Source organism: Callorhinus ursinus, unplaced genomic scaffold (genome assembly GCF_003265705.2).
Source record: "Callorhinus ursinus isolate GAN/ISIS: 27379988/994484 unplaced genomic scaffold, GSC_fseal_2.0 scaffold12, whole genome shotgun sequence".
NCBI classification, from domain to species: Eukaryota; Metazoa; Chordata; class Mammalia; order Carnivora; family Otariidae; genus Callorhinus; species Callorhinus ursinus.
In genome coordinates this window covers 59691357-59831610 of record NW_027397074.1, presented here as the reverse complement: position 1 = coordinate 59831610, position 140254 = coordinate 59691357, and the positions used below count along the sequence as shown (strand labels likewise).

The 140254-nt window shown below is 37.7% G+C and overlaps 2 protein-coding genes and 1 long non-coding RNA gene across 5 annotated transcripts; 1 reads left to right on the top strand and 2 right to left on the bottom strand.

Moving 5' to 3' along the window:
• Positions 1-22597: 22597 nt before the first annotated feature.
• LOC141373896 (uncharacterized) lies at positions 22598-50146 on the bottom strand. Of its 3 annotated transcripts, none has more exons than XR_012380294.1 (3): positions 50070-50146; positions 40622-40718; positions 22598-22875 (listed from the first exon to the last, which is right to left on the bottom strand). It is a non-coding gene; the product is annotated as an uncharacterized lncRNA (long non-coding RNA). The 3 variants fall into 3 exon arrangements; XR_012380296.1 differs by having other exon boundaries at positions 40622-40664; positions 50070-50141; XR_012380295.1 differs by lacking the exon at positions 22598-22875 and adding an exon at positions 32585-33506.
• ANKRD7 (ankyrin repeat domain 7) lies at positions 23008-77150 on the top strand. The gene is given in 11 exon segments (XM_073899118.1): positions 23008-23141; positions 39898-39937; positions 48207-48275; positions 49229-49452; positions 52070-52184; positions 52339-52512; positions 60667-60773; positions 61593-61683; positions 61685-61730; positions 63667-63776; positions 77115-77150. Coding segments are annotated over 9 exon segments (876 nt in total). The 5' UTR covers positions 23008-23141; positions 39898-39901; the 3' UTR covers positions 63681-63776; positions 77115-77150.
• Positions 77151-83861: 6711 nt separating this feature from the next.
• LSM8 (LSM8 homolog, U6 small nuclear RNA associated) lies at positions 83862-90795 on the bottom strand. Its single transcript, XM_025873225.2, has 4 exons — positions 90645-90795; positions 89435-89475; positions 86755-86882; positions 83862-84617 (listed from the first exon to the last, which is right to left on the bottom strand). The coding sequence occupies exons 1-4, from the start codon at positions 90673-90675 to the stop codon at positions 84527-84529; spliced, it is 291 nt and encodes a 96-aa protein (XP_025729010.1). The 5' UTR covers positions 90676-90795; the 3' UTR covers positions 83862-84526.
• Between the last annotated feature and the right edge of the window lie 49459 nt (positions 90796-140254).

Here is a 140254-nt window from a genome sequence, read left to right as displayed (position 1 = left end):
GGAGAAAGGGGAACCCTCCTACACTGTTGGTGGGAATGCAAGCTGGTGCAACCACTCTGGAAAACAGTATGGAGGTTCCTCAAACAGTTGAAAATAGAGCTACCATATGATCCAGTAATTGCACTACTGCGTATTTACCCCAAAGATACAAATGTAGGCATCCGAAGGGGTACGTGCACCCCAGTGTTTATAGCAGCAATGTCCACAATAGCGAAACTGTGGAAAGAGCCAAGATGTCCATTGACAGATGAATGGATAAAGAAGATGTGGTATATATACACAATGGAATATTATGCAGCCACCAAAAGGAATGAGATCTTGCCATTTGCAATAACATGGATGGATCTGGAGGGTGTTATGCTGAGTGAAATAAGTCAATCAGAGAAAGACATGTATCATATGACCTCACTGATATGAGGAATTCTTAATCTCAGGAAACAAACTGAGGGTGCTGGAGTGGTGGGGGGTCGGAGGGATTGGGCGGCTGGGTGATAGACATTGGGGAGAGTATGTGCTATGGTGAGCGCTGTGAATTGTGCAAGACTGTTGAATCACAGATCTGTACTTCTGAAACAAATAATGCAATATATGTTAAAAAAAAAAAGAAGAAGAAGATAGCAGGAGGGGAAGAATGAAGGGGAGTAAGTCGGAGGGGGAGACGAACCACGAGAGATGATGGACTCTGAAAAACAAACTGAGGGTTCTAGAGGGGAGGGGGGTGGGGGGATGGGTTAGCCTGGTGATGGGTATTAAAGAGGGCACATTCTGCGTGGAGCACTGGGTGTTATGCACAAACAATGAATCATGGAACACTACATCAAAAAATAAATAAATAAATAATCTTAAAAATAAATAACTGAAAAAAATTAAACATGAAATTCCTGATATTCTAAAATATTCATAACCAATTATATATTCTAAGAAAAATATATTTATAACAATCTACTTCTAAAGATAAATTCTTCTTATACATACACATTTAAATGACTGTGTACATGAAGAATATATCATAAAGAAAAATAAATATATTCATGAGGAATATATTGATAAGAATTCTTTATAACAAAAAACATGCCCTTAAAGGAGCTTGGGAAGATGGCAGAGTAGGAGCACCCCGAGCTCACCCTGTCCCACGTTTTCATCTAGATATAATCCACGTCCAAGTCAATAAGAAACATGCCCTTATGCCTACCAGTCTTTCCCTCTCTCTGGCTTTTGGTCTGTAGCTCCAGTAGAAGCAAAAGGAACATTATGTAGCAAATTGGAAGAGAAATGAATTGATCATTACTTAAAAAGCTGTTGAAGACAAAATCAAAACTATTTGACTAAAACTAATATAGTTAAAAGAAACAAGGTCATTTTAGTGAAATTGCTTTTGGCTAATTGACCTACAGCCCATTTCTACATAAGCTTGGCTCTTTAAAAATGATGTTAGCCAACATTTTAATAGAAGTGGCTGAAGCCACGTTATGCTTCATTTAAATAGGTAACAGTCCTCTCATCTGCTCCCCATTACAGTGTGTTTTGATATAATCCTCACTGGGGATCAGTTTATTTTCTTCATCTTTCTCTTTCTGCCCAATTTTATTTTATCACTCAGATATTCTCTGCTCATTGAGCATAGAGAAACTTACGGGGAACATCACAATGAACAGCCCTCTATTCAAACAGCCTGATATCTCCAGAATCCCCAGGAAAATTATATTATACTCATTCTACTTTCTTTGAAGGGGATTGGCCCCACGCATTAGGCATATAGATATTTATTTATAGAATTAAAATTTGTTTTAGGTTTTTAGAAGTTCCTCATAATCATTTTCTATTCTCAGTTTGCTGAAATTTTGCTTTTAAGTAGCCCATTTGGTTGTTCAGAAAAATCTGCTGATTTGTCATTGCACACAACTTCCATTACAGTTATTTGAACATTTAGATGTATCCATTCTCATTCCCTCATCTCTGCCATTCTGATAGATATAATAGCCCTAATAGGTATTCTTGTGGGGACCCCTCCCCAAAGTGGATCCTTATAAGCTTGAGTAAACTGTATCAGTGATTATGTATTTTGGGGATTCTCCAACTGATTTTATAATAATAAGCTGTTTTTCTCTAAGTTTCCAGGAGTTGCATTTCAAAAGCAAATTTCAAGATTATATTAATGATTACCTTTAAAAAAAAGTATCACAATTTTGTTAATGACATTTCGCTTTCAAATCAAGGTGATAACATTATAAAACATAATTTTCACAGTAGCAGAAAAAGGTAGCAACATCTCTAATACTTTAAAAATGAATTCTATATGCACCTAACATAAATGACATCAGTAGAATATTAATTTAACTAAATAAATAAATAACTTACCTTGAAATATTTCTAATATTCTAGTAAATAAAATTTCAAAGTCCAGTTTGATGTATGGCAGTTCTAACATCAGCATCACAGTGTTTGTAGGGTTTTTACTACAAAGTGTTTGCAAAATTTGAAATATCACCAGAGCAGAATGAATAGCTTCTTTATCTAATCAGAATAGTCAGAGCAGCTGTTTGTTAAAAAGCATTTCAAAATCCTTTTGTTTAGAGCCTCTTTCTCAGAATTTTTCAAACTGGACCAGCATCTATGCACTTCATTTTTAATAGATAGACATGCCAGTGTTTTAAATTTTAATATAATTTTAAAATTTAAGGTTCAAATAAAATAATACAATGTTCTTATACATATTTATAACTCCTACGTATAGAAGGACATTGGATTTCTTTTTAATACTCAACTCCCATTCCCTTTCCCTTGATCTGATTTGCTGCCAGCTCATTTTAGAATATATACACAACTAGAATACCAGAATTGAAAACAAGGAGACAACTACTAGACATAGTTAATTTAAATATCTCTATATTGAATTCTTGGATCTGGGGTAGAAAGATTTGTTTTCAACAGTGGAACTATTACTGAATCACCATTTTTCCTTTATGCCCTAAAGATACTGGGCTTATCAATATGGGAGGGTGACATTTCCCTCTCCACAGAAACAGAAAGAAACAATGACAAGATCATGGTTTGAGAGGTTTACTGAAGACAGATCTGAATCTAGAGTTAGACTCTGGCCAGCCTACCCTCCAAATAAATATTCTTTAACATTATATTCAGTCTTTGTTAATGGGAAAAGTTTTAGTTAATGGAGTGCTAGTTCTAGTTGATTGGCAGAGAAGGAAAAATAAAGGGAGATGGGAAGTTGGAGCCAGTGTGTAAAAATGCCTCTTAAAAGAAACTGGGTATTTAAGGAGAGCAGAGGAAAGACAAGTCTTCAGCAAGGCATTTGGCGAAGTCTTTCCTGACATCATCACACACATGCCAAAAAAAAAAAAAAAGGCACCAACATAAGTTAGATATAGGTATAACCAAGTGGACAAATACATAGGTGATTGTTCATACCCAAAGGATACTGAATAATGTGTTATGAGTCATTCTAGAGTTTTTTAGTCAATGCCACATGGCTGTCTTCAGACTTTTCTTATTTAGCATTTTAATCCCTGATACGAACAAAGACACAAATTTTATCACTTTTACTCACACAGTCAAGTCATTGTAAATGCATTGGATAATAGAATCAAAATCTCATAAAGACCTTACAATGTTAAAATAATATACTATATATTTCACAATGAAAAATTAAAAAATGCAGAGTCCTACACTTAGATAAATGATAATTACAATAATTCAAGGTGGAGACTATGGTTTAGTGACAGACCTTATAGAAAAGAGTGAAGGTGTTCATTAAGAATATTTCTCTAATATGTATTTTTGTTTGGTTGTTTCACTGTTTTATTTGCCTAGAAGAGACTCCAGTGTATAGTATGCATTCAATAAATATCATTTGAATAAATGAGTCAGTGTAAATTGTAACTACAGAAAGCCATTAAAACCTTACATTGCTTTAATAGAAATGGACAGGCATAGAACAAGAGAAGATACAGTCCTGTTTGCGCTCTATAGCCAGACCACAGACATAGTAGGACTATGTCCTTTTCTGAACAACATACATTAAAGTTGTATATATAAAGCCAGACTATTCAGAGGGAAGTTGCCAGAATAATGATGATATTCAAAACCCAGCAGAAATTCCAGAAATAAGACGTGAGTCGTCAGGGTCACTGTCTTTAAATGTACAAAAAGTTGTTTATATAGAAGAGGGGTAGATTCATTCTGGATGGTGTCAGTGTGGAGGACTAAAACAAGTGATAAAGAGTTCAGCTCAGTATAGAGGAAGGATCTTCTAGAACTAAGACCTATCCGAAGATGCCAAAGATGTCTTAAGAAGTAAGAAGCTCCTGCATTTTGAAGTATACAAGAATAGGATGGACAGCCAGTAGTCAAATGTTAGAAGAAGAATAAGAACAGCATAAATTATTGGACTTCAAACCTTTAAGATACCTCCAGTCCTTATTCCTTTAATAATTTCTAAATAACATTATATCAAAGGTGGAAAAAACTATTCTTACAACTCACAAAAACCATGAAAAGATAAAACAGAAAATACAACAAATCCATTTATCAATAAGTTATATATATTTCAAAAATATGAGCCTGGTGTTTTTATCTGAGGAAACTTGATGGGCTAGAATATAATGATATAAATATATTTGATTTTCAGCTGTTGTTTTCTAGAAGCAAAGTTATACACTTATAAATAAGTGGACAAGAATAAAAATCGTTTTATTCTAATGCCTTCACAGTTAACCTATGATAATAGTAAATGTAATAAAAATGATAAAATTATAAAATATTAATGAGAGAAGGGAACTTAACAGTTAAGATATAAGCTAAGCCAATTCTTTATAAAAGTTCCCCAAAGCATCAGTCTAGACTCTGATTAAACACTGACAGTGTGGAGAAATTCATTACCTCAATCCATTTTGAGGTCTGGCCTAATAGTTAGAAATTATCTTATGTAAAGTCATATGTTCCCTTGTCAGAATTTTACCTATTCATCCTGCTTCTGTCCTTCAGAACTTCATAAAATTAGTCCAAACCTCTCTATACGTGAGCAGCCTGCAAATAATCAAAAACAGTTATCAGGTCCCTACTTCTTTCCTTCACCAAGCAAACCATCTTCAGTTCCTTCATGTTTGTCCCCAGTGACCCAAAACCATGCTCACTGCCTAGCCATGTACACTACTTGTTTTTTTAAAGATTTGTTTATTTATTTTTGAGAAAGCGAGAGAGAAAATGAGCAGGAAGGAGAGAGACTCTCAAGCAGACTCCACGCTGAGCACGGAGCCCAATGCAGGACTCAATCTCAGGACCCTGAGATCATGACCCTGAGCGGAAACCAAGAGTTGGATGCTTAACCAGCTAAGCTACCCAGGTTCCCCTACACTACTCAATTTGATTAAAGGAAGGCCTTTAATTAAAGGAGGTCCTTCAATCAAACTGAGGAGTTCACATGGCCAGGCAACGAGCTCAGAACACAGTGGTCTGGTGACATCTGCCCATCATGGAGTTGAGAAGCTATATCCCTGCCTTCACCATGGATATTCAACTCCTCTTATTTTCAACTAGGATTAAAATACATTTCACTCCTCAGTATAAATCACTACCTTACCTACCAGTGATATTGATCAGGCCAAGGAGTTGTGTAAGTAGTACCATGAGATCCCTCCATATTATTTTCAGCCATGTGTGGGGTATAACTCAATCAGTCAATAATGTGTAGGAGGCAAATATTATCCCCATTCACAGATATAAAACATGAAACCCAGAGGTTGAATGATTCAGTCAAGGTCACACAGCCAAGAAGAAACAGAAGTAAGTCAAGAATTCTCTGCATCTAGTGAGTGCGCTGCACTTTTCACTGCACGGTGCAACCTTCCTCTGTATCGCCTATAATCTTCATCTATAGAATAATTTATAACAAAATTATTCACATATTGACATAGAATTAGTTTACAAAATAATTTAAACATATAACTTTACTGTTTTTAATCCTTCTGAACATTTTAAAAGTATCTGAACAAAAATTTTCAGCTTATTTGGTACTTCCAAACAGCAAGGTTTTCATACAATATTTTTAAAAAGAGGCTACCTTTAATTCAACTGGCAGGTAATTTTTCTTAAGGGTCTAGAATGATGAAAGTAGCATTTTATGCTAAGGCTCTTGAGACTGTAAACAAAATAAGAAGAATTATGTGTTTGAACCAAAAATTATGAACTATGGATTCAGAATTTATTAGCACAGACCTAAAAGCCATTTAAGAGATTGAAAATGATGCAGTTTTTACTAGCTTTTCAGTTTCTTTCCAGGAGGGAATTGACAATTCCATTAGAGCCATAAACCTATGTCTACAGAGAAGGTTCAGGTAGGATCCTACCTAACAAAGTGTACCAGATGCCTAGGAAGAAAAAGGAAGCCTGAACTAGAAAACCAGAAGAACCTGGTGTGTGAAATTTACACACCATCCAATGGTCCTAGAAAATCTATTTCTCATCAGCCCAGAGACATGTAGATGCATTTACAATGATTTTTTTTAACTGCTGTGGTATATTCGGGGATGATGTCACAAAGTTCATTTGACAGAGAACCACAGTCTCCCCGAATTCACTGAGATTTCTGTTCCCAGTCCTGGTGCAGCTTTGGGGAAAATTAGGTGAGAGCCTGTTGTTTCCACCTATTCAATTTCTCTCAAGAGTGGGGGCACCCTAGTCAGTTATATCAGGGTGACCATTATGGCTTAGCAAAAGATGCTTATTTGTAACACATTCGGCTATAATGACTGCCTCCCACCTGCCCAGACCATGATACTCTCCAAGGTCATCTGAAGGTCAGGCATTTTACATCATCATATTTTACCATATTCTCTTACCTCTTGCTCTCAGACACTTCCTTTGTCCCTGTTTGACCTTGATTCACACTCCACAACCGAGAGTTTTCTCCTATAAAACATTGATTAAGTTGTGGAAGAAAATTTTTCCTTATAGTTTTATTCTCTCAAAAACAACTGAGCAAAGCATCTTCTCCCAGGAGGATTTAATCACCTTTCCTCTAAAGATGCCTAGCTTGTGACAGCCACAAACCTCCAAAGTACTGTGGTATAGTATAAAATCATGGAAAGAGCACTGAACTTAAAATCAGAATATGTGACCTTGAATACAGTCTCTGTTACTCAGCTTGGTAACATTACTTCATCTCTCTGAGTCTGGGTTTTATTCACTGTTGGGTACAAAAACAATACCTGCTTCCAAGCTATTGTGATCAAAAAAATTAGACAAATCATCTAAAAAATAAGCAGGTATCTAAAATGTGTGAATTTTCTAGTTAGAGATATAAGTTTTCCAACTAAGGCTATTGACTTTTTAAGTCCTCAGAGCTCCAACTGCATTGTAAATGTTCATCAAACAAAAATTATTATCCAGGGAAGTAAAAACCAATATGGTAACAGAAGGTAGTAAAATCTCTACTGAGCAAATTAAATGTATGCTACTGACTGCATTTTACATATTGAAAACCTTATTAGAAAAAAATCACAGGGGTATTATTACCTCCCAGACTTTTTTTTTTTAAGCCAGGAAGATTTATTTTCAAAAGTCCATATTTTATATTCCATCCGTCAGAAATAAAAGTTCAAAACCTATAGTAATCAAAGACTTAAGTGCAGAGTTATATCTTTAGGTCACAGGGAACTGAAATTTGATTAAAAAAATACTTTCTTAGCTCTTGCTCCCTCTCCTATGCCCCATCATTTTCTTACTAATAACTCTTATCATACTTAGGTCTTGTTGGCAATATGGCATGAATCAGGTCTAATTTTCTATGATTAATTGGCTATACATTTTAAATATAGAATGCTCTTGATATCAAGAGATGTCTGCTTTATCTTCCTTAAAAGAGATAGGGTTTCCTGCAATTATGCCTCTAAGGAATACTGGTGGAAAAAGAGTTGGGTGACTCTGATTTATTTGCTCTAAATTAAGAAATCTCCTGCTTCAATAAAATGCTCAATACTTAGGAGGAATGTAGCTACAGGGTTGTTATCATTGAATATATATATATATATATTTATTTTTGTTTTCTATTACATCATAAAGAAAAAAAGGTTTTTTCATGGAAAAGTCGAGATTGGGCAATTCTGCGTCCTCTTCTATCAATCCTCAGAGAAGTCATGGCTCTTACTGTTTAATGGGACAAAGAAGGGCATTAAAGACCTTTATCTGTACAATCTAAATAACGGAAGATTTATTCAGAAACTTTTTAGGGCACTCATGTGTTTATAAAATGAATATACTGGCAATAGAAGGGGACATATTCTCATTATTAATATAAACTTTTTTTTCTCCTGAGGAATGAATGATAAAGCTACTGACAATTTCCAGGTCTTTAAAAAAAGCCCACAGTAAGCTGGATGCTTTACTTGAGTTCAAATTAAAAAGAGGCCATCCAAAGTTTCCAAATGGAAACACTTTGATTTTGGCAAGGGGGGCCCCGAAAGCCTGAAATCCTAAGATAAAGTGGAATAATGATCCCTGTGGGATGTGCATCTGACATAGACTTTGTTGTATCATTATCCTGATCTTCCCAACCACTGGGCCATTCCTCGAAGGCCCCAGTATATTAAACACACAGAACAAAGCAAAATTACCATTAACTCACCCAAACTGGAATTTTCCTTCAAATTTGAAAATAATTGTTTGCTTTCCTCCCTAAAGAAATTTGGTTCTACTTTTATTTATTGCTACGGGTAGAATTGTTTTACTTACCTATCAAATAGTACAGAGAGGGTTCTACAAGCTGCTAATTGACTTTGACAGTTTCTCTCAATGTATATTCGCATTACTTTAACAGCGATGCATCATGAAAAAATTATTTTCCTTCTATTTCTCACAGCATGTGTTATTTTACAATGAATCTTAAGTAGTCTACTTCTCACTCAACATGTATATGATTACATTCAGTTATTAGTTTTCTATGCTTACCTCATGTGCTATGCCTTGTTTTTAAATATTAGTATATATTTTTCTATTGAAAACTGGCAAAATATTCCAAGGGAAGCATGCAATCACAGTTCTTTTGTACTTGAGAAAACTGAAATACTCACTATGATTTTAGTGAACTTTTCTTTCTTTTTCAGATTTTATTTATTTATTTGACAGAGAGAGACGTAGCAAGAGAGGGAACACAAGCAGGGGGAGTGGGAGAGGGAGAAGCAGGCTCTCCGCTGAGCAGGGAGACAAAAGCGGGGCTCGATCCCAGGAACCCTGGGATCATTTTCCTGGGATCATGACCTGAGCCAAAAGCAAGCTCTTAATGACTGAGTCACCCAGGTGCCTCTTTAGTGAACTTTTCTTTGAGTTTGCACACTAATTTTATTATGTCTGTCCACATATTAACTTTTACATTATATTTTGTCCCTATTAAAGTCTTTATCAGGGGCATTAGTTTCAAACTATTTTCTGTCCCTATTAGAGCTTTGTTTAAAAAGTTGGTAAGTTGTCACTGATATGAGGAATTCTTAATCTCAGGAAACAAACTGAGGGTTGCTGGAGTGGTGGGGGGTGGGAGGGATGGGGTGGCTGGGTGATAGACATTGGGGAGGGTATGTGCTATGGTGAGCGCTGTGAATTGTGCAAGACTGATGAATCACAGATCTGTACCTCTGAAACAAATTATGCAATATATGTTAAGGAAAAAAAAAAGAAGAAGAAGAAGATAGCAGGAGGGGAAGAATGAAGGGGGGAAATCGGAGGGGGAGACGAACCATGAGAGACGATGGACTCTGAAAAACAAACTGAGGGTTCTAGAGGAGAGGGGGGTGGGGGGATGGGTCAGCCTGGTGTTGGGTATTAAAAGGGCACGTACTGCGTGGAGCACTGGGTGTTATGCACAAACAATGAATCACGGAACACTACATCAAAAACTAATGATGTAATGTATGGTGATTAGCATAACAATAAAAAATTTTAAAAGATAAAAAGTTGGTAAGTTGTGCTCCATATCTTTTCTAATGCTTCAAAGATAAATCCAACCTATTTAAAATCCCTCAGCATAAAATGAATTATTTCTACCAGAGATAATGATTTTTGAAGCTAGAATTTTTTTCACTTTCCCAGGTCATCTCCTTCAGAGATGTGTCATATACATATATAGCAGTCTTAGTCCCCATGTTACATCACCCTACAAAATTGGAGTAATATAAAAAATCACAAGCATATGCAATTAGAAAATTTGTCGAATGTAAGACAAGGTAGTTTCTTTTCTAAATATGTGGAGCTCAGCTTCAGAAAATCTATGTCTTCTTGAAGCATTTTTTTAAAATAGCAGAAACCAATTTTGTTTGGTAATGTGGTGGGAGGAGAGGAAGGACAACCAAGAACAGAAAAATATTCACTTATGTGTAAATGGATTGACCAAGTTGTCCAAATATAGATAACTGCAGACAATAAATACTTCCTCTATATTTTCCTAAGGAGCACTTCCTGGAACATTTATACTTTTGCATTTCCCAAGATCTGGAAAAGAACTCTTGAACTTTTATTCTACTAATAGACATGGGGGAGGAAGAAAAGGGCTCAGTTAATGACATTTTGCACTCTTTCCTCTGGCCCAGCAAGTAGTCAAGCAGTCCCTGGGCAGCAGGACAGGGGCTGCTGCTAGGCTGGCTTACCATACTCCCACAGATTTGGCTGGCAAGGGGATAACTAGTTCAAGTGGATTTAGATAGTTTATTGCCTATGACACAGCAGACAGCATGATCTTCATGTTTGTACTGGTTCCCTTCACTCCCATCAAGTCCACAGGGTGATGAAGAGGCAGGCCCAGGTAGCTGTTGCACACACAGCAAACCTGTGTCACAGTTGAGAAACGCTGTATTTAGAAAGTGCCCAGCCTGCCATCCTGGCTCCATCCAGCATTGTGTATTTAAGGCCAACAACCTGTAGGCTCAGGTCTATCCAGAGCCTAAAATGATCCTGCCTGACTAGTCCAGCAATATTTCCTTGGTTAGGTTTAAAATTTATTTTCCTGCCTCAAGCCTGGTGCACCTAGGGGAAGCCTCAGAACCATTTGATCAAAAGGGTAAAATGAGCTACTATATGTAAATTACCCAAATTACAGTAAGTATCCTAGTACCTCTTTAACCCCAAGAGGTTTTGTTTCTGCCTTCCTTATGACAGTTTTGTCTTTACAGATTTGGTTGCCCTCCAGTTTCCCCTGTAAAGCAAAGCAAAACAAATACAAACCTGGAAGCCTACATAAATCCCAGTCCATTTGGCTGATATACTGGTGTCTTATCTCACTCCTATTAGCTCCACAGTCTTATATCCCAATCCCCACAAACTGGAATGCTATTATAACACAGATATCTTCCAAGTTCAGACCATCATCATATAGCTGACAATAACCACTACTTTTTCCTAAGATGCCTCTTACCACCCTATAGCCTTGGACCAGTTCCACTGTGACACTGACACCAGCCAAGATGGTAAACAGATTGCATCTCATGCTGGGATACAACTTTCTGATCATTCTATAGAGGACTGTACCAGAAGATTAAAGAGCTTCCCCAAACCCAACTACATCCCTGCCCTACTCATCCTTTCTCTCCTCCTTAAGTTATAGCACATCTCAAGTGCTGACCTTTTACAAACTCTAAAGCAATGAGAAATAGGACAGATCCTAATTTTTTTATATCTCCTACAAGTTCCTTTCATCCATTTACAGAAAATTTTCCTTTCAGGAAACAGGTATAGAATTTCTGCTTCTAGTATTACTAATTATTCTCCTACTGGATCAACCTTTCTGCAGATAATTACGAACACTGGCAGGAAAAAAATCTTTGAAGACACTGGAGAGTGAACACTCATAGATTTTGGAGGAGAGTCAACACATGGAAGAAGGGAACTTCACAGGGTGAGTTTTCCATTTTTATGACTTTAGTCTGAGTACAGCCAACAATTGGCCCCTGACCAAAAACCTACATTCTCTGTGGTCTGAAGAGCCAAGAGACAGAGTTTGGGACAACCAAATCTGCTATAAAGTGAGTGAGGTTCCAAGAAAGGAGAAAGCCAGAGAGTGAACCCAAAGTTGGAGTAAATATCCTGCCAAAATCTCTTATTGAATCCTGAACCATGTATGAACAATTGTTCTGAAAGATAAAGAAGTGAAAAAAAAAAAAACCCCAAGTTAATAGAGTCTTATGTACCTGTATGAGAAAATCAAAGTTTAGCATACATGTAATGCAAATCCCAGAAAAAGAAGACAGAGAGGGGGACAGTAAAATATTTGAAAAAATAATGGCTCAAAGCTCTCCAAATTTAGTTAAAGACATAAATTTATATTTTTAAAAGATTTAACAGTATTTAAATATGAAGAAAATTATGACTAGTCACATCACAAAGGCCTTAAACCAAAGATGAAGTGAAAATATTGAAAGCTTCCAGAGATAACACATTATATATAAGGAAACAATGGTTAGAATTTTTACTGACTTCTCATTAGAAACTAGGGAGATGAGAATATAGTAGAACATCTTTAATGTGCAGAAACAAAAATACTGTCAATCAAGAATTTTAGATCCAGCAAAAATATCCCTTAAGAATTATGGGAAAATAAAACATTTTCAGATAAAATAAGACTAAAGAAATTTGTTACCAGAACTTTATTATAAGATATGCTAAAGTAAATTCTTGAGGCTGAAGAGAAATGATTCCAGAAGGAACAATGGATTTTCAGGAAGTAATGAAGAGTATCAAAAATGATAAATATTTGAGTAAATATAAAATAGTATTTACCTGCATTTCTTAAAATGCATATGACTAGTTTAGACAAAAATTATATATTGTCTTGTGGATTCTATAATGAATATAGAGATAAAACACATGACAAAAGAATGGGAGGCCAGCAAATCAACCTATAAAGTGGTAAATTTTCTCTACTTCATTTTATGTAAATAGATACAATATAAACTTTAAAGAAAAGGTACTAGTGTGGACAGGGAGGGAAGTTATTTTTAAAAAATTGTTTGCTTCTTGAATTCTTTTATATAGCTAGGCCATTCTCTTATTTGGTTAACCAATGTGGCAGAGAATGAATGGCAGAGAAGAAAGGTCAGAAATAAAATAGTCTTTTTAAGAAATTTTCTAAGCTTTAGCAGTCACTATAAAGACTTTCAAGAGATCCAAGAGCAGAGGAGGAAGAAGATATGCCTCACCTTGCAAAAGATCTCTCTGGATGTTTTGTTGAGAATAAACTGAAGGCAAGACTGAAGGCAGGAAGTCTGATTGAGAGGGTATTATAATAATCCAGGTGATCGATGGTGGGAGTTGGACCAGGGTGGCAGCAGTAGAGAGAGTAAAATGTAGTTGTATTCTGGGTATATTTCAGGATGGTATCCTATTAGTGAAACGAGGAAGTCTAATTAGAGACCAGAGAGGTGGGCAAGACAACACAAGTTTAGACAGATAGGTATGGGATGCTCTAAGTGCCTTTAACCTTGACAGCTGAAACGGCTCAGGCATTTCCTCAAGGACACTGTCTAATAAAGAACTTCTTCAACCTTATCCTGCTGCCCAGCTGTATGATGATTAAATGAATCATTATTGCTTTATCTATTTGAAGACCTGTATTATAATTTCCCTTGAGAGGAGCCACACATAAAATTTTAAAGTCTATGCAAACTTCAATTGGATCCAGCCGTATAAATGAACTGCGAGGGTATATGTATATACATGCTGGACTATGTTGTACTGACTATGGTAGAAATATGGTAGCAAGTCCAAGACATGCCTCAAATGGTAATGAGATGCTTCACAGAGAAAGCATCCTAGATCAGTGATCTAAAGATGTAATAATACATGGTGGAAGGAAGGGAAGATTTTCTAGGTGAACTTGACAAGGACACTGGAACCATGGCCATTTCATGGGACACTTAATGCCCTTCTCTGACTTCCCAATCTTCTGTATATTGAGATGAGTGATTTTCAATGGGGTGGGAGTTGGAGGCCTTTAGTGGGAACTCCTTCGAAGGAGAATGTTCCATAATTTGTGGAGGATAGGTAATTGGAAGAAGCACATCTGCCAAAGATCCCAGCCATAATCTAAAACTCTGGGTTCAGATGATTTACAAGATGGTTCAATGAATGGAAATATAAAGTTAGAACTTTTAGTTTCTCAGGCCAAGAGGAAATGTTTAGCAGGAGTGGTACTATGCAATCCAGGGAAGAAAAACATAATCTGTATTTTTTTAAAGAAACTATCACATATAAGACACTCTGTTAGGTGCTTTACACTGTTAGTTCATTTAATCCCCCAAACAAGTCAAGAAGTAGGTATTGTCACCCTCATTTTACAGATGAGGAAACCGAGTCTCTGTAAGATCATGTCACTTGTCCAAGACCTGAAGCTTAAATTCAAACACAGTACTGCCTGATGCTCTTTCGAAGTACTAGTGCTTTTTCCACCAGTTCTTTTTTTTTCCTAGCAGTCCCAGTCCCTTAATTCAAAGTATTTTTCTCCTGTTTTGCTTGAAAGTATTTATACACACACACACACACACACACACACACACACACACACACACACATCGAGATAGGTATTGATATAGATAGATAAAAATGAATTTGCTACTCATAAAAAAAGTGAAGTGATCTGTAACTTAAAGTACAGAAGATTTCATACCATTGCTTTGTACCCTAACATCTAGTGGGACATATTTTACTATTATATCTTTTTTAAGATCTTATTTATCTATTTATCTATCTATTTATTTATTTATTTAGAGCATGAGTGGGGGAGGGACAGAGAGAGAAGGAAAGAATCCCAAGCAGACCTTGAGCAGAGCCCAACACAGGGCTCAATCCCATGACACCGAGACATATTTTACTATTTTAAATGATAACTGAAGTTTTCAAAGCACTTATCCCCATAAGCATATAATGAATGTTTATTAAATTTCATTGTCTCTCACCTCCTACTATTTTGTTTTTACAATATATTATTTGTCTTAAATGTTACTAATTATAACACTGATCCTTTAGGGGGAAATGTTGTTCTCCTTTAGAAGTCGCTGCTTCAAATTATGGTTTCTATGAGTACAGCAAGGTTAAAAAAGCAGGGACTGAACATAGTTTCATTTCAGAAAACACCTGGAAAAGGAATGTGATAAGCAGCATTAAATTTCTCCAAGACAGTTCCTTCTGCAAGCAATGTAAGTTTCTTTCTTATATGTGCACAGCTTCTGCTATCCTTGAAGTATATATCTTTGTCCTTAGAAGAGCACTCAGAAATGGGACTGCCATCTTTGGAAACACCCACAGCCACAAGCTGCCACTTGTGCATATTTCTTTTTTACCACCTAGTTGTCCTTTCTTTCCACCTCCTTCATAAACGCCTTCTCATTCGTCTCCTCTCTACAGATCCTTTTATGCTTGTTTCCCAAAGTCTTTAACATCACCTGCCCTTATAAGCTCCAGGTGATTTATGATTTAATTCTGCTCAAATTTCCTTTCCAGTCTCTGTTCTCCATTAATATGTTCAGCCTTAAGACAACCAGGAAATCATGTGTCCCTCCTTCTCACATATTTTGTGAATAATGGCATTTTGGTTGATCATTTCTGTGACCTGGCTTCTTATATCTAAAGCTCTCCAAATGCCAGGGCTCATGCTCAGATGCTCTCATATTTTAAATATGTGTGGAAGCCCTATAAATGCAATGACCTCTTTCTTCCTCTGTTAAATTTTTGCATTAAATATCTTACTCCTTTTTCATTTTTTCATAGATCTGTATCTACCAAAATCTAGCCTTCCCATACTTAGTTAGGCATCCTTCCAGTTTTCATATTATTTTGCATTATTGTTATAGCCATATTATTATAATGCTCCTATTATTGTTTCATTTTAGAACAAAATGTAATCCCTCCTGGCTTAACAACATTACCATTCAATTTCTCTAACATTATCTTCCTTGTTTCAGGGCAAACCCTTTCTAATATAATTCAAGAATCAACTTTCTATATTCTGGATACAATGTGATGTTCAAATATTTTCTCCTGGTCGGTGGCTTGTCCTTTCATTCTCTTAACTTCTTTTCAGAGAAAATGCTTTTAATTTCAACATAGATGTGGATGTTTATATCAGCACTCTTTACAATTCCCTAAAATTGGAAATAACCCAAATATACTTCAATGATTGAATGAATAAGCAAACAGTGGTACATCCATACAAAGCAGTTCTAGTCATCAACAAAAATGGATGAACTGTTGCTATACACAATAATTTGAATCTCTAGGGCATTTTGCTGAATGAAAAAAGCAAGTCTCATACATACCAAAGTTACAGTCTCGTATATACCAAAGTTACATACCAAATGATTCCATTAATGTGACATCCTGGAAAAAATAAATATTGGAACAGAGAACAAATCAGTGGTTTTCATGGGTTAGGGGTAGGGGAGAGGTTCTGATTTAAGAAATCAACCAATAGAGAAGTATCTGGCATGTTGCAATTGTGGTATAACCAGGTGACAAGTAGCTACAAAAATCTACATATGTGTTAAATCTCATAGAACTCTATGCCCCAAGCAGTGAATACTACTGTATGTTTGGTTTTTTAAGAGTAAGATACTAAATGCTTGAAAGGAAATCAAGTTTGACTCTGTGCACAGGCATCCATCAGCCCCACCTCATAGTTTCCTCCACAGGATTGTAAAACCTGAGAAAGGAAGCACTGCCCTCTATGCTAGCTAAACAGTTTATGCTGACAATTGCGATTATGTTTAAATTAATTACCACAAGTCATTCCAGTTGAAAAACAAATGCTTATAATAATTATCATAATCATAATAGTTATAATATTCAGATTGGAAACAATATATGACTGACTAATTTAGGATGGTATCCACATGAATCTTTCTTTTCTAAAGTCTTTGGCCTTCCACCTGCAGACTTAGAGCTGTGTATCTTTAATAACTTTCCTTAGCCTGTTTCATCTGGAAATGTTATTGTTATTTTCCCATGTGCATATTCCAAAATTCAATAATCTTTATTTCTTTCTTTCCATTAAATTGCAAACTCAGTCAGAGAATAAACAGGATCTTAAAATTCCTTTTGTATCTACCACTTTACCTAATTCAATGCTGGGCACACCAAAAGAGCTCAGTAAACACTTGTATTTAATTATTTATTGTATATTTCTTCTATCACCTGATGACCCAGTCTACTTCTGGACCTTGTTCCCAGACTGGAACCTGCTTCTTTTCAAAATACAAATCGGATTTTTCTACAACATACTTAGATATTTACATATCAGATACATGTTGGAGTCCCTTTAATTTTTAATATTACATATTCTCCAAACTTGAACCAGGGTCCTTACTAACACTGGTAGTATAATACTCTTATTATCATTAGCTAGCATTTATTGAACAATGATTTTGTGTCCGATACTGTGGTAAGCAACTTATAGTCATTATTGCTTTCATCTTGTTTGCTGCCTTCTGATGTCTTAGGAAGATGACAGTCATACTGGTGGACATTTGAATTACTAATGGGAAGCACCTGAACAAAATAAGTTGCCATTGGTCCCATGTGCAACTTTCCAAGCATTGTAATTAGCTGGCATTGACTTTTGAGTAAGTCACTGGTCATGAAAAGGTAGACACAGATATAGATTAGAGGACTTGGCTCTTTTTTTAAGCTTTGTTTTTGTTTTTGCATTTCCCCATTATGTAGACTCAAATGCACATCTCAGATATCTCTCTCTTTTTTTTTAAAGATTTCATTTATTTGAGACAGAAAGAGAGAGAGAACATGAGCAGGGAGAGGAGTGGAAGAGGGAGAGGGAGAGGGAGAAGCAGGCTCCCCACTGAGCAGGGACCCCCTCTCTGGGCTCCACCCCAGGACCCTGGGTTCATGACATGAGCCAAAGGTAGACGCTCAACCAAATGAACCACCCAGGCACCCCTCAGATATCTCTTTAAATGCTTTTGTTTATTCATTTTTTTCTTGTATGAGAGGAAGAAACAGCACATCAAATTGATGGAGTGGTGGTCGGTCCTCATTTATAAATAATGATTTTTGTGAAATGTTTGTTGGAATATTTAGGTGTCTAGCAATTGATGAACACCTAACAATAGGAATTATAAATTAGTAAATTTTGTATTGATCATTTAATTTCTAACCAATTTATTCACTTAACAAATGGTGGTGGTCATAATGAAGGGATAATGAAACATAAAGATGATTGTTCCTGAACTTGAAAATATCTTGGAAAAGTCAGGAATTAGACAATAGCTTTATTTCATACGAACTCCAAGGCATAGAAAAAGAATTACACCTAGGAACATGAAAGTCTGGAATTGATGCTGTCAAATATAGTAGGCACTAACAATATGTGACTACTTAAATTTAAATTAACTAAAATTAAACATAATTTAAAAATTCAGTTCCCATTCATACTAGCCACATGCTGAGCGCTTCAGTAACCACAGAGTGGCTCCCTATTGGAGGACACAGATGTAGAACATTTCCATGATTGCAGAAAGTTCTGTTGGCACAACAGTAGATAGTGTGCATGATAATGCATGAATGAAGAGCTGTTGTTCTTTGGAGCAAATCTGTGACTTAATTTATAAAGTAAGTTTAAAATTGTTCAGATTTAGAATTCTGTTAAGTAAATTTTGGTTAACTAAATAATAATTATACTAAAAATTGTACAGAAGTACTAAAACCAAAATTAACTTCTATACTCACTAAATATATATGGAGTACCTCATAACTAATATATTTTCAAGGAAAAATATTAAAAACTCCAAAGCTTCTATGACTTCTAAGAATTTTTACTGATGTCAAAAATGTAAATCTTTGTAATTATATAAAAAAGCCCCTTTTCCTGTAGATAAGAATGCTTAAAAGTCACAAGATGAATTACACACTTTTATTTTGGTCAAAAATAATACTTGACTACTTTAAAATTAACTTTAACTGTAAGTTAAATTCTTCTTCACTGATATAGTGAATTTTCCATGTCAAGAATTAAAATATGATTGTATATACATAAGCCCTTGCCAAAATCAGACATTTGCTATATTTGAATCTTGAGTAATGCAATATAATCTTGGATGTTTGATCATTCATTCAAATGGAGCTGAAATATACCAATGCACTCTCAATAAAGAATGGCTTTGCCAAACAAATTGACTTCCCAAATTGATAAATGATCTCCAAAGTCATTTTTAGCACTAAAATTCTAAATCTAGTTCCACTTCTTAAAAAAAATAAATTGTATGGACTTTTAGAAAGCTTAATGCTTAAACCAAAGTAGATGCAAGTATTTACAAATGCAGTTCCATCCATTTGTTTTTTAAAGCAAGGACATTGAGATTTCTACCTGGAATTATCTTAGCAATTAAATTACTGCATGTGCTTGAAATAAAAAATGTTCTTTTTTATAAGATTCCTTAATTTACACATTTAACATCATTCTAAAAAATGAATCCTTCCAGCCATACCCCAAAATAATGAGTTTTTGCTATAGTAGTGTATAAAAACAGGATAAATATTAAGGCAGCTAACCATAACTGGGAGTATTCAGAATATTATCTTAAATGGAAACTATAAAGTAATTTTGTCCAGATAGGGCAATCTGCAGAGTTCCCAGAAAACTGGTGGTTACTTTTCAGGTTTCAAATGACTTTCCTCCAAATTTGGGTGTTGACATAGCTATACTTTTCCAGTTGAGAATGATGATTAGAGCCAAAGAGAACAAAATTTTAGGACATGGGTTTAAAAGTGAGTGCTGGATGTTAATATTACAAATGTTAGGAAAAATATTGAATGTGATTTCAATGTAAGAAAATGGTTGCTGATAACTTTATATAAATCTGTTTATTTTCTCTATATTAAATTATTTCTCAAGTAGCATAATTTCAGAAAGTCTTATTGACTATGTTATTTATTTAATATCTATTACTTTTGTCAACTATGAGGAATTATCTTTACAACAAAAAGGTCTATCATTTGTTTTTGGTTCGTTCTTAGGATTTCCATCTTTCTGCTTACATTGCCCACCCATTCTTGCATGCTGTCTACTTTATCCATTAGAGTCCTTCACATATGCATCACGGTTATTTTAAATTTCCAGTCTGATAATTCTAACATACCTTCCATGTTGTTCTGATGCTTATTCTGTCTATTCAAATTGTATTGTGTGCCTTTTGGTGTGCCTGGTAATTTTTTCTTTTTGTGTGTGTTTTTGTTTTTTGTTTGTTTTTTAGAGAGAGGGATGGGGGGGCGAGGGCCGGAGAAAATCTTAAGTAGGCACCACGCACAGCATAGAACCTGACATGGGCCTGGATCTCAGAATGCTGAGATCATGACCTGAGCTGCTATCAAGAGTCAGATGCTTAACCAACTGAGCCACCCAGATGCCACGATATGCCTGGTAGTTTTTTTCTTGATAGCTATGATGTGGTTTTGGAATATCGGTGAGGTGAGGTCTGGATAATTCTTGAGACGTCTTTGGTGCAAATAGGTGGTTTATTAAAGCACGGAGACAGGACCTGGGGACAGAAAGAGCTGCTGCACCGGGGTTGTGAGGGGTGGCTGGTTATATACTATGGGGTTGGGGGGAAGGTAAGGAAAAACAGAGGTTTCAAAAGAACTTTCATATGCTAAAGAAGATTCACAGGACACAGGAGGCTTTGCCATTGTCAAGTTAAAGTTGTTTTTCCCTCTAGCAAGGTATCAACATGAAGATAGTTGGGAACTTCCTGGAGGAACATTAACACTTTGCCCACTTCAAGTATCTGTCAATGGGTTGCAGATTATAAGGACATTTGATTGTATCTACATTTTTTTCTGGCAGCTAGGCCATTGATAGAAATGCTTTGTTCTTGTAAATTGCTAAGACATTTGTAAAACTGAGGGAGACTCTTGTCCTGCAGGATTGTGATCTCCATAAGTAAACTATTTTTTTTTCCTTCAACCAAGGAGTGCCTGGGTGCCCATGGGGGCAGTTGTGGGGTGTCAGCTTCTGCTTTGTCCTCAGCTTGCCTTCTGTTCCCTCATCAGCTAGACAGAATGTACCAGTAAAAAGAAGTGCTTAAATGGGACTTTAGTAATGTGGTGGTTATTTGTGGGGGGAGGGGAAGCATTTGATAGTCCTATGATTAGATCTGTCTTCTCACGAACCTTTGCCCCTGGACTGTAGACTTCACAAATTAGTTTTTTTTCTTTCCACGTTGGTGAGACAGGAGGCTAAAGTGGGCTGGAGTTGGGTACTTCCCTTCCCCAGGTGTTGGGCTCTGATAATACCCCAGCTGGTTAGGCCTAGGTTAATTAGTTTACCCTGAGGGCAGGCCTTGTTAGTAGAACCGAATGCTCTGTCTCATTTCAAAATGGTTCCTTTTCCCCTCCCTCTGCTAGAAGTACGAGGGGATTTTTTCCATTATTTACTGTGAGAATCTGGTTGAATTCCTGGAGGTAAATCTCACGATATTGTGGGGGTCCTATGACTGGGTCCCCCTGGAGTTTTAAACTCTGACTTGTCCACACGGAGCCTCCAGCAATTTGTTAATTACACTCCCGGTTCTCAGCCCCGCCCCGCCCCGCCCCGCCCAGTGTTTGTTGTGGAGGCAGCTTCTGTTTGTGAATCCGGTAAGTCATGGCTCCCTGAATTCAACTGTCTCTCTAATCTTGAGGAAGGAGGTTTGCCCTGTGGCCTCCCCTCTCTTAAGGACCCAAAAAGAGTTGTTGATTTTTTTCAGTCTGTTCAGCATTTTACTTGTAGACTACCAAGCTCCTTGTGATGTAGTTTTGGAATGTTGGTGGGGTCCGGAGCGGACAGCCAAGAAAGAATTCTTGAGGCGTCTTTGGTGCAAAAAGCTGATTTTATTAAATCATGGGGACAGGACCCATGGGCAGAAAGAGTGGCATGACAAGTGTGAGGGGTGACTCATTATGTACCTGGGAATTGGGGGAGCTAAAGGAAAAGGGAGGTTTCCAAAAGAATTTTCATGTGCAAAGAAGACTCATGGTATACCAGAGGCCTTGCTACTGTCAAGCTAAAATTGTTTTCCCCTCCAGCAAGACATTAACATTAATATAGTTGGAAGTTTCCTGGAGGAATGTTCTATTATGCCTATCTCAAGTATTTGTCAATGGGTTGCAAGTTATAAGGAGATTTAATTTTACCTGCATTTCCTCCTGCCTTTGTTTTTAGGGCATCCAGGGGTGCCTGAGGAATGTCACACATATCCCACCTGGTTGGGGGGGGGGTGGCTTTGGGGGTGTCAGACTGTGCTTTGTCTTCAGCTTGCCTTCTGCTCCCTCATCACTTAGATGCCAGAACCTGGAAGCCAGAAATTTATTCTTGGTACCTAACAAAACTAGACACTGCTCAGGGATCAATTAATAGGAAAATGGATAAGCAAAATGTGTCGTATTCTAAAATGGAATGCTATTCAACAAGAAAAGGAAAAAAGTCATAATGCATGCAGTAGCATTGATGGATCTTGTCATGAGCACACAATGAAGGCGCACACACAAGTTGTGTCTTTACACAGTGTCAGCTTTATTCAGTCATAAAGCAAAGTTAAATCACAATATAAAGCAGGTCCAGGATTTCAAACTCCATGACAATTCACCATGTAATTAAGCTTGGCTGCTTACATAGCACAGGGAGCAGGACAGATGACAAGCCACACAACAAACAAGACAACAGAAGGGTGCAGGAAGTTCATGAACCGAACGCGAAGTCAGGCTGGGGGCGCACAGCTGAGCTAAGGGCTCCGTCTGGTCCAGGTCAGCTCTCGGCACTGACTGCTTCTGATGTTCCAGCAGGGAAGGCTCTCGGTTCTGTTCGAACGTCCATCAGGCAGAGCCTTCGGCGGCAGTTGCCTTTTTTAAGGGGTCAGACATAGAGGGGTCAGGTCTGAAGAGTCTGTTTTCTAACCAAATCCTTCCCTTTTTAAAGAGAATGAATCGGTTTTGGGTCTCTGCAGCCCTCCTCTGGTTCTGCTCTGTTGTCAGTGCTGGGGGTTCAGCTAGCGTGGGTGCCGGCAATGTCTCCTGGCTGCAGGACCTTACCTGCTTGCGTCATTGCTTGACACAGGCTCCTGCTGGACAGGAGAGACTCCATTCTGCTCTCTACAGATCTCTAAACGGTATGCTGAGTGAAAACTTTACTGCAAAGAGTATATACTGTATCACTCTATTTATATAAAGTTCTAAATTAAGTAAAATTAGTCTAGGGTAGAAAAAAATCAAAATAATTCTATTTATTTATTTATTTGAGACAGAGAGAGAGAATGAAAGAGAGAGAGCACATGAGGGGAAGGGTCGGAGGGAGAAGCAGACTCGATCCTGGGAGTCCAGGATCATGACCTGAGCTGAAGGCAGTCGCCCAACCAACTGAGCCACCCAGGTGCCCTGAAAAATCAAAATAATTCTGATGGAGGAAGGGGATTTGCTGGTAAGAGACATGAGGAACCGTTCTGAGTAATGTTCTGTATTTTGACAGGGATTTGGGTTGCACAGATGTATGCATTTGTGGATGCTCACCCTGTAGTTTGCTTGAGATCTGAGCATTTCATTTTATAGAAATGTTATTTTAAGATATAAATAAATACTAAACTCTAGTTAATATACATCCAGAAGTATTTGAGGGGAAGTGTACTGATGTCTGAGATTTACCTTAAAAGGCACCAATTAAAAAATGGATTAATGGATAATAGTGACCTAGATAGTTGGATATGTGATAATATGTTTTATTTTTATTTTTATTTTTTTAATTTTATTTATTTATTTCAGAGAGAGAATGAGAGAAAGCACGAGAGGGAAGAGGGTCAGAAGGAGAAGCAGACTCCCCGCCGACCAGGGAGCCCGATGCGGGACTCAATCCCGGGACTCCAGGATCATGACCTGAGCTGAAGGCAGTCGCTTAACCGACTGAGCCACCCAGGCACCCTGATAATATGTTTTAAATAAACACAAGGATCCAGTTAGAAACCATATATACATTCAAGTTTGCTGAATGTTTGGAGAAGTAAATAAGGGGAATTATAGAAATGTGATTAAACAGGCAGAGCTTTGGTCTTAAATTCAGAAAAACAGGTTTAAATGCCAGCTCAGCTACTTCCCATCTGTGAACTCATGAACGAGTTCCTTGACCTTCCCTCAGCCATGGTTTTCTGTTCTGTGAAATGCAGATACTGGCACTTAGACAACAGGGTTGTAAAGATGTTTAGGCAAGAGAAGATACTGGCCCTTAGCTTCAAATGCCTCATCGTTCCTTGAAGTTCCTCATCAGTTACAATTCCAGGGATCACCGTGCTTTTGGAAAAGATTTTTTTTTTCAGTGAGTTAGAATATTTGAACTTGGGGACCTCTCCAGGTCTCTTTTAACTAGGATTTCATGTTTGGATACAGTTTTTGAAGTAGTGTTGATGAGGCCCATAGCCAACGGCCAAGAAAGAATTCTTGAGATATCTTTGGTGCAAAATGATGGTTTTATTAAAGCATGGGGACAGGACCCGTGGGCAGAAGGAGCTGCTGCTGCCCCTGGATTGTGAGGAGTAACTGATTATATCCTTTTCAGTTGGGGGAAGTAAAGGGAAGGGAAGTTTCAAAAGGAGTTTCATCTGCTAAAGAAGACTCATAGGCTACCACAGGCCTTGTCCTTGTTGGACTAAGATTGTTTTTTCCTCTAGCAAGGCATTAACATTAAGACAGTTGGGAGCTTCCTGGAGGAACTTTATACTCTGCCTGCCTCAAGTATTTGTCAAATGGCTGCAGGTGATAAGGACATTTAATTTTATTTACATTTCTTTCTGCCTTTGTTTCCCACATCAGGTGATTCCTAACTGAATTTTTAATATTTTTTTTAATGAAAGGCCTCTCTACATTTATTTTTCCTTATATATGTGCACAGTTTACTCATCAGGACATTATTAAACTTACTGCTATGTACCCCTTCCACTCACTAGTAAGATAACATGCCACACACGACTTTGAAATTTCATAGGAAAATTGTAGCAGTCCCCAAAAGAACATAGGAAGTATATTTCTTTAAAAAAAAAAAAAGATTTTATTTATTTATCTATTTGAGAGAGAGAGAGAAAGAGAGAGAGTGTGTGCACAGAGGGAGGGGAAGGGCGAGAGGGAAGGTGGGAGAGAATCTCAAGCAGACTCTCTACTGAGCGCGGAGCCTGAATGGAGCTCAATCTCAGGACCCTGAGATCATGACCTGAGCTGAAACCAAGAGTTGGACACCTAACTGACTGAGCCACCCAGGTGCCCCAGGAAATATATTTCTTAATCTTTTACTTGATTTATAATTTTTTCCTCAAGATTTTTTATCATAATGATATGATATCAAAGAAATCACTGACACAGTGGAGGAAACTCAAGTTCTGAAAAATAAACCACTCTTAAACCTCCAAAACAAGAAAAGAACTTTGAGATTTATAAGCCAGCAAAAAACAAACAACAAAACCATCATGTTCAAAATAGAGGGTTTCTTTTTTTTTTTTTAAATGATTTTGTTCATTCACTCTAAAAACTTAGGACTCTGACACAGAAGTGATTGCACAGAACTCCTTGAATGAGCTTACATGAGAAGTGCTCACTTCATGCTTGGTCATAGTCATTGCCACCATCAATTATAGCTCATTACACTGACTCCAAAAGGAAAGAGCCTGCCTTGAAACACCAACACAGCTGGGAAACACTGAAGATTTGGCATGAGAAAGCAGATTTAATTTTTGTTCCTTTCTATCAGAAGAGATTTTATAGCAAGAAGAAGTATAATAGATGTACTTAACATAGTCATAAAAAAGGTTTAAATTTGAGACTGCTTATCTTTTGGAATGAAGCCTTTGGGGAAATAACAGTACTCTTTTATAGTATGACTTTTAGGAATTTTTTAATAATGAAGAGTTTTTATTAGCAAATTAAATGTGTTGAATATAAAGTTTATTGTCTTAAAACACAGGAAAATTGTGTTTGGGTACATCTTTTAAAATATTACCTTTTGAGGAAATCTGATTTCTCTATGTTTAAAACAAACTACTTCAAAATACTGACATTTTGAATTTTATTACAATTTTTTCTCTCCTTTTTCTTTGGTGCTGAAATGGTAAAACATTTCAGCTTTGTTCTTTAAGCTAAGCTCCACTTTTCTTTTGAATTTCTATTCTCAGATATAATAGAACAATAAATTTGTATATAAACATATTCATGTAAAAATATATAAGAATAAGCTACATTTGTATATATTTCTGTTTAACCTAAAGGTTGCCTTCTTAAAAGATCCTCCCCCAAGGTTTATATCTGTCGAACTAAGAGAAATTGCTGTAATACAAAACACCATCAATGCGTTTTTCCAATGGTAAATGATTCTTCATACAAATAAAAAAGGGAACACAAAACTTTCAGTATGTGTGGTGCATATTAACAACCTATCCCAAAAGAAATTTAACTCTGAATTACATTAGCTCCTTTTAGAAGGTAGTTCTCAACTGGAGGTGATTTTCGCCCCTGTGAGACATTTGGCACTGTCTAGAAACATTTTTTGTTGTCATGATGAGGGCAGAGGGATGCTTACGGGCATACAGTGGGTAGAAACCAAGGATGCTGCTAGATATCCTACAATGTACAGGAAAGGCTCCCAAAACAATTATCCATTCCAAAGTGTCATTAGTTGTTACAGTTGAGAAACCCTGCTCTAGAAAAAGAAAATAACTCAAAGGACAAAGCCCATGTAGTCCATTAAAGATAGACAATAAGATACTTGATGAAGGTGGTAGCATACATAACAGTGTACAGTTTCGTGTTCTACCAGTTCCAGTTTACATTCCCACCAGCAATATACAAGGGTTTCCTTTCCTCCATGTCCTCACCAGCATGTATCTTTTATCTTTTTGGTAATAGACATTCTAATACATGTAAGGTGATATCTCATTGTGGTTTTGATCTGCATTTCCCTGATGATTAATGGTGTTGAGATCTTTTCACACCTGTTGACCATTTGTGTGTCATCTTTGGAAATATGTTTAGTTCCTTTGACCATTTTTTAATCGGGTTATTTGGTTTTTTTGCTAATGAGTTGTATGATTTTCTGAGATATTTGGATATTAGCCCCTTGTCAGATTAGTGGTTTACAAACATTTTCTCCCATTCCATAGCTTGCTTTTTCATTTTATTGGTGGTTTCCTTTGCTGTGCAGAAGCTTTTTAGTTTGATATAGTTTCACTTGTTGGTTTTGTTTTGTTTTTACTTTTGTTGCTTATGCTTTTGGTGCCAAATCCAAAATATCATTGCCAAGACTAAGATCAAGGATCTTACCCCTATCTTTTCTTCTAAGAGTTTTACAGTTTGAGTTCTTACATTCAAGACTTTAATCCATTTGAGTTGTTTTTTATGTGGCATAAGATAGGAGTCCAATATCATTCTTTTGCAGGTGAATATTCAGTTCTCCCAGCACCATTTTATGGAAAAGAGTACCGTTTCCCCATTGTGTATTCTTGGAGCTGTTGTCAAAGATTAATTAACTGTGTATGCATGGGTTTATTTCTAAGCTCTCTATTCTGTTTCATTGATCTATGTGTTTGTTTTTATGCCAATACCATATTGTTTTGATTACTATAGCTTTGTAATATAGTTTGAAATCACTGCAAGTTTGTGCAGAGGTCCTGGCAGGCCCTTGCCATTAGCAATCAATCTGTACTGACAATCATTCTCCCAGTCAGCTGGCTCCACTGGCCTCTGAAGCATCCACACCACCCATGGGACATAGGAACCTTCAGGGACAATGGGAGCCCTGGTTGTAAGGACAATGAGGGATATGGCAATAAGGGAAAATGAGTCATTCACAAACCCGCAAACCTCTACCCCTTCCCAGTCTCTGGGCAGTTTTCCTGTCTGTCTGTGTTCAGTAGCCTTCCCCCCTAGCCTCTCTTCTTCAAAAGTCTTAGGCTTTGGGGCTCCAATTTCATTCTTTTGCAGTGGATATCCAATTTTTCAAAACCATTTATTGAAGAGACCATCCTTCTTTGCTTTTGTCAAAGAAGACAAGAGCCTTTGAGTTCAGGCCCTTGTGCTTCACATCTTCCCCAATTCCTAAGGCAGGATATCCCCAAGCCTAGCAAACCTACTTAAATTGGGGAAGAGGGAAAACTACAGGGAGAACAAATATTCAAATTAATATTTCAGTAGATTGTCCTTTTACACATCGTTTATTTATGATTTCAGTATGTGAGCTTCATCAGGTGGTAAATGCAGATTTAGTCACATCAATATTCAAACCACAGTGTTCCAATTACCCACCTGCTGACTATGGGAAATTCAGGCTTTGTCATAGAACCCCAATCACGTGTTGCTGTGCTAACAAATCAGGACGATTTCACTGTCCCACAATAAAGATAGCTGAGTTCCACAGCAGAATCTGGAATTCCACTCTCATCTTTGTTGCCATACTACGGAAACTGTTGCCAAGTGAAGCTTGAAATCTGTTAACATCAAAGTTGACAAAAGTAGGCTCTACTTTTGAGACCACTGTGACTGCAGTTGCTAAGTAGAAAATTACTTTATTGCTCTTGAGAAAAAGAATGAATCTTCTGTGTTACATTTAATAGAGGTAGGGAACTTATCCTTTGTTTGAAATCTAGAATATTCTGGTGACTAGTGGTAACAGCTTTTTCGTTGGTCATGACAGCAAGCCAAACTGGGATTTCAAAGCTCAGGATAAGACAATTCTGTGGGGTGGCACTGCCCGTGTATAGCACACTACTTCCTCTGGTTCTAGTACCACCAACAATGCCACAACAGTGTTTCAGCAAAGATTTCCCAAGTAATGAGGTGAGAAGTAGTAAAACTGCCAAAAATCAGCTGTGTAGTTTTGAGTAGAATCTAAACTTTGCTAACCAAGCCTCTATTGCTAGATCACCAGACTCCATTTTCCCTTTTTCTCTGCAAACTAGCATTTATTGGAGCCCCCTTAACCATCAAACTGTCTGAGTCTCATTGATGAACAGAGGTTAAGACTTTTTCTTTCTGAGCTTCATGACCTCTGTGGATGTTAGGATGCAAATGGGTATTTGGAATTGGGGCACCACCAGAAGCCACTGAGCCACAGTATGTCAAATCCTGATTTAAAGAACCTCTCTCTGAGTATTGTTAAATCGAGATTCCTTACAATGAGGGCTCTAATTGGTGCCCAAAGTAGAAAAATTCATATAAGAAGCAACCATTACAAAAGGTTATTTTAATAAAGTTTATTTTTGTCAGTTTGCTGATTATTCAACTATTGTCCACTTATCTTGCACCAGATAAGTTCTAAGATGCTGAAGCCTATGGACTGCATCTGTGGATTGCATGTGCCAACTGGCTCCCATTTGTAGTCAGCCAATTGGAGACATCAGTAAATTAGAGGATGCTAGAAAGAGGTTTGTGTGTTACCCATTCCCTGTCTTCTCTGAAATGTGTTTCTTGGCAGCGTTTCACATCCCCTCCACAGCTTCTGTCCTGCACTCCCTGTCTAGCAACTCCCACTCTCACTGGGCTCCTAACAACATCTCTATATTTCTAGTCTGTAAATTCCTCAACTTCTTTGTTGGTTTTCTTAATCTTGCCATAATTCCTTAATTTCTCTATTCATTAAAGTCTCATATCATTTGAGTTTGATTCTGTTTCTTTGTAGGGTTCTGATTGTTACAATGACTATTCTACTTATTACACATATTACATGAGTTTTTTTTTTTTAATCACTCCATTCGTGTTATAATTTAGTCTTCTTGAACTACAGTAGTAGATGAAACTCTTCATAAACAGCACTTACCAGAGAAGGGGGGGAACTCACTGCCATCCACCACCAAAAACATTATAATAGCTCTGATTTAGCAGTTAAAGGATTAGCTTTCATATTACTCAGATTACTAGGGAACATGAAAAACAAGATCTCCTTAAGACTTCCTACAATACAGAATGTTCACTAATACCAATAAAATTAAACTAATCTTAGCAGTAGATCATTTTGCATGGACAGCCGTTTCCACTGGCGATGTGCCTATCATATCACTGTGTTATTTTCAATATATAGCAGGGCTGGAGATTTATTAGACAGTTTATAGCACCAACAGGTTATGCTGAGCTCAGCAGCATTGCCAAGCGAAAAGAAATATATGAGGGCAGCATTTGTTCTAAACAAAAAAATCTAAGCATATTTCTTCCTTATTTAAATTTGTTCATGGAAACCATTTTCCACAGGTAAGTGAACAGTGAATGTGTTTGCAATGTGCTATTGCATTCCTACCCAGTGCAGACAAGAGGGGAACCATGTTTTCATAAATAAAAAGCGACAGACCATGTCATTGGCCTCCTCTTTAACTCCTCTCCCCATGGGTGGATGTGTGGTAGGGGAAGGTTCTGCTTCACACCAGGCAGGGGAATTGAATATTGATGGAATTTGCTGACAGTTTGTGGATGAACAATTCAGCAGAGAACACAAAGGTCATGTTTGCTCTAAATTTAGTGAGTTTAATTTGATTTGGCTAGTTAATTATAAATATAGTGCTTGCAAAAGTAAATCAGGTTTAAAAAAGAACCACACTTCAAGGAATCTATATATTATTTAATTTTCAGCCATGTTCTTTCCAGTTACACAACTTTTTTGGCATGGAATCCAAATTTTAAAAGTTAATGTACTTAAAAAAAATCTGGGTATAGTATTAAATCATTTGTAAATGTCTTTGATAATTTATAGATAGCATAAACTAAGGAGTAGAAGGAAAACCATTGTTGAGACATGATTTCTTAAGTCACCTAAAATTTATTCTTTGTGTCCCACATAAGTCAAATTCACAGTGAATTCTGAGAGACTGCTCAATAAGTCATTGTGTTACCTCCCCTGTTCTCAGGACTTTTCTTTCACTTATGCTAATTATATGCAAGGTCTTAGGCAAAACATTTGCCTCATTACCTAGACCTGGCATCTACAAAGATATTTTAAAGATACCAGCCATCTCAAGTAGGAAATGTAATTAGGGGCCTCCCTATCTTTCTATTACAATGGATTAAATTTATAGAAAATAAATAACTCAAAGAGGTTTAGCTACAGTAAATCCTTGGATAGCATAAAAGTAAAAGCTGAAATAAAATATAACTTCAGAGTTAAATAAAAACCATTTTGTAATCTGGATGCATAGCTTAAGAATTTATTTTTACAGATGAAAAGGCTAATTTAAGTCCTTATCTATTATATAAACAGATTATTTGTAATAGTGCTTGACACTCTAAAGGACAAAAAGATATAAAGCACCACCACTCAAAAAGCTGTGCTTACAGAGATAAAATATATTCATATATTCCCACAAAAATTATTCAGTATCCGATGGCATATGACAATGATGTGATAGCATATTGCTGTGAAATGATGTCTTAGTTTGGGTTTTTAAACCATGCATTCACATCCTACGTTCAGTATTGGTATCAACCCCTCCCGAGGCACTTCATCAAGTGCCAAAGCCCTTCCTTCCAGCTCACTCACCTCGCCTAAGGCCGTCCTTACCTTCTCTAGTGAAAATAAACCCTCTTCATGACAGTTTCTGCTGGTCCAAACTCCCAGCTCAAAGATCTCATAGCAATGTTTTGATCAAGTAGGGTGAGACTGACAATACAGAACATTTCTACCCTGAGTACGGAATTGCAAAGTGAAAAGAGGAGGGAAAAAGTTTTCTTCCACCTTTTTGGTTTTGGGGTTTTTTTTTTCCTTCCCTTCTCTTTCTGTCTCTTTTTTTTTAATTTCCTGTAACTGACAACTGCTGGCTAGATATTACTGGCAATTTATATTTAAGACTCTTCTAACATATAGCTTGAATTTATATATTGAATTCATTTTTTAAAATTTTATTTTCTAATGAACACCAAAAAAAAAAATATAAGACCCCTCTTATAGAATAGGTTACACATATGATCTTTAACTTAAATTAATTCTCATAACAGATCATGTTGTAGATGAAACTGAGGTTTGGTTTGGAGACCTACCCATGATTTCAGAGGTCAAAAATGGCTGGGCATAGATTCAAATCCAATCTCTCAATGGAAAACCTGGAATTTTTTCTACCACTCATTGAGTTAGGGTTTAGGATTTTATCCTGTTATGTTGGGGCTAAAGATTGAAGACCAGGACCCAGATAATCATAGCAAGGCTGGAAAGTGGATTTCTTCATTGGTCTCTTTTGAAGGGTTGCGGGCTGGTAGGCACCATGAAAAAAAATGACAACATAAAATATATATTCAGAATAATATAGCCTAGTGGTTCTTAGGGAAGAATAAAGTCAACAGCTCTGAATATGTATGTGAGTTTACAACAGAGAAATAACACAGAAGTCTAGTCTTTTATTATTATTACTATTGTTTTTTAACTGGGGTAGAGGTAGCCAACAAAGACCAAACATCTGAAAGCAAGAAGTGATTACTCTCACCTGATGTGGTTCCTCAGACTTTAAATAGCCCCACAATAAGTTTCAAATCCTAAGGGAGAGGAACAAGAAAACATTTGGTGCCTAAGGATATGAAAGAATGGTCAAAGTTCATAGATGTGGAAGGCTAGTTCCAAATAATGTAAAATTTATTAGAAAATAAAGTTATGGTGCAGAAGCTCTTCTTGATGAAATCCTAAGAGTTCATTTTTGCTTTTATTTCCCTTGCCTTTAGAGACATGTCTTACAAAAAGTTGCTTTGTCCAAGGTCAGAGAGGTTGCTGCCTGTGTTCTCCTCTAGGATTTTGATGGATTCCTGTCTCACATTTAGATCTTTCATTCATTTTGAGTTTATCTTTGTATATGGTGTAAGTGAGTGGTCCAGTTTCATTCTTCTTTATGTGGCTGTCCAATTTTCCCAGCACCATTTATTGAAGAGGCTTTTTTCCACTGGATATTCTTCCCTGCTTTGTCAAAGATTATTTGACCATAGAACTGAGGGTCCATTTCTGGGCTCTCTATTCTGTTCCATTGACCTACGTGTCTGTTTTTGTGCTAGTACCATGCTGTCTTGATGATCACAGCTTTGTAATATAGCTTGAAGTCAGGCATTGTGATGCTCCAGCTTTGGTTTTCTTTTTCAACATTCCCCTGGTGATTTAGGATCTTTTCTGGTTCCATACAAATTTTAAGATTGTTTGTTCCTGCTCTGTGAAAAATATTGGTGGTATATTGATAGGGATTGCGTTGAATGTGTAGATTGCTCTGGGCAGCATAGACATTTTAACAATGTTTATTCTTCTATCCGTGAGCTTGGAATGTTTTTCCATCTCTTTGTGTCTTCCTCAGTTTCTTTCATAAATGTTCTGTAATTTCTAGAGTACAGATCTTTTGCCTCTTTGGTTAGGTTTATTCCTATGTATCTAATGGTTTTTGTTGCAGTTGTGAATGGGATAGATTCCTTAATTTCTTTTTCTTCAGTCACATTGTACTTCATCAAGATAAAAAGCTTCTGCACAGCAAAGGAAACAATCGATAAAACTAAAAGGCAACCTAGGAATGGGAGAAGAGATTTGCAAATGATATTACAGATATAGGGCTTCTCAAACTCAACACCCAAAAAACAAATAACCCAGTCAAGAAATGGGCAGAAGACATGAACAGACACTTCTCCAAAGAAACATACAAATGGTCAAAAGACACATGAAAAAATGCTCCACATCACTTGCCATCAGGGAAATACAAATCAAAACCACAATGAGATACCACCTTACACCAGTCAGAATGGCTAAAATTAACAAGATAGGGAACAACAAGTGTTGGTGCAGATGTGGAGAAAGGGGAACCCTCTTACACTGTTGGTGGGAAAGCAAGCTGGTACAGCCACTCTGGAAAACAGTATGGAGGTTCCTCAGGACATTAAAAATAGAGCTACCCTATGACCCAGCAATTGCACTACTGGATATTTACCCCAAAGATATAGATGTAGTGAAAAGAAGGAGCACTTGCACCCCAATGTTCATAGCAGCAATGTCCACAATAGCCAAGCTGTAGAAGGAGCTGAGATGTCCTTCAATGGATGAATGGATAAAGAAGATGTGATTCATATACACAATGGAATAATACTCAGCCATCAGAAAGGATGAATATCAACATGGATGAATATCAACATGGGTGGAGCTGGAGGGTATTATGCTAAGTGAAATCAGTCAATCAGAGAAACACAGTTATATGGTTTCACTCATATGTGGGACATAAGGAATAGTGCAGAGGACAATAGGGGTGGGGGTGGGGAAACTGGGAAGAAATCAGAGAGGGAGACAAACCATATGAGATTCTTGACTCTGGGAAACAAACTGGGGGTTGCAGAAAGGGAGGTGGGTGGGGGGATGGGGTAACTGGGTGATGGGCATTAAGGAGGGCACATGATGTGATGAGCACTAGGTGTTATTTTGAACTGATGAATTATTGAACATTATATCAAAAATAAATGATGTACTATATCTTGGCTAATTGAATTTAAATTTAAAAAATAATAATAAAAAGAAAATAAAGTTATGGGGGCTCACTTGGTTGGGCAGCCTACTTGTGATTTCCACTCAGGTCATGATCTCATGGGTCATGGGATGCAGCCCTATGTTGGGCTCCAAACTCAGTAGGGAGTCTGCTTGAAGGTTCTCTCCCTTTGCCCCTCCCCCAGCTCCAGCACATGTGCTCTCTCTCTCTCTCTCAAATAAATAAATCTTAAAAAAAAAAGTTCTCTGTTACTCATATATTGAATACTTATGCTAGTATTTCTACACATCTGCATAATATTAACTAAAAAAAGAAAAGTTAACATATGATATGTGTTAGAATTTACTAGATTTTAGTTATGTATAAATTATAATACATTAAAGGGACACAAAAATGCATTATGAAATCTACAGTTTATTTTTATATTTTTCCCAAAAAGTAGCAGCTTTCCCAGTGTTAATGTCAGAAAAAAATAATGTGTATTATTTCAGTCAACAAATACTTAACAAATCTATTACAAACTGTAAGGAATACAGTGTATGTAAGTTAAATTTGAAAAATACATTTCCTAAAAGAGCCGTGAATCATCAATTTTATTTGTGAAACTCAGATGCCACCTATTGTTTAGAAAAATAAACACATCATTTTTGTTAAAATTCTATTTTTCTAACAATTTTCATGTCTCTGGAGAAATATGAACACTGTACACAGAGAACAGAACCTGGCTCTCTAACTGTACAGAATAATTAGAGGTTTCAAGGACACAGAAACACTGAGTGAAGCTCTCTGATATTTATATTAGGTGGGAAGAAGTAAACTATTCTTCAGTACCTGTATCTTCAGAGGAGCACATTTTGCCCTAGTAATTATTTTTATATGTATATAATTTTCATTTTTATTTTTTTATTTTTTTTATTTTTTTTTAAAGATTTTATTTATTTATCTGACAGAGACACAGCGAGAGAGGGAACACAAGCAGAGGGAGTGGGAGAGGGAGAAGCAGGCTTCCCGCTGAGCAGGGAGCCCGATGCGGGGCTCCATCCCAGGACCCCGGGATCATGACCTGAGCCGAAGGCAGACGCTTGACGACTGAGACACCCAGGGCGCCCCTAATTTTCATTTTCAGATCATTGTAATTTCCCATGCAGTTGCAAGAAGTAATAGAGAAATCTTACTTATCTTTTACTCTGGTTTCCCCCCATGTAAAACTATACTTGAGTAACCAGGATATTGATGTGGGTAGGATCAGGGCATAGTATTTTCATCATCACAAGGATAACTTTTGTGGCCTTTTTATAGCTACACCCACTTCCTTCTTACCTCCCGCCAGCTCCTTAATCCCTCATAGTCACTAATCTGTTCATTTCTGTAATTTGGCATTTCAAGAATGTTATACAAATGGTATCTACCATACAGTATATAGACTTTGGGGACTGGCTTTTTCACTCAGCATAATTCTCTGGAAATTCACCCAGATTGTGGTGTGTATCAGTAGTTCATTTGTTTTATTGTTGAGTAGTATCCAATGGTATGGACATACTATAATTCTTTATTCACTCCTTGAAGGACATCTAGGGTGTTTCCAGTTTGTGGCTATTACAAATAAGGCTACTATTAACATGTATGTACTAGTTTCTGTGTGAACATAAGTCTTCATTTCTCTGGGATAAATTCCCAGAAGTGCAATTGCTGGTTTGTATGGTAGTTACATGTTATTTAAAGAAATTGCCAAGTAAGTTTTCCAGAGTGGCTATACCATTTCACGTTCCCATCATGATGTGTGAGTGATCCAGCTTCTCTGTACCCTAACCAGAATTTGACATTGACTCTGTTACTTATTTTAGCCATTCTGATAGTTATGTAGTGGTATCTCATTATAGTTTTAATTTGCATTTTCCTAATGATGTTGAAAATCTTTTCATGTGCTTATTTGCCATCTGTATATCCTCTTTGGTGAAAGGTCTTTTCATGTATTTTGTCCTTTTTCTAACTGGATTACTTTATTTCTATTATTTTTTTTACTCTCCAGTTTTGACAGTTCTATATGCATTTCAGATACAAGTGTTTTGTCAGATATGTAATATGTAAACATTTTCTTCCAGAATGCAGCTTGTATTTTTATCCTCTTAACATGATAAAACAGGGTCTTTCACCAAGCAAAAGTTTTAAATTTTTATTCAGTCTAGTTTATCAGTTTTTCCTTTTATAGACCATACTTTTGGTTGTCAGGTCTAAGAACTCTGCCTAGCTTGAGAGCCTGAAGACTTTCTCTTGTTTTTGTTTTCTCTAAAAGGTTCCTAATTTTACATCCTAAGTCCACAATCCACTTTGAGTTCATTTTCATATAAGATGTGAAATTTAGGTCGTTTTATTTTCTGTCTGTGGATGTCCAATTGCTCCAGCACCATTTTTTGAAAAGGCTATCTTTCCTCCTTTGGATTGTTTTTACAAACTTGCTTTGTCAAAAGCTAGGCATATTTGTGTGAGTCTGTTTCTGTGTTCTCTCTTCTATTCCATTGATATGTATGTCTGTCTCTCCACCAATACCACAGAGTCTTGACTACTGTCGCTATATAATAAGTTATTAAGTTACATAGAATGATTCTTCCCACTCTATTCTTCAAAATAACTTCAGCTCTAATATTTCCATTGCCTTTCCATATAAGTTTTAGAATCTTAGCTATATCTACAAAACATCTTGCTGAGATGTTGATAAGATTGCATTAAACTTGCATCTCCTTCAAGAGAACTCTCATCTTTACTGTGTCTTCTAATCTACAAACACATTATGTCTCTCCATTTATTGAGATTTTCTTTGATTTGTTTCATCAACATTTAGTGTATACAAAGTTCTGTACATGTTTTCTTAAGTATTTCATTTGTTCATTGCTAATATATTAGAAATATTGATTTTTATATGTTTATCTTATTCTTGCAACCTTGACCAACACATATTTTAGTAGTTCTTTTGTAGATTTCTTCAGATTTAATATGTATTTATCTCATCTGAAAATAGGGACAACTTTATTTTTTCCTTTCTCATCTTTATGCCTTTTGCTTTCTTTTCTTGCCTTCATTCACCAGCTAGGACTTCTAGCACTATGTTGAATAATTAAGTCATCTAAATTTAGAATTTTCTTTGTGGGAAGGTATTTAGCTATATACCTATATATCTTTAACAGATGTCTATTCATGTTATATATTTCCTCTTGAGTGAGCTTTGGTAGTTAACATCTTTTAAGGAATTTGTGCATTTCATCTATGCACTTAAATTCATTGAAAGTTGCAACATTATGCCATTAAAATCCTTTTAATGTCTTTAGGATCAGTAATTATGGCCTTATTCATTTCTGATTTTAATTTGCAGCTTCTTTTCCTTGATCATTCTGGCTTTAGGTTTAGTAATTTTAGTGTTGCTGATTTTCATTGCTATTTCATTGATTTCTGCTTGTTTATTTTTTTCTTCATGCTTTATGTTTTTTTCCTAGTTTAAGGTGGAATTTTAAAATGAATGTTGAGACAATTCTTCTTTTAATATAAGCATTGAGAGCTATAACTTTCGTTCTAAGGATAATTTTAGCCACTTTGCTAAAGCTACATAAGAAGCATTCTACAAATTTTTACAGGTTCTCAATTCATTTTCTTTTAATTTATTTTTTAAGGTACCTTGTGATTTCTTTGAGATGGGATTAATTAGAAGTATGTTGCTCAGTCGGTTAAGCTTCTGCCTTTGGTTCAGATCATGATCCCAGTGTCCTGGGATCGAGCCCCACTTTGGGCTCCCTGGTCAGTGGGGAGTTGTGCTCTCGCTCTTGATCTCAAATAAATAAAATCTTAAAAAAAATAATTTCAAAATATTGAGGGATATTCCAGATATGTTTTTATTGATTTCAAGTTTCATGGTTGTCATAGAACATAATTTTAATATTTCAGTCTTTGTAAGTCTGTTGAGATTTGTATTGTGCCCCAGAATATGGTCTCTTTGGGTGAATATTCTATGTACACTTGAAAAAAAAAAGTGGGTTCTTCTACTGTGGATGGAGTGTTCTATAAATATCAATTATGTCAAATTGGGTAATATTCTTTCCATATGCTTACTGATGTTTTTGTCTACTTGTTCTATAAATTAATGAAAGAAGGGTGTTGACGTTTGAAACTGGAATTGTAGATTTGTCTCTCCTTTTAGTTGTATCAGTTCTACTTAATGTATTATGTATACTTAATGTAATCTGTTACCATATGCATACATATTTAGGGTTGGATTTTTTTCTTCATTAAATGAACCCCATGTCATTATGCAATGTCCCTCTTTATTCCTGGTAATATTTCTTGTTCTAAATCTACTTCACCTAATATTAATATAGCTAATATAATTTTCTTTCAATTATTGTTTATATGGCATATCATTTTCTTATGTTATTTTTAATCCCTCTTTGTCCTTATTTTAAGGTGGGTGTTTTATAGATAGTATAGAATTGGGTTTTGCTTTTTTCTCTGATATTGATATTCTCTGCCTTTTGACCAGGTGTCTAGAACATTTACATTTAATGAATTATTGATATGTTTAAATTTAAATGCCATATGTTACTTGTTTTCTACTTATCCCCACTTTTTGGGCCTTTTTCCTCTTTTCCTACCTTCTTTTGGAATAACTGCATATATACTTCTTATGACTACATCTTATCTCCACTATTGACTTATTGGTTATATCTGTTATTTTTAATTTTGAGGTTGCTCCTAGAATATAATATGCACATACACCTACACACACCTTATCACAGTCTGTCTTCCAATAACATTATACCATTTCACATGTAGCATAAGAACCTCATAATAATATGTTACTATATCCTCTACTCTGAGTGTCAAATCAAGATATCCATAATCTGTATTCTTATCTGGTGCTCAGGGGTTTCTTCCAAGCTCATGTAAATGTTGGAAGAATTCAGTGATTTGTGACTAAGGTCTCCTATTTCTTGCTGGCTCTGAGTTAGGTGATGCCCTGAGCTCCTAGAGGCCATTCTCATGTTCTTGCCACATGGCCCCCTTCATCCTCAAAACCACTAAGAGAATTTTTCTCTCTTCAAATCTTTCTCATACTTACATCTCTGACTTCTGAGTCTGGATCCCTAGATCTATATTTAAAGGACTCCTGTGATTAAATTAGGCTCAAATAGAATAAGCTCCTTTTTGCCATTTAAGATAACGTAATTACAGAAATGATATCCCACTGTATTCACAGGTTCCACCCACATTCAAGGTATGCATCACTGGGAATCATCTTATTCATTCTGCCTATCATACAAGGCAGGGAGACTCATATAAGCTAAAACATAATTCGTAAAGAAGAAAAATAAGATATTTTCCATCTGTAACTTCTCCAGTTAACTAAACCTTACTGGACAGTAAAATTTTTTTCATCTTACAGTGCCATGTCTACTACATGCCAGACATACAATGAGAACTCAGTAAGTATTTGTTGAATGGAACACCTGACTCTCTTTGTAAATAACAGAAGTTTAAAGTATACATTGATTAATATTATTCTCCAGCAGTCTCAATTGCCTTAATTACTCAAGGCAATCAGGTGTCCTAGATTCCACTTGTAGGGCCTCACTGGTTGAATACTCCAACAAAATCCCAAGTGAAATCAGTTTCTAATAAAAGAAGCATAACCCCACTCACTATGTCCCTGAATTATGAGAGCTCTAAATAAGAAAAATGCAAAAGGAAAAAAATCACTCATCACACATGCATATGTAATGTAAATTATACATTGATGATAGTAATCAGGAAGTACGATCTATGGAGCACTTGCTTGGAATCTGGCAGACAAAATCAGAGAGGCCGTGCTTCGAGATAGGTGATATACTGCAAACCATTTCTAGTCTCTCTCCACTCATCTTTCGGTTCTTTTGAACACACTTGTAATGCCCTTTCCCATTTCAGCTTTGTCTAGTTGCCTCTTTTGCCAGCTCCCTCTATTTCTTCTTTGCTACTTCTTTCTGCCTCTTCATTTTCCTTTCTCTCCACGTATCCTCCCCTCTCCATTTCTCCTCTCTCTCATTAGATCCCTGTTCTCCTCTCCACTATATACTGCCTCACCTCCTCTCCCCAACTAGTATTGGCTCTTTTGAACAATTGTTGCTTACCTTTATGTGAATCAGCTCTTCATCTTCTGTTTCTGAATATTGTCTATAATAAGAACAGTATGTTTTATCTATAAGTATATGTATCTCTAATATCAGCCTATAAAGACAAAAAGAAAGATTAAATATTTTTATCTTATATAATCTGAACTGGTACACAGGAATGGAAATCACACATTGCCCCAGAATATCTCTGATCGGTTTCCATCTCTGTATACATCCTGTATAGAACCCTTTTACAAAGCTGAGCAATACTTAGATTGTCCACTAGATGGCAAATGATCACATAAGGAGACTGACCATAGAAAAAAGATTTTTATAGAATTAGAGATTTGTTATAAAGAAAAAGCAGATTTTTTTAATAAATAAAATAAGTACCAAATAAAATATCCTAAAACACCTTAAGCCTTTTTCCAGGACAAAATCCTTCCAAATTCCTATTACCTTATAATTATTTATGAATCAGAAACAAAGCAAAAATAAATAAATAAAAGGTTATAAAGAGGAAATGTTTCCTAGCTATTGGGACTAAATAAATGGTTCACAATTATTCATCATTGAAACAGAAATAAATAAAATGAAAATGTACTATAAGCAGCCCTGTCAGTAAAATGGTCTAGATTTACAAACACTGTAATCACTTATAAGTAGTTAACTATGTCTAAAGGGGAAATATGAATGATCATATGAATAGGAAATTTTTTTTTAAAGATTCTATTTATTTATTTGGCAGACACAGTGAGAGAGGGAACACAAGCAGGGGGGTTGGGAGAGGGAGAAGCTGGCTTCCCGTGGAGCAGGGAGCCTGATGCCAGGCTCACTCCCCGGACCCTGGAACCATGACCTGAGCTGAAGACAGGCACTTAACGACTGAGCCACCCAGGCACCCTGAGAACATATTTAAATAACATAACAGTTTAGTGAAGGATAAATATATTAGTGGGGGTGTTTATTACTACAAGGAATTGCCAAATTAAAATCTATTAAACCAAATTAAAATCATCTCTAAATATGCAATAAAAATGACAAGTAATACATCAGTAGCCTTAATATTCAGGTATTCATACAAATCAATGAACAAGAGGGACTACATCAAACTAAAAAGCTTCTGCAGAGCCAAAGAAATGATCAATAAAATGGAAAGGCAACCTATGGAATGGGCTAACATACTTGCAAATCATATATCTGATAAGGTGCTAATATCCAAAATATATGAAGAACTCATACAACTGAAGAGAACAAAGGCTAACAACCTGATTTAAAAAATGGGCAGAGGAAATGAATAATTTTCCAAAGAAGATACAAAAATGGCCAACAGGTACATGGAAAAGTGGTCAATGTACAACTTACTTGGGAAATTGTGGATCAAAACTATAATGGGATATCACCTCACACCTGTTAGGGTGGTTATCATGAAAAAATACTTCTCTACAAGATAAACTATTACAAAAGGAAAATATATACGATTAGGGTAAGGGTCTTGAGATGGGAGACTATCTTGGATTTTTTGGGTGAAACCAATGCAAATAGACTCCTTAATTTGTGAAAAGGGGAGGAAGAAGAGTCAGAGAAAGAGATGTGAGGATAGAAGCAGAGGTCCGAGTAATTATTTCTGGTATTCTAGAGACAAAGGAATGTGGTCAGCATCTAGAAGCTAGAAAAGACAAGGAAACTGATTCTCCCATGGATCTCCAGAAAGGAAGGCTGACATCTCAATTTTAGCCCCGTGACACCTGTTTTGGGCTTCTGACCTCCAGGACTGTATGATAAAAAAGTTTGTGTTGTTTTAAGCCACTGTGTGTGTGGTAAACTGTTACAGCAACACTAAGAAACTAATGCAACTCCTTAGGAAAGAAATATCAGCTATTTCTTTTAAAGCAAGAAAGTGATTACCTAAACTTGAGTAAGATTCACTTAATATCTCAGAAAAGACTACAGGATAAAAGCATCCATCTTATGTAACAGATAATGAAATTTTTTTCCCTGTAGCTGGTAAAATAATTGTGGAGAAAGGCCTGATTTCTTGATAATGTTCTTAGGTAAGCACATTTTAAGGGAGACACACACTCTGGAGCTGACAGGTTGCTTGCGAGTTTCATAGGCAGGAGGAAAACAATTCTGCATAATAAAAGAGACTGATAATGGAGTGCTGGAGTGAGCTACTCTGGGACAACTAGGGGAGGGAGGCAGATTCCAGGAGTAGAACACAGTTTATGTCCTGGGGACTGGATGAATGAAATGTCAGGAGCTACAGAACTCCCTTTCCATTTCTATACTGATCAGCTTTTGCTAGGGTAATAAACAATCTCGTAGTCTCAGTGGCTTAAACAATAAATTAAATGTCTCGCTCATGAGTGTTGGTTGTGGCTCTGTTGGGCCCAGCTGGGTTCCTGGTGTCATCTAGGCCTGGGTTCCGAGCTGAACTATGTGTGTCTCATGTAGGGACCCAGGCTGAAGAAGTGCTATCTAAGCATAGTGTTCTCACAGAGGATGGTAAAAGTGCAGGCGGGTGATGGGCTTCTCTTAGAAGAAGGCAACCTGTCACTTCAGGAAGAGGAGAGTGAATATTTGCTGACCAATATTGCAATCTACTATAATCCTATAACATTTCAGGCAAACTGGGAAACTAATGGTAGACCTGGTGTCGTTGGAAATCTGGTGAAAGCCAGTGTATGCTGAGTTTTGCATTGAAGTCTGCACAGGACTGAAACAGTAAGCCTGAGTAAGGAAAACAGCCAAAGAAAAAATGGGGCTAGTTTTATTTCTTTAACCCAAAGGAAAAGAAAAGTGAACCAACATTTTGATAAGTAACGTCTCTTTATCAGGTACTGTGTTGAATAATTTCATTCTCATTTATTTTCACAGGTTTTTGAGGTAAGAAAACAAGCTCAGAAAGGTTAAGAATATTGCCCAAGTTCCTATGGTTTGTATTCCATGATGGTAATTCAGGAATGTATCATTAAGGAAAGTTGAATTAAGGAGTCAAAGGGCATAGGAAGTGACTCTTTAAAAATGGAAGGCTAGAAAAATATAAAAAGATTTCAACCCCCATCACAATTGGGAAGAACTTGTTTTGCATAGAAATGAGGTTAAAACAAGCTGGATCAGTAGACCAGGCAAAGTCATGGTCCATGGATTTCTGGAACAAAGTGGTACAGCTCCAGCCCCCAGGAGACTGTCTGATGCCAACCAAAGCTACAGTTTTAGAGAGATAACCAAGGAAATAAATTCAGAAGAATTTATAATGGAACTGAAATAGGGGCACTACTGGCCCATTAGAAGTACCTTTGAAAGTTAGAGAAATGTGCCTTTTCTTCCTTTGTCACAGACCTGTGTCAAAGTACATGGTTTGGCCAATCCCATTATGCCATCATCCTAGTTTGATTGGGGTAAGAAGGGGGAGGTAGAAGTTAAGGACTCCAGTCATAAAGAAGGGTATTCCTCCAAGCTGTCCACATGAGTGAGAAAAGTAGTCTATTTATATGGCTGTGTAGTGGAGGTTTAAATAGTCACCTAAAGTTGGATATGTATTAGCTGGTTTTTGTTGTTAAACTTTTTTTAAAAATTATTTATTTATTTTTATTTGAGAGAGAGAGAGAGCCGGGGGAGGAGCAGAGGGAGAGGGAGAGAGCGAATCTTAAGCAGTTCCTCGCTGAGCACAGAGCCCAATGTGAGGCTCCATCTCACCACCCTGAGATCATGACCTGAGCCAAAACCAAGAGTTGGATGCTTAACCTACTGCACCACCCAGGCACCCTTGTTGTTTAAACTTCTTAAAGAAAGAATAAATGTGCTCTCTTTTAGATATTCCCCAGCACACTAAAAAGTAATTCACAATTTGGCAACATTCTAAGATTTCAGATACTTAGGAGGAGAATTCACAGCAATGAGTCACAATTAGACTCAAATATCATTGCACTATACCTACGCTACAACATACTGTTTTAAAGTATGCATTTTCCCCAAATGGGTAATTAACACGAATTTAGTTAAAAAATATACAAAGTTCTTTCGCTATTGTATCTATTTTTTTAGTTAGATATACCATATCAAAATTCCACCCAACCTTCAGGACCCATTTCAGATCCCAGACTAACCTTGGTCAAGGTTCCACAGATGATATTGGGTGATCCTCTAATTCTTGGGTGTTTTGCTTATGCCTCTGTTATGAATTAACTTTTATGATGATGGGTAAGTTTTTATTGGAACACTCAGAAAAACTCGGCTTATCCTTCAAGCCCAGCCCAAGAACTCTTTTTTATTTAAAATCACCTTTGGTACCTACTCTAGGTAGTTTGTCATTCCCTCCCTTTATGCTAATATTAAAGGTAGAGCACACATAATCTGACCTTCACTAACTTATATAGTTGAGAAAGATTGGGGAGGGTGGAGGTTAACTGAACATTTGTGAGCCCATTGAAGGCAGAGGACGTAAGATACCTTTTTCATCTTTGCTACCCTGAAATAATATAGAACTTAGATCAGAGTTTTTAAGCCTGGGAACTATTGACACTGGGGGCCAGGGAAGTACTTATAGAGGGTTGCCCTGTGCATTGTGGGATATTTAGCAGTATTCTTCTTCAGTCTGAACAACCAAAAATCTCTCCAAATGTGGCCAAATATTCCCTGGGGGATAAAATTGCCTCTGGTTAAGAACCACTGATCTAAACCATACCGTGTGTTGACCTGATGTCAGGAATTGTCACATTTTTTTCCTCCACTTTACATCTTTCACATCATGCAGCACTAGAAAGGAGTTCAGCAAATGTATTTGAATAAGTGATTTAAATAAGTTGTGAACAATACTAAAATCTTTCCTCTGAGCCATTAAAAATAGGGTTTACAGCAATAATATCTATTCATGAGAGAGATGATGTGGTATATTGGCTAATGAGGCAAATTTTGGAGTCAGACTGGGTAGGTTCAAATCTATGGTACACGCGTTTATATCCCAGCTCTTAGCTTCCTAGTTCAGTAACCTTGAGCAAGTCATTAAACTTTGCTGTACCTCAGTATCCTCATTATAAAATGATGATACAAATAGTACTTACCTCAACAAGACTAAGTGAAGATTACATGATAAGCTATGTAAAACACTTGGAGCAATATGTGACAAGTGTCGGTTGTTATTACATATGTGTATGTGTGCATGTGTCAGTGTACTACTATATCATGTCTATTATAGAACAAACATATACAGTCATTTTCAAGGCAACATAGGATAATAGGTATAAAGAAGTTCTGATATTTTCTTTCCCCACCCAGTGGATTATTTTGTTCGTATGTCTTGAGTGCTATGTGTTGCTCTTTGATGAGTTCTGCTTTTAGGATCACGCTGAGGATAGATTTGGGATTGGCATTCCTCATGGCCAGGAAGCTGCATACTGAAGGCTCCTGTGGAGATGGACTGAGGTTTGTGATCTGGCAAAGAGTTAGATCCAGTGGGCCGTTTCACATTAAGTTTTGTGTTCACTTTCTCATCTGCCACCCTCAAGTTTCTGTTTAAACAATACATCCTGGTTTTTACCTCTGCTCCATGAAATTAAGGGAAAGTTCTGTGTCCAAATTTGCACTAACGAATTTAAAAGGTAGATAGAAACAGAGGTTGTTACTTAAATGTTTATCCGTTCATTTGACAGACATTTACTGAGCACTTAATGTGCCAAACCTTGTTATGGAAGTTGAGAATTAGCCTGGAACAAAGCATAAAAACTTGCTGCCTTCTCAAGACTTACATTAAGATAGCAGGAAGAGCACTTTTGGAAAGGAGAACAACAAGGGTAGAGGCCATTAGACAGGAATACGCTTAGTATGTTGGGGAACGACCAAGAAACCACAGTGGTTGGAGCAATGGGAGCTTGAGTAAGAGGAAGGACTTGAGGCCAGAAGGGTGGGATCACCCTTGTTGGAGTAGGGTCACAGATTGCACAGGGCCATGGCGTCAGTATAAGAAATTTAGCTTTTATTGCAAGGGATTTAGGAAATAATTGAAGTATGTTTAGCAGACAAATGATACCATCTGAAGGCACTTTAACTGAATCATTCAGGCTGCTGGGTTCCAAATAAACTGGCGCAAGGGTGGTGTGCAAGGGCAGAAGCATGAAGACCAGTCAGGATCCTCCTGTAAAATATTAAAGTAAAATAGTGCAAATAAAAAAATATGATGTTGTCCTGTGCTACATGGATAGCAGTGGTCAAACTCGGTATGTATTTTGGAGGTATTGTATTTAGGTTTTGCTGACTGATTAGCTAACTGATGTAGCCACTGAGAAAGGGGGAAGTTAAGGAAGACACTAAGACTTTTGACCTGAGCAACTTTTGACCTGACTTTTGAAGAATGGAGTTACCTGTTCTTAAGTAAGAAAGACAGGGACAGAGTGGAATGTGAGGAGGTCAGTTTAGACGTGTTAAATGTGAATCTGTAAGCAACTAGATATAGTAGTCTGGAGTTCAGGAGAGAGGACCAGATTAGAACTCTCAGTTTTGGAGTTGAGAGCACATGGATGGCTTAAAGCCATGGGCGAAATACGATCACCCAGAAGGGGATCTGGATACAGGAATAAAACAAATGAATTCTGGATGTATTTTGTAGTTAGAGTTAACAGGATTTGCTGGCAATTTAAATGTAGATGTAAAAGATAAGACTCAAGGATGACTCCAGAGGTTTTGGAGGGAAAAAAAAAATGAAGCTATTGATAGACTGATCCTGGGGCTCTCCAACACTAGAGCTAAGGAGGAATCAGCAAACCAAGAAGGAATGGTTAGAAAGGAAGGAATCAAACCAGGGAAGTGTGATATCTTAGAAGCCAAGTGAAGACAGTGTTTCAAGGAGCAAGCAATGGTCCTTGAAACCTGTGTCAAATGCTACTGGATTTATATGAAAACTGAGAAATGACAGTGGGATTTCACATGATAGAGGTCACGGGCAATCATACTGAAAGCAGTGTCAATTGAGAGAGATGGGAACAAAAGAATGGTTGCTAAGAGAGTAAATCTTAAAAGTTCTTACCACAAGAAAAAAGTTTTTGTAACTTTTGTAACAGATGGTAAGTAGACTTACTGTGGTGATCATTTTGCAGTATATTCAAATTATCGAATCATTACGTTGTATACCTGACACTGATATAATATGTCAATTATACCTCAATAAAAAAATAGGCAATGATAGGATTTGCTGTGAGAACAGAGGAAGAAAAATTATAGACAGAGATTACAAGATTATAGACAATTTTAAGGAGTTTTGCTGTAAAGGAAATGAGACAATGAATGGTTACAGAGAGAGATGTGATCAGTTTGATTTGTAGGATGGACAAATATTAGCGTGTGTTTATGCTAATAACAATTAGTTATAGAGACAAACTTTATAGAAACATGAGAAAGTAAGAGGTTGCTTAAGCAGTGTTCATGGACAGGCTACAGAGGATGTGTTCTAGTCCACAAGAGAAGGGCTGGCCTTTGCTAGAAACATGGACACATCATCAATAGGAACAGAAGAGAAGGTAAAATATTTTTTGGGAAAGGATAGGCAGATAGGTGGATGTCCTGGGAGACCACAGAATTCCTCTTCTGATTAATTCTCTTTTCTCAGTGGGTCAGGAAACCAGGTCATCAGCCAAGAATGAGTTTGGAGAGAAGTTATGAAATGGTCAAGAAAAGTGTGAGTATGAATGGATCAAGGAAATATTTGAGGGTTGCTGGAAAGCATTCCAATCCACTTAAGATGAATTTTCATGAACTAAAAGTGAGACAGGACAGCATGGCTTTGTTTTTTCCTTTAGTCAGAGTGGCTCAGGACAGACCATTTTAGATGGGAGTTTTAGATTTAACTAGGACTGAGGTTTAGGCAGAAAGTAAGAAAAAGATTGAACGCAAACATTGAAGGTACATGCAGGGGAGTGATGATGATGATGAACAATGGAACTTAATCTAGTTAAGTAGGCTAATGTGTACACAGAGTGGGGTGATCAAAGTCAGTGAAAGGTGGTAGAATTAATGGACTGTAGGTGCAATGAATTGGAAACCTTTTTGGAAGTTTGTGACATGAGAAGACGAACTGGAATATGAGAGGTAGCATTCAAAAGTAAATTTGAAATTGAGATTATAGAGGGATCTCAGTTCAAGTCATTAGGTCTATCTTCGAAGAAGAAGGGGTTATTTGTAAGAAAGTTGGTAGGTTTCTGCCAAACGGCTCTTGATCTACAAGTAAGATCGAAAGTGTAGCAGACAGAGATCTTAACTGAGAATCTGGGTCTGGACGCCTTCAGTACTGAGTCCCTACAGGTGTCTGGAGTGCTGCTGCTGTGCCAGGCCCTGGGCGTTGCTAGGCAACTGAGGAGGGTGTGTTGCCCCAGGCGAGTGGTTCAATCCCTTTCTTGTCTAGATCACTTCCTGTCACTGGCCCACTTCCGGTCTCTGGCTAGCTTGGACTCTGGGGTGAAGACACGCCCAGAGATGCCCTTGAGCCGGGTGGGGGGGGTGGGGTGGGAAATGAGCGGGTGAGGGGGGTGGGGAGGTAGGGAGGGGCCAGGCCCAAGGGGCAGGTGGGGCCGTTGGGAACTTCAGGGACACCCTGATCCTACTGAAGGACTTGTTTCCTGTGCCGCCATGAAGAAACTTTTCACTTTCTGGAGAAGGAAGGATGAGCCCCACAGCCCCTCCTCACACCTGCCCATAGGCCGGGCCAGCACTCATCACCCCACCCAGCCAGGCTACAACCTTCGAGATAAGGATTTAAAGAAACTTCACAAAGCTGCTTCAGTTGGGGATTTGAAGAAGGTGAAGGAGTACCTTCAGCTCAAGAAATATGATGTGAATATACGGGACAGAGAATACAGGTGACCAGACTGATGAAGGGCAGTGTGGAGAGGAAGCCAGCTCCACTGGGTCCTGTAATCAGTAACAGGACTTGTCTGGGCTGCTTCATTGGTTGTCACTCCGAGTTTCCCATAGTGGAGAGGTCTGATAACCATTGTCAGGGCGTCACACTCCCAACTTCCAGCTTGTTACTTCTTAAAATGCTTACCTGCATATTTGAGGTTATTTGTGTCCTCCCTGATTGCCTCCACTCCTCCCACTGCATTAATCTCCACCTGGTACTTCACCCTTTACCCAAACTGCTGGTTTTTAATTTTATATATATTTATATATATATATTGTCCCCAGTCACCCAAGATTTACCATAGTATTAATGTACTAATAGGAAAAATGTAGAGGAGACCTCCCAGAACAGTGGTTGTTAAGATTTTTAAGACATTGAGACAGCAAAACAGTTTTTTCTTATGTGGATCTTTTTATGTGGATCTCCTATGATTTTTTTTTCCAATTGCAGAATATCTTCAAAAAGCCCAGAACAACCACTTACTGCAAAAACAAAAGTAATTTTATATATTAGGAAACAAAGAAGTTACGTGTTTGGTATTAATAACAGCAAATATGTACTGTCTATGCCTACCTTAAAATCTCATGGGAAGTTTTCAAGTCATAGAGTATGAAAAACATCATTTTTCATCATAATTGGGTAACTGGAAGCTATGGTTATAAAGAAGGTTTATGTCAGTTTGCCAATAGTTTTATGTCCTTCCCTCCGACAAAAACAGAGTTATCTAAATTATTCCAATTTTTATCCTATACCACTCCATTGAATTACATTACGGGGTCATGGGTAACCTCAGTATGACTTCATTCAGGGGTCAATTCTCAGTCTTACCCAGCTGGCATCTCAGCCAAGTATCTTACTTGCCCTATCGGTAGTATTTGGAAATAATGTCTTGTCTTTCAGGACCCTTGGTTCACCTGGCACCTCTCCTACTTCTGTGGGCACTTCTTTCCAGACTCTTGCCGATTTCTTTTCCTCTTCCTGTCTGGTAAATATTTGAGGGCTCGGAACTTGAAATGATTCTGTGTGTCTTAATCTTCACCTGCCTGGTGAAGAGAGATTATCTTTAAATGTCTATATTCCAGTGCCTTCCAACGTTTTTATCTCTGGCCAGACCTCTCCCCTGAACTCTAGATTCATGTATATAAATACCTACACTTCAAAGTGGATATCTGATAGACTGTGGTGTGCTGGTAAATGTTTAATAACAGGCTCTTAGTTGAGGGTGGGGGCAAAGCAAAGGAAGGAGAAGCCCCGATTTCAAGCTACCAATGTGATGTCATTCGGCTTGAATAGTTCCTGAAAATTTAACAATTGGCTTGTGAGAGCCACTGGCTCCATCACATCCCTCTTTAAACATCTCAAATATCCCCAAACTGTGCTCCTGGTTTTCCTCCTCAGACCTGCATCTCTCTTTCTAGAAATACCAAATTCTTTCTTTGAATTGTTAGACCAGAAACCCTAGCTTCATTCTTGACTCCTCTCTTTCTTTCATATCATCCATCTGATTTTGTTGGCTCCACCTTCAAAATATAGCTAAATCCAACAATTTCCTGCCACTTTCACAGTTACCATTCTAGTCAAAATCTCTATCCTATCTTAACCAAAATCACTGCAGTGGCCTCCTAACTAGTTTTCTTTTAACCTTTTCAGTTTATTCTCAATACAGTAGCCAGAAAGATCCTATAAAATATATGTGAAATGAGTCATTCCTTGCTGTAACAACTTCCACTGGCTTTTCATCTCATTAAGGGTCAAGGCCAAAGTCCTTACAGTGGCTCATTCAGCTTTACATGACATGTACCCCCATCCTATTATCTCTCTGATCTTCTGTCCTACAACTTTCCCTTCATTCATCTCCAGCTTCCCTGGCCTCCTTAGTGTTCCACAGAAATGCCAGAAATGTATTTAGGGCCTTTGGACTTGCTATTTCCTGTGCCTGAAGTGCTTCTCTCCCCACCCTACCACCCACAGATATCCACATGGCTTCCTCTCACTCTCTCACTCCCTTCCGGGGTTTATTTAATTATCACCTTATCAGCAAGGGCCACCTTGTCTACTCTTTGTACAATGGCGAGTTCTCTGTTTGCTGACATTTCCTATCTTCCCTGCCTGATTTTTCTCTTTAGCACTTAATACTGTCTGGCATGCTTTCTATTTTAAGCTTTTTGTTTACTTCTTCCACTAGCAGGTATGATCCATAAGAGCAGGTATTTTTGTCTCTTTTGTTTGCTGCTATATCTTCATCACCTAGAACCCTGCCTAGCCATAGTAAATGCTTACTAGATATTTTTTGATGAATACAATGTACACATATATACATACATACATATGTATTTTTAACTCATTATAAACTTTCTTTGAAGTGAAACCAGTTAAATATTTGATCTTAAAGGCATTTGCATGTCCTTTTTAATTCAGTAGAAAGCACTTATAATTAATATAACTTGTATATGAATATCAATAAGTACATGAAGCAAATACTATAACAGTATATGATCTGGCATGTTCTTGAGTATGGTAACTTCTCAAACTAAGACTTACCTCTAACTTTGTGTTTTGTTATGTTGATATAGAACACCTTTGCACCTGGCCTGTGCTAATGGATATTCAAATATTGTATCTCTCTTAATTGAGAAGCAGTGCAAAATAAATGTCTGCGATAGTGAAAACCGGTCTCCATTGACTAAGGTGTGTTAATTTTTCCTTTTCAGTTGGAATGCGTTTGAGTTCTAGTTAACTTTTGTTGGATTTCATAGTTTAAAGCATAGTATTAAATGTTAGTTTAATATATCACATCCTGAGTAGTGAGTTGGTTACTCATCTATTCTTGTTGTATTGACAGGCCGTACAATGTGCTAAGGAGGATTGTGCTACTATTCTTCTAGGCCATGGCGCAGACCCAAATCTGGCGGATTTAGATGGCAATACTGCTCTCCATTATGCCGTCTGTGGCCAAAGTGTCTCATTAGTTGAAAAATTGCTTGAACACAAAGCTAATCTTGAACATCAAAATAAGGTAGTCTATTAAAAATAACATTATATTTTGAAAGCAATGAAAGAAGGTATGTATTGCAGATATTCATATCTGTTGAAACACACGTTAGATGAAGCGTGAGTTTTCCAAAATGAAACTGGGGAAAAGGAGAAGAAGAATGAGATTATCAAACACTGATAAGGTTTTCCTTTTTAAAAAATCTTGGTCCATTTCATTTCAAACTATAACACTGACCTCGAAAACAATACTATATTTAACAATGATAACTGTTCAAAGGCCTCTATCTAATGAGAAATATCTGGTTTCCCTATAAGTTGATATTGGTTAAAGATCATAAGCCTACATTTTTGCCTGTCTTATTTATATACTCATGGATAATGATATTAGGGTTAAATTAGAAAATCACTTACTGTACTAAAAGTAATCCAACTCTCCTATTGAGATGAGTTTTGGTTTTTTTTAAGATTCTTAACACTTACGTTCACTGATATTTTGTCTCTGACAGCCCAAAATAAGTGTCAGCCTTGGAGATCTATGGAATCTCAATGATAACATTATGAAATGTGAATTGATGGTTTGTAATACTTATATTAAATGCTAGGTGCTCTTCGCTTTAAATACTCCAGACTGCTCTTGCCCACAATTTGAATTAGGCCTAAAGTAAAAACTTTGATTGTATTTTTTTTTATTTTTTATTGTTATGTTAATCACCATACATTACATCATTAGTTCTTGAAGTAGTGTTCCATGATTCGTTGTTTATGCATAACACCCAGTGCTCCACGCAGAAAGTGCCCTCCTCAATACCCATCACCAGGCTAACCCATCCCCCCACCCCCCTCCCCTCTAGAACCCTCAGTTTGTTTTTCAGAGTCCATCGTCTTTCATGGTTCGTCTCCCCCTCCGACTGACTCCCCTTCATTCTTCCCCTCCTGCTATCTTCTTCTTTTTCTTTTTTCCTAAAATATCCTCCATTATTTGTTTCAGAAGTACAGATCTGTGATTCAACAGTCTTGCACAATTCACAGAGCTCACCATAGCACATAACCTCCCCAATGTCTATCACCCAGCCACCCCATCCCTCCCACCTCCCACCACTCCAGCAACCCTCAGTTTGTTTCCTGAGATTAAGAATTCCTCATATCAGTGAGGTCATATGATACATGTCTTTCTCTGATTGACTTATTTCACTCAGCATAACACCCTCCAGTTCCATCCACGTCGTTGCAAATGGCAAGATCTCATTCCTTTTGATGGCTGCATAATATTCCATCGTGTATATATACCACATCTTCTTTATCCATTCATCTGTCGATGGACATCTTGGCTCTTTCCACAGTTTGGCTATTGTGGACATTGCTGCTATAAACATTGGGGTGCACGTGCCCATTCAGATCCCTACATTTGTATCATTGGGGTAAATACCCAGTAGTACAATTGCTGGATCGTATGGTAGCTCTATTTTCAACTGTTTGAGGAACTTCCATACTGTTTTCCAGAATGGCTGCACCAGCTTGCATTCCCACCAACAGTGTAGGAGGGTTCCCCTTTCTCCACATCCCTGTCAGCATCTGTCGTTTCCTGACTTGTTAATTTTAGCCATTCTGACTGGTGTGAGGTGGTATCTCATGGAGGTTTTGATTTGGATTTCCCTGATGCCGAGCGATGTTGAGCACTTTTTCATGTGTCCATTGGCCATTTGGATGTCTTCTTTGGAAAAATGTCTGTTCATGTCTTCTGCCCATTTCTTGATTGGATTATTTGTTCTTTGGGTATTGAGTTTGAAAAGTTCTTTATAGATTTTGGATACTAGCCCTTTATCTGATATGTCAATTGCAAATATTTTCTCCCATTCTGTCGGTTGTCTTTTGGTTTTGTGGACTGTTTCTTTTGCTGTGCAAAAGCTTTTCATCTTGATGAAATCACAATAGTTTATTTTTGCCCTTGCTTCCCTTGCTTTTGGCGATGTTTCTAGGAAGAAGTTGCTGTGGCTGAGGTCGAAGAGGTTGCTGCCTGTGTTCTCCTTTAGGATGTTGATAGACTCCTGTCTCACGTTTAGGTCTTTCAACCATTTGGAGTCTATTTATGTGTGTGGTGTAAGGAAATGGTCCAGTTTCATTCTTCTGCATGTGGCTGTCCAATTTTCCCAACACCATTTGTTGAAGAGACTGTCTTTTTTCCATTGGACATTCTTGCCTGCTTTGTCAAAGATGAGTTGACCATAGAGTTGAGGGTCCATTTCTGGGCTCTCGATTCTGTTCCATTGATCTATGTGTCTGTTTTTGTGCCAGTACCATACTGTCTTGATGATGACAGCTTTGTAATAGAGCTGGAAGTCCAGAATTGTGATGCTGCCAGCTTTGCTTTTCTTTTTCAAGATTCCTCTGGTTATTCGGGGTCTCTTCTGGTTCCATACAAATTTTAGGATTATTTGTTCCATTTCTTTGAAAAAAGTGGATGGTATTTTGATGGGGATTGCATTGAATGTGTAGATTGCTCTAGGTAGCATTGACATCTTCACAATGTTGGTTCTTCCAATCCATGAGCATGGAACGTTTTTCCATTTCTTTGTGTCTTCTTCAATTTCTTTCATGAGTATTTTATAGTTTTCTGAGTACAGATCCTTTGTCTCTTTGGTTAAATTTATTCCTAGGTATCTTATGGTTTTGGGTGCAATTGTAAATGGGATCGACTCCTTGATTTGTCTCTCTTCTGTCTTGTTGTTGGTGTATAGGAATGCCACTGATTTCTGTGCATTGATTTTATAGCCTGCTACTTGACTGAATTCCTGTATGAGTTCTAGCAGTTTTGGGGTGGAGTCTTTTGGGTTTTCCACATACAGTATCATATCATCTGCAAAGAGTGAGAGTTTGACTTCCTCTTTGCCGATTTGGATGCCTTTGATTTCTTTTTGTTGTCTGATTGCCATGGCTAGGACTTCTAACACTATGTTGAATAGCAGTGGTGAGAGTGGACATCCCTGCCGCATTCCTGAACGTAGGGGAAAAGCTCTCAGCTTTTCCCCATTGAGAATGATATTCGCTGTAGGTTTTTCATAGATGGCTTTTAGGATATTGAGGTATGTACCCTCTATCCCTATACTCTGAAGAGTTTTGATCAAGAAAGGATGCTGTACTTTGTCAAATGCTTTTTCTGCATCTATTGAGAGGATTATATGATTCTTGTTCTTTCTTTTGTTAATGTATTGTATCACGTTGATTGATTTGTGGATGTTGAACCAGCCTTGCAGCCCAGGGATAAATCGTACTTGCTCATGGTGAACAATCCTTTTAATGTACTGTTGGATCCTATTGGCTAGGATTTTGGTGAGAATTTTTGCATCCATGTTCATCAAGGATATTGGTCTGTAGTTCTCCTTTTTGATGGGGTCTCTGTCTGGTTTGGGGATCAAGGTAATGGTGGCCTCATAAAATGAGTTTGGAAGTTTTCCTTCTATTTCTATTTTTTGGAACAGTTTCAGGAGAATAGGTATTAATTCTTCTTTAAATGTCTGGTAGAATTCCCCTGGGAAGCCATCTGGCCCTGGGCTTTTGTTTTTTGGGAGATTTTTGATGACTGCTTCAATTTCCTTGGTGGTTATAGGTCTGTTCAGGTTTTCTATTTCTTCCTGGTTCAATTTTGGTAGTTGATACATCTCTAGGAATGCACCCATTTCTTCCAGGTTATCTTAATTTGCTGGCATAGAGTTGCTCATAATATGTTCTTATAATTGTTTGTATGTCTTTGGTGTTGGTTGTGATCTCTCCTCTTTCATTCATGATTTTGTTGATTTGGGTCACTTCTCTTTCCTTTTTGATAAGTCTGGCCAGGGGTTTATCAATCTTGTTAATTCTTTCAAAGAACGAGCTCCTAGTTTCGTTGATCTGTTCTACTGTTCTTTTGGTTTCTATTTCATTGATTTCTGCTCTGATCTTTATTATTTCTCTTCTCCTGCTGGGTTTAGGCTTTCTTTGCTGTTCTTTCTCCAGCTCCTTTAGGTGTAGGGTTGGGTTGTGTATTTGAGACCTTTCTTGTTTCTTGAGAAAGGCTTGTATTGCTATATACTTTCCTCTCAGGACTGCCTTTGCTGTGTCCCAAAGATTTTGAAGAGTTGTGTTTTCATTTTCATTGGTTTCCATGAATTTTTTTAATTCTTCTTTAATTTCCTGGTTGACCCATTCATTCCTTAGTAGGATGCTCTTTAGCCTCCATGTGTTTGAGTTCTTTCCGACTTTCCTCTTGTGATTGAGTTCTAGTTTCAAAGCATTGTGGTCTGAAAATATGCACGGAATAATCCCAATCTTTTGGTACTGGTTGAGACCTGATTTGTGACCTAGGATATGATGAATTCTGGAGAATGTTCCATGGGCACTAGAGAAGAATGGGTATTCCGTTGCTTTGGGATGGAATGTTCTGAATATGTCTGTGAAGTCCATTTGGTCCAGTGTGTCATTTAAAGTCTTTATTTCCTTGTTGATCTTTTGCTTAGATGATCTGTCCATTTCAGTCAGGGGGGTGTTAAAGTCCCCCACTATTATTGTATTGCTGTCAATGTGTTTCTTCACTTTTGTTATTAATTGCCTTATATAATTGGCTGCTCCCATGTTAGGGGCATAGATATTTACAATTGTTAGATCTTCTTGTTGGATAGACCCTTTAAGTAGGATATAGTGTCCTTCCTCTTCTCTTATTACAGTCTCTCGTTTAAAATCTAATTTGTCTGATATAAGGATTGCCACCCCAGCTTTCTTTTGGTCTCCATTAGCATGGTAAATGGTTTTCCACCCCCTCACTTTCAATCTGGGGGTGTCTTTGGGACTAAAATCAGTCTCTTGCAGACAGCATATTGATGGGTCTTGTTTTTTATTTTTTTTTTTTTTAAAGATTTTATTTATTTATTTGAGAGAGAGAATGAGAGATAGAGAGCACGAGAGGGAAGAGGGTCAGAGAGAGAAGCAGACTCCCTGCTGAGCAAGGAGCCTGACATGGGACTCGATCCCGGGACTCCAGGATCATGACCTGAGCCGAAGGCAGTCGCTTAACCAACTGAGCCACCCAGGCGCCCGATGGGTCTTGTTTTTTAATCCAATCTGATAGCCTGTGTCTTTTGATTGGGGCATTTAGCCCATTTACATTCAGGGTAACTATTGAAAGGTATGAATTTAGTGCCATTGTATTGCCTGTAAGGTGATTGTTACTGTATATTGTCTCTGTTCCTTTCTGATCTGTGCTGCTTTTAGTCTCTCTCTTTGCTTAGAGGACCGCTTTCAATATTTCTTGTAGGGCTGGTTTCGTGTTTGCAAATTCATTTAGTTTTTGTTTGTCCTGGAAGTTTTTTTATCTCTCCTTCTATGTTCAATGACAGCCTAGCTTGATATAGTATTCTTGGCTGCATATTTTTCTCGTTTAGTGCTCTGAAGATATCATGCCAGCCCTTTCTGGCCAGCCAGGTCTCTGTGGATAGGTCCGTTGCCAATCTAATGTTTCTGCCATTGTAGGTTACATATCTCTTCTCCCGAGCTGCTTTCAGGATTTTCTCTTTGTCTCTGAGACTCATTAAGTTTTACTATTAGATGTCGGGATGTTGACCTATTTTTATTGATTTTGAGAGGGGTTCTCTGTGCCTCGTGGATTTTGATGCCTGTTTCCTTCTTCACATTAGGGAAGTTCTCTGCTATAATTTGCTCCAATATGCCTTCTGCCCCTCTCACTCTTTCTTCTTCTTCTGGGATCCCAATTATTCTAATGTTGTTTAGTCTTATCGTATCACTTATCTCTCGAATTCTGCCCTCGTGATCCTGTAGTTGTTTCTCTCTCTTTTTCTCAGCCTCTTTATTTTCCATCATTTGGTCTTCTATATCGCTGATTCTCTCTTCTGCCTCATTTATCCTAAGCAGTTAGTGCCCCCATTTTTTATTGCACCTCATAAATAGCCTTTTTGATTTTGACCTGGTTAGATTTTAGTTCTTTTATTTCTCCAGAAAGGGTTTCTCTAATAACTTCCATGCTTTTTTCAAGCCCAGCTAGTATCTTTAAAGTCACGATTCTGAACTCTAGGTCCGACATCGTACTAATGTCTGTATTGAGTAGGTCCCTGGCTGACGGTACTATCTCTTGTTCTTTTTGCTGAGGTGATTTTTTTCATCTTGTCAGTTTGTCCAGAGAAGAATAGATGAATGAGAGAACAAAATGCCAACAGGTTAAGAACGTCCCCAGCAAATATACTCTATACAAATCAGAAAAGACCTGAAACCAGGGGAAAAGAAAGGGAAAGAAAGAAAAAAGAAAGAGAAAAGAAAGAAAGAAAAAAAAAACCCCAAAAAAGATTAAAAACAAAAACAGAACAATACAAAAAAAACCGAATATGATCAAATGTGATCAGGCTAGTGCATAGATCAGTGCCACAGACTAGATTTTGGGCGTATTTTGGTCTGTTAGAAAAAAGTGCCTCCTAAAATTTTAAAGGAAGAAAGACTTATATATGTACAAAATAAGGGTTGATACAATGAAGGGATGGAAGATGACTGTAAAGATGAAAATATAAAAGATTTTATAAAAGGAATTGATACGATAAGTTTGAAAAAAGAAAGAAGATTTAAAAAAAAAATGGAGAGAATGTCATCAGGCAGGAGACTAGAACAAAGCCATATACTAGTGATTTAGGGTATATTTTGATCTGTTAGAAGAAACTGTGTCTCAAAATTTTAAAGAGAGAACAACTTATATATATATATGCCAAAAATAAGGGTAACTACTATGAAGGGATAAAATATGACTCTAAAAATGAAAAATAATGTTTTTTTTAAAAAAAGGGATTGATAAGATGTTGGTTGAAAAAGGGAAAAAGAGAAATTAAAAAAAGAGTTAAAAAATTAACTTTGAAAAACTAATGAATCATGGTAAAAAAAGCCGTGAATTCTATGTGCAGTATTCCCCTAGCGCTGGAGTTCTCCCGTTCTCCTTGATCGGTAAACTTGGTCTTGGCTTGCTGGCTGTTCGTTCTGATCTTCTGGGGGAGGGGCCTGTTGCCGTGGTTCCCAAATGTCTTTGCCGGAGGCGGAATTGCCCCGCCCTTGTCGGTCCCAGCTAAGCAAGCTGCTCCGGTTTGCTCTCAGGAGCTTTTGTTACCTGAAAGCTTTCTGTACGTCTTTGGAGGAGGACAGTGAAAATGGCGGCCTCCCAATCTCCGCCCCAGAGGAGGCAAGAACTTGGGGCTCCGCTCCTCAGTGCGCCCCCAGAGAAAAGCAGTCACTCCCGTGTCCCTGGTCTCTGGCTGCACTCCGTGCTCACCCGGCCTGTGACTGAGCGTTGCTATCTCTGGCACCCTACCCCGTGTGGAGTCTCCAAACCCAGCAGATCCCTGTGGTGCACTCCCACGCCGCTCCTCCTCGGGGAGGAAGGGGAGTCTTCCCGGATCTGCCGCTTGTTGGGTCCCTGCTGGAGGAGCAGTGGCCCGACTGGGCCACGGATCACAGTTTATGGCAACCCCGAGCTGAGAGCCCGTGCCTCGGCTCCGTCTCTGCAGCCGGCTTCCCCGCTCCGATACCTGGGAGCTCTGCCGCACTCAGGCACCCCTGGTCTTTCTGTGACCCTGAGGGTCCTGAGACCACACTGTCCCGGGAGGATTCCACCCCCTGCTTAGCCACTGGAGCGACGTCCCTCAGCGGAGCCGGCTTCTAAAAGTTCCAATTTTGTGCTCTGCGGCTCTATCACTTGCCAGAAGTCGCTGGCAGAGGCCCCCTCCCCCGCCATCTATCCTCTTGAATATCGCCTCAGATTCACGTCTCCACATGTCCTACCTTCCAGAAAGTGGTCGCTTTTCTGTTCAGAGAGTTGTTGCTACTCTCTTCTTCGATCTCCTGTTGAGTTCGTAGGTGTTCAGAATGGTTTGATCCCTATTCAGCTGAATTCCTGAGACCAGACGAAATCCAGGTCTCCTACTCCTCTGCCATCTTGCTCCGCCCCCCTTGATTGTATTTTTGAATGACCCAACTCCAGTTTATTTTCTTAGTCTCTGAAATCATATTTTGGTATATATCAAAACCTTTTTAAAATTAAAGTGTATATTCAGACGTTCCTTACTAACACACTTATCTCTTAAATTGAACTTAAATCTAAAAGGCATTCAATGTTAGTACAATATTTTAAATAATCATTTTGAAATAATCTTTTCAGGATGGGTATACTCCACTGTTACTTGCCATTACCGAAAATAATGCAAAAATGGTAGAATATCTTCTGAAGAGAGGGGCAGATGTGAATGCTTCAGATAAGAATCAAAGGTATAATAAATGCTAAATAAGACCATACAACTATAGCTACCTAACAAGATAATATATCTGTGTGTGTGTGTACATTTTGTGATATTGATAAAAGATCTGGCCATATATTTTAGATAAATTACCTAGATTCCCAGCATCTGTTTCTGTAAAATCAAAGTTGGTCCACATTGGTAGGTCATTATTATTCTTTATAACATTGGAATTACAGTCTTACACAGAAACTCAATCTCTAAATCCTAGATGCTGTAGCTAAATGGGAGTAGGTACCCAGAGCCCCAGACATGCCCCTTCCTAGCATTTTGAGACATCTTTTTTTTTAAAAAAAAAAACAAAAAACAAACACTATGATTCCAGGGAGCAGGGATTAAAAACCATTGAGCTAGGGCACCTGGGTGGCTCAGTCTGTTAAGTATCTACTTTTGGCTCAGGCATGATCCCAGGGTCCTGGGATCAAGCCCCACATTGGGCTCCTTGCTCAGTGGGGGGCCCGCTTCTCCCTCTCCCTCTGCTGCTCCCCCCGCTGCCCCCGCTCGTGCTTTCTCTGTGAAATGAATAAATAAAATCTTAAAAACAAACAAACAAACAAAAAAAACATTGAGCTAGCTGCTTCCTAGAGACTCTTATTTTTAGATTCTGTAATATAATGTGGTTGGTACACCTTTTTGAGCAGATCTGCCCCACTTTTTACATTCTTGCCCTGACTCTTTCCCTGATAGTCTACATTTGAACAGTAAATTTGGAAGACTAACTTTTAAAAAAAAGTACAAGACATGTTTTTAAGATCTATAAATACATGTTTATGTATCCCTCTTGCTCCAGAACAGCCCTTATGATTGCTCTAACTGATGAACCAACAAATTTAGTCAGTCTTCTTCTTCAGCAAGAAGTGGACCTATCTCGCCAAGATATTTACGGATTCACAGCTGAGGAATATGCTTCTTTCAATGGTTTTACTGTGTAAGTGGTACTGCATATCTTTTAACAATTGTATGGGATTTGATCATAAGGAAAGAACCATGAGCTCCCAAAGTACAAAGCTGACAAAGTGCAAAGCTCTGCAGTAGGGGTAACCATATTATGAATTCTGGCCACAGGGATCCAGGGATCCTTGATTTCACCTGTTTGTAGGGTCGAATCAATATAAGAACTGCAGGTATGCTGAGTTTGCAGATTAACTCCTAGTGGCATGGGAATTTGAAGTATGTCAGGACAGTGATTTCAGCAAATAGTGACATAGCCAATAATAAAACATCTGGGTAATAGTGTTGGGCCAAAGATGATTAATCTACACAAGCCTCTTTAATTGTTTTTACACATTAGTAATGTAAAAATTTTATTCAAGTTTTGCATATTATTATTGTTTTGTTAGCTAACTTTAGTTTGATAAGTTTTCAAAATTCTTAAGTATATATTCTCATTAACCCAAAAGACAGAACTTTTCATGTATAAATATGCATTTCTAATTTTAACAGTCAATGAGAAAGTAAGATGAAATGAACAGAAATTTACATATAGCTAATGAAGTTAAATAAAGGTATTTTCCTTATAAGTTCATTTTAAAGTAAAATTTTAATTATACATAGGTATTTTTTTCTAGTTTATTGTTTTCTTGTTCTTCCACCTACCTTATTCATATTTTAGTGATATCTTTTAATCATTAATTCCATATGGACATCATAGGGGTGGGAGGAGAGAGAAAGAAGTAATTTATATATATATATATTCAGAGGTTTATTTTTTAGTCTAAATTGAACTTTATAAACTAAGGGATTCATAACCCATTAAATATATAAACCATAATTGAATACAATATTTTCTTTGCAATCCTGGACATATGTACCTTGCTTTACCTTGGTTTAAGCAAACCATGTTATAAAAATTTAAGTAAAGAGATAAATTACTGATGACTATCTATGCTATGAAAGGATTCTTCATTTTATAAAAAGAATTCCTGTTCCTTTTAAATAGGGAATTTTCCTTATCTTTTAAAAAGTTTGGATATAGGGGCACCTGGGTGGCTCAGTCAGTTAAGCGGCCAACTCTTGATTTCAGCTCAGGTCATGATCCTCAGGTCCTGGGATGGAGTCTGCGTCAGGCTCCACACTCAGTGGGGAGTCTCTTTAAGGATTCTCTCACTTTCCTTGTGCCCCTCCCCCTGCTCATTAAGGCCAAGTGTTATGAGCTGAATTGTGTCCCATTCCTCCCTCCTCAAAATCATGTGTTAAAAAGCCCTAACCCCCAGTACCTGAGAATTTGGATGATTGTATTTGGAGAGAGGGCTTTTAAAGAGATGTTAAGTTAAAATGACTGTGCAGTAGAGTGGGTCCTAATCCAGTTTGACTGGTATTCTTGTAAGAAGAGGAGATTAGGACATAGAGACACCAACAGTGCTTGTTGCCAGAGGGGCAACTTTTAGGTGAAGAGTCAGCAAAGCACAGTCATCTCCTAGCCAAGGAGAGAGGCCTGGAACAGATCCTCCCCTTACAGCCCTCAGAGGAAACCAACCCTCCTGGCACCTTGATCTTGGGTTTCCAGCTTCCAGAACTGTGAGAAAATAAATGTCCGTTGTTTAAGCCACCCAGTCTGTGGTATTTTTGTGAGGCAACCCTAGCAACCTAATACATCAACAATAACCTAAAGCTATTTTTTCTACCTTGCTGGTAATTTATTTGTGATAGCAGGAAGAAAAGTACCAGAGAATGGGAGTATGTGAAATAAAAATGGTGTCTGTTAAGGGAATTGGCTTGAAAGGAGGCTTGAGGTCAGCAGCAAGTGTAAGACATACTTAGGAAGGCATTAGCTAACGTCTAAGGTTTTGATCTGATGATTATGTATTATGAATTTAACTATTTATGAATCCTGGAATTCATATATATTTTCTCTTTCTGGATAGATATCATCAATTAATTGCCAGTTATGGAAAGAAGAAGAAAGTTGAACAGACGTCTAACTCTGAAGATACAACCTTGGGCACTGCATTTGAAAGAGAAGAACTGAAGGAAGGTAAGAAGATACAAACTAAACAAATAGTTTTAATGGTTTGCTTTTTAGAAAGGGACTCAGTTTTCTCAAATAATATTTAAATTCGGAATAGAAATTTTCTCCCAATTTTGAAATGCTAAATATTTTTAAGAACTGTTCTTTGTAATTAAAACGTTTTGACACTGTGTTGACTGAAAATGTAAAGAGATATCAAATGATTAAGATAATTTTTATCCATAGTTTAGTTATAAAAAATAAAATATGACTAGTTATAATAATTACCAGTTATAAAAAACAAAAATTTTAATAAATATAAAGCTATTAGTAAATTTCTAATTTTATTCTAAAAACACTTCAGCTAAGTATATTTTAATTGTTAATATAATATATACTTAGGGGCTCCTGGGTGGCTCAGTCGGTTAAGCATCTGCCTTCGGCTCGGGTCATGATCCCGGGGTCCTGGGATCGAGCCCCACATCAGGCTCCCTGCTCCGCGGGAAGCCTGCTTCTCCCTCTCCCACTCCCCCTGCTTGTGTTCCCTCTCTTGCTGCATCTCTCTCTGTCAAATAAATAAATAAAATCTTCAAAAAAAAAAAAAAAGTGGTATATATATATATACTTAATCATTACATGAAACTTAAAATTAGGTAGCAGTATTTATGAATTGAAAATACTATGCATCTATTAAAATAATTTTTGGTGCTTATTTTCAAAAAAACAAACAGTTATTTAGGTCTGTAAAACATAGCTTTTTTTCTTTGTTTGGTTTTTGGTGGATATATGTTACACCAACATTTTTTTAATTGGACGACATAAAAATTTTTACAGTTATACTCTGTGAATACACCAGCAAACACACTCCTCCCCTACCCTTCAACTATAGTGTAAAAAAGAAAAAAAAAAAAAAGGAAATTTACGATAGAGAGGGAACCTGATGGCAATAGGAGATCATATGACTGTCGCAACTATTCACCCTTTCTTCATCCCCTCAAATCTATCATTATGATACTTAGAACAGTGCTTGGTCCTATTGCCTCGAGGTAACTGAATTTAAGAGAGAATTTACCTGAATTTTCCTTTGTAACTTAATCTTACACACTCAAGAAATTTTGTTTTTTGGACTCTTGTTCTTCATCCTTATATGCTCCTCTCTTACCGTCTCCTTCTGTCTCTCTCTCTCATAATGTTCACGCAGCTATAAGAAGTAAAGAATTTCTGTGATTTATACTTCAGGTCTTTAGGGAAATAAAGCTGTAGAAAGTTAAAAATACCACTCTTATATTTTGAGTATCTCCTGAGGCTAAACAATTAAAAACACCCCCATTCCTCTTACCCATGGCAATACATGTTGCAGTTTTTAATGAAATGTTAATCTTTGTATGTTTTGAAGCATGATAGAAATATTAGGTCAAGAAAATTGCCCAAACATATTAAAAAAGATGGTAAACATTAAAGGTTGTATTTCTGTCAGATTCCAAGGGGATAATTTAATTATTCATTTTTTTAAATGACCATAAAATACAAAAATATTGATGCTAAATTATAATTGTTTTGTAGTTGAGGCGTAGAATTTAAGAAATAGGAGTGAAAATATTTGAACACAAATGAAGACATTACAAATATTACTTGTTTTCTAGACATATAACCTCATTTCTACAAGTCCTTTGCTGCTGCCTTGAATTAGAAAAGTCTGTTTTGAAAGAACAATTAAATGAAATGTCACAGCATTTCACTGACTACTTATTTGAAGAAAAGTTTGTTAATGGAGAACAATTTTCACCTTAGAAGATGTGAAGAGATTTCAAAAGACAAACATCTATATCATGAACTATCAGTTGAAAGGATACAATTTGTAATCAGCTTATAGTCAGCAAAAGTCTTTTTAGTCAGAATTTTGAATGGAGTATTCATAAGTGTAAACTTTGAAACATAATGTGTTAGGCATGCATTGGAGCATTTAAATAAAGTAAAATTATTAATATATCAGCTATAAAATAGAGGAAAACATTATAAATAACCCTGTGTAAATGGAAATTCTCTTTTATTTACAAGCACTTTCATTGACAAAACCTTTTTTCTTTTTTAGAAATACCACAGTAATACATATTAAGAAAATTTAGGTATTACAGAAAAGAAAAAGGGAAATAAGAAAAGGTATCACTCATAGTCTCATGACCCAAACAAAACATCTGTTAAATTTCTGGCATGTTTTTGTAATCTTTTAAAATCTGCTAAAGGGACTTTACAATTTTGCATTTAAAAACAAAATACCAAGCACATAGTTTTCACTGTGCTCTTTGCCATACCTTGAACACATCCAGCACAGTCTAGCTTCAGGATGATTCTGGGGAAGACTCTTCCTTTCATTGTATCCTGGGACATTCCTCCCCTCGTAAGGGACATCAGTGAAGCCTTTTCTGGTTGCCTTGCCATTCTGTCACTTACAGTGCTTTATTATCTACTCCTCTCCCCCTTGCCCTTTGGGCCGCAAGATCCATGAGAGCTTGAACTTTTTTTGTTCATAGTTAAATCCTCATCACTTGTAAAATGTCTGATGATAGTAAATATTCAATTGCCAAATACAGTCATACCTCATTTTATTGCACTTTGGAAATATTGCCTTTTTTTTTTTTTAATAAGTTGAAGGTTTGTGGTAACTGCATCAAGCAAGTCTACTGGCACCATTTTTCCCACTGCATTTGCTCACTTCATGTCTCTAGGTCACATTTTGATAATTCTCACAGTATTTTAAACTTTTTCATTATTATTATTATTATATTTGTTATGGTGATGTGATCAGTGATCTTTGACGTTACTATTATAATTGCCTTGTGGTGCCATGAACCACACCCTTATCAGGCAGCAGACTTGATCGATCAATATGTGTATCTTCTGACTACTCCCAACTTGCTGTTCCTCCTGTCTCTCCCTCTCCTCGGGCCTCCTTAGTCTCTGAGACACAACAGTATTGACATTAGGACAATTAATAACTGTATAATGGACTCTAAGTGTTCAAGTGAAAGGAAGAGTCTCAAGTCTTTCTCTTTAAATCAAAAGCCAGAAATGATTATGCTTAGTGAGGAAGGCATGTTAAAAGCTGAGGTAAGCTGCAAGCTAGGCCTCTTGTGCCAAATAGTTGGCTAAGTTGTGAATGCAAAGGAAAAGTTCTTGAAGAAAATTAAAAGTGTTGCTCCAGTGAACATATGAAAGATAAGAAGCAAAACAGCCTTATTGCTGATGTGGAGACAGTTTTGGTAGTCTGCATAGAAGATCACCAGATACAACATTCCTTTAAGTCAAAGCCTCATCCAGAGCAAGGCCCTAGCTCTCTTCAGTTCTGTGAAGGCTGAGAGGGGTGAGGAAGCTGCAGAAGGTAAGTTTGAAGCTCACGGAGGTTGGCATAGGTTTAAAGAAAGAAGCCATCTCCATAACATAGAAGTGCAAAGTGAAGCAGCAAGTGCCTATATAGAAGCTCCAGCAAGTTACCCAGAAGATCTAGCTAAGGATAATTAATAATAATTAAGATAAATAATGAAGGTGGCTACACTAAACAACAGATTTTCAATGTAGACAGAACAGCCTTATATTAGAAGAAGATGCCATCTAGTATTTTTATAGCTAGAGAGAAGAAGTCAATGCCTGGCTTCAAAACTTCAAAAGATAGGCTGACTCTCTTGTTAGGGCTAATGCTGGTGACTTTAAGAGGAAGCCATTGCTCATTTACCATTCCAAATATTGTAGGGCCCCTAAAAACAATGCTGTATCTACTCCGGCTGTGCTCTGTACATGGAACAACAGAGCCTAAATGACAGCACATCTTTTTTCAACATGGTTTACTGAAAAATTTAAAGCCCACTACTGCTCAGACAAAAAGATCCCTTTCAAGATGTGACTGCTCATTGACAATGCACCTGGTTACCCCAGAGCTCCAGTGGAAATGTGCAAGGAGATTAATGCCTATTTTCATGCTAACACAACATCCATTCTGCAGCCGATGGCTCAGGGAGTAATTTTGACTTTCAAGTCTTATTATTTAAGAAATATATTTTTGTACAATTTTGTAAGGTCAGAGCTGCCATAGATAGTGATTCGTCTAATGGATCTGAGCAAAGTAAATTGGAAAAGATTCACCCTTTTAGATGCCATTAAGAACATTTGTGATTCATGGGAAGAGTTCAAAATATAAACATTAACAGAAGTTTGGAAGAAGTTGATTCCAACCCTCAAGGACGACTTGGAGGAGAAGGGTTAAAGACTTCAGTGAAGTAACTGCAGATGTGGTGAAAATAGAAAGAGAACTAGAATGAGAAGTGGGGCTTGAAGATATGACTGAATTGCTACAATCTCATGATAACACTTTAATGGATGAGTTGTTGCTTCTTATGGTTGAGCAAAGAAAGTGGATCTTTGAGGTTAAATTTACTCCTGATGAAGATGTTATGAAGATTGTTGAAATGACAACAAAGGATTTAGAATATGGTATAAATTTAGTTGATAAAGCAGCAGCAGGTTTTGAGAGGATTGATTCCAATTTTGAAGGAAGTTCTACTGTGGGTAAAATGCTATGAAATAGCATTGTGTGCTACAAAGAAATCATTTGCAAAGTCCATTAATGCAGCAAACTTCATTGTTGTCTTCTTTTAAGAAATTGCCATAGCCACCCCACCCTTTAGCAACCACCACCCTAGTCAGTCAGGAGCCATCAACATTGAGGCAAGACCCTCCACTAGCAAAAAGATTAGGACTCACTGAAAGCCCAGATGATGGTTAGCATTTTTTTTAGCAAGGAAGTATTTTTAATTAAGATATGGACATTATATTTTTAGACACAGTGCTATTGCAGACGTAACAGACTACAGTACAGTGTAAACATAACTTTTATATGCACTGGGAAATCAAAAAGTTCATCTTAGTTTATTACCAAGATGAGAATAAATAGCCCAGGAACTCAATAGGAAGAGAGCAGAGTTCAAACCGTGAGGACTTTCTATGTTAGCAAGGACTCAATAAGCCACTAAAAGCAAGGCAGAAGTCTCCATGGGACTTGTGCCCAGTTGAAATTGGGATCTGCAGTGATAGATGATGTAAATCAAATCTTGCTGGGTGGTCTAAGAAAACTTTGGAAATAAAAGATAACCCAAATGAGAATAAATAGAAGCTATTCAGAGGCTGTAGTGAGGGAGTCAGCCATCATCACTTACATTTGATGGAGACTCAAAGGAAATCAGGAAAGTGGAAAAGCTCTAACATTGAAAAAAATGGAAGACTTCATACTTGAAGTCTAATTGGAGGTGGTTGGCATGGGGAAGCTGCAGATTGGTTAATTAGAAGTGTTGCATCTTATGTGATTAATTTGAAGAGCATATTTGGCTTTCTCTGGTTAGTGTTGAGTTAGAAGCAGAAAGAGGGAGAAGTGAAATATTGGAAAACTGGCAGTCATGACAAGGTTTTGGTCAAAACCTTCATTCATTGAATTCTGCGCTGATTTCAGAGATTATGGATCAGAGTTCTATTTTCATATATGGTCTGGCTATTGTCCATTTGAATAGTCACTCTTTCACAAATATTCTAAGATTAATTTATCTCCTGACTTCTGAATTTTAAGCCTTGACAAAATGTAAGTACCTTATCAACAAGTTATTAAGATTTTAAAATGAGTTTTCTGCCTTCTACAGTCATTATAAGAAAAAAATTTGCCAACTTCTGTACTTCCTATATATATATATTTATTATTCCATTGATGTTTTAGTAGCAGAGTGGAAAAGATGTAGTAGACTCAAAAACCTACCTAGCCACTTAGAAGCAGAAGAATGTTCAAGCTTCTTAACTATAGCCTCAATTCCTTCAATGTAATAGAAAGAAGATAAACTAATCACTTCCCAAGATTGTTCTCATGAGGCAGATCTTTTCTCCTTTATACTACATTTATACTACTTCAGAATCCTTGGAATCATGTATCTTTGATATAAATTATATTGATTGGCTACATGATACTCTAATTCACTATAATTCACTCAGACATTCCCTTACTGTGAGGTATTACATTTTTTTCCCATTTTTTTCCTCCCACCATTAAATACTGAAAACCTTATCTTGCTATCCATGTTTTCTTCTTGGGAATTATGTCTGTTGGAGGCAGTTCTACGACTGAGATTACTAGTTTACAATGTATGAAAGTATTTATGTTTCATAAAATACACTACCAATATTTTTCCAAAGTCTTTCAGTGTTTTAAGATCCACTTGAATCAAAAGTTGACTGAAAAAAAGATTTGACTGTATTGAAAAATATGGAAGACCAGAAACCATAAGTGACCAAAGCTACTTTCTTGTTATATTTTTTATATTTGTTATATTTTTTTATAAGAGCAGGAGGAGAGAAACACATTAAATAGATTTATATGAAAGATTCATTTTGAATAATAAATTTTAAAATGAAATTCCTTAACGCAAAACCATTTTGCATGTAATTAAGCTGGGTACAAAAGTAGAGGGTTGATGATGTTCACAGTTCTTTAAAGTTGTAGAGAAATTTCTTTAAATCGTGTCAGTATCACTCTATGACTGAATTCATGAAACTCATTTGGCATTAGGAATAAAGTGTAAAGCTTTTATTGAGTGAGGCAGAGCCAGAAGAGGAGAGGAGAGACTGTGAAATGCCTTTTTTCTTTTCATCTGGACAGGGTACTTCCCCCTTTGTCCTCATAGGTTTCCCTTCAGGGACACGTGCTATCAGACTCTGAAACCATGGCAGGGACAGGGGTTGCTGCATGGGCTCCCAAATTATAATCCCCACTACCTTCCAGATGTGGGAGTGGAGTAAGCTCCAGGAATGAAGCTTCTGCCACTAGAATCGGGGTAAAAAATTTCAGGGTGCCTAGGGAAGTTTTCTGGGTGATGAGGCTTTCCCAGTGTTGCAGCCCCAGGTCGGCAGGGCCCTGGTATTGTGCAAGACACCTTGTCCATAGGCTCTACTGCCCACCCGAACGCCACTCCCCCCCACCCCCCCACCCTCGTTCCAACCACTCTGCTATCACCAGGTCTAGCAAAGGACACAGCAGCCCCCGGACTTTTCCTAAACCACAGAAGGGGGCCGACCAGCGCCTGTGCACTGGGTCCCTGCAGCTAGAACATGTGCACCCGCCCAGAGCTACTGCCTCGTAGTTAGGATTCGTTAAAGAGTTTCCTTAGCTTCGTTGCCTTCCCCGAAAGTGCGAGGTTATAAGCAGCGGTGCTTTGATGCTGGGCGTCACCACTGCAAGAACTGCTTCTGTGACCTTGCGCTCCTGGGTGGGATCAGGCGGCAGCGAGAAACGGGAAACTTGGGGAGCATCTGGATTCATTCAGGCGATCCTCAACCCACTCCCCAGGACGATGAAATAGGTTGTGTTTTTTCTTGGAAAGGAAGGGCAAGTGGCAGTCCAGGTCCTCTTCCACCCAGAGGAGAGACTGCGGGGACGTGGGCGTGAGTAGTGACGGGCCTGAGTCCCACTAAGAGAGCTCAGGAAATCCACGGGGTGCTGAGTGGGGAACATGAGGTAAGTGCCCTATAGTCTTTTGATGGGGATCCATAGCCTCACCTAAGAGTCATAAAAACGAGATAATAGGAACAGTGTGATAGGAGGCCGATAGGGCGCGGCCGGGAAGTGGTAGAGACATATTCTGAGAAAAGCCCGGTGCGCCTGCCCTGACTCCACATACAAGTGCAGCTAGACATGGTCTGCGTTCCCAGTGAGGCATTTTTTCCCTTTCTAAGGCTCCTCAGCATCTGGGGCATCGTAGCACTTAAAATAGTAACTTCACATAGGATCCCAGACAGTGTGTCTCTTAGTCATTCACAAATCAAAATTTTAACATCAACAGCCGCAATAACAAACTTTTAGCGGAATCCTGATCCTTTCATTATACGACACATTACTGACAATTTTAAAGAGGTTTAACTAAATTTAAATAGTAATAGAAAGTACATAAATCATCATTTCCTTTTCCAGTATACACATTTTAAATTATCAAATATTAGCATATATAGTAAAGTTTGTAATGAGAGAAAAAAACTCCCATAATATAGACACTTCTTAAGTAAAAATATTTTTTATAAGATCAGAGATTTTTAAAATAGATTTTATATTTTAGAGCACTTCTGGGTTCACAAAATTGAGAAGTTACAGATATTTCCCATAAACCTCTGTCCCAACACATGCATTGCCTCCCACACTATCAACATAACTCACCAGAACTGTACATTGGTTACCAAGGATGAACCTACAGTGATACATCATAGTCACCCCAAATCTGTAGTTTACATTTACTCTTGGTCTTGTATGTACTTTAGTTTGGACAAATGTATAATGTATAATGATATGCATCCAACATTACAGTATCCTACAGAAGAGGTCCATTGCCCTGTGTTCTCCCATTCATTCCACCCTCCCTCCAGCCCTTGACAACCTCTTTTTACTGTTTCCACAGTTTTGCCTTTTCCAAAATGACGTTTGCTGGAATCATATAGTATGTAGCCTTTTCACACTGGTTCTTTCACTTAGTAGTGTGCATTTAAGTTTCCTCCATGTCTTTTCATGGCTTGGTAGTGCATTTCTTTTTAGCACTAAACAATATTCTATTATCTGGATATACCACAGTATCCATTCACCTACTGAAGGACATCTTGGTTGCTACCAAGTTTTGGCAATTATGGATAAAGCTGCTATAAATGTTCATGGGCAAAATTTTTCGCAGACATAAGTTTTCAACTCCTTTACGTAAATACCAAGGAGTGTGATTACTGGATTATATGGTAAGAGTATGTTTAGTTTTGTAAGAAGATGACAAACTATCTTTCAAAGTGGCTGTACCATTTTGCCTTCCCACTGGCAATGAATGAGGGTTTCTGTTGCTCCATGTCCTCACTAGTATTTGATGTTGTCATTGTTCTGGGTTTTGGCTGTTCTAACAGGTGTGTAGATCTCTTTGTTGTTTTAATAACACACTTTAGGTAGGTAGGTAGGTAGGTAGGTAGATAGACAGATAGGTATAAACTGTATGCTTTACTAAGGCATCTAAGAAAAACCTTTGGGTGGAGAGGTGCTCCATGTTCTTGAACAAAAAGACTCATTTATCTAAAATATGTAAACTTTTATTATTTTAGCAATTTCCTATAAACCAAATCAAAATATCAAGATTTTAAAAATTAGAATTATTTGTGATGCTGGTATAATTTTATGATGATATTAAGAAAAATTTTGAAAAAAGATTTTTTTTTAAAAGATTTTGTTTATTTATTTGACAGAGAGAGACACAGCGAGAGAGGGAACACAAGCAGGGTGAGTGGGAGAGGGAGAAGCAGGCTTCCTGCAGAGCAGGGAGCCCGATGCGGGGCTCGATCCCAGGACCCTGGGATCATGACCTGAGCGGAAGGCAGACGCTTAACGACTGAGCCACCCAGGCACTCTGAAAAAAGAGATTTATAAATTTCCACTAATTATTGTTTTACTGACAGCATAATAGATGGACAAATGAATGGAATAGAATAGAAAGTTTAGATACACATCCAAATATCAATGAGAATTAGTATTTGATCATTATGAAAATTCAAATTAGTAGAGAAAAGCTAAATTATTCATAAGTGCTGGCCCAGATCTCTAGGAGTGAACCATACTTGGACTCTTAGAGTATAGCTCTGTTAGTGCACAGCGGAGTGCTCGGGTATTGTTTCCAAAGCAGTCCCTCATTTCAGTCAGAACTTTACGTGAAGCCCAGATCATCCCCCAGATCTTCAGGCTAGATTCCCTTTTGAGACCTTTGTTGTTCTTGCTAAGAAATCAGGGCTGTGACTAGGATGAGGCAAGCAGGATACTTAGGGTGGAAATCCAAGGATTGCTAATAGGGATCAGCTGAAGCCATCAGATTCAGATAGTATTGCAAAAAGGCATCAGTTTCCTTTCTTTGCTCCTAGATGGTCTCCCAAGACCTAAATCCTTTGTAGCTGCCTGTGTCAGACTATGAAAATTCCTGTCATCTTCCTCCAGAGCACTGGGGGACTGCTTACCTTAGATTCCCACTACTAAGGTCATTTACTCAAGTCCTAAATTTGATATAGTAATGAACACCTCCCATGTGACTCCTGTCTGTACCTCAGTTTTAGGAGAGGCTGCCATAATTTTCAAGGTTCAACAGGATCCTCTGAATCTAGAGGAGCTGTCTCTTAGGGAAGGTTTATTCGAACCCATCCATGTATCACAACCCAAGTATAAAAAGTAGTTTCCATCTTCCAAAACAATTGGGGATCAACATGGAGATTGAGCATTATTCTCACAAAGATTTTCTGGTTTGGAATGTGAGTGAATAGAATGGGAATAGTTTTCCACATCAGTCTTGACTTGATCTGTTAGCTGTCTCCCATTAGCATGATTGGCCACTGTTAATGGAGACCCTAAAGTTTCTTATATACAATCACAAATTTGTTATCTAATGATTTATAATATATGTAACTTCAGTTACAAGTGATGTAGTGGCTGAGTGCAAGTCATGAAATTACAAACCACAAGCAATAAACCACCTAATAAAGTAATATTAGGATTTAAAACATTTTGTGAAAACTGCAGAACTTTGAGACCTTAGCAACTATGTAAAAACAGACAGTGGGTTTTATTGAAGGATCCAGAATAGGACAGTAATAAAGTTAATGAGCATATTCTTCTGTTGCTTCACTATCTCACAAAACATTTGTATATGTTATGTCATTAAATCCCCACAACAACACTTGGGAGTTAGGAAGGTCAGGCAAGAGCCACATTTACAGGAGACAAAGAGAAAGTACTTTACCAAGAAAAGATAGCTATGTGTCTAAACTGGGAAAACTAATTTCAGGACTTCAGGATCTTATCATGTGACCTCTGGTTAATTTAATGAGTTGTACCGCTTTCAGTTCAGGACAACTCAGTGATAATTCTTCATTTAAATGCTAATATAAAGCTAATATAGCTCAGAAGTTTGAAGTGTATAGAAATTATATACCAATTTTATATAACTGAGTTATGAGCTTCTGTCTGTTACGAGAAATATGAGTATTGTGTAATATGGTTGGTACATCATATCAGTATTAAAATAGTAATTTTTTAATATATAATAGTCATGTGATTTCTAAGAAAAAAATAATAAAGGAGATCCAAATATTCTTTATTTCAAACATAGCTATCAATTAAAACTTCTGGTAGTGGGTTTTTTCTTGTTGATTCTGCCAAAGATATAGAAAGTAGGATTATGAAAGTTTTCATTATAAAAGAGCTGTTTAAAAATCAATATGTAGGGCGCCTGGGTGGCTCAGTCGTTAAGCGTCTGCCTTCGGCTCAGGTCATGATCCCAGGGTCCTGGGATCGAGTCCCACATGGGGCTCCCTGCTCAGCAGGAAGCCTGCTTCTCCCTCTCCCACTCCCCCTGCTTGTGTTCCTGCTCTCGCTATCTCTCTCTAGGTCAAATAAATAAATAAAATCTTTAAAAATAAATAAATAAATAAAAATCAATATGTAAATTTGTTTTTCTTAAAATTCTACAATTTATTATTTAAGATGTTCATTATGAGATTCTGAAATAATGTCTGAAGAGAAATTTAATTTCAGAAGTTTACTAAATTCATTAAATCCATATGGTGCCTTTGTATAAATTAGAAAACAAGTGTTATTTATTTCTATATAATTAGAAACAAAGTGGATGTTATAAAATGGGTTTATTATTTTTACAACAAATTATTTCTTGTAATAAATGATAGCAACTTATTCATCATAAAAGCACCTGTGCATTTAAACTGGGACTGTACACAAACACAAAGAAATATGAACTTCAATAAAAGATGTCAGGTTATATTCTTAATTTACTTTTGCAGATCAGTATAGAAGTTGGAAAAGCAATTCCTTATTGAGAATCACAAGTTCTTTTATATGTTGTTACATTAATAATCTATTAACCTTTCTCTTTTGTAAGTTGAAAAGAATGAGTTGTTCCCATTAGAACAAAATATTTTTCTCCCATTTGTTGGCTAATTGTCATGATTTACTGTCTTAATCCATTCAGGCTATTAACAGTACTATAGATCAGTGGTTTAAACAACAGACATTTATTTCCCATAAGTCTGGAGGCTGTAAGTCTGAGATTAGGGTGCTAGCATAGTCTGGTCCTTGAGGAGAGCCTTCTTGGTTTACTTTGTGTCCTCAGATGGCTGAAAGAGCTAGCTAGCGATCTCTGGTCTCTTACAGGGGCACTAATCCCATTCATGAATGTTTCTGTGACTTGATTACCTCCTAAAGGCCCCACCTCCAAATACCATCACATTGGAATTAGGGTATCAACATGTCAGTTTTGGGGGGACATAAACATTTAGTTCATAACATTTACTAATTTTGCAAGACATTTTATTACATCAACCAGATTTGTATTTGTAGAGTAAATATATAAATATCCCATTTCTGGACTTGAAGTTTTAATAGAAGTGCAAAAATATGTCACAAAAACAAAATGCTGTAATGAAAATTGTGGGGCTTGAACTCACGACCCTGAGATTGAGATCTGAGCTGAGATAAAGAGTCGGACACTTAACTGACTGAGCCATCCAGGTACCCCTAAATGGTTGATCTTAAACTTACTGAGTAGAACCTCCAAGTAGTTCAGAGTAGGTAAGTTCTTAGCGTGGGACCTTTTCATTTATTCTTCCAAGAGAGAAGAAATAGCCTTGTTTGCAGGACTCTATTCACAGGGTACATAAAATGGCTAGAACTAAATGAGTTTACTACCATCTCTCTGAGAATAGGAAGGAAATACACTTGTCTCTTCTGTACTCCCTTCCCCTGGCCACTGGAAAGTTTTTGCAAGGATCATTGTCTCTTACCTGTTTTCTAATGTGGCAGAGTATGGTGCCTCTAGACCTTATGATGGGTTCTTCATGCTAAACTGAACAGTCTCTACCTACATTCCCTCCTTGAACTAAAGGATTAGCTAAGTATGCTATCTCCTTACTGCCCCTAATGGATGAGGTCTAGAAGAATCGTGCTGTTTAAATTTGTTGTTCCCCAATTGTAATACCAATTCTTTTCATGATGCCATTTCTGTTGATTTTATTGGGTTAGGATTATGATAACTATAATTCACTTGTATCAAATTTTGATAAATCACATTCTCCCTTGCATATAATAATTTGTGATGGTGGGGAGGACTTTAATGTATCAGTTGCCCACCAAGAGTATAATTAATACTCTGGAATATTTTCCAGTTGTGTTCCAAAGGGATAGTTTGTGGCCAGGCATAAGAGTATTGTACTCATAATATTTATATATTTTCCTATTGCCGATTCAAATTCATTCTTACTTTTTAGTTATGGATAAGAGTTCTGAAGAAGACTCATTAGCAGGTAGGAATTTTATAGATTTATTACCTCTTAAATAAGGGAATGAAGAGAAATGGAACTAACATTTATTCACTGTTTTACTCTGAACTAGATAGGACATTATGTGCTTAACATGTGTTCTCTGTATAATAATCATAACAGCTCTGCAAAGTTACCATGCTGTCATTTTCTTCTTTTTATTAATTACAAAATTGTGATTTAGGGAACTTTATTAATTGGCCCAAGATCCCACAGTTAAAATGTGCTGAACCATAATTTAACTACAAGTCGGCCAGGCTTTCAGACCAACCACCCCCCCCGCCCCCGCCCCTCCATGGTAGCTTTGTATCCACAGTATCAAGAGACAGGATCCGGTTAAGATCCTGGATCCTCGATCTTCAAGAAGTCAGATTTAACTGTATTTGCTTTTTCTGAGAAAAAAAAAATTAAACCAAAGCAAACACAGGTAAAGGCCGAGTTTGTTCTAAAATGTTTGATAGTTAAAATAGTAATCAGTACTTTGTTTTCACCATCAAGGGTCTGAGGGCAGATCTCAGTTAGCTCTGGTCTCAAGACTGTAGATTATTTGATTGCCTTTTCTTTTCTCAGATTAAAATCAGCGAAGGAAAAAGATAATTAGGGTGAAAACCCAGAAAAGCCAGTTATAAGCTTCCAGTAGTCCTCTCCCAGCGCAGATGCACAGATAACACCGAATTTTCCCAGCAATAGTATTTGATGACACATGCCAAGTGTTGCTAACCAGAGAAACTCTCTCAAGTCTTGGTGTTAGGGGCTTTTTACCAGGGCTCTGTGAATACTGTTTATAGATACATAGACAAGTAGCTCCCACATGACTAACTTCCATTAGTCTCCAACCCCCAGAAGTTCAACTGAAACAAGCATGGCCCAAGACTTGAGGCATGCAAAAGCTCTCTTATCAGAAAGGATATTCCAAGGGCTCAAAGGTTATCTCCCCAGAAGACAGAAGGACAAGGCCCAGTCCTTTCTTTGGAGTGTGCAGGATTTGAGTTTTACTGCACAGAAAAATCAGTCTATTACTCAAGGAATTATTACACATCTTGCTTGTTCTTGCCTTTGTGTCAACCAATGTGGAAAGCTTTCTCAACCATTTATGCAAAGCCTTAATATCCATAAGGACCCAGCACAAATCTATTTACTTGAATTCTGCTCTGTGCTCCCCCACGTCTCTACACATAGAAGCATTTGCAAGCTCTGCCATACATTGGGCACATTTATATATTGCTTTCAAATAACACTTTACCGGTCATGTCATCTCAGTGAAGGTTCTCTTATAGTAAATTCTCAGGAAATGAACTATTATTGATAAATTGTTTAGATTTATTATTCATTGTTTAATGTAGAATTTTATTTGCCCTAAATTATCCTTCCAATCTTTATAGGATACTTAGTTTTAATATACAAAATGAAATATGCAAGTTCTTATTCATTCTCAATTTTAGACTTTTAGCATATTCCCATTTCCCATATATCTTTTCACACTAAAGAGATCTAATCTTTATATGACATCTAATCACTGACTATTTTTCTCTATACTTTCTCTACCTCTGGCATTTAAAAAAAGTGGTGATCAAAACTTCACATCACCTTTTGCACAAGGGAAAGATACTTATTTCCAATAAACTTACAGTTCTGTACAGAATTTTACTAGTGTTTTTCCATCAAAGAGCTTTATCAAGGAATGTTCTTAATTACTTCTGAGTACTTTTCCTAGGTAACAATAGATAACTTAAGAGTCCTTCATTCAGTAATAGGATATATGTTAGCTATTGTTAACACTGACACATTACTTTGTTCCAGGTAGTATTCTAAGTGTTTATTATCTTAATCTTCATAACAACTTAAGGAGGGTTGTCCCATTTTTATTGAGGTACCCAAGACATGGGAGATTAATTTGCTAAAACTACCAGCTAAGTCTGATTTACTTCACTGCCATGCTACACTGGCCTCACCTGACTCTAATTTAAAAATTCCTCAAAATTATACCTCCTACTTATCTTTAGTTATCTCTGGTCCTTTTCTACATAACTGTGGTAAAGTTTACCCAAATCAGGTTGAAAGATCTAAACACTTTTTAAAACTTTTAAAATAAATAAAATTAAAAAAATTTAGCTATCATTTTGACCTCTTTAAAAAATTATTTTTAAAATGTTATATAAGCCATACTGCAGTGCTTTCTGGCAACTTATCAGTTTATGAATTTACTTTGTAGTGTGTAATTATAATCTATGATTTTCCTGATAGAAGACAAATTAAGTGAAATGTAAGATACATCGTGCATATTTTCAGACATCAAACAGAACATTTTCCTGCCTGCCCCCACCACACACAATTTTTCATACATGACCTAAGTGATATATCCCCCCGAGATGTGTCCCACCCCATCCCCTGATCCTGAATTCTTTTCCTTTTAACGTATTTCAAATGTAATAACAATTCGGTACCATTTGCATTATTTGGTATTTTTAAGGCCAGTATATAGGGAAAAGAAAACAAAAACCAAAGGTTTACAGTATAACTGAAAATTACCCTAGTGAGGAGAAAGTCCTTATCATATAGTTGAAAGAACACTGGCGTAGAAATTATAGCATGGTATTTGGATCCTAGTTTTAGCAATACTTGACCTGTGCCACTTCTGCCAAATAATACATCTATAAGATAAAAGGATGTTTAAAAAAGAAACATGTACAAAAAAAATGGAAGTAAAAGGTTATAACAAAAATCAATACAGAAACTGGATGTTTAAAAAATTTAATGGTGCACCTAATAATGCCAGTGGGCAGCAGATGGTATTAACTAATGAGAGAAAACTGCTGGTAAAGTCCTCTTTTGCCTTTATCCTTAGTGTTACACAACCTACACAAGCTCTCCAATGTTAAAACAGAAAAAAGGTTGGGAAAATGATGAATGCAAATTAGATCCAATTAAAAAGACAGTTTTTAGTCGTTTAAATGAATCCAAGCCCGATTAAGTTACATCCTAGACTAAAGGAATTTGGCAAACTCACTCATGTCCCTGGAGAGTAAGCCTTTGAGTCAAAAGATGATTTGGTTGAGGTGCTAAGGACAGATACAAGCTACAGAAGGACAAGAACTTGTTACTATTGTTCCCTGCATTATCCACAGTTGCAAGCATGGTACCTGGTATGCCCTAAAATGGCTTTACAAATGTCACTGACAATATTCCAAAATACACTTTTTTTGTTTGTGGAAACAGAAAAGGGATGATCACTAGGAGGCAGCATTGATTCACGAAGACCAGCTATGCCCATGTCACAGTTTCCCTGCTAAAAGAGGAATAAAGATCACAGCAAAGCATTTGACCAAATTTCATAAATTATCTCTGTAAACAAGATGGGAGAAAAGGACTAAATGTCTTGTAATTAAACAAATTTGTAGCTGTTTGAATGGGAACACTATGCTGTTTAATGGCTCAGTATCATTCTAGGTGGAGAGGGCTCTGCCTTATCAACATTGTTTTTTTCAATCTTACATGTAAAGAATTTTTTTACCAAATTTGCCAATGACTTAAAAACTGAGAATAACAGCCCAAGTTAAAAAAAAAAAGCTCCAAATTAGTAAAAAAGAATATTAAAATGAGTGAAAGTAAACTTATAACATGAGATATAGAATTATATGCAAGTTCAGAATGGAGGGATCCTAGTTCACATGTGAAAGGTTAAACCTGAGTTTTCATTTTTGAACCCCACAAGTCAAGAGTATATGACTGCCATAAGACAAGTATAATCATACTATTTGTTAAATAATGTAAACTTATTACACATACCTTCCACTTAACCTTAAATCTTCAAAGTTGAAATACTCCAGTCTCTTATGGAGAGATATGGTAGCCAGAGGCACTGTGAAAAACCAAGGTGGCAAGACCCACATCTGCAACCTTTTCACTTTGGCCTTTGAATACCTAGAATAAGCTGTTTACTGTTTAAATCCCATAAATCATACCAAATTTTTTAAATGGAGCCTAATTTCATTTGTTACAGCACCAAAAATACATATTGTTACCATGTCTTAAAGGTAAGGATTCTGAAGCATAACTAGGACTCATCCAGGCATATGATAGGTCTTTTAATAATTCTACTACTTTCCTTAGCTATTTATTGAGTATTCCTTTTTGCCCCATTCCAGATCTACTGAACCACATCAGTGAGAGTAGGGCCCAATAATATTTAAAGCAACTCAGGTAATTATGAAAATGACCCACAACAAAGCTTTGCGAACTGCCTTAGATCATCTAAATATTTCTTTCAATCAGGTTTCTAATAGATATTTGACAGCAGGAATTTGATAATATACTTTCTACTGATAGGCAGTTTATAAAAATACAAAGACCTGGTCAAATTCGAGCCTTGTTACCCATATGATCTCTCATAAGGCTCTTAACCCTGCTGAGCCTCAATTTCCCCATATGTAAAATGGTCACTGTTGTAAGCATTGAGCATCATGCCTGGCACAGGATATGCACTCAGTAAATGCTACCTACTAAATTTTGAAGGTGAAAGCCCAGAATACACTATATTGCCAGTTACAGATTGCTTTATAATTCTGGCTACTACCCAAGTAGGTTCACATGCCCTTGTGAAGGCACTGTATACTTTCTCATCCACATGGTAAATCCTTTGTTACACGTCTGAGAAACATGTTGACACAGATAGCCTATATTTATGGTGACTACTAAGAAGTTTTTATCATATCTCACAATAGGTTAAAAATTCTGAATGATTTTATAAAGGTGCTAAACAGGATTTTAAGTAAAGTAAATATTAATAGTTTATCTTTAATTATCTCTTATTCTTCTGCCATCAAGATTTGTAATATTTAAGCCAAAACTGTCGGCATGTTAAGGCCATTTAACTTAGCAAAGTGCTTTAGCCTAAAAGCAATGCTTTAAACTATTACTCTGGATAGTATGTTTTCAGTTAAAAAGAAACAAATTAAGTCCTTTCTGCAGTTAATTGCCCTTTACAAAAAAGTTCAGTGAAAATATCTTTCCAGGAAAGATTTATTTCTTTGATGCATTATTAAGCTGGGCTTAGATAGTGCCTGAATCACAGAGCACAGAGGTAATTATAGGTTAAAATTGATTTGAGGCTCTTTATAAATAAAAGTGATTACAGAATAAAAACCTCATTAAAGAACATAAAAAACTTGACACTGCATATTAATCAAGTTACCACTCATAGTTGTGGTTCCTTTACAATGCTCATGCAAAAAGAAATCCAATTTGAATTGGTTACAAGCACAGAAAGCCTACCCTGCGCACCCAGGAATAAATAATCGCGTAGACCATTTGGTGTGTTTTCATTCATTTTCTCTACCAACCATTACCAACATCCAGTTCATATTTGGGGAATGATTTTTTGACATCAGTCAGGTGAATGCATCATTATAAGATTTCAGAGGGCTACATCATATTAGAAACTCATTACCGTGATGGTTTGTCTACTGGTTTATGTGTAATTTGTGTTATGTCAAGTATGTTGGCAAAATATCTGACTTGGACTTCATTTGCACTGTTCTAATACATTTCACTTAGCAAATGAATGATCTGTATTCCTTATTTGGTTTTGGGAAAATAGTTTACCCATTTAAAATACCACTATTTACTTATATAGAACATTTGGTTTATAGTCCCTCATTAAATTGCCTGTTTGCTTTACTTACTTTGCATTATTTTCATTTTATTATTGATATAAAACCATATACTACAAAAGCCAAATAGTTATGATAGCCAACACTAACTAAATTTTGTCTAATCCTGAGGCAGCCCTGAACAACAGAACATCAAGAAAGTTATGCTGGGTGACGGTGCCTGGTGACCAGTGAAGAAAACTATCTCAACAGTTCTCTTCTTACAAGTCTTATTTCTATGAAGATATTTTCCAGAAGAAAATGTTTTATTTGTGAACCAAAAAACTATCATAACTAATAAGTAGAGTTTTAAATATTAAAAAAATATGAACAAAATCTACCTCTAAACTCTGAAAGGATCTACTCCAGAAGCCCTTTTCATATTTTATACAAATTAGCCTTCATCTTTTCCTACTGAGCTTGTATTATTTTAAGCCACGGGTCAGCAAACTATGGCCTACAGGCCAAATCCAGCCTGCCACCTGTTACTGTAAATGAAGTTTATTTGGAACACAGCCACAACTATTCATTTATGTATTATCTATGGTTGTTTTCATATGACAACAACAAAGTTGAGTAGCTGTGAGAGACCATATGGCCCTCAAAGCTTAAAATATTTACTATCTGCATTTCTACAAAAAAGCTTGCCAACCCCTATTGCCAAACACTTTCATTTAAAAAAAAGAAAAACTATTTAAATTTTGCTTGAATTACAAGAATGTAGTATTTTTCTATTTTCTACTCACCACAAAGTTACACACTTTAGCCCTCAGTGAGTTGATGAGAATTTCTGTGGACTAGTCTAGATATCTCAACACTATTTGTACCATTGTTTCTATGGATTCTTTAAGAAGTCCACACAGCTGTACAAAGGGTTTCAGAAAACAGCCTACTTGTAGATGAGGGACATTATCCACTTAATTGATTCACTCAAATAATCAACCAATTCTGATTGTTGCTCTGAGAAACCATGTTTACTTCTTTTAAAAACAGGTTTATGGAACCAAGGAGTCATGGGAAGTTGTTGACGATAACAGCAAGCACTGCCTCAATATAAACGTCAGGTTTATTTACTCACATTTATAAACAACAAAAAACTCCTTTAATACTGGAAATTCCCCCATTTTTAAGATTAGGAGCTAAGATGGCTTTTAAGACTATATGTAATCCATTTTTTTCGGATAATATGAAACTTTGTTAGCGTTTTTCCTTTTCTCAACCAAACACATTTTTACCTACACTTCTAAGGTGCTACAGAGCAACCAACCACCAAGGCAGTGTGATAAATGAGGACGGTTCATATTACAAGACTTACCTTGCCGTGACTTTCTTAAAAATAGGGAAACACAAGTATCTTGCACTACTGATGGTATTTGTATGCTTGATTTACACAGCACACAAATTTTTCTCTTTAACTAGTTTTCCATTAAGTATTAAAATATGAAATATTTGTTCTAAAAGTGCCTAAAGTAAACATTAGATTTTCATACTATTTAAGAGAAAAATAAAACCAAGCTACCAAAATTATGATTTAGGGGGAAAAAAAATGTTTTTCAAGGAAATGTAGAAATATTTTAATTTACATATCATATTACAATGAATCAATATGGAGTCAAAGTCTACAATTACACATTCATAAAAATTCCATACATCATCCTCAGAATAATCAGTTTCTATACAAGATTTACAGATGTCCAATTATGTAATTTTTCCTCAGTGTGCTACAGAGTTTAGAGGTTCTGCTCGAATATTCCCCAAATCAAGCGCAGAATCTGTCTCTTCATCAATTTCTCCAATGACTGCACTGTAGTTATTTAAGGGGAAAAAAAATCAGTTAAAACAATCTCATTTCTACAAAAACTGAAAAGACACAGTAAAAACAACCTAAGGTGAAAAGCAAATATCGTTTTCATGAAGTAGTGAATTGCACATTTAAGTCACAAATTACTTCAAGAAGTAATCTGAAGGCAACATTATTACAGAAGCCAGTATTAAACGACAGACTGCATACAGTGTGATTGGATCATGAGTCTTTAAAGGAAAAAGACACATATCATATAGATATGGTACAAAACCAATCCTATGATTTCAACTCAACAATTCAATCCATGGACCGTGTTGGGGTTGATCACAAAATCATTATTAAATAAGTAAATAAAAGTGCCTACTATTTGTCTACTATTTGAGTAACTAAATCCATCAATATACACACACATACACACGTAACATCCATTACTTTCCTTTTCAGGATTTCTCAGTTCATTCAATTTAAATGCAAGACCAAAAAGTACAGTTCTTCAAATATAAAGATAATAGTAGCAACGGGTACTCAGGTATCATAACAAATGATCTTTTTGATGTGATTAGCTAAGGTTAAAGACAACAAATCTTTCCTTGATTCAACACTACCATAACATCTGTTAACATTAATTTCATTAATACCATGCTAGGAACCAAGCCATAGCTCTGCAGCTGGATACATACATTGTTACAGCCACACCAAAGGATATGTATAAAACATTATTCCATAAAAAATTGGTTGTTTAAATTAGTTTGGTTTTAATAAGAGTAAGTTCTATAGGTGAATACTTATAATACAGAATTTGCCCAAGGGTGCTTTAAACTATATAAAGCCTCTAGCTCTCTAATAAATGGTAAGTACCAAATTCTGAGAAAATATATTACGTTTTCTCAATATAAAACAAATCAATGATCTCAATTCCATCTTAAAAAAAGATGGAAAATCTTTTTTTAAGCTTGCAAAATCCCTGAAAATGTAACAATCTGCTTCCTTGAGCCACTCAAGCTGGCTCTACCACATCATTGAATCTATAACAAGGTTTTAAATTTTTTAAATTGAAGTTCAAAGAAAAGTTTGTTTTTTAATTTTTTTTAAATCAAAGTAGGAGAAAGTTTCTTAAAATCAATTATTAGGCAGAACCCCAATATAAATAATCACTATTATTCTGGTCAGGGAAACTGTCCCCACTAAATGCTTTGCCTTTCTCTCTTTTTTTTATAGCTCACTTTATAACTTTACACCTAAAATTCACCTCTTTAGAATATCTTATAAACCCCTGATTTTTTTATTAAAGATCAAATAATTTATCTATCTAAAGGTGATTTTCTTAAGATAAATAATTTAAATGAATAAAGTACTCTTTCATCTTCTGTATCCTAATTGTCTTCCAAAATAATGTGAGATGTGTAATAGATCTTTTGCAGACTTCCAGCTATGTTTTAATTCTATACTCCCTAGAAAATTGATTCCAACAATCTTCTAGCCTCTCTAACTACACTAGCCACATGGGACTATTAAAAGTAATTAAATTTAAAATTCAATTCCTTAGTCACACCATTTTTCAAGCACTCAATAGCCACACTAGTACCTTAACACAGTGGACAATGCAGATATACATTTCCATCATCACAAGTTCTATTGGACAGTATTACTCTCTCTATACTGTTGAAGACTTTTCTTAAATTGCTACCACAAAATATGTCTTCTCAAACTGCCATATCAGTATGTCACAAGTTCACTGATTTTACAGCATAAACATGGGGCATCTTGTGTTCCAATTATACTAAAAACTTAGTAGGTAATGGATAACTACTTATTTATAAATTTAACACTTATAGAAGATGAATTATTTAAAACTGTTCACACAAGAGATTTTGAAGGCACCTTCAAACCCTAGCCTTAGACCCTAGAAGTGTATTTATGTTGCTCTAAAATTAGGGTTATTTTGAAAGAACATTTTAAAAAGCCTCTCTAATGAAGCATTCAGTGTAAGGGAAGACCCTTTCTGGACCCTATCTAGGCCACTTAACTATCAGAAATATGGACCAATTTCGGTGGATAAAAACCTTTTCCATATAGCAAGCAGTATATACCTGTAGTATATTTAACCCGTCTTAAAAAGAGGACATAATTTACTTACACATTGTCACCTCTTACGATGTATAACCCCAGCACCACTTGTTCTACTCCCTGTGAAGAGCTGAACACTCGTTCATGGCTTTCATCCAAAATCAAATTAATGGTCTGGTCAAACCCTTTCAGTGTTCCCTGTAAAGAAAACATTCAAGAGAAAAAGACAAATATTGTGGTTTACCTGAATGTGTAAATTCAATGATGCAAAAATTGTAGTTGCCAGGTATACCAACAGAGTACTTATTTTTTTATTTTTAATCATTTTAGAAGTACTTCTTTCACATATAAATCCATTATAAAATAGAATACCTCTTTATAACCAACAGTATCCAGGGAAACAAACTTACCTCTTGGTTTTTTAAGATGAGGAAAAAACCACCACACATCTGACTAGTGAGTAGAGTGTAAGGAGGTAGCATAAAAGCCTACATAGTTCAGGAGCTAACATTAGACACAGACTAAAACAAATGAAATTTAAGGGAAAACTATATAAACATGTAAAAAGGGGGAAGCATACATACCAGCCATAGCAATGTAACAGTATCACTTCATGCTACACCTTAGTACTAGGCCAGGTGCTAAACACACTGCACACATTATCTCAAATAATTTTTATCCTTTGAGGTACATATTAGTTACTCCCACTTCAGAGAAGAAAAATTGAGGCACAGAGAGGTTACGTAATCTCTCAAGGTTTCATGAGTAGGAAGTAGCAGAGCTAGGAGTTGAATCACAAAAGGCTAGCTTCAGGCCCAGACCACTGAACTACTATATTACTATGAACAAACAAATATAATTTACCATTTTTTGGAGATTCAAATTAGTCCCATAAATATATACAAACTTCAACTGGTAGTAACAGCTAACACTTAATAAGTACTTACTATCTGCCAGTGTTCTATGGACCTCACATGTATTTACTTAACTGAATCTTCCCAAAATCCAGTAAGGTAGATATAAATATGATTGTTAATTATTAGAACCAGAACCTGAAGGAAATATTCAGAGAAAATTTTATGGAAGAATATTGGTTTTGAATAAAGGATATGGGTCTAGCACAACACAGTAAGTAGCTCAGATGCTGTTCAAGTTTCTGAAGAAATATCAACTTATATTAGTTTTGGTTGGTTAATTCTCTGAAGCTCACTATTAAACTGTTTGATGTTTTGAAGATCAAAATATGTAAAATCAGAATACAGTAAAGAGAAAGAGATAACCTAGAATTTGGAAGAGAAACAAAGTATGGGGTATTCACTAAACTAATTAGTATAGTTGTTAACACACCCAGACATTGCCTCTTGAAGTCATTTTACACGTAACTATTCTATCAAGCGAGCCATGTGTCAATAAAATACAGAACTACTGAACTTCAGCACTCAAAATGCTCTTTTAAAATAATTTTCTTCTGTAAAATTAAATTCTCAAAGTTATTATCAATCCTGTTAAAAATAAGAAAATTTAAATTTGAGGTTTTCACAAAATAAAAAAACTATTTGCAAATAAAGTTAATAGTAATAGATGTCCTGAGGTGTTAAGATGAGATAAAAATATTTCAAACTGTCCTTATTTGACAAAATACGCTAAGGAGCCTAAAAAGAAAAGAGTGTTCTCTTGATTAAGAAGGAAGCAAGGCAACTAGCTTTAGCTTTGGAGTCAAGTTGAATTTAAATTCCAGTTTGGTTCTCCCACTTATTATCTAAGTGACTCTGGGAAAGTGATGCACTTTTTCTGAGCCTGGTTCCTAACCTCAAATTCAGGGATAATTCTTCACAGAGCTGTACTGAAGATAAAGTGATATAATATATGTAAAGTGCCTGGTACATGATATACATTTAAATAAATGGCTGAGTCTAACACTTCGATAACAGTCACATATGGACCCACTGAGAAAAATTACAAGAATTAAAAAAAGCAAAGAAACAAAAACAACTGCAAAATGGGAAAAGAAGAGATTAAAATATATGAATTAGTTAGAAAACAGAGAAAGCTTAACAGCTTTAAAACTTTTTTGAAAGCAAGCAATGTATAAATTATAACAAGAAATAATTAAGTAGCCAAAAATCATGAAATAAATTCCTCAGGTCAAGAACAGATCAAGGAGAGAATCCAAGAATTTTCTAGAATTAAGGGGGATACTGTGATAAAAGGACAAATGAGATGAAATAAAAGTTAGAGTCAATCATCATAATTTGTCCTACAGAAAAGAGACGTCCTACAGCCTACAGAGACTGAAAGTATATTAACACCATACAAGCCCTAAATGTTCATTATTCTACATATGTAGTATCTAAATCATAAAGAAGTTTCTAAGAGGCATATACAAAATTTCAAAACAACTATGATTCGTGCAGTGAATGTCAGAGCACTGAATGGGGAAGGAAATAAAAAATGGAAGAGGAAGATAAATATAAAATACAGGCAGATGTTTGAAGACTAGACTAGAAGCTCTCTGAGGACAGAATCTATTATCCATCCTGGCTCCTAGAAACTTTTAATGTGAATTACACCCAACATTTATTAATGAAGGAAATATGAGGCAGCAGCTATTTATCAAAGAAAGAGTTGAACCGTAACAAAACTGCAATGCAGGTGTACTGTGATGCTTAGGCATTAAAGATCAGAAGTTTTACATAAAAATTTACAACCAATAAGCTTACAGGGAGAGAATGAATATGCTTACTACTTACCACAATCATTCTTCCGTCAGAAGTTATAACTGCAACAGTTCCTGATAACTGAATCAAGGAAAGCATTCTCAGGGAATAAAAATGAAAACTTGGGATCTCCTAAGGAAATGGTTTGAATTACTAGGAAAAAGGTGACAGAACTAAGACACAACTACTTAATACAGCCACTACATTCACAACATATCTTTAAGTTTCTAACTTCCTCAAATCTTTGTGATAATTACACAATTAAAACAGGGAAAAATAGAAAAGAAAATCCCTTTCTGTATGTGCTGTTTTTTCCCCGTCTCAAAACAGCGGAGATGTTTGGTACTCTTTTTCACTGGGGAATGCTCCCCATAGGACTTGGAGGAAGATATTTCCCCCTTCCTAGAACTGTTCATCTCTAAAAGGAAAATTGAATTAGTGATAATTAATCAATATTGAATGCTTTCAAGCGTGCTGAGACACTTTCTTCCAGGACCTGGCCTCTGGAATTCAAAAAAGCTACAGTCGATGTCACAAGGTGCCAATATGCTTGCATCGTTAAGCCTTTAGTATTTCACTTTTGTCCCAAATTTATACATGAGAGCAATGTAATGTTTCTATCCTGAGATTTTAAAATGGTAGTACTTCTATAGGGTACATTAAGATTTCACACGGGTTTTTATAAGTTATTTGCCCTTCGTATCAATTACAACAGCAAGCATTATTTTCATTCTATCAACAAAGAAGTTGAGACTTCAAGTGGTAAAGGGCAGAAATTCAACTTGTGCACCATCTTTAAAGTTTTTGGTATCTTCGAACAATAAGCAAAGCCTATGAATAAAACAAATTCTTGGATTGCGAGGCCCTCCTCGCCGCTAGGACGACTGCTGATCTTATTCCCAAACGTGAACGTATAGGCCCTAGGGTAGTATGGAGGAACAGATAGCTGATTTCTAAGAGACAGGGAAAAGTTCGGAATAAACACTGCCCTGTTTTTTTTTTTTAAGTTAAAATTAAAAGACGACTTGGGCCCCCAGGGGCGGCGGGCTCCAGCCCCGGCAGCGGGACTGGCGGGTCCCAGGTCCTTAAGTCCCTCACCCGCAGCCCAGGCCCCTCAGTGGCCGGGCATCCCAACCGCCCGCCGATCCCGACCCCCGGTCTCTCCAGCACCAGCCCTGTCCAGGGCGGACGCGGGCTTCGCCATGGCCCCGATTGATGCCCGCGGCAGCCGGCCTGAGGATACGGTTGATGTAGTTTTCCAAGGCGGACGTCATGATGCTCGGCCCGGCCGCTCTGGGGACCACAGGAACACCGGCGACAACTGGAGCTAAAAGGGCCCGCCAGGTAACGGACGGCGGCTCCCGCCGACTGGTGGCAGCAAATATCGCGAGAGTTACAGCACCGTAGCCTGGGCCAGTCAGAGATTGAAAGAAATCGGCCAACCACACTTGAGAGGCAAAGGGCTGGCAAGTTAGTGCGCGTGCGTAGTGTGTTTTCGCTGTTTTTCGGGTCGGCGATCGCAGCCGCCCGGAGTGACAAAAGCGGAGCAGGAGGCGGAAGGAGGGGAGAAGCTTTCTGAAGGTGGGGTAGGAAAGAGAAGGTGGGAGAGCGAGTTTTCTAGTAGAGGGAAAGACAATGTGGTAGAAGTTACCGGCGGAAAATGTTGAGAGAAGACAGGGGAGGCGGGAGAAAACGAAACAGGGTGTTTTCATCACAAGTAGAGAGATGAATGTTGTTCTCATATGAAATGTGGGTGTAGGGAAGTGGTGTATGATCCTTAGTTTTCTGCCACACGGGCCGAAAATTCATCTTTTAGGAACTCAGTGGCCCAGGACAAAATTATGCACGTACAGTAAAAAGCATGTTCGCATATTCTGCATTTGCCTCTAAAAGTACTCCAGTATGGAGGCGTTGTTATTTATTTAAGAAACTGACTACAGTTTCTTATGTGTTACACAAACATATATGAGCCTCCGAAAACTGCCTCCCCTTTACCACGCCACAAAGCCTCTCTGTCCTCAGGATGAAATTAGTAAATAAATGGCAGGTCGGCTGCACCGCCTGGGAAAGGACTGGTGCCGGAAGAGGCGTCCAGATAAGCACCAGACTGGGTTTTTAGACTTGGCTCTGCTAAGGAATTATGTGAGTGTCCTTGCACAAGTAACAGCAACTTACCTGGGCCTCTGTTTCCTTATGTCCTGTCACAGGTATTTTGGGTATTACCACATATCACTAGAAAACATCACTCCTATTTCATCGTAACTTACAACTGAAGTTAGAAAAGGATCTATATACAAAATACCGCGAGAGCTATTCTTTTTACAAAATCTCTTTATGGTTTTATTAGGCTTGTGATTTCTTAACCTGAAGAATTGTGGGTTTGAAATAACTTGCAGTGTCAGCAGTTTTCTTCTGAAAAGTGAACATCTGTTTTCCTTACAGCATACCCACAAATTTACCTACAGATCACTCCCAAATGGTTAATATTTTATATGCTGGAAGTTACTCTGACCTGTTTGAAACCACATATAGTCAGGAATTAGGTGTTGAGTGTCCCATTATTTTTAGGGGGAAAAATGAAAGTATCTCCCATAAGTGAAAAAATGAAGATATTGTGTGATTTGCAAATGTTAGACATTGAAATAAAAGAAAAACAAAGTACTAATTAGGGATAAATGAGGTATCATTAGTAAGGAGTTTTTAAAAAATAATGTGCTATGTTTTTAAAATGAATAATAGTCCATGTAGTTTTTCATCTCTTACAGTGCTTATGTTTCAAAATGTTTAGTTACATTATATAGGAACTTACAGAACTAATTTTATCATGAGTACATCCCAAATTTATGACCTTGTGTAGTTTCCATTAAATAAATATGCCAGATAGATAGCAGATGTCTAGTTTTTATGGAGCATCACAAAGTCTTGTTGGTTTGAAATTTTTTACGCAAGTCTTAACACTGCTGTGTTTTCTGTAGTCCCTAAGGGTCACAGAGGCTGAGAGAAAGCCTATGGATAAGGAAAAGTCCAGTTAGTAAGACAAAAAAAATGAGTTACATCCAAATGACCTTGGGAGCACATGGACATAGAGAGCTCTACACCTCAAAGGAAAATTACGTTCCAACAGAGGAGAAGGATATGTATAAACATGTGACAACTAAAAAATGAAGAGGTACAGTGAGACCTTTAGTTTCTATGAAAACTTCTCAAAGTGCTACTTATTTAAATGATACTCTATGACTGTTAAAAGGAGTCAACCAAAGAATGCTGAAATCGATACTCATTTTATCCCGTTAGTTCTGAATCTAAACCTTAGCAGAAAAGTAAATTTTGCTTTCATATTTAGTTCATTTAAGACTAATCTAATATTGTATATATCTCCCACCCCAGTCGTGAGCCTCCCCCTCATTAGTAATCCAATTGCCTGTATCTAGAACAACAGTCAAGATTTACCAAGAACAGGACAGGAAAAAGACATAAAGGGGAATTCGTAGACATGACATTCCCGGGAGTTACCTTCTGTTAGTAGAAACCAATGTATATAAAATGGGTCTCTGGATGCACTGTTAGGAGGATCTTAATGATTGTCCTGAGAAGCAGGACATAACTCATCTCCCTTTATATCCTATATTCTTTCATTAACCTGAAGAATCAGACTCATACTAGGATCTGGGGAGACTAAATTTGCACTTTCCTATGAATGGCCCATGGAAAATATTACTTTTAACCTAACATGGTATGAACTTTTATTTACTTTTATTTTTTATTGATTTACATTCCTATGAGTTCCAAAAGTATCAACCAGTTAGCAATTTTGAATAAATCTTTCTAGGGTTTTCCAAGATAGAAAAGGACATAAATCATGATCTTTCCTTACAAGGAAATTCCTGAGTAAGTACAGAACTTTAATTATAAACATGAAATAATTAGTACATGGAAAAACAATAAATATTCCTAAAGAAAGATAATTGATGTGGAAATATTAGCTCATTTAACACTATAAATTACAAAGTGTTTTTCATATTTCTTTGTCTTTTAAGGTATTAAGATAGTCACTTTAAACTCCATTTGTTAAGGGATGGAAAAAAAGAATCAAATACAACCAAATTGTTAATTGAGAAGCAGTATAGAATTATGATTAAGAACACTGACTCAGAAACTAGCCTGTTTAGATTTGGATACTGTGTAACTTTGAGTGGATTACTTAATCTTTTTGCCGCAGTTTCCCCAACTGTAAAATGGAGAAAATTTTGATACTTACCTCATCAAATTGTTGGGGGACTAAAAGTAATTCTTGTAAAGTTTGGCCTATGATAAGCACTTAATAAATATTAGTTATGATTACTGAAGGACATACATCACAGGTAACCTTTCTCTCAGTCCCAGTCCTTGTTCCCTTATAATATTCTATTCTCTGCTTTTTTTCCTGATTGGACAAATTGAGTGGTTACACATTTTAAGTGCTTAAGGGGAAGAGGCATATGTGTTAGAATCTTGGAAGGTTTTATGAGAAGCATAATAATCTGACATTAATTATTTAGTGGTGGTAGGAACTGGGATTAAGAAGGCTAGCAGGAATGCAGGTGTGAGTTTCTGATTTGTAGCAGTAGGAATAGAAAGAAGGAAAAATATGATTCAGAGATAGTGGTTGAGAAAGGCAGTGGGGAAGACAGCAAATCATGGGCTGCACAGTGATAGTGGTTGGTGAATTGGAAGGATGGCAAGAGTAGGGAAACGCAGGAAAAGACAGGATTGCTTGTTACTAAAGTAGATGGGGCCAATCCGTAGAACTGCGTGCGTGTGACACATGTTGCTCGCCAGCTAGTGGCGAGGCCACAGAACATACTAGTTACCCTTCAAATGGCTTTCACTTTACTTTGAAGGTCTGGAGAACCAGTCTATCTCTGGAGGTCCACTGTTTCACTTTACAAAGGATAATGCATATTAATAAAATACTTCTATATACTTTTATGCATTCTTTTAAAAAAAGGATATTTATTTATTTATTTATCTATCTATCTATCTATTTATTTATCTATTTATTTATTTATCTATTTATTTATCTATCTATCTATCTATCTATCTAATCTATCTATCTATCTATCTATCTAATCTATCTATGAGAGACAGAGTACCAGAAGGGGGAGGGCCAGAAGGAGAGGGAGAAGCAGACTCCTCGGGGAGCAGGGAGCTCAATGTGAGGCTCCACCCAGGACCCTGGGATCATAACTTGAGCCGAAGGCAGACGCCTGACTGAGCCACCCAGGCGCCCCCACTTTTATGCATTCTTTACATTATTTTTATCTTGGAAACCTACAGAGTAATACAAACATTTCGGCTACAGTGTGCTATGTACATTCCTGTAAATACCACGTTCAAAAAAATAGCTCATTTAAAATAACAGCTTAAGGAAAAAAAATAGATCTGGAAAGGACCACTCAAAACCTGAACTGACTTAGAGTAGTAGTTCCCTGACTTTGCTCTCATTGAAGTCACCTGGAGATCTTCGAAAACTACTGATGCCCTGGTCCCCACCCCCAGACATTCTGAATTAAATGGTATTGGGGGGGGGGAGGTTGGGTATTTCAAAAGCTCCCCAGGTGAGTGTAACGTGAAGCAAAGTTTGGGAACTACTAAACTGCACAATTCCTAACAAAGAAAATCTATCATTACTTATTTACTTTTTAAAATTTTTTTAAATTTATTTATTAGAGAGAGAATGAGAGATAGCACGAGAGGGAAGAGGGTCAGAGGGAGAAGCAGACTCCCTGCCAAGCAGGGAGCCTGATGTGGGACTCGATCCCAGGACTCCAAGATCATGACCTGAGCCGAAGGCAGTCGCTTAACCAACTGAGCCACCCAGGCGCCCCACTTATTTACTTTTAAAAAGAGTTGAAGGTAGCTTGAAAAATGAGTTTATGGAAGAGTTGATACTGCTGAGTGATGGAAACGAGAGCAGGAGAACGTTATCATCAGAGGTTGCAGGTGGAGAAGCAGTTGCAAACTTTGCACAAAATGTATAGAGATGCTAGAGATGGATAGCCCTGATTCATTGCTGTGCCTTTTGCACAGAGATTTAGGAGAACTGCAGACTAAGCACTGTCAAAGTGGAATACAGGCTGAGCTAAGCCAAGGGAAGAATGGGGTGCCATGCAACGAAAGATGGCATTTATGTACCGTCTCCCTCCGGGCCTGGTGGGATCATGGAGTCCGCTGTGTACTTTACATTCAGCTGTTGTAAGATGGCATTTATGTACCGTCTTCCTCCGGGCCTGGTGGGATCGTGGAGTCCGCTGTGTACTTTACATTCAGCTGTTGTTTCTTGGTAGCACAAGACAAAGTGCTAGGAAAAATTAAATATGAATCAACCCACCTTCCATGTTATTTTAACATTACTCCCCTATTTAATAATCACGTGAGCTGATTTGTATTCTACAAAACAGTGCTGTAGCACAACAGACTGTTACTATTCCCCTGAGAATCTGGGTTTTAAATACGGTTAATCTGCCCCTATTTACTTCTCTTCTCCTGTGGCTCATCCTGTTTCTTAGCACCAGGTAGTTTTTTTGGACAGGCAGGTCGTAAGCCTCTGACTCTGCCCTAAGAGGATACTTGAATTCATAGAGAGTGGGGTGGCTTTATTTAAATAGCAAGTAAAGAGGAGGACTAATCCAGATGGAGCACTCGTAACTGAGCCATTCAATATCTTTTTTTTTTTTTGGTATAAATTGCCATCTATATGTTCTCACTATCACAAAGGAAGTTAAGAAACATTATTTTTTTTTAAAGATTTTATTATTTGACAGAGAGAAGAAACATTATTTTAAGCTGTGCATTTACTTGCATTTTGTTATTTTTGCTAGCATTTAAAGCTTAGTGTGTTTAGTGTCCTGGGTTGCAGTACAGGTAAAATTATATTGTCCTTTTCGTTGTGATTTTCGCATGACAAATTTGGAAAATAATATTGAAGACAGAAATTACTTTGACTTAGATCTCTAGAATCTTTCACCTGAACTCATTCCTGAATGGTAGAGTTCACACTGTAGGCATAGACTGATTTAGCCTTGTTGTGACATTATATCGCAAGAGAGATCAAATTTAGGGGTGTCTGGCTGACTCAGTCTGTAGAGCATGTGACTCTTGATCTCAGGGTTGTGAGTTTGAGCCCCATGTTGGGTGTAGAGATTACTTAAAAATAAAATCTTAAAACAATCAAATTTAATTTATTGGTATCCTTGGGGAAACATACTGAAGTTAGGCTATGAGGGATGAATAATGTGAGAAAGTACAGAAAGATGAATGGAGTGGTAGAGTGAAGTATATGAATTATATATATATATATTTTAAATTTTATTATGTTCTGTTAATTACCACACATTACATCATTAGTTTTTGATGTAGTGTTCCATGATTCATTGTACATAACACCCGGTGCTCCATGCAGAACGTGCCCTCTTTAATACCCATCACCAGGCTAACCCATCCTCCCACCCCCCTCCCCTCTAGAACTCTCGGTTTATATGAATTATATTGACAAAAACCAAGCATGAATAACCTTCAGTCACTAATGGAAAGCAAATGCTGAAGTTACTTTAAAATATGTATTGGGTAGAAAAACAAAAGAAAATCAAAGCTTTCTTACTATTTCTGAAAAGTTCTTATTATATAAGTTTTGCTGTTGTTTTGTTTTTATACCTAAGATATAATTACTCTCCCACCTCCAGCCCCCTCCTTTTTTTCAGACCATGGATCTAGACTTTTGAGCTAGAAAGAAATTTAGGAGTTTCCAAGTCCACATTTCTCATCTTGTGGATAAGGAAACAAGAAGTTCAGTGGCACTCTCACTAGGTCAGGTCACATAGCAGAGCCTTCTAGATTCTAGATCAGTAATCTTGACAATAATTAGTAATAAATTGTTTTACTCACAAGATTTCAATCTGTATGTATAGATGCATGTCCATAAATGTCCATAATGTCCATAATATGTCATTGTCTGCTTTTGTATGTAGACTTTTTTTAAAGATCAGAAGGAACTGATATCCAAGAATATACTCAAAGGCTGTCTGCATTTTTGAGACATCAGTACCACTGAGAAGACTAGGAAAAGCAAATAGGATATTGTGTTAGGCAGAGTAATCCCCACCCCACCCCAAAGATGATAGTGTTACCTTGTATGACAAGAGTCTTTTCAGATGTGGTTAAGGTTAAGGACCTTGAGATGGGGTGAATATCCTGCGTTATCCAGGTGGGCCCACTCTATGTACTTGAATCCTTAAAAGTGAAAGGGAGACGGGAGTGGCTCTGAGAGATGTATGTGAGAAGAACAAGTTCCACTGTTCATGGTTTTGAAGTTGGAGAAAGGGGGCTGTGATCCAAGGAATGTGGTCATCTTTAGCTGGGAACAGCTCTTAGTTACCAGCAAGAAAACAGGGACCTTGGACCCACAAATGCTAGAAACAAATCTGCCAATAGGCCTCGTGGTAAGGAAATGGATTCTCCCTCAGAGCCTCCAGAAAGGAACACATTCTGCCAACACCTTGATTTTAGTCCAGTCCGCTCCACACCAGACTTCTGATCCTATAGAACTGTGAGGTAATAGTTTTGTTGTTTCTGCCATTAAGTTTGTTGTAATCGTTATATCAGCAATAGGAACTAATGGAGATAGTCAGTGTCTTAATTTATTATCTTCTTGGATTTTGACTAAAGAAGTCGTTTGGAAAATCAACTGTACTATATTCGAGAGATTTGGAGCATATTTGATTTTGGAGCACTTATAAACAACTTAAGTACTATTGTTCAAGACCATCTTTCTCTGTGGTACGAAGTCCTTCTAAATTCTAAACTTCTCCTCAGAATTTCCTCCACAGTGGAATTAAGTAAAACATGGGTTTCTTCAACCCAAATTACTATTTACTTCATGTGTGTTTCTGACTTATACTGTCATTATCATAAGGGCAAGGAGTGGTACATGTTCAACCTTTAATGAAAACTTAAGTGTTCTTGATCAAGTACTCACAGTCTTCTCAGCCCCCATCTCTCCTCTGAACGTGGTCCATGATTCTAGTTTCTTTGAGATTTGTTTTGGCCAAAGTCATTTTGTTAGTAAATCACAGAGCCGGTTTTTGAACCTAGACAGTCAAGCTCCACTTAGGAGCTTTAGGTATTACCATAATGCCCATTTTGACCAGCTTTGAGATATGATTCCTCCATTTTTCTGAATTTAATAATTTATACCATGAATAACAAAAAAACAAACAAAAAAGTCAGATTAGACTTCAGAAGTATGTGTATTGTTTCTCCTCTTTCTTCCTTCCCTCCTGTTGTTGGCATTTCAGCCCGGAATGGCAGAAACATTTTCCAAGTCATTACCCCATGTGATAATAACTCATGTAATGGGATTTTTCATGCATAAAAATAATATAAAATAAAAAATAATCTGCCTTTTAACATATGTATCAGAAACTAAAATCCACAGACATATCATAATGCAGTGGATTAAAGGAAATCATCAGCAGATAGTTTTTTGAAACAAAAAGTGGTAATTCAAATTAAACACACCTCTTTGTCAGAGATATTAATCATTGTTTTTTGGGTATTCATCATCAGAAGGTCTGAGATAGAGCTTAGTGTGTCAGGTACTTTTTTTCCCTGGTCTTTCTTTCAACAGGAGAGCACCAGTCTCTGCTTATAACTACGTCAGACTTTGAATTGGGACCTACAGAAAATGCAGTCTTGTGGTCATACCAGTTGCAGCAAGAGCAAGTTCATAAAGGAGGCATACTATTGAGGCTACCAGTGGCCTCAGCTTCAGTTTGGCAGTGGGGTCCACAGGATCCTAACTGAGCCAGCTTTGCTGTGTGTTTAGGACATGCTGCATGGCTATGTAACTTCTGAATCTTATTCTCCAGCCTGTCTCACAATTACGGAGCTACTGAATATACTTTAATAACCCTTTCCTGGTTAAATCAGCTCAAGTGGATTTCTGGTTTCAAACTGACAGCTAAGAATTCTGACTGTAGAAATGTTCTAGCAGTAAGCTACAGTGATCTTCAAACATTTTTGGTTATTTTTCCTACATTTAAAAAAAGTTTATTTTTTTTTTTGGAATCTCTACATCCGACGTGGGGCTTGAACCCACGACCCTGAGTTCAAGAGCCCCATGCTCTACCGACTGAGCCAGCCAGGTGCCCATCTTCTACATTTTTTTAAACTAAAAATTTTTGTATCATAAGTTTATTAATTACAAAGAATGCTGTTTCTGCCACATAGTATTTTGTGTATGTGCTTTAAATATATTTTCATTAAAACCTTAGCACTGCAGATCAGACCCTTGAGCTGACTCTTTTTTCAATTTAAATAAATATGTTACCATGAATTCTGTGAGAACTGAATATCCCTGCACATCCTTTCTGGGTGTGTTGTGAATATAAGGTCCCAGTCACTCTACCTGGGCCATTTTATGTCCCTTTTAACTTAATTTCTAGATACATAGGTGCATTAATAACCATTTTCCAGTTCTCTCAAAACTATTTCAGTGTGTTTCAGTGACTTTCGCTTGTTAATATGTGCATTTCTGTGTTTGAGGGCTTTTCCTGGAATCCTGTCTCTGTAGTGGTAGGTTGGAAATGCTAGGAACTTCACACCCGCAGAGAGCAGTCTTCAGTCAGTGACTGACAAGGTGGGTTTATAAATACTTCAGCCCCTTAAACAAAGTGGGATAATTCATTTGGGATCTCTTCATTCAGTACAGTAGCTGCATTAATAGTGTACCTTTCATTGGCTCCCTTCCTTTCCTTGTGACACTTCTCTACCCCCTTACTGGTTTTCCCTAAATAAACTACTTGCACTTGAATTCTTGCCTCAGGATCTGCATCTGGGAGAACCCCACTGAGAGATCATAAATACTTCTTCCTTTCAAAGGGATCTCTATCTTACTTGAGTTTGAGAATAGCTGTAGCCTAACCACAGCCCTTGTCATCATCTGATTTCACCTGATGACCTTTTACATGATGGAAAGGACAAGATGGGGTTTCTAGGCAGGCCTCTTTAAATATCTCTAGGTAAAATAAATAAATAAATAAATAAATATCTCTAGGTAAACAATCACCGCTGCCACCAAAGTTGGTCTCAAGTGGAATGTTTACTCAAAAATGAAATACCTGTGTATGGTACCTTAACTAGGTTCCTGCACTGAAACTTCAGTTAGGCTTCGTGGTGTAGCAGGAAATGAATGCAGAAATTACTCAGTTATCTGACTATGACATAGGAAAACTTTATGGTGTTAGAACTTAGACTCTTGACTTCAGATATTCCTTAATCAAGCCTGAAATGGTATAAAAGGCATAGAGTGAGCCCACAGTTCAGCACTGCTCTGATCCGCTGATTCCTTCCTCTGGGAGGGTGAGAACCACAGGCTCTGAATATGCCTCATGGTTGCCACAGCGACTAATCTTACCCTAATCTCATGTATATCCTTTGCTCCATTTGCTTATTGGTTCAAAGGCAAAGTGAGAGCACCATTGAGTGAAGCTGAGTGGCCATTCTGACCCATCCCCAAACACTGTCCAACCTGTGGTCTTGCCATAGGTAGGTGTCACCAATAAACCTGTGCATCTCCCAAACACTGGGCTCTTTAGGTAAACATTTGGCAAATCTGAGCTCACCTTCCTCAATACCATGGTGAAGTAGTTACGACATTCAGAAGCCTGAGCCAAACTCACAGTTTGCTGATTTGGTGGTGGAAATGAAGGTTTGAGCCATCCATGTCTCTTTCCTGGAATAACTGGATGTGGGATGTTGAGTTTGCAAAGGCTTCTCCAGTTTTCCTCAAATCATACTGGGAGGCTCAGTTAGTTAGGTGTCTGTCTCTTGATTTTTGGCTCAGGTTATAATCTCAGGGTAATATGATCAAGCCCCACGTTGGGCTCCACGCTCAGCATGAAGTCTGCTTGTCCCTCTCCCTCTGCTCCTTTCCCCACTTGTGCTTTCTCTCTCTCTCTCAAACAAATAAATAAAACCTTTTTAAAAAATAAAAATCATACTAAGATGGTGACAGTGCACTCCACCTTTCTGTGAGACTGGCCTTGTTATATTCCCTCTCTGAGTCCTGTGATCTCTTTACAGACCTTTCTGTTTAGAAGAATATCTTAGGACAGAGTCTCCAGAAGGCCAACTTAAAGCAAGGATTTCTGTGTTAGTGGTTTGTTCAGGAAGTGTTCCCAAGAGAAATCAGTAAGGAAGCAAGGGAAGCAGGAGAGGAGAAGGGAGGAAACCCAAGCACAGGTACATTTGCAGGCTAGTTCTCACCCAGGGTAGTTTCGGTGGCGCCCCACAGGGAAGTGATGTTGTGTGTTTTGACACTGTGCAGTTTTGTCTTCATTGGAGGCAAGGGACCTGGGCTTTACTACTCCCTGCCAGTCCTTAGGAAGAGCTGCCTGGGGTGGGGGTGGCAGACTTCCAGCTTACTGTAAGTGAAGGCAAAACCCAACCAACTCATAGGTAGGCAGCATTCTGGAAAAGAGTGCAGGTCCTGGCCTCTGGAAGTAAACACATGTGAAGCCAGGAGAGAGGTGCCCAGAAACTATGAAAGCAGTTGCAGGAGATCTGAGTGGAGCACCAAGAGGGTCACTTCAGTAGGTGATTTAAGTTTTCTGTCCATTTAACTTTTGGGACCATTTGATGTGGGAAAATATTAGGAGGATCAGAAGATAATTACAGTTTGGTAAAAGAGATTTAAAAAATATGTTTCCACTTCTTGTTAAGGTTTGCAGCCCCCATACACATTCATTTGTGGTCAAGGCAATCTTCTGGTACAGGGACAGGGATTATAATGAAAAAGGATTTTTAGAGAGAATTATGCACTATATAGAATACATTTTTGTGACATCATGACGTCTGTGACATCTGAAACATTTGTTGGCACATTTTATCATTGGACTGCTCTTTAAAATATATGTAATCCGGTTTGCCCAGGAGTTTTCATAGTTTGAGGGCACAGAGGAAATCATAACAGTAATAACTCAGATTTCTGTAGTTCATGCCTAACCTGTCTTATGCAGGATTTCCATCTCTCATTCAAAGTCTTGCTGGTCATTCTGGGAATCCATCTAGGGTATTTGGCAGTAAATCACCAGGAGTCTTTTCTTTTATTCTAGATTTCTTTACTGATCATGGAGGCTTGAGAATTTTCTTCAGGGTGACCCTTTCCAACAGTGATTCATGCCTGCAGTAACAAGATGAATGTCTCTGGAACACTGGGGGGAAAGGGGATTTTCTCCCAAAACTTCTAGAGCTTCAGACTGTCAGGGTTGCCAAAATGATAGTCTGTTCTTAGTATCTTTCCCGAGCTAAAGCTGTATTGGATTCAGATTGTAAGGGTTTCTGTAGCATAGCTTGTTATTGGTTTCTGAAGGAGGGCTGCATGTGTACCTGAGTCTCAGAGAATCTCTGTGAAAACAACTCTTTCTTGCTTCTGTCTGTACCTGCCTCCATGCTCCCAGATTTTAGATATTACTGTGAGGAGGGGTGAAGAAAAAGATTGTCTTCATCATCTTTTTTTCTATCCCATACAAATGAACTTATGCAAATAGGTGACTGCAAACACTTGAGAAATTCCCAGTCTGACCTGATTTCTAGCAGTTGATACAACTTTATCTTCAATGTGTCTTTTCCTGACACCCCTCCAAAGAAACACACACACTCCAGAAAACCTCTCTGTAAACATAATTTTTTTAAAGATTTTATTTATTTATTTGACAGAGACACAGCGAGAGAGGGAACACAAAGCAGCGGGGGTGGCAGGCAGAGGGGAAGCAGGCTTACTGCCGAGCAGGGAGCCCGATGCGGGGCTTGATCCCAGGACCCCAGGATCATGACCCAAGCTGAAGGCAGACGCTTAACCAACTGAGCCACCCAGGCACCCCTCCCCTGTATATTTTCTCTCTTTCTCTCTTTCTCTCTTTCTCTCTTTCTCTCTTTCTTTCTTTCTCTTTCTTTTTTTTTAAGATTTTATTTATTTATTTGACAGAGACACAGTGAGAGAGGGAACACAAGCAGGGGGAGTGGGAGATGGAGAAGCAGGCTTCCCGCGGAGCAGGGAGCCCAATGTGGGGCTCGATCCTGGGGCCCCAGGATCATGACCCGAGCCAAAGGCAGACGCCCAACGACTGAGCCACCCAGGCACCTCTCCCCAGTACGTTCTCAGACAGCATCCGAATATATACTCTCTGTACCTTTCCCAACAAACCCTATAATTCCTTATTCGGTTTCCTTAATAATTACTTTCAAACGTTTTTCCTATATCTTAGGGTGCTATACACATTGAATAAAATGAGCGGTGCAAAATATTTTGTTGTAGGTCCAAAATATTTTTGTAGATTCATATACCTTTTTATGTCTGAGAAAATATTTTAAAACTTACCACCTACACAGCAATAAATCATTTAATGATAGTCCCTTAGTGCACCATTAGAACTCTCTAGAATTTCATGAAAGACTTGCCAGATTATTTCCATGGAAATTGGTCTCATTTAAGAGATACTATCCTAAGGAACATTCCATATTGTTAAAAAAACAAAATTCAACTGAGTAAGTTTGAAGATCTAATTGGCTTTATTCAATGATTCATGAATCCGGCAACATCCCATCTGAGAAATAGAAGAGAGCTCTGAGTTGCACAGAATGGAAAGTTTTTATAGGCAGGAGGGTGAGACAAGAAAGTCAAAAGTGTATTATTTCAGGTAAAGTTACCTTCCCTCAGGGGGAGGCCCGGGGGTCTTATCAGGCAGATTTTCTCACTAGTGCTGACCAGGAAATTCCAGACTGCTTTAAATTCCACTCCTGGAAGAGGCTGAAGCTGCAGTTAGGTTAGACATTAAGTTGGTGGGGCTTAGCAAGTGACTCCATTTGGGGCTTATTGTTTCTTTGTAACAACATAAACAATTCATATTTTCTACAATTTTTTTAAAAGTTTTTTAAAAAAATGTTGAACTAGCTTTCACAGCAGGGTCTGAGGAATCAGAGCAGTGCTGATGTTCTGCGTGGGCTGTATTAGACCTCGCATAAGGTACAAAACAATCTCACATTTTAGGGGCTGTGATAGTGGTGGCATATATAGTAGTAGTGAAATTATTAAAACATTATTTTTATTATTTTTTTCTTACTGTTTTTACTTATGTCAAGTATAGCCTGGGTTGCTAATTGATGGTGGTAATATAAAATTTCTTTTACAATTAAATTCAGGTAACACTGTGAGTTTATTTGAAGAAAAGTAAAATAATGAAATTATATGTCATTATATTTATTTACATATATATATATATATATGTATACACACACACACACACACACACACACTGAGATGTCCTCACAGGGAGTAACAATCATGAAGGTGGTATAGGTGTGACTCAAATTCAGGGAATGTTGACTTTGCCCCTCAGGATGTGCTAATGGGCTTGTAAATACAAATGAAACATTATCTTCTATATGGAGGTGATCTTAGACCCCTCAAAGAACTCTGAAAGTTAAACAGTAACAAGTGTAGTGCATTCGGTGCAAAGAAAAGCAGAATCCGCTTACAGAGATTATTATTTATCCTTATATCTTCATAAACTGATTTCTCCTTGGCAGAAAGGTATTAACACTGTAAGGAATGGCTGTGTCCCTTAGAAGAAGGAGGTTAAGAAATAAAGGTGCAGAAAAAGGAAGTTTGCAAGAGCAGCCCTCACCTAGAGAAAGGATGTTCTGTTAGGCTGGCCTAAGAAGCCACTTGACAGGAATATTGCTATTGTCACATGCAAGCCAGATTTCATTACACATTCCAGTAATGTAAGTCCTTGTTCTGCTTCCTCGTTACCCAAACACCCTTGTGATAATTGGGCTCAGTGGTCAGACTGTTATATCTAGACTGCTTGGCAATTACACTCCTTATAAATAAGTAAAGTGGCTCAAACAGCAGTCTGTGATGAGCGTTGTTAGTGTAGATCAGCTTCTTGAGAAGCTAATTATATTCACATTGATGAGATTAAGTTTCTGAATCTGAAAGGTTGAAGGCCAGATCTTGGACTGGTGATTGCATGAACATACATGCTTACTGTGGGGATCTGGGTGAACTGTACATCTGGAAAATCCCGATGTCTCAAGGCTCACTTTCTCTTAACTTTTTCAGCTATACTGTTCACGTTATTGTGATTTGAACCAAGTTCTTAATGTTATTTTATGCCATATTAACATGTTGAGGTAGTTTGCAGATATCCTCTTAAGGAAAAAAGATATTAATTTCTGTCTTTTATTTTTGAAAATGTAAGGAAGGACTCAATGTTTTGCAAAAAAATGTTGAGTTTTTTGAGTACCCACCTGCCCGAAATTTTTTAAGCATCACATTAAATATTTCTCATTCAAACTGCTGTATATCTTTCTCGTTTCTTCATTGCCAGCTTTTTTGAATGAGCCATTTGCTTTCACTCCCTCCACTTCTTTGGTGCCAAGTCTCCCCTCTCCACCTCCTGCCATCTGGCTCTCACCTCCATTTTTCTGCTGAAACTCTGTTAGGTTTCTGACTGATAACAGAGCTTCTTTATCCTCTTTTCACTTGACTTGACTGCAGAGTTGGTCTGTTGTCTGCTGTTCTTTTGAAAACATACCTCCTTCCTTTTGTGATGTCCAAGACCTACTTTCTCCTCTTCATTTTTCTCCTGACAGTGCATACCCCTTTCTTTCTTCTGGTGTATTTTACTGCAAGCTTTTTTGAAAAAAAGAAATATAATGTGGCAAATGAAGCTAATCTTCTCCTGTTCTCTCCCTCCAATCTATTCTCCTATTCTGAAGTTGTATTATCATCGATACACTGTCCTGCATTTGTGTATCCACATACAGTGTATGTTATTTTATGTCGTAAAATTTCACATACACAGAATCACAGCATCCTTAGTAGCTTGCTTTTACTGAACATTATTTGAGATTTACCTATTTTGATAAATCTAGATTCAGTTAATTCATTTTAATTTCTCTGTAATCTTTTGTTTATAAATTAATGACAGTTTTAACTACCCTTTAAATACAGACTTTTTTTAAGACTTCAGGGGCGCCTGGGTGGCTCAGTTGTTAAGCGTCTGCCTTCAGCTCAGGTCATGATCCCAGGGTCCTGGGATCAAGCCCCGCATTGGGCTCCCTGCTCAGTTGGAAGCGGGCTTCTTCCTCTCCTACTCCCCCTGCTTGTGTTCCCTCTCTCGCTGTCAAGTAAATAAAATCTTTAAAAATAATTAGTTAATTAATTAAGACTTCATTTTTTAGAGCAGTTTTAGGTTCACAGCAAAATTAAGGGGAATATGGAGATTTCCCATATACTCTCTACTCCCATACTTGCATAACCCTCATTATCAACATCCCCACCAGAGTTGCATTTGTTAAAATTGATGAACCTATATTGACACATCATAATCACCTAAAATCATAGTTTACATTACAGTTCATTTTTGGTGTTGTAAGTACTATGAATTTGGACAGGTGTATACTGACTTGTATCTACCATACAGTTTCATGTAGAATAGTTTCACTGCCCTAAAAATCCTCTGTGTTCTGCCTATTCATTCCCTCCCTCCCTCGAACCCTTGGCAACCACTGACTTTTTTATTGCCTCCATAGTTTTGTCTTTGCCAGAATGTTACAGTTGGAATCATACAGTATGTAGCCTTTTCAGACTGGCTTCTTTCACTCAGTAATATGCATTTAAGGTTCCTCCATGTCTTTGTTGGTTTAATATCTCATTCTGATTTAGTGCTGAATAATATTCCATTTTCTGGGTATATCACACTTTGTTTATCCATTCACCTACTGAAGGGCATACTGCTTCCAGGTTTGGGCAGTTACAAACAAAGCTGCTATAAACATCTGTGTGCAAATTTTTGTGTGGGCCTGTTTTCAACTCCTGAATACAAACTTTTAAGAGACTTTGTTGTTATTACTTTATATTTTTTTAAGTGATTTCATCTATTCCCATCACACCAGCTACCAATTAGAGACCACTGACTCCACAACTCCATTAGCCTTAGCGATCAAGTTAGGGATAGTTTCAGCAAGCTCCATGTATATATATTTTGTAGGTATTGAACTTGTCTAAATTGCCCATTGTTATTACTCCTGAAAACTCATTTCTCTCACCCCTTTTCACTACCATTGAAATCACTACCACTCTCCTAGTCACCGAAAATAGAAAATGTGGGATAACTTTTTATAACCTATTTCTGTCTTGTTTTTTCTCCTAATTGTTTATCTAATCCTGATTCTAGAAACAAAATGTCTCTGTTTTTTTTTCTTTTCTATATCCATTTCCATTGGCTTAGACCAAGCCTTTACTATTCTTACTGAACTATTTCCTTCCAAATATTTGCCATGCACCTAATTTTCCCCCATTACTATTTATCCTTCATCATGCTGTCAGAGTTATCTTTCTAAAAAAGAGCTGATAAATTCTCTAGAAAGGGATAGTAAATATTTTAGGCTTTGTGGATTATGTGGTCTCTGTGGCAGCTATTCAACCCTGCTGTGGTAATATGCTAGTCACTAGACAAGAATACATAAATGACTAGGTATAGATGTGTTCCAATAAGGCTTTGCTTATAAAAATAGTAAGCTAGTAAGCCTAGATCTATGGTTTGCTGACCCCTGTCCTACAACATAACTTGGATCATGTATCTCCCCACCAAAGCCTGTCCGTTTTCTACAGAACATAATGTTCACCATCCTTCTAAATCTGGCATTACTCACTTATCACCTAGGGTCAATTGCCTCAAACTCTGAAAAACCATCCATAGTCTGATATGTTTCTTGATATCTCCTGATTCGATGGCATTGGGAAAGATGGTTCGATGGCAGGTGGGCTCGGGGATTGGTTATGGGAGAATGAGAATGCTTCTGTCTGATAGTTCCATATGCTCAGCAGACGATGGGTAAGGATACCTGCTGAGAGACAAAGGTGGGAGAGGCGGAGTACATCACAGGAAGAGGGTCCAGATCAGTGTGACCATTCTGGGGACCAGAAACGTAAAATTATTGGAGAACTATAGCAAGATTTCTGGGTCATATCAAGATTCAAACTGGGGGGGCGGGGAATCGGAGGGGGAGACGAACCATGAGAGATGATGGACTCTGAGAAACAAACTGAGGGTTCTAGAGGGGAGGTGGGCCGGGGGATGGGTTAGCCTGGTGATGGGTATTAAAGAGGGCACGTTCTGGGTGGAGCACTGGGTGATATGCACAAACAATGAATCATGGAACACTACTTCAAGAACTAATGATGTAATGTATGGGGACTAACATAACAATAAAAAAAAATAAAATAAAAAAGAGATTCAAACTGTGGCCTGAGATTACAACTTTACAGTGAAACTAGTTGTGTGGTTACATAATCTGTGATCACTAACACTCCTGTGAAAACAAGGAGAAAGTCTGAAGCCAGAGGAGCTCATACATGGATTGGGGTTTTTGTAGGGTGAGCTTAATTGGAGAGAAGGAACTGAGAGTTGAAAGTATTTGTAAAAGGGTATCATGTTGATGATAACGGAATCTGTGCCAAACACGATGGAAAATGATGACAGGAGGGGACTGATGGCTAATAAGAAGGTAGGGGGATGAGAGGGTCAGATATCCCCACATCACCGGAGACCTGTGTGGTCACATGGAAGTCCTGGTGCCGCTGACTACGTAGGAAGCTGCCATAGTTAAATGTTTCAGTGTTTATTTATTTATTTTAAAGGTTTTATTTATTTGACAGAGAGAGACACAGCCAGAGAGGGAACACAAACAGGGGGAGTGCGAGAGGGAGAAGCAGGCTTCCCGCGGAGCCATAGTTAAATGTTTCAATAGGAAATTTTTTAAAAGGTTTGCATTTTTTAAAAGATGTAAAGGTCCAGGGTGTGACCATAAATTAAGTGACTGAAATGGAAAAGAAAAATGTCAATGGGCTATAGAAATCAAGAAACTGAGAAGCTGGGGCTTTTTGATGGGTCATCCACGTAGGCATTGAAATCACCCAGGATAAAGAAAGGAGACGGAATGGAACACTGCCAGGAAAAGAAGGCTAATGAAAGCGGAGGTAGGACGAAGAGGTTGGGAAAAGCGTGTAAGAAGGTGTAGGAAACAGTGATCTGTCCAAATGATGTTAGCATTGAAAGAACAGTGATTTTTGCCGGAGGGAAGGGGTGAGATAATTTGGAAACAGAAAAGGGGAGCAAGGGGTACATCTACCTCAGTCAACTCAGTATAATCAACTCCTGGCCCTAATGTTTGTTCAGGGCCCAGGCGGGTTTCAGGTAAAGCAAAGAGGTAAAGGGAATAAGTATTTGAAGAACAAGGAATCGCTTATTCATATTGGGGTCACAGGAGACACTCAAAGGGTCTGTTTGGGAAGAGAGGGAAGTGGAGAGGATATACAGCTTATGGATAAAGTCTGTGAGAAAAAGAATGACTTGCACCGGGACTCCTTCAAATTAGTGAAGCATGATGGCATCCGTCCCGAGAGACTCACCTCGTAATCCTCTTGGTGGTGTGTTGGCCTTGGGACTAGTGGTTATTCTTTCAGTAACTGGAAGTTCTAGATTCATCTGTTACAATGAGCTCAGTTAGCTTGGGTGAGCCTCTGAACCTCTCAAAACCTCAGTTTTCCCATCTATGCCGCGAGGAATTGGTCTAAATAATCTCTTGAACTTCAGGCATTTTAAATACCTGAGAGTAAAGAAATAGGGCCATGCCACATGTGAGTTTGCAGTATTAGAAATAAATATCTTGCAAATCAATGATGTATTAAGAGTTAATATTAGATAGAAAGAGATATCTGAGAATTTATACATATGCCTCATTTGGCTTCAAAGTATGTTAATGATTTCAGCAAAACAGAGATACATGACAGAACAATCCAGCATATTTTAGAGATATTTGGTAATGCCTTCCTGCTAAAGCAAATATACTTTGTTAACTCACAAATATGAAATAGCAGTAGATTTATGATATCTCAGATGTTACGTAGTAATTAAAGTTGAAACTTACCTGCCAACCCTTATCTCCCATCCTCTTTCCATTCTTACTCCCCATTCAGTTCGTATCATTAGTTAACTGTATTATTGTTACTGTAGCAGTAGAATAATGCATGAATGAGATACTTGAAAGTATACAGTTATAATTGGTGAAGGCAATGAGTTATTGAAGAGGTTCATTCAATCAAGAATGAAAATGCTTCACAAGTTTTTTAATATTTAGACTAATTTCCTACTAACCTACTTAGTTGAACTGATGGATCAGTTCAGTCAACCCTGTAACCACACTAATAGCCTACTGGTTAAAAACGTTACTTCAGTCCAGACTATGGAACAGCTTTGGGTCCAGTCAGATGATGGGTCTTATCAGCTGAGGAGTTTGTCCTGATGTCTTGATTTTAGCTGAGTTTGGTGTCCAGGTAGGTGTTTCGTTGAATGGTTAAGACTCTTGAGATAGGTCTCTAAGAGAAAAAAGCAGTAAAGTTTGAGCTTTATTGGGAAAGGACATTGGATAAAATCAAAGAGGGGGGTAGTGTGGACATTATATATTCCTTACTAGCAAATAAAAATACTGTATATTGGAGCTAAAACCTTATACATGTGAATTAATTTTACTCAGAGGCAAAATGTCAAAAATTGGAATGTTTCATTAGTTGAAAAGTGTATATGTGTAAAAGTGGTATAGAGGTTTCTTTATCTTATGATATTGAGTGGAATTTAAAAGTATTTGAGAAATAAGGTTTATTTCACACTAGGTGTTGCAATTACAATTTGGGTAATTGGCCACTAGATGGCAGGACTGTCATATGCATGTGGGTCAAAAAACACTGTAAAGGGGCATTCTGTAGGCATAGGTAATATGGTTTATTTTATACTAGGTGTTGCAATTACAATTTGGGTAATTGGCCACTAGATGGCAGGACTGTAATATGCATGTGGGTCAGAAAACGCTGTAAAGGGGCATTCTATAGGCACAGATAATTTAAAAAGTCAACATATGGAATTCCTTTCAATACAGTTTAAATACACAAGTTAAGCAGATACTTATATGTTAGGATTTTTGTAAATGCTGGAGACACAAAAATGAATTGTTATATGACCTATGTCACCAAAGAGATGATACTTGGAGATAGGTGTGAGGTCTTTTTGTTTTTTAAAGCACTAAATAGAATGTGGTAAACACTATTATTACAGATTTTTTATTTTAAAGTATAATGGGGACGTAGGGACTATGAAAATTAATTCTGCCTGTGACGATGATGTTGAGACAAGCAAGGAGTTCTTGGAAAGTTATAGAGAATGTAAAAGTCTGAGGAGGAGCTTCTAAAAAACAAAACAAAAAGCATAATCTAAAACAAAAGTACAAAAATAACTTATCTTTTACTGTTATGGATAAAGCGACAATGTAAAATTTAAAATAAAATTAAAAAATGAAACTAATTCCCTTTTTTTAGGATTTTATTTGTCAGAGAGGGAGAGCGCAGAGGCAGAGGGGAAAGCAGGCTCCCCACTGAGCAGGACCCTGGAATCATTACCTGAGCCGAAGGCAGATGCTTAACTGACTGAGCCACCCAGGCGTCCCAAAAAATGAAACTAATTCCTATGTAATCCTTACTTATAATCCAGTGGTTCACAACCAAGGACAATTTTACCTCCGTACATTTGGCAATGTCTGGGGACATTTAAAAAATTTTTTTTTTTTTTTTAATTTTTAAGTAATCTCTACACCCACTCTGAGGCTTGAACTCACAACCCCAAGGTCAAGAGTCACACGCTGTACCAACTGAGCCAGCTAGGCGCCCCCCTCTAGAGACATTTCTGGTTGTCACAGTTGGGGAGAGGGTGCTGCTGGCATCGAGTATGTGAAGGTCAGGGATGCTGCTAAACAGCCTAGTATGAACAGGACAGACCTCCAGAGAAAAAAATTACCTGGCCCAAAATGTCAACAGCACCAAGGTATTGTAACTAGGTAAATGAACCTAGAGGTTTAGAATTGGACAGGAGAACACAGGTAAAATTCAGCATTTTGGAAATTGAAACCTATAATTTTTGTCTCAAGATCAGGAGCAGATGAGGCCTGGTGTTTGGGAGAAAAAAGGCTGGAAACAGCACCTTGGATTGAAGATATTTGGGCAAGCTCACTGAATGGCTCTCGAATATGTACAGTTGGAGCTAGGACAACACAAGCTTGATTTTGCCTTGGCTAATAAGGGTTAGAGGGCAATTGGCCAGAGTCAGCACTGTGGAACATGCAGACCAGGGTTTGGATCTCAGCTTCAGCATTTGTTAGCTGGGTGACTCACTTTACTTTCTAAGTTTCCATTCCCTTAAAATGGGAAGCTTGAGAGGATAGAAATGTTAAATGCCTAGGACATAAAAGGTGCTGCATAAATGGGGTTTAACATTACTGAGATACTGTGAAGAGTCCAGTTATATCCCCCCTTCCACAGTTGTCTTCACCCCTTTTGGAAAATTAGTCAGAATACAACTGTATGTCATAACATTGAAAATAGAAAAACATATGAATTGTGGGATGGGGAGAGGAAAAGTAAATGACAAAACACAAAACTTTTGCAAGACATCATTGGGAGAAGTATTGAAAGCTGAGTCAGAATCACCAAGCTCTCTGAACAGTATTGTTCTCTGTTAGGGAGAAAATAGCTAATATTTCCATGAGGAGGCGAGGGGGTTCGGGGGTGGGGGTAGGGGAAGATGGTGCTGCGATTAGCCAAACACAGCCTGGCTAAGCCAACTGTGCTGTTCCGTCACCTACACAGCTGAAGGGGATGAAGCCCACGACGGTGCTGACTGTTCTCACTTGCTGTGACTACCACTGTTCCAAAGTAGGGGACATTGCCCTGCAGCAATACCGTATATCCCCAGTCCATACTTTCCTTGTTGATTACTTCATGCTGTCTGAACTTCATACCTCCAAGGCCTTCTCCACCATAATCACTCTTAGCTGATGATCTTGGTTCCTATTTCACTGGCAAAATAGAAGCCTTCATAGAACTCTCATGGACTCTCACACTTCATCTACTCACCTCATGCACCTGTGTCCGTTCACTCTACCTTCTTTCTCCGTTACTAAGCATGCACTTGAACCATCTGTACTCTTAAGACCAGCCTCGCACTGATACACTATATTCCATCCCTTTTCACCACGAGAGGCTTGATTCCAGTAATTCTCACCCATTCTCTTGGATCATAATTATTCCCTTTCTTTTGGGTCATTCCTGTCACCATACCAACTGCTGTTATTTCTCCCATTAATTTTTTTTTAACTGTGCCAACTTCATTTTGCTTCTTTTCTATAAAACAAAACTTTAGAATCCTCTATATTGACCGGCTGACTTTCTCTGCTTCCATTTTCTCTTGAACGAGGTCCATTAGGCTTTCACCATCACTGCTCCACAAAAACTGTGCGTTTCGCCAGGGCGATTTGTATTGCTAACTTCAGTAACCAGCTCTCATGCCTCGTCTTCCCTGAACTGTTAGCAGCATTTGATATGGTCAGTTACAGTTTCCTCCTTAAAACATTTTCTTGGTTTCTTAGCTACCACACCTTGCTGGCTTGCTTTCTACTTTGTTTGCGCCTTAGTCTCTTGCTTTCCCTCTACATGCTCCCTCTCCCAACCTTTATATTTTTGGAACGCCCTGTAGTTAGTCTTGAGAACTCTCCCTTTTCTGTCTATATTCAGTTTCTTCATAATTTTCTCCAATGTCATGGCTTTAAATACCATATGCTGATGATTCCCGTATTTATATCTCTGGCTTAAACCTCTGTATCCTGAATTCCAGGCTTGTTGCCTAAACTTCCTCAACCTCTTTAGTTCCATCTCAAAATTAATGTGTCTAACACTAAACTCTATATACAAACTCCCAAACTTCCTCGTCTCAGTTAATGGAAATGTAATTCTTCATTTACTGAGGCCCAAACTTTGGAGTAATGCGTAATACCCCCTCTCTTGTATTAAAAACATCTCACATCTGAAGTGTCAGCAAATTCCATGGTCTGACTCTATTTTCAATTATATCCCAAATCTGTCTAATCTGGAACAAGTCCTTCTCCTCTCACCTGGTATTGCAGTGATGGGTTAGTTGGTTTTCCTGCGTATTCTTCGGTCCTCTTTCCCATTCTGCTTTTAATATAGAAGCCAGAATAATGCTCTTGAACTTAGTCAGATCATATTGCCCCTCTGCTCAAATTCTCTACTGATTTCCAAAAGATCCTGTGTGTTCGAGGCCTCCATTAATTCTTAGACCTTCTTTACTACTATTCCCTTGCTCATCCAGCTCCAGCCACGATGGCCTCATCACTGTTTCTTGAATACTTCAGTAACAGTCTTGCCTCAGGTTCTTTGTACTTGCTGCTCTCTCTGCTTTTCCCCTAGGTTCCCCTGTGGTTCCCTTTTCCTAAGGGTAAAATTTTAACACCTATTTTTAAACATTTTCTCTATACTCCTTCCCTACTTTAGTTTTTCCCCTTAACACTTAACATTCTCTAGATACTATATATTTATATAGTATTTATATTTATATATATTTATATTCCGTGTATTTCTTCTGCTGTTTGTCCATCTTCCATTTTTGTCTGTTTTGTCCATTATTATAATAGCAGTGCCTAGAACAGGGCTTGCCACCCAGCAGGTACTCAATATTTGTTTAGTGAATTTTAAATGGCTCTTTGTTGAGTGAACATCAAATGAATCTGGTAACCCTATAACCATCCACACTGGGGAGAAAGGTTAGAGTAGACATGAAAATTTCTTACACAATAATACTCAACAATGTAATTTGGCAAAAAATATCAGAAAACATTTCCTCTCAGAATCACTAAAACTACTTGAAATCCTTCAGAGCCATAACTAATGGTCAGGGATATGATAAGGGTTGCCACAGGGCTTGGTAAGGAGTAGGCAAAACTAGAAAAATTCAGTTCTCCTATGGATGTATCTGGAAGCTATTCTTCTTAGGGACTTTGACAACCCTATTTGTCTACTTGTTTTAAGGTTTCTTGACTGATATCTTAATTGATTGCTGTGACTAAAATAAGTAACCCAAAATGTTAGGGAATAAAATAATTTTTTTTATGGCTTATAATTCCACAGCTTCCCTGGGCAGTTCTTCCCAACATGGTATTGTCCAGGGTCACTGAGACAGCATCAGTCATCTGAAGGTTTGACCAGGAGCTCAGCCAGACCTCTCAGCCAGATCTCAGTTCTTTCCACATGGTCCTTACATTGAGCTTTAAGTTATTGTGACTGGGTTCCAAGAGCAAGCATTCCAAGAAGTAGGAAGCAGAAGCTTCTGGGTTGTTTGAGGGCTAGACCCAGAACAGGCATAGTATCAGTTCTGTTTTATTCTGTTAGAGGAGTCAGAAGCCCAGCCCAGAGACTGTGGAAGCAGGACTGCATAAGAAGTGTGGTTCATTAACTATCTGTCACATTGGGTACTTTTATTAGACACCTCCAGAACACTCACTCACATTCCTTGGGCCTACCTCTGGTTTCAGCTGAAGCTAAAGTGTATACTTCTGTACGAGCTCAGGCTGACTTTACACTTCTCACTTCAAGTGAGAGCCAGATTTTTCAGCTTTCTGCCCCAAATCCTTCTCTGATACCAGGAAACCTGAACATACAGGTGAGTTAACTTCTAGGACAACCTTATATCAGTGGGAGATGGAAGCTCCAGCCTCTTGTCCCTGGGGAAGATAATTCTGGGAAGCATGATGTATGCATTAGGACCCTCAATAGGTCCTGATGAATTGAGCTCCTTTTGCCCAGAGAAGTTTGGTTATGGACACTTATATTGGATTTTTCTACTTTTTGAACTCACTTTCCTTGGTCCCTCATTCCTATGTCCTAGGATCTCCACCCAAATAAACTATGCGTTCAAGATCTTTCTGACTCTTCTTTTTTGGGGAAACAAACTTAGGGATTTGATCTAATAATGAGGAAAATCCTTTCATGTTTCTTTTAAAGAACAAAGTTGGGACTTCTGAAAATGGTTGAACCTGTGTCTATAAATTCCAGTCTTTCCATTTCAGTAAAAGGGTTTATAGTCTAAGTGCTGAAAATGTGTTTCAGTGTGTAAAGCTAATTGAAGTGATGGAGAAAGTTTAGTCCTTTGTTAAATGGAAACCAACTGGATAGGATGACTCATTCTGTCTTGGCCATTCCTGCAAAGAAGTTGGATGGCTCCAGATTTAGAAGTAGTGCATTTAAATGTGCACGCAACTTTGTAAAGATAATACTGTACCCTTAGGAAAGGTGACTGTTGTAAAATTTTCCTGTTTTAGGAAAAGAAAATATTCAGTGCAAAACCTTCAAATGTGGTGTATAAGCTAAGAGCTGGCACCTTAATTCAGTAAATAATTCAGTTGTTCAACTGAAAGAAGTCTTTATGCAAACTTTGGAAGAGTTTCAATATGTATATGTGTGTATTTACACTACTAGTTGAATTTATATTTGAAGATAATATATTTGAAGTAATTAAGTTATATTTCTTTTACAATTTATTTGTATATCATCTTCAAAAAATGATTTATAGCTACTTAAAATGATACATAAATGTGACCAGGTAGAATGTATTGGAATTAAAATAAAAGCAGTGTAACAAGGTGGGGCACAGAGCAGATATATATCCAGATATATGTGCTTCTATGTTGGCCTTTGTCATCTCTACTCCACTTGAGATGAAGATAGAAAAATACCTGCAAAAGGCTGAAGTTCTCCCCAAAATACAGTTTGGATCTTTTCTGGCATACAAATGAACATAAAATGGAATCCAAAAGTTCTGCTCTGTGTAGCATGGCAATGATTGATTTAGCTTGAAAACAATTTAAAGCAGTTATAATCAGATACTTGCTTCAGGTGAAAAACCACAAAAACAGAATTCTTGAAAACCCTCCCTTTAGCACCTATAGAATCCCTGACCTTGAAGAGTGTTTCCTCACACATCTTCCAAGATGCTCTATTCAATATTCACCAAGATAATTGAGACAACTTGTTGTATTGGCTTATTGTTTATAAATTGGTTAAAGGTTCTGGGACATCCTCCAGAAATAACTATTTTCACATTTAAAAAGTTGGTCAGTAACTCTTTTCTGGCAATAATGAGCTTGCAGAACCTGTTGTTTGTTCAAGCTACTCATGATTTGAGATAATAATATAACCGCATCATTAGCCTGTAAAACATTGTTCATCTTTCTGTTCTCTATGGGCCTGTGTCCAACTCATCTGAAAGCAGCATCTGATCGTTAAGAATCAAGTTATAAAGAATGGTGGGGTTAATAACTTTGCTTCACCCTTGTGGAAAATTTCAGCTCTTCTATCAGAAATCTAGTTGTGATAAATTTAAGGATTGTTTTAGGCTGCTCTTCCAGTTGAAGACTAGCTTGAATTCATTTTGGTGTTACATGATTTAAAAAAAAAATTAGTATGTTTTACAAGCTATCAATTATCTGGGCAGCCAGCCCCAGGATGACATTCACAAGCCATAGGACTTTCCAAAATTCCAGTTTATCTAGGTTGAACCCACAATGTCCCTTTGATGCCAACCCAAGAATGTTGATATTAGTTCTTTTTTGTTTCTTCCTTTTATCCACTCAGCACTGCCTCCAGCCCCCCAAAACTGTCATTCCATCTCTAGAACTTTGCTTTTGCTCCAGGTTATGCCACTGTAATAACAGTGTCTTTAGCCAAACCACTTAACCTTTCCACATCTCATTCCTCAGCTGAAAGCACCTACCTCATGGGGTTGTGGTGATTAAATGAGTTCATACACAAAACTGTAGGGGAGAAAAAAATTGTTTTTTTTCTTCTACCCTCCTAGGCCTTCTGGCTGGGGCCCTATAAATTGGCTGACAAAAAATTAACTTGAAAACAGGTTCTTAGCATGTACATTGAATACAGTTGGAACACTCAGAGATGAGGAACTCAAAGGAGTGGTTAGAATTTGGGATCTATATACCTAACTTAGCAGGGGAAACGATGGGAAAGAGCACTTATGGAAGAGCAAATGGCTTTTTGGAAAGATAAATGGGCCCTTAGAGGCATATATGGGAGATATGATAGTTTGTGAAACTCTGTGTCTGGGTGTGGTATGGACTTCTTGTCTCCCAGAAGCTAGTAGAGTGGCTCCTGGGAGGGGATTTGTGACAACTGAGTTCTTTTGGGAAGCCCTGCTTTTAGGCAGATAAGGGATTTCAAGAACCCAAATGCCTTCAGCTCAAAATAATCCTGTCAAAGTGGCATATTTTGGGGATGGCATATCCTGATCCCCTTCAGTGTATAAGACTGTGTAATACTCTTAGAACATTCCTGACAAATACCAAACACTCTCTGAATGCATGGTGCTGTTACTGTGATGATTGCTGTGATGGAATTCTGTTTGAGCATCCATAAATGAAGGTTTGGGTTGAGCTTTGCTTGTACAAGAGCCCGTGTCCACTGAGTTAAAGGTGAGGAGGATGTAAGGGCGCCTGGGTGGCTCAGTTAAGCATCCAACTCTTGGACTCTGTTTCGGCTCAGGTCATGATCTCAGGAGTCATGGCTTGGAACCCCAAGTCAGGCTCTGTGCTCAGTGGGGAGTCTTCTGGAGATTCTCTCTCCTTTTCCATCTCCCTCTGCTCCTCCCCCCTGCTCATACACACACTCTCTCTAAAATAAATAAATAAATCTTTTTTTTTTTAATTAAAAAAAAGGTGAGGAGGATCTAATCCCTCACTTCTCCTTCTCCTTCAAGATCCTGAACCAGTTGAGAACAAAGATAAGACAGTAGTGCTGGATGGCACAGAGACAGTGTGGCTGGAAGCCGACCTCTGAGCCCCTGGGGCTGTTGTACAGTAGGCACTTAGGGCAGCACAAACTGCCATGAGCCAAGAACTGTGCAAGGTCCGGTGCCTCTCTGAGAGGGTAGATGTTTGCTTTACATTTTAAAAAATTAAAGCCAAAAGTGCTCCGGCTGCCACTGTAGATACAAGCTGGGCTTTCTCTTTCCTGCTGACGAGTATAATTCTACTCTCCGTTGGCTAAGGAAACATTGGGTATGAACCAATTTGACTTTGTTAACCTGACACTACTCCCCTATTATAGTACTAATTGGGTTTGAGCTAAATCACCTTACAGAAACTTATGTGGCAGAACTGTCCTATGAAGTTGTGACTCATGTTTCCTCTTTCATTTTAAGGTTAAATCTGAATGTCAGTTCCTTGGTCTGGCTGTTACAGGGCAGGAGGATGCAGGCCTTGGCCCCTGCATGTGGGATCCCACCGACCTGCCAACGATGGGAGGGTGCCGGCTCACAGAGGATTAGCTCCGCCAGGGGTTCACGGAGCTCGTTAGGTCACAACACACACATACAGAGCAAACCACGTGTCTACAATTTTCACTCTGCTGGGTTTTTTGTTGTTGTTGTTGTTGTTGTTTGTGCATTTTTAATATCCTCTGTGGCATCCTCTGGGTATGCTGAGCTGCCGGCCTGGAGCTAATGCACCATACAAAACCATGTAAAGTTCCCCAGCACAGAGCAGCCATTCAGTAAATGTCAGTTATTATTATTATTAGCCCTGATCAATAGAGAAATGTGGCCCACTGGTTACTGGTTTCTCCCCGGTCTACCCCATCAGTTCAGTCACTCCTCTCCTTGTATGAGAAGTTGCTAGTAATTGAGATTTGCTGAGAATGGAAGATTTTTTTCCCTTGGCATTTCTGAGAGGCAGAAATGTTTGTCAAAGTCTCTAACACTTTTCTTAGAGAAAGGAAATGTTGATGGAAGTTCCTACATTTTGAGCCAAGGCAGAAACACACAGTGCAGATAATGAAGTTTCTATTTATAACATGGATTTGTACAGATTTCTCCACTGGAAGAACACAGGCAGTTGGACTACAGATCCCACATGTGTCCAAATATATTTTGTGTGACTTAGCTAGTCGCAAGGCTACCCTGGGCCTGCAAACACAAACAGATGGTCCTGGCAGGGGTGACACCACAGCCTGTTTGCTGAAAGCTTCCTCTGGAAGCTTCCTTTGGGGGAGGGAATGTGCACACTCAGTGGGGTGACCATGATCGTGCATCTGGTTTGTCTAGACTGGCCAGTGTTCTTCTGTTGTACTAGCATCTCAAGTGGTTTAGCATTTGTCACTCTCAAAAATGTTCCAGTTTAGGTGATAAATTATATGCTTACTTCAAAATGAAAACACATCATATATTCAGCTTGCCAAGGAACAAGTTCTAAAATCACAGAAAAAGATTTCTTTCCTAATGCATTAGACAGTTTTGCAATAGAAGCCATAAAACTAATAGAGGTCAGGATGATGGATCTACCTGTATTTCTCTAAGAAATGGCTAGAGAATTAAAAGTCCCAAAAGACCAAACATAGAGAAATTATTAATGAAAAATCCAGAAGCCTAGCAGGCAATTAACATTAATAGCCCCCAACATTTTGTAGACCTTACTCTTGGGGTCCCACCCAGCCAAAATGCAGAAGAGGATTCTTGGAGAATGCAGATCACACTCCAGGACCACCCCCACTTACTGGTGGTGCTGTGTAGCTCATGGCTCACGGGTTGTTAGAGTGCCATTTCTTGTAGAGCAGTCCACTCCACATCCAGCCGGTTGAGCCCAGCTGAGTCAAGATAGGGGGCAAGTCTGAAGGGTTTTTGACTGACCATTAATCCCCACTGGATTAGGAGGTCACTGGTGAGATGGCTGGAATCAGGCAGTGGGGTTAAAGCCCTCCATCTGGAGATAACTAAGTCCCCTCCCACTTTCTGAAACTGCAGTATGTTCGAGATGGCAGGGTGTGAGAGGCAGGGAGAAGACAGGAAGATTAGTATTGGGGAAGAATCCTTTCAATGGGAAAATCTTTCAGTGGAAGACACAAAGCTGTCAGGCAATTTGGGGCAAAAAGGGGAATTGTTATCAGAGTTATCAGTGTGGCTTAGATCCAAATTTGATAAAGTATCCTTGGAGGGATTCTACTTTTCACAGGATAGGACTCTCTAGGGACAAAGAAAAAAGCCTGGAAAAGCCCAGCCCAACCATACCTCTGTACTTTCAGAATTTAGGAGAATGAAGGAGTTGGGGACAAGATAACAGACATAGAAGGGAGACAAAGATCATAATCAGAAAGTGCGAGAAAAGATACAAAGTATATGAATATCATATAACATGTAATAATGCTATATATTGTTAGTAGACACACAGATAATAAAATTATACAAACAGGCATGGGTTGTATGCATCCACTACAGGGAAACAGTGATCCTGGGGGAAAAGGGAGGGGACAGAAATGGGCCACAGCAGGGCTTTTAGTTGTCTTTGTCATTATTCTCTCCAAATTACATTGGAAGTGAACACTTTGAAAGCAGTGACAGGACTCTGATTTCCAGGTTCCTGGATTCTTGTGGGGCCTCTGAGAGCTCCATTACTCCTGGTTTCCCACAGGGGTCAAGCCAGAACTGCATATTCTTGGGTATGAGGTTCACCTTGCTCTTCCCTCCTAGCATGCAATTGCCGAGATTTGCCTAAAACCGAATTATTATATGTTTTGGTTATCATGGATTCTGAGTCACATATTTTCTCTTAAGGAGAATAGTATGATAGACTTTTTTGGTGTCATATTTTAATGAGTAACCTTTTTGGCCAATCAATGACCCATATGCAGAGGGGAGAGGGTAATGGCCCTGGGAAAAGTTTATATTGAGGAGGAAGTAGAATGTGTTGGAGAAAATCTAATAAAGCGTGTGGGTGCATGGCAAAAATGGGCTAGGATGCATGGGAAGGGATTTTCCTAGTTATAATAAGGACTCTATCCCCTATTCATACTTTTCCAGATCAGTGGCTCTCAAAATGTGGTCACCAACTCACAGCATCACCTGGGCCCCACACCAGACCCACTGAATCAGAAACTTTGGAGCTGGTACCATCTATCCGTGTTTTACAAGCCCTCTAAGTGATTCTAAGACACACTAAAGTTTGGTAACCACTTCTCTAGACTCAATTCTTGGTGCCCACAATGAAGGTCATTAAAAATCACCACCACTGTTGATTTGAATCAAAAAGAAGAAATGGGAGAACAAAGGAGGTCAACAAAACCCAAGTGAAGGACAGGTCTAAGCTAGTAATTGCGGTAAACTATTAGAGAACACTAACAGTAGTGTAGACAAAATTAAACATAATGGTTTAAAATTATAGAGAAACCTAAAATTAAGAAAAAGATCTAAGATAATGCTAAAATTAAAATGCAATAAAATAAACTAAAAATTAAAAGTAGAATAAGGGGGAGGGGCACCTGGGTGGCTCGGTTGAGTGACTGCTTTTGGCTCAGGTCATGATCTCAGGGTCCTGGGATCGAGTCCCGCATGGGGCTCCCTGCTCAGCAGAAAGCCTGCTTCTCCCTCTCCCTCTGCCTGCTGCTGTGCCTACTTGTGCTCTCTCTATCTCTCTGTCAAATAAATAAATAAAAATATATTAAGTGTCTGACTTGATTTCAGCGCAGGTCATGATCTCGGGGTCCTGGGATTGAGTCCTGCATCCGGCTCTGTGCTCAGCATGAAGTCTGCTTGTCCCTCTCCCTCTGCTTCTCCCCCCAGCTCATTCTTTCTCTCTCTCTCTCTGGAATAAATAAATAAGTAAAATCCTTAAAAAAAAAATAAAATGAAAGGTCAAGAAGTAGGAGAGGAAAAATATACTGGTGGGGTGGGAAACAGAGAAGAAGCAAAGAGGTACAAGGTCCCTAATGGAGTGTGGAGGTGGGTGTGCTTACCTAGCGTCAAGGCAGAGGGCTGCACTGTTCCTTGTGAAGAAGTGGAGGGTGGAGAGCCTGGCACACCCTCAGGGCTTCCCTATCACTTGACCCCCTCTCAGGACCTTTCAGCTCTGCACTGAAGCTGGAAGCAGATCGTCACAGACCAACACATATCCTTCCAGTACAAATACCATACCTGTTACTGTGCTGGGGCCTCATTTGCTTCTTTTTTTAGCAAAGGTGGAAAACCTTTGGCTTGTCCTGGCTAATTGGGAGTTAATTTGCTTTGCCTCAATTGAAAATCTTGGCTATGATGGCTTCCAGTGCTTCTGAAGACACAAAATTTTCACTCACCATTCAGCAGAGATAAGAACCCGAATGAAGCTCACTGAAATAACTACTACAATTATCTGGGTTTCAGGACAATTAGAATGACTTTCTCTATTTTAAGTTTCATTTCTTATTCTGACTCTTCAGTGAAGAGGAACTGTCATGGTCCAAGAACAAGGGCAGAATATCCCTGCTCACATTGTAGCAAGCCACCTATTGGAGGTGAAGAGAGAAGAATGAGGACGCATCCAGATGTGTCCTGGGTTGCAGACTTAGGATGAACTGCTTAATGCGATAGCTAATAAGAAATAGTTGGCTTGAAAGGTGGTGCGAAGTTTCGGGGTTTGCTCTCCTCTGGAAGACCAAAGAAAGGTGGATTCCTTCCTCAGCACAGATGATCAAAACTGGATGAAACATGCAGTCAAAACTGCGATTGGGGCAGCTATCTCTATGGAGTGTAAAACTGATACTTGTACTACTTTTGAAAGAAAATGTTTAGAATTAATATTCTCTTGTACTAAAATGGAGAAAAGAAATGTTGGGAATAGTAAAACTGAAAGGGAAAGATTAATTGTGCGATATTAATATGATTTAGAGCACATACATTTTAGGTAATGAATAACACGTTGATTAGGTAATATCTATATAAAGTACAAAGAATTTTAAACTACCAACAAATATACTGTTAAGATGAATTTTCCCTCCCACTCCTGTTCTCTGGTTCTCTGGGTTTTTCCATTCAGGAGGCAACGAAATATATATTGTTAAATTTTGTTCAAAGATTTTTTAAAAATACATTTTTTAAGTTTATTTATTTAGTAATCTCTTCCCCCAATGTGGGGTTCAAACTCACAAACTCAAAATCAAGAGTCGCATGCTCTTCCCACTGAGCTAGCCAGGTGCCCGTAGTTCAAAGATTTTTAAATGTTTTGAGTTGTTGATCAATTATTTTATGTTTAATTTCATTTTCAGAGAGGGGCTATATTATGGATCGCCTTATGACAAATTTCCTGGGCATTTAGCCTCTACTGTACTTGATAAATATCAACAAACAAACAACCTTTCTTCTGCATTAGCACTGAAGAACCAATATTTCCTCTGAAATAGAATTTTCTAGATCTTGTGATGTCTTTTGCTATTAAATACAGCTTGACAAAGGGATTTTTAATAAAATATATTGGAGGATGCCATAGGACCAGCCTTAAAAAAAAAAATGAGAGCGGGAATAATGATGATAACTGTTCTTTATCTAGTACCTACTGTGTGCTGAGTCCTTCAGTACATTACTTCCAGTTTTGAAGCTGATAGATTCACAAAAACTCTGGGAGGTAAACATTAGCATGTCTCTTTTAAGATTGAGTAACTTACCAAAGCTCTATAATTGGTAACAGCCCAAATTTAAACTCAGGAATTTCCAGTTCCAGTTTCTCTTTTACCATATTCTCCTACTGGCCAATGCTACTTAAAAGGGGATGGCATAGGGAACTGCTAAGATCGAAAGAAAGGAAGAAAAAAGGGACCGGTGTAGGAAGACATCTAAGGGGAAACCATGGCAGTCAAAGAAGGCCGGGTTATTCAGAAAGTCTGGGGCTTTGTTAAAAAAAACTATTCTGTGATTTATATAGCATCATAAACTAATATTTCCTGTTTGCTAGAGTCCTTTTCTCTAGTATTTATGAGGATTCTGTTGTCACATCAGATCTCCTTTGGGAGGAGGATTTTTTTTTTTTCCCTTTTGGATGTTTATGCTGTTTTATCTGCAATTGCCAGTGTTGGTTCACCTGGTCCTGGAGACTCTAACTAATTTCTGGACAATGAGGCTGAAGGGTAACAATATTGAATGCAAGATCCCCACACTGGCCCTAAGCTTTGTGGTTACTGTTGAGGCATCTGTGATAGAATATTCTAATGGTTTGCCAAGAAAAAGACTATAATAGTTATCTGTTGTTGCATTTTAGTTACCCTAAGATGTAATGGCTTAAAGCAACATTCATTATGGTACAGTTCCCGTGGGTAGGGAATGCAGGTGCCTCTGGTTCAGGGTCTTTGACAGGTTTGCGGTTAAGGAGTTGGCTGGGGCTGGTGCCATCTCCACATCTCCAGGCTTGACTCTGGGAAGATCTGTTTCCACACTCACTCATGTGGCTGTTGGTTGGAGACATTAGTTCTCTGCCACACGAGGCTCTTCATAGGGCAGCTCACAGCATGGCAGCTGATTCCCTAAGAATAAGCAAGCAAGAGAACAAGAGAGGGTGCTCAACATAGAATTTATAATTTTTTGTAATTCAGTCTTGGAAATTAATTACATACCATCCCATCTATTCTGTTCTGTTTGGTTCTATTCCTTATAGACAGGTCAGTAAATCCTGCCCATACTCAAGGGGAGAGGATGGCACAAGAGCAGATTAGCAGTCAGTAAACAGGGATCCTTAGGGGTTATATCCAAGGGTGCCCATGACAGAGATAATATATTATCATTGCCTGCTCCTTTAGAGCCTGTTTACTGCTTTGTTCCTCTCTTTAAACTGTGTATTCTATAAAAAACAAGGGCTGTGTCTCTTTTGTTTACTATTCTAACAAATGTGATACCTAATATGTAGTCAATGCATGTTTAATAAATGAATAGGTTAAAGGATAAATTTTGAAAGTGGTTATGGTTATGATTCTCATACAAGTTAATATCTGTCAGATTTTTACTTAACTCACTAATTAATGAGAGAACAAATAAGATATTATAATCACTCAAATGAAAATTCGGAGTACCAACTATTTATTGTCAGATAAGGAACACTGAGATGATTTTTACAAATGGGTGCAGACTAGCCAAACTGGTCAGTATTCACAGGGCAATAATCAATGGCATTTACCAGACACAATTTGCATTTCTATGGCCAGAAATTGTTCTCATTACTAATAGTTTTCTACAATTAACTTTATCTCTACAGTGCTATAAAATAATATGGTTGAAGGCAAAGGCAGAGATAACCCGTATTGTTGAACTAGACAGGGTGCTCACTAAATTTCAAAATCTTCCAGAATTTTTTCTTACAAATGAATCATGATGTACTGTATGGTGACTAATATAACATTAAAATAAAATAAAATTAAAAAACAAAACAAAACAAATGAATGGTACAGATGGAGAAAATGCACCCCGAGGAAGGCCCAGGCAAGAGGATAGTCTTAGCTCTTTTCTCTTCAAATTCATATAAGCAGTTAGAACACTTAATTAGTACTTAATATTCCTTGATTATTAGAGAACATTTTAAAACATGTTAGAATATCACAGATGGATCTCCCCACCTTCACAGTGCTACTATTCCCTTATACATGGTTCTTGACCTGTGAGATAGAGAGTATCTTTGGCAATAGAAAGTAAAACCAAACCATTTCAGTCCTTTGGGGATTGATGAGGTCTTGTAGTAGATTCCAAGGTCTATGAGATCTAGGGTTCTGTCAACAGTTGCCAAACATAGATGGACCAGCTACATAAAAATCTTGGTGGGGAGTGTGTAACTGTCAGAGGGTTATGTGTCAAGAATTTTTACTCATGGGCTCTATCCTAAACCTACTGAATCTAAATGTATTAAAGTGAGGCCTAAATAATCTTAAGGTACTCCTCAGATCATTCTATGTGGCCAATTTTATTATGCACTAGTCTAGATCATTTCTCATTGAAGTCATTCATGGTTCTGTGGCCATGACCAAAATGCATCTAAAGAGTTTATGGAGCCTTTGAGTCTACCATGGAGAAATTATAGATGGCTTTCCCTTTGAGTTTTTCAAAGGGAAAGGTGAATATGGGAATAAAGATCCTTGAGAAAACATATTATGCTATCAACTTAGCTGTAAAATCATTACAGAAAAAAAAAGAAACAAAATAACAAGAGGTGCAACTACAGATCTCTTGCTATATCCTCAAACCATAGACCATGGTTATTATAGAATTAACTAATTTTCATAGCCTCAGTAAAAAGCCTTTTGATAGTATCAGTCTGTGGAAATTTCAACAGATACTTGCAGAATGTCCTTCTAGGTCCTACTGGAATAAGAGAAAGACAATTATTTACATTTTTTTCTACCATGCAGACTTTGCTTAATCATTTCACTATACTCGAAAAGCTACAACTATTTGAAATTCAAATGAACATTTACCATCTGTGGTCTTCATTAACATTGTAATAGTATCATGATTTCAGACATTTCTGTTGATGAATATTAATTTTCTTGAGCTTTATACCCACTAGTTTTAATTTTGTAGTCCATAAAGTGTAACAGGTAATCTGATTTAGATCATATATGTGTGTGTGTGTATCATATACGTATGATGTGTGTATATATATATGAGGTAAATCATAGAGTGAGAACAGACTTTAGAATGATTAATTCCAATATCCTTATCAGAAAGGGGAAGGTTATGGACTGAATTGTGTCCCTGCAAATTTGTAAGTGGAAGTCTAACTCCCAGTACCTCAGAATGAGACTGTCTTTGGAGACACGATCTTTAAATAGGTAATTAAATTAAAATGAGGTCATTAGGGTAATTCCATATGAAATGTGTCCTGATAAGAGGAAGTTTGGACACAGGCATTGTCTTAGTCCGTTTGGGCTGCTATAACAAATTTTCATAGACTGGGTGGCTTATAAACAACACAAATTTATTTCTCATGGTTCTGGAGGCTGGGAAGTCCAAGATTAGTGTACCAACGGATTTGGTGTCTGGTGAGGACCAGCTTCCTGGTTCACAGACTGCTGCTGTCTTTTTGCCATGTCTTCAGTGGTGAAAGGGGCAAAGGCTCTCTGTGGTCTCTTTTATAAGGTCACAAATCCATTCATGAGGGCAACACCCTCATCACCTAATCACCTCCCTAAGCACCCCCCTCCTAAATCATCGCACTGAGGATGAGGATTTCAACATGTGCATTTTGGTGGGACACAAACATTCATTTATAACAGGCATGTACAGAGGGAGGATGATGTGAAGACACGGGAAGAAAACAGCCATCTGCAAGCGAAGGAGAGGACTCAGGTGACCAACTCTGCTGACGACCTGGATGTGGGACTTTTATCCTCCAGAATTGGGAGAAAATAAATTGCTGTTGTTTAAGCAACAGCACTTTGTTATTGTAACCGTAGCAAAATAACACAGGAATCAAATTGCCCAAGGTTAAAGAACCAATTAGCTGTAGGACTGAGACTGAAGTGCTCAAGTCTTCTGCCTCTCAGTTTGGTATATTTTCCTTTTTGTTAAGATGCTATTAATACATCAAAAATTAAAAAGCTTTAGTTATGCAAAATCATAGGACCATAACAGAGTGGCTACTCTTTGAAGATTGTTCTTGTTCCTCATTCACCTTCAACATTAGATGGTCTTAACAAATGTTGGATATCAGCATGGGATTGAACATTAAGTATAACACATTTATGCCCTGAAATCCTAAGGCTAAGGATTGTACCATTTCAAATATATAGAGCCTATTAAAAATGAAAAACTTTGACACTTGTTATTATAATAATCTCATCTTTGGCATCACTTCTGCTTACCAGTTTCTCAGCTTACTTTCTTATGTACTATGTGTAGTGTCTGCAATCCTACAACTTTCTCTCTATGCAGTTTGAATCCAGCTTCATACTACCATCACAGATAGCTTTTTAGCCTGCAGTTATAGCTGAAACCTTAAAATTTGGTGCTCAAAGATTTAAACAGAAGTTTCAGGTTGACAGAGCGAGAATTTTTCTTGACTACTTTAGAATTTTGTTCTTTCCATACTTCATCTCTAATTTGCCTACCCACTTAAAGTAAGGACCCTAAGGTAATTATTGAATTTGGTGTTGTAAAGTCATTAGGATCTTTCCGGTTCATGAATAAAAAGCACATGGAAAATGTGTGTTGTTAAAGTAGAGCCATAAGTCCTACAGCAGAAGTGTTATGTCAAGTTACCAGATAAAACACAGGATGCTCAGTGCAATATTTGGGACATACTTATACTAAAAAAATTATTCATTGTATTACTGAAGTTGGAATTTAATTGAGTGTCCTGTATTTTATTTGGTAGATCTGACAACCCTAATTTTATGTGATTTAATGATAGATTGAATACCAAGATTTCTTTTTTTATGTCTTTTTATTTTATTTTATTTTTTAAAGATTTTATTTATTTGAGAGAGAGAATGAGAGAGAGAGAGAGCACATGAGAGGGGATAGGGTCAGAGGGAGAAGCAGACTCCCTGCTGAGCAGGGAGCCCAATGCAGGACTTGATCCTGGGACTCCAGGATCATGACCTGAGCCAAAGGCAGTTGCTTAACCAACTGAGCCACCCAGGTGCCCCTGAATACCAAGATTTCTCCGTAATGAAGGACCCCAGAACTTTCTCTTCCTAAAGTGTGCAGGAAAGGTAGGGTTAATCACATATGATGCTTAGTTTCTCAAAACAGAGACCCATTTATTGGAGAAGCAGTGATCTAAATAATAAATAGATTTTAAATTAACACCATCTTATAAAACTACCAAACTAACCTATTTATAAAGGAAGACCAAGTTATTGTTTATTGCATTAAGGGAGATCACTATATTGACAGTGCTTTGGAAGTGTCTCAGGAAGGGGAGGTGAAAAGCAGGGTATTTGTAAGGGTTGGGGAATGTAGTTTAAGGCAGGTCTTTCAATGTGGTAGGAGGGCTGATTAGGATTGGGCAAAGTTTATGAAATAATAGTTTAGGATTGGTGGACCCAGCAATGAAGGGTTTTAAAGTTAGCCTTGAAGAATAAACAACCTTTGATGAGACTGATGAATGATCTATTAATTCTGATGAGGGCAAGTTTAGTGGTTGATTATTTGGATAAATGGATTTTTAGAAAGTTCTTGTAACAAATAATAAACAACAAGTAATAAAAGCGACAGTAACAGTAGCAAAACAATGAATTCAAAGTTATTTGCAATTTCTGGAGCAAGAATTTTGTGGAATAGGTGACTCATGTAAACACTGTTCTGTAGTAAAGTCATCTTAATGTAATCAGAAAGCTGCATAACCGTAGATCATTGGTTCTCTAAGTGTGGTCCAGGGACCACTGGGATCCTGAGATCCTTTCGGGAGGTCAACAGAGTTGTCTCTTTTCCAACTGCATGTCTGTGTGAGGCCACATTTTCTTGATAAACATCAACCAAGACAACATATTCCAAGGACTGAATCCGATGAGGATCTCTCTTCTGTTAAGCCAGACATTAGGGATTTGCAAAAATGTTAACACTGCTGTTTTCATTGCATTTTTTGGTTGTGATTGTCAAGAACCATAAAGGGTCTGAGGTTTTACTCTACTTGCAAGTTAACAGATTAGCTTACCACAGTTTAATGGAGACTGGCAGAAGACATGAGACTCCTGTGTCAGAAATCGAAAGACTTTATTATTCACAGCAAAACCATAGCGAGAGTGTTGGTATGTTTACATCAGTTTCCCTCAGTGAGTACCAGTTCCACAGGGGCAGCAGAGACGGGCCGGGATGGATGCCTGGACACACAGTAGGTTGCCTGACAGGAGAGGCAGACTGAGCGTGGGGGACCTGCCATTCATAGCTGGCAGTAAGCAAGCCTACTTTTTGTCCTGGAGGGAGACCCCGCTTTACCCTGCAAGGCTACTTGCTGCCTATAGAACCATGAGAAAACCTGAGTAAAAAGCTGTCAGAGTATTGCCTTCTTGACATACATAGCAAGTTGTCTTGAAGCATGAGACATTTGTGAAGGCATGTCACTCAACAGGTATTTTTCATAAAAAATGTTTATGTTAACATATACATACATTGCTATTTTAAATAAATAATATATAAACTTTTCTCCATTTTAATTTGTAATTGGTAAATATCAGTAGTTATAACCCCTCTAAAACTTGCTCTTTGGGGACCTCAGTGTTTTCTTTAAGAATATGAAGATGTCCTGAAGACCAAAAGTTTGAAAAGTACTATTACAGGTAGTTTGACTTCTCGCCATTATAATCCTCTTAGTTCCTTCATCCTAGTCCTAGAGATAATTTATTTATTGCTGCCAAGGAATGCCAGTGGGTTTATGCAGTGCATGCTCTAGAATAAGCTCTTTTAAATGTTTCCTTGATACCTCACTGCTGCTGGTCCCCACTGCGCTGTTCCAGAGAAGGCTAGAAGTAGGTGGCTTCTGACCCAGATGGCTCTGAGAGAGTTGAGACATTCCACCAAAGGCCCTGCTAGCTGAATTTTACAGAGGGGCTTTTGGCTTTTTATCCCTCACTACTTGGTGTTGCGGTGGGAAGAGTCAGGTCTGAACTTTGGCAGACTGACATATGCCATTAGTTAATTTTTCAGGTCTCTTATTAGAAATCCTCTGAAGTTTTTATTTGTTTTTTCCTTTGGATTTTTCTTTGTTGTTCTTCATGTTTATTCAATAAATCTTCCTTTCTCTCAAGTTTGACAGGAATCTTTGGACTTTTTTTGTTATATATATTTATCTGATATATATATTTATATAGAAACGTGTGAGACATACATATGGATCACAGGACTCCTTGGCCAGATTTTTATTTTGACAGCACAGGGCCTCTCAGTTGTCCTTGTCTCCTTTCTTATTTGCATTTTTCTTAGAACAAGACGTCCCAAGGTCTTGTTACAAAATAGCCACTTAATGATGCCTTAGCACCATCTAGAATATGGTAACATTGCAATTCCGAACCCACGATACAGGAAGTTTACTTTCTAACTTACACATGTCTATAAGATTTCTTTAGTAATGAGCAGGTATTACTTTTTTCAAACAAACAAAAAATTACACTTAAAGAAATGGAAAAGAGATTTTTAAAAAATATAATAATTAGTTGGCAGCATAGACTTTGAATTCAAATTCAGATGGAATACAAACCATTAGATTGCAGGTTCTCTAAGTTCAGGAGTTATGTCATATTCTTCTTGCTATTCTGAACACCTAAGAAGGTGTGCATACCATAGGTGCTCAATAAGTGTTGATTAAAGAGATAAATAATAACAAAAATTTATTTAGTGCTAATTTCATGACGTCATAAAACATCCTTATGGAGTTATCTTCTTACTAGATCATTTGAACTTCACTTTCAGACTTCCAAATTCCTGAACAAAATTCTGAAACTGAATTCCTACAAAATTCCATAACTGAATTATATCCAAACAATTCCATTGAACTGTCTAAAATTTCTGTTTTTGTAGAAGGGTCAAGTAATGGCTATTCCTTGTGATTTATCCTAAATGATTCTAGGTCAGTGTTGATTTTTTTGTTACATATAACTTAATAGAGGTAAAATAGAGCCAAGAAAACAGGTAGCTGATGCCTCCTTGAATGCAACAACCCCATTGTGCTTCTTTATTGCTGTAAAGGGGTTAGATTCAGGGTGGGGAGAAGGTACTCCAATACGTTAGAGACCTACGAGGTGTTTTGTTTATATTTCATTTCTGAATCACTCATGTTAATCATGGACTGGGGAGAGGAGAGTGTGAATTTGGATCAGAGGCTTGAAGCAAACACAGAATGCTGTAGAGTTATACAGTCCTCTCTGAAAACTGAAGCAAATGGATGCATAATATTTCATTTTATGCTTGGGATCTTAAAATATATTATTTAACCCTATTTCTACTGGGAGATGCAATCCAAGAAGAGGAAGCACTGGCTCAATCAGTGATGACCACTCCGGCCACTGACCACTTTGGTGGTGCTGGCCCATTGCTTTAATTATTCCATTGAAATCTTCCTTTCTGGAAATAATACACTTTATGGCTGACAACCTTTTGATTCCCAGAAATATCTGATTCTCCTCACCTCTCATCCCCAAATAAACAAACATAGGAATATTTTGTAGGTGAAGGCAAACACTGGATACAAGTCCTACAAGTTTCTGGATGGCTTGAAGCAGAAGATGTGCCTACAACAATGTATTCCAAACTGTTTTTACTGTAAACCTCACTTGGAAATTTATTGAGCATCATGACCCAATAAAACACACGCACGCACACACCTGAAACAGAAGTTTTATAAATTAATATTTACCTTGGATATTCAGAATTCACACGTTTTTATTTTTTATTCTGTATTAGCAGAATTGCCACAAACCACTAAATTGTTTTCCTGATACACCAGTAGAGTGCGACCTGTAATTGGGAAGCAAGAAATAATTCACACATAAACATGTAAAATCTTTATTTCAATAAGGGCTGATTCAAAAATGTAAACAAGTACAATTGTCTGTAGAAATGAAAACTTGTAGGAGAATATGCCTGGTCAAATAGAAAGCCTCAGCAGTATTCTGTGATCAATTGAGGGAAACTCAGGAGTGCCTGAGGGTGGGATTTTATTGCTGATTAATCTAGGTTGTTTCAGAAGCAAATGCCTTCTCTAACTTCTATTTACCATGTTTCAAATCTACACGTGAAACATTATATTGATTGTTTTTAAAATGTATCACTTATTTTTCTGAGGCCTTGTTTTTGCTAACAGGCTTTTAATAATCATAATTTTTTTCAAGAATGTAAATCTCATGGTTGGCAAGAAATATAAGCAATCTTTTGCCAACCATGTCTATATATATTTGTATCTGTCTGTCTATCTGCATGTTAAGTGATTATAAGTCTAAAAGGAAAGCAGGGGAAGGGGATTGGAAATGCTGGAGGGAGACAATTGGAATTTTAAATAGGATCATCAGGTCTCAATGAGAAAGTGACATTTGTGTTAAGATCAGAAGGTTTGGAGAGCAAGACATGTGGATGGGTATTTAAGGAAGAACTTTCCAGGCCGAGGTAACTGTGACTGCAAAGAACCTGATGCCGGAGCTTGTCTAGTGGGTTGGAGAAGCAGCAAGGAGGTCCCTGGGGTGAGGCAGAGTGAATGAAGGAGTGAATGGTAGAAGATGACGTCAGAGCAGTCACCCTGGGACAATTGTATAGGACACTAGGAGCCACAGTAATTTTGGCTTTGCTACATGGAGAAAAACATGAAGCTGTTGGAAGGTTGGGAGACGAAGAATGGTAGTATTTATCTTACATTGGATAGGATCTGTCTGGCTTCTCTGTGTGGGTTGGGGAGCTGTGTGGGAGCAGGGAGATGCTATACAATAAGCTGTGCAAAAGATGATGTTGGCTTGGCTAGTGAGGTAGCAGCGGAGTAGGGAGGAGTGGTAGGACTATGGATCTATTTTGAAGGTGCAACTGGCAGTATTTGCCTACAGATTGGACATGGGTGTGAGAAAGAGAAGAGTAAAGAATGATTGAGGATTTTGGCCTGAGTTACTGGAAGAACCCTTATAGACCAATTAAATAATGATGAACACCTCAATGGAAAAATAGGCCACGATATAGTTGAACTTAAACAAAAAATGATTTTTTTAAGGCAGTATATTTTTAGCAGACCTTTTATCAAAGATAAGTGCACGAATCCTAAGTGTATAGCTGGATGCATTTTCACAAAGTGAACAAAATACATCCATGTAACCAGAAACAGATCAAGAAACAGAACATCACTTGCACTCAAAGAAACCCCCCTTATTTTGAAAATTAACTCTGTTTAAGTCTGTTGAACCTTTTCTGTATAGCAAATGATATTGAGTAACAGACCACAGAGTAGGGGATATCTTCAGAAATTAGGAGAGGAAGAGTTTAAGAAACCTGCCCACAACCATGTGATGGAAATTAGTCATCCACTTGATCTCATGAAATTCATGCTGAAAAGTTCTTTCCTAATAATACAATGTGAGGCAGACACAAAGTAAAAATAGATACATTTTCTGCATAGATGTCAAAATTAGAAAGTTCACTAAAAGTTGTTAAGAAAAAAAAAAAAGAGCCCTGAATTGACAAAAAAGAAACTTCAAAAAACTGAAGTTGACTATCCTAAGGTCCAGTGATCTGTACTTTTAAAGTAAAACATTCATTATCTGGAAAACTTGGTGAAGGCAAGGATCAAAGTAAGAGGATTTAGATGCTGAGTCTGAAAACTGGACTTGGAACACAGAAACTAAGTTGTAGTTTTTCTCAGAAGTTACATATGAAGAAATATATGAGCCAAAATGGGTGTGTAAGGGACTGGAGGTGGAAGAAGGGGCAGGAGAAATAAGAGATGAAATTCTGTTTCTCGGTGACTATTTCAGCCTCCTCCCCTTCCCGCCCCCCAAATACCTTGGAATTAAAAATCTTATTTTAGGAAGAGAAGAGTCCTTGATTTTGGAAATAATATAGAAAATTGCTTATTTCTGATTGGAAAAAGACCCTGTGACAATTTCATGCTGACAACACAGGAATTCATTTATGCAAGTATAATTTTTTTTCTTCTTAGGCAATATGGAAGGAAAAAGAAACATTTTAGAACTCTTTAAGAAATGACTAGAACTTATCCAAAGCCAATTAAGGACCTTTTAGTGATTAGCAGAAAGCAGCAGAGCAAGCCTGTGAATTGTAGCCAAAGAAAGACTCCATCAATATATATCGATCCCTATTCTGCCCAGAAAGACACTATACTACTTATTAATATACCTAACCATTCCTTGAGTTATCTTTCTTAATTTTACAGGCTGGGCTTCATTATTTTGAATCTGAGGTCCTGTCTTTTGAAGTTCTTTAACAGGCTTGACAATTTAATGCCTAAAATCAGAAAACAGAGACATCAGATATATCATACCTTGATAAATTATCTAGATAACTTATCTCTATAAGGCCAGCTTAAAAAGATACTCATACTTAGAATCCTCCCGAAGAGATTCTTGAAATCAGATTTCCATCTAAACAAATGGTAATCATCATGCTTTGATAAATTATCCAAATGAGACTCATTATGTAAAATGTTTTATATACAGAAAATCTTTCAACGGTTCTAACTCTTTTGGTTTATTTTACCCATTTATTCTAAGTGATAGTTGTGGCTACACATTTATGTATCATATTAATGCAAAACCATCATTGCCATCTGAAAATTTAGGTATCTTCCAGTGATGTCTGTGAATCTTTAAGTTGTGTCCATGGGGCTGTCCTGTCTTCCTATTTTATTAACATTCTAATCATCTTCACAAGTACTTACAGGTACATCTCCTTCTTTCCAATACTAGACTGAATGGCCTGCATGTTCTTGATGGCAAGAGCAGTATGAATTTTGTTTACTACTATATTCCAGTTAGGAACTATACGAAATTGGGCATAAAGTTGGTACTTCATCAATACTTGTTGAAGAATAAGTGAATGAATACAAACTTGTGGAGGCTGCCATGCGCTGGCAAGAAACCAACCATGATAATACCCTGAAGTTTGTCTTTATTTTTCTTCGCTCTTCTGGCATTGATACCATCCACCCACAGCATTCTGTCAGAAAGCCTATCAGATGACTGGGAAACATGGAAGTTTGTCACCCAAGCTGTGTTTGCCATGTGCATTCTGTCGGGAAGCCTATCAGGTGACTAGGAAACATGGAAGCTTATTTATTTATTTATTTTTAAAGATTTTATTTATTTGACAGAGACACAGTGAGAGAGGGAACACAAGCAGGGGGAGCGTGAGATAGAGAAGCAGACTCCCCACCGAGCAGGAAGCCTGATGCGGGGCTCAATCCCAGGACCCTGGAATCTTGACCTGAGCCGAAGGCAGATGCTTAACGACTGAGCCACCCAGGTGCCCCAAAACATGGAAGTTTAAATCACCCAAGCTATGTTTACCATGTGCACTTATGCCAAGCCCGGCGAAACACCTGGCTCCGCCTCAAATATCCATGTGTTACTGCAGACACGTAATGATGTGAGTGGGACTGCGTGTAACATGCTCTTGAAATTTTTGAAATAAGAAATATTTTAGTGCAACCACATTCACTCATCCTTCACTTGATTTCAGATCCCTGTCTCTGAAAATGCTATTTTGTAGTCACATAATTTCTACCAAAAATAAAATAAGTAAAAGGCACGGATGGTACCCTGTCTTCCTGGGACCATCTCTATCAATTGTCCAACATTCTGTTGAAAAAAGAAAAAAACAAAATCCTATGATGAGTATTTCTAGGGTTGTTCTGATTCCTCCTACCTCCCCTACCCCAATTATTCAGCAAAAAAGGAAAGAATGTCAGTATTTGTTAAGTGTCCCCATGTGACAGACACCTTATGTGTAGGATCTAATTTAACTTTGCAATGATGCTAGCATGTAGGTGTTACTTACCTAAGTTGCATATGAGACTACTGGAAATGAAGTGAACTGCCCAAGGGCATGTGGTAATTGAACATCAGAACTAGGATTTGCATCTGCCTGTTTGATTCTAAAACCTGTGCAGTACCCTCAACATCTCGGTGCAGTAAGTGCATGCTGGAATTCACACAGCTCTAATAGAGATCTCGAATTCGTTTAAGCATTTTTTTTTTCTCACCTGTATTTTCATTACTGTGCTGTTGGCAGATTTTTTAATGGGGAGAGCGGGTAATGCAGAGATTCCACTAAGGAAACTTTCCAAACAAGTAATTAATACCATGTAATTAAAAACTGTACATGTGTTTAAGTATCTATTTTGCCTTTTCATTTAACCAGCTTATTTAGTTCTAAAAGCAGAGTTATTGAAATAAACTTTTCAGTGTATACAAACGTTCTCTCAAGGAAAAGGTCCCTTGCTCTTGAAAATATTTTTGTTGGAGCAACATAGACAGGTACCACAGAAGCCTATTTGAACAAATTACTTGAATCAGCAGCTCTGTACAGACACAGTCTGAAAGATTCTTGAATTCAGTTACACATTTTAAAAGGAGACCTAAGGGGCACCTGGGTGGCTCAGTTGTTAAGCATCTGCCTTCAGCTCAGGTCATGATCCCAGGGTCCTGGGATTGAGCCCCGCAACAGGCTCCCTGCTCCATGGGAAGCCTGCTTCTCCCTCTCCCACTCCCCCTGCTTGTGTTCCCTCTCTCGCTGTGTCTCTCTCTGTCAAATAAATAAATAAAATCTTTTTAAAAATAAATAAATAAATAAAAGGAGACCTAACATTTCAGGGTTCCAGCCCTGTTTGGAGGCATATCTTAAACATTTATCGTACACTACTGTTTTCTGACTATGACTGTAGTTTCTTAAAATGTTGAAACAATGAACTTACCTTTGCACAGGACACCTACATAATCTTTCCCAGGAGTTATTTGGGCTGTGGATTAGATAGAATTTCATTGTCTATTACTTCCATAAAATTCAGGTTAAAAAAAAAACTAACATTATATAATACGATGTTTGCTTCTAAATGCTTCTTGGAGGGGGCAATGAAGGAGGAAAATAGTAACATTTTGGTAGATAGGAACATTTTATTAAAAATCGGTTCTAACAGAGATGGATCATACCTGGGGGGAAATATATGTGCAGGTATGTGTTTAATCTATACCCTCAACTGCAACAATTTGAAGCCTTTGTAAATATATAGATACATACATACATGCACAATACATAATTATACATATATGCATTTATTCACATATACATATAAAATTGATGAGTTTTTATTTGGTTTATTTTCAGAAAATAATAGTCCACAAAACCACTGAAAGTGAGCTACAGCCATCTTAGCTATTCAAAGGATGTTTTTTAACCCCCATCGTCATCAGACATTTACAGGTAAATATATTTTGATTCAATGTTTTCTTCTGTACAAGCACAATAAAGAGAGCATATTTTTTATTCCAATAATTGAAATGTGTTGTTAAAAATAATTCATATTTTTATTCTCATCTTGCAGTATTTTTGACTCATTGTATTTGTTTATAATTTCTGTATTATATGACATTGCCCATAGAAACATTTTTCTTTTCTTTTCTTTTAATTTTTTTATTATGTTAATCACCATACATTACATCATTAGTTTTTGATGTAGTGTTCCATGATTCATTGTTTGTGCATAACACCCAGTGCTCCATGCAGAATGTGCCCTCTTTAATACCCATCACCAGGCTGACCCATCCCTCCGCCCCCCTCCCCTCTAGAATCCTGTTTGTTTTTCAGAGTCCATCGTCTCTCATGGTTGGTCTCCCCTTCCGATTTCCCCCCCTTCATTCTTCCCCTCCTGCTATCTTCTTCTTTTTTTTTTTTCTTAACATATATTGCATTATTTGTTTCAGAAGTACAGATCTGTGATTCAACAGTCTTGCACAATTCGACGTGCTCACCATAGCACATACCCTCCCCGATGTCTATCACCCAGCCATCCCATCCCTCCCACCGCCCCCACCAGTCCAGCAACTCTCAGTTTGTTTCCTGAGATTAAGAATTCCTCATATCAGTGATGTCATATGATACATGTCTTTCTCTGATTGACTCATTTCACTCAGCATAACACCCTCCAGTTCCATCCACGTCGTTGCAAATGGCAAGATCTCATTCCTTTTGATGGCTGCATAATATTCCATTGTGTATATACACCACATCTTCTTTATCCATTCATCTGTCGATGGACATCTTGGCTCTTTCCACAGTTTGGCTATTGGGGACATTGCTGCTATAAACATTGGGGTGCACGTGCCCCTTCAGATCCCTACATTTGTATCTTTGTGGTAAATACCCAGTAGTGCAATTGCTGGATCGTATGGTAGCTCTATTTTCAACTTTTTGAGGAACCTCCATACTGTTTTCCAGAGTGGTTGCACCAGCTTGCATTCCCCCCAGCAGTATAGGAGGTTTCCCCTTTCTCTGCATCCCCACCAGCATCTGTCATTTCCTGACTTGTTAATTTTAGCCATTCTGACTGGTGTGAGGTGGTATCTCGTTGAGGTTTTGA

Coding starts and splice junctions, on each gene's coding strand:
- LSM8 (XM_025873225.2), bottom strand. CDS start 90,675: ATGACGTCCGCCTTGGAAAACTACATCAACC. Junction 86,883..89,434: donor CTGACGGAAGAATGATTGTG/GTAAGTAGTAAG, acceptor TTTTCTTTACAG/GGAACACTGAAAGGGTTTGA. Junction 84,618..86,754: donor ATCGTAAGAGGTGACAATGT/GTAAGTAAATTA, acceptor AAATAACTACAG/TGCAGTCATTGGAGAAATTG.